The sequence below is a fragment of the Panicum virgatum genome, chromosome 5N, assembly GCF_016808335.1.
Source record: "Panicum virgatum strain AP13 chromosome 5N, P.virgatum_v5, whole genome shotgun sequence".
NCBI lineage: Eukaryota > Viridiplantae > Streptophyta > Magnoliopsida > Poales > Poaceae > Panicum > Panicum virgatum.
In genome coordinates, this window is record NC_053149.1 from 58,358,237 (window position 1) to 58,479,893 (window position 121,657).

The 121,657-nt window shown below is 47.0% G+C and overlaps 8 protein-coding genes and 3 long non-coding RNA genes across 29 annotated transcripts; 6 read left to right on the forward strand and 5 right to left on the reverse strand.

Annotated features, from left to right (window-relative positions):
* Positions 1 to 15,792: 15,792 nt before the first annotated feature.
* Positions 15,793 to 17,072, reverse strand: LOC120674990 (zinc finger A20 and AN1 domain-containing stress-associated protein 5-like). The gene is made up of 2 exons (XM_039956079.1): positions 16,435 to 17,072; positions 15,793 to 16,325 (listed from the first exon to the last, which is right to left on the reverse strand). Exons 1-2 carry the CDS (start codon positions 16,580 to 16,582, stop codon positions 16,072 to 16,074), a joined length of 402 nt encoding a protein of 133 aa, XP_039812013.1. The 5' UTR covers positions 16,583 to 17,072; the 3' UTR covers positions 15,793 to 16,071.
* Positions 17,073 to 17,971: 899 nt separating this feature from the next.
* On the forward strand, positions 17,972 to 24,403 carry LOC120674213. Of its 16 annotated transcripts, none has more exons than XR_005675015.1 (4): positions 17,972 to 18,224; positions 19,248 to 19,314; positions 19,415 to 22,839; positions 22,920 to 24,403. It is a non-coding gene; the product is annotated as an uncharacterized LOC120674213 (long non-coding RNA). The 16 variants fall into 16 exon arrangements; XR_005675019.1 differs by having other exon boundaries at positions 19,253 to 19,314; XR_005675020.1 differs by having other exon boundaries at positions 17,976 to 18,224; positions 20,417 to 22,839.
* Positions 24,404 to 25,727: 1,324 nt separating this feature from the next.
* LOC120674212 (probable xyloglucan glycosyltransferase 1) lies at positions 25,728 to 30,264 on the reverse strand. Its single transcript, XM_039955355.1, has 5 exons — positions 29,244 to 30,264; positions 28,092 to 28,400; positions 27,711 to 28,001; positions 27,501 to 27,614; positions 25,728 to 26,724 (listed from the first exon to the last, which is right to left on the reverse strand). The coding sequence occupies exons 1-5, from the start codon at positions 29,946 to 29,948 to the stop codon at positions 26,101 to 26,103; spliced, it is 2,043 nt and encodes a 680-aa protein (XP_039811289.1). The 5' UTR covers positions 29,949 to 30,264; the 3' UTR covers positions 25,728 to 26,100.
* Positions 30,265 to 38,180: 7,916 nt separating this feature from the next.
* Positions 38,181 to 40,639, reverse strand: LOC120674991. The gene is made up of 3 exons (XM_039956081.1): positions 40,578 to 40,639; positions 39,449 to 40,226; positions 38,181 to 39,377 (listed from the first exon to the last, which is right to left on the reverse strand). Exons 1-3 carry the CDS (start codon positions 40,637 to 40,639, stop codon positions 38,181 to 38,183), a joined length of 2,037 nt encoding a protein of 678 aa, XP_039812015.1.
* Positions 40,640 to 45,972: 5,333 nt separating this feature from the next.
* Positions 45,973 to 52,261, reverse strand: LOC120676852 (protein CROWDED NUCLEI 4-like). 4 transcript variants are annotated; one of them, XM_039958183.1, is made up of 8 exons: positions 51,853 to 52,261; positions 50,637 to 50,846; positions 49,797 to 50,050; positions 49,350 to 49,620; positions 49,117 to 49,200; positions 47,337 to 49,045; positions 47,100 to 47,247; positions 45,973 to 46,558 (listed from the first exon to the last, which is right to left on the reverse strand). In XM_039958183.1, exons 1-8 carry the CDS (start codon positions 51,991 to 51,993, stop codon positions 46,421 to 46,423), a joined length of 2,955 nt encoding a protein of 984 aa, XP_039814117.1. In that variant the 5' UTR covers positions 51,994 to 52,261; the 3' UTR covers positions 45,973 to 46,420. The 4 variants fall into 4 exon arrangements, with proteins under 4 accessions (XP_039814117.1, XP_039814115.1, XP_039814116.1 ...); XM_039958181.1 differs by having other exon boundaries at positions 45,976 to 46,558; positions 47,088 to 47,247; XM_039958182.1 differs by having other exon boundaries at positions 45,976 to 46,558; positions 47,100 to 47,250.
* A 1,279-nt stretch (positions 52,262 to 53,540) lies between these two features.
* On the forward strand, positions 53,541 to 62,962 carry LOC120676350. Its single transcript, XR_005675787.1, has 4 exons — positions 53,541 to 53,886; positions 53,975 to 54,447; positions 60,282 to 60,370; positions 62,282 to 62,962. It is a non-coding gene; the product is annotated as an uncharacterized LOC120676350 (long non-coding RNA).
* On the forward strand, positions 60,385 to 61,788 carry LOC120676351. Its single transcript, XR_005675788.1, has 2 exons — positions 60,385 to 60,889; positions 60,949 to 61,788. It is a non-coding gene; the product is annotated as an uncharacterized LOC120676351 (long non-coding RNA).
* A 5,216-nt stretch (positions 62,963 to 68,178) lies between the features above and the next one.
* Positions 68,179 to 72,049, reverse strand: LOC120674307 (lysosomal Pro-X carboxypeptidase-like). The gene is made up of 10 exons (XM_039955479.1): positions 71,545 to 72,049; positions 71,228 to 71,414; positions 70,986 to 71,119; positions 70,793 to 70,905; positions 70,587 to 70,710; positions 70,150 to 70,299; positions 69,891 to 70,046; positions 69,207 to 69,286; positions 69,076 to 69,125; positions 68,179 to 68,635 (listed from the first exon to the last, which is right to left on the reverse strand). The coding sequence occupies exons 1-10, from the start codon at positions 72,043 to 72,045 to the stop codon at positions 68,469 to 68,471; spliced, it is 1,662 nt and encodes a 553-aa protein (XP_039811413.1). The 5' UTR covers positions 72,046 to 72,049; the 3' UTR covers positions 68,179 to 68,468.
* A 6,919-nt stretch (positions 72,050 to 78,968) lies between these two features.
* LOC120674016 lies at positions 78,969 to 82,077 on the forward strand. The gene is made up of 3 exons (XM_039955075.1): positions 78,969 to 79,302; positions 79,389 to 79,736; positions 81,017 to 82,077. The coding sequence occupies exons 1-3, from the start codon at positions 79,183 to 79,185 to the stop codon at positions 81,800 to 81,802; spliced, it is 1,254 nt and encodes a 417-aa protein (XP_039811009.1). The 5' UTR covers positions 78,969 to 79,182; the 3' UTR covers positions 81,803 to 82,077.
* Positions 82,078 to 83,422: 1,345 nt separating this feature from the next.
* Positions 83,423 to 97,008, forward strand: LOC120674992 (DExH-box ATP-dependent RNA helicase DExH6-like). The gene is made up of 17 exons (XM_039956082.1): positions 83,423 to 83,443; positions 84,169 to 84,303; positions 84,405 to 84,675; positions 85,589 to 85,679; positions 85,853 to 86,162; positions 86,301 to 86,375; positions 89,635 to 89,679; positions 89,974 to 90,064; positions 90,141 to 90,199; positions 90,481 to 90,639; positions 91,798 to 91,850; positions 91,939 to 91,972; positions 92,313 to 92,402; positions 92,481 to 93,482; positions 93,609 to 94,167; positions 94,991 to 95,487; positions 96,140 to 97,008. Exons 1-17 carry the CDS (start codon positions 83,423 to 83,425, stop codon positions 96,518 to 96,520), a joined length of 3,873 nt encoding a protein of 1,290 aa, XP_039812016.1. The 3' UTR covers positions 96,521 to 97,008.
* A 7,055-nt stretch (positions 97,009 to 104,063) lies between these two features.
* Positions 104,064 to 108,100, forward strand: LOC120672622 (BTB/POZ domain and ankyrin repeat-containing protein NPR2-like). Its single transcript, XM_039953123.1, has 4 exons — positions 104,064 to 105,370; positions 105,937 to 106,687; positions 107,223 to 107,417; positions 107,616 to 108,100. Exons 1-4 carry the CDS (start codon positions 104,714 to 104,716, stop codon positions 107,873 to 107,875), a joined length of 1,863 nt encoding a protein of 620 aa, XP_039809057.1. The 5' UTR covers positions 104,064 to 104,713; the 3' UTR covers positions 107,876 to 108,100.
* Positions 108,101 to 121,657: the final 13,557 nt, after the last annotated feature.

Below are 121,657 nucleotides of genomic sequence, written 5' to 3' on the forward strand. Positions count from 1 at the left end.
CAAAGAATGTTTCGTCACCCTAGCATCGGTTCCTCGGCACAACCACAATTGTTCTTCTCCAAGCTTAGTTCCTAGAAACCCATTCCCGAATTCCAACTCTTCATTCTTGCATTATATATAGCTTCACATAGGCTTGTATCATATTTAACCACTTTGATTCACAAGCAATTTTTCTTCTCTAATGAATGACACTTGTCAACATGAAATTCTCCTTGTCTCTTAGAATTCTTGGACTTGATCATTATTGGTTTCATTGCTCACGCCAAGCCTTTGCTTACGTAGTCTCTAGAAACACGCCTTTCGATCCCATCTATTTATTCTCAAGAGCCCTCTTGAACTCACATTGATTTTGCCATTTTAATGAACACCATTTCTTTCATGCTTGTTTGGTCATCAAATATCACGTGCAATTCCTGTGACAAGTTTTCCAGTATATGAGACTATGCATAAGCATACAACCTTGTCTCATTCACAATACCTTGACTTGTCATTTTGAGTACCACATACTTCAACAAGCTTCATTTAGATATGAGAGTAAATTCTTCATCAATAATACATATCCCAATTCACACAATAATAATTGCTTGTTATCATTCTCATACTAGATCATGTCGTGGAATTCATCTTGTCATATGAGCTTTTTTCTTGAACATTGAAACATTACATCACATATATTAAAAATATGATAATCACTTCTAGCTCATATACTCAACAAGATGGTTAGTCCTTTAATCGTGGTGTCAATCAATCCACCAAAACACACTCGGGGCCTAGATGCACTTTCACAAGGCAATACGAAGATATTTTCATGGAGTACTCTAGAATTAGTAATAAATAAATTAGAAAACCTTGTAATATTTAGGAATTCTCAAGAAGGGGGGACACATGTCACCACCCTATGATCCGCCTTGGCCTATAAATAAAGGACCCCTCCTTGCCATTCCATCTATATAAGAGCATGGTAGATGAGAAGGGTGAGTGGTATGATAGCCACAAAGAGAGGGTATGTTGTGTATTCTTCTGTAATACTATTGTGTTGTAACAAAGCAAGTATTTTGTAAGTGTTAGTCTCCCAATTTCTATAAGTATTTAGTGTATAAGTTGTGATCTATCTAGGCTGGCTCTGCCACCCAGGATCGCAAAGGGTTATAGAAAAAAATAATAGATTCATTATCAAATTTTCATAATTTTATATAAATTAGGTTAAACATAGACTACTTTATTTAGAGTAAAGTAGAATCCCTTATGTTTTAGGATGAGGGAGTAATAGGAAGTTGAATCCCTTATAGTTTAGAATCCCTCTATATTTTAGGTACTATTAACAGGAAGTAGACGAGACAATGTCATTATCAAGCGAGAGAGTCGACAGAAATTCCAAGGGACACCCATTAATAAATCTTGAGAGATAGCAGCTCAGTGTATGTGCACACCCGGATGAGTGATTGGGTGATGTCCAGTTGGTATAGCCCGCTATTTAGTACAACAGTGTTATAGCTGCAGTGCTTGAAAAATGCTATAGCTACCTATTCTGTACATTGGTGATTTCAGAGGATAGGCATGAATCAGTGAAAGTGATACACGCCAGTCGCCAGATTAATAGACTATGTCTGGCGCCCATTAGATTAATACTCTGGTTTAGAAATCTGTGATGCAATGGGACTGAATTGCAGTTCATTTCATTTTCAATATTTATTTTAACGAGAAAAAAATAGGAAGTACTCATTCAAATATACAACATTAAAACAGACAACGGACAACATTAAAACAGACAACGGGATGAGATTGCAGTTCATTTCATTTCCTATTTAACCAATGTGCTACTGAAGTTATGTATCCTATTAAATGCCCAAGGAAGTGATCAGATCAAATTGAGATTTCAATGATAGGGAGAAAGCATACAATTCAAATGGCAATCTGTTATCAGATTCTGAAAGATGTGGAATACACCAATTTTCATTTACCAACTTAATAGTTCCAAAATATATTGTTTACACAAGAATGACATCATTTATATCATCTACAGAATCAAAGGAGCAAAAGAATAAAATAAAATGATTGGAGTTGCTTACATAGTTTCTACACCATGAAAGAAGCCCTGCTGAACTTTGTTCTGTCTCCCAGTTCTAAAAACTGCAACAAAAATAGTAGTAATATTTAAAAGGATATTCAGATATGCTGGGAAATAGTGGGCAGCAACAATCTGAATAAGGATTAATAGCATCATGTGCATCAGGCAATGAATCACCAGCCTATCCATCGCTGCTTTTATTTCCCAACTCTAACCCTTCACTACCCCTCCCCCTCCCCCTGTTTAAAAAATGACATGCCCCAAGAAGACAGGTGCATCTAAGACATGAGACATTTGTGTGGACAAGATGATGATGTGGACACATTCGTACCGCCCTCCCCTATTTAAAAAATGACATGCCCCAAGAAGACAGGTGCATCTAAGACATGAGACATTTGTGTGGACAAGATGATGATGTGGACACATTCGGTACCGGAAATAGAGGAGCATGGTCTTTATGACATCTAACGTCGTATAGAGTTGCCATCAAAATTCTTCATAATGCGATTAAATAGGACGCATGGGGTGATCAAACCTGTGTATGTGCATGGTAGCAGAAATAGAATGTTCAAGCCTTGAAGAAAACAAAACAATAAAGTATCAAATACTAGGTCAAATGGGGTGGAGGCAGCCGTCCATGTAAATGGTACCAGTGTAGGGTCGAGATGGCGGACTAGAGGGGGGTGAATAGTCCTTTCTAAAACTAATTTCGCCGGCTAACCGAAACTTATGCGGAATTGAAACTATTTGCTTAGCCAAGACTTCACCCCTCTAACTATGACTCAAAGGCAAACGGGTTGAACGATCCGGTGACGTATTAGATGCTTTGCCTTGATCTTAACAGGGATTGATCCGGGAATCGGCTTTCGCTTATTCTTAGGCCTCTTTTCTGGTTAAAGTTTGGTTATCTATTACGCTCGTTAGGCCTAATTACGTGTTGCCTGTCGCTACTCGCCGGTGGGTTTTGACCGACAACACCTTCTCCATTGCAACCGGTCCATCAAGCCAAGTCTTGTCTTGATCTTCTCCACTTTGGTCACATAACTCCATGTCATGTCTCATATGCAATGAGTTCCTCCATCACACTATATGAGCATAGCATCAACCCTTAGACATTTCTCCTCCATGGCACATGTTGCTCATACTAGTGTCTTTGTGTGGACTAATCACCTGTGTATCTCAACATAAACACTTATTAGTCCACCTAAGTTGTCACTCAATTACCAAAACCAAACAAGGGCCTTTCAATCTCCCCCTTTTTGGTAATTGATGATAACTCTACAAAGATATGGAAATTAAGCATATTCCAAGCTAGCATTTCACACACGTGTAAATAGCTAACTTGGTTTGAATTTTATGTTTCTTATCCACCATTAAGATCACTTGTACAAGATTGGATAAGCACCATAAAAATTCGACTTGGTAGTGATAACTCCCCCTACATGTGTGCTCAAGAGATTTGGTTTTAAACTCACACACATGCATAAATATGAAATTTGTGAGATTGTTATCACTACTAAGTGATGCTAAGGTATATATGATAAACCTTTGAAGCGTGATACCAATTGGAGTTGCATCCTTGAAGTTCATTTCTTAGCATCAATGAGTAACTAGACATACATCAAAAACTCAAGATACCTCATGAGATCAATATTATTAGCAAGGCTCTTGATTCACATATAAAAATAACATGTCTAGCTACAATCTATGCATGCTAGTTATAAAATCATCAATCAAGTTCTATGAGTAGCATACATCACACACAAGCATTGCATATATAAATTTTAGAACTTATGCAAGTGCAAGCAAGCACATGAATATGAACATATCAAATGCAAACAACTAAGTTCATGAGCTTGCTCCCCTACTTGTGTGCTCCTCTTGTCCAAGAATATTGATCATTCTCAATATTGCTCCTCTTGATCCATGTCCATGCTCGCACTCTCATCTCATCTCCCCCTTTGTCATCCAAGGATAATTCATATCTTTGTTCATTCCTCTCCCCCTTTGTCATCAATGACCATAAAAAGGGCCGAAACCACATGAAATTTGCCATGTGAAGATCAATGGCTACCACTTGAAGTTGTACCTCTTGAACTTATAGGGTTACCACATGAATACCCCTTGTAGGCAATCATATGAAGTGCTTGTGGTTTCATACAAAGAGTTGGACTTGGGTAGATGGTTGAGTCTTGAATCTTCATTTTTGATGGACACTTTCAATTTGATTGGAATTGACACCACTTGTAACAACAACATGTGGAAGCATGAAGACCACCTTGAAATTCCACATGTAGGACACTAGTAGGACCCTTGACCTTGATACCTTGTAGTGGGGCTCCTCCCCCTATGTCAAAGTGTTTGTCAATCTACTTGAATCTTGAGCTCTTCTTGATGAGGGTAGCTTTCTTGATTTGAATTGATCACTTAAAGTTGAGGATCACTTGTGGAACCACCATTGTTGCACTAGATCTACTTGATTGAATACCACTTGTATGACCATGTATATCACTTGTAGAGATACAATGATATACCTTTTGTTGAATCTAGTATCACTTGTAAAATCATGATGGACTACTTTGTTGAATTTGACATTGATAATCAATTCTTGAACTAGATTGTTTCCATGAGCTTCTTTCTCTTTGACTTGATCTAGACTACTTGCCCAAATAATTCAACTCGGTTTGAACTAATGACAAGCTTTTTCACACCTCATTCTAAGGGTTATCTTGACAATGTTGAGTTAAACACTTGAAAGCTCATTTTCTAGATCAACTACTTGGGTTTACTAGCTCATGAACATGTCATATGTTACCACTAGATCATACCAAGCATAGAAGCAATAGTGGCATCATAAAATATTTAAAATTATTTTATTTTTCATGCATGATCGCTATATATGACTATATGCACTAATCATGTCTTTAGCATATTATGAATGCTATGTCAAGCAATTTCATCTTGCTATGTTGGAGTAGAGGATAGTCATTAGATTCCAATTTAGCTCTCCAACTAGCATCATGAAGTCCAATTATAATAGCTTGGTGAAGACAATGAATACCAATATGAAAACAATTCTTCACCCATATGAAATGAATACCACTTATCATCAAATGCACTATCTTGTTGTGGTTGGTTTGCTTCATCTCTTTGATCCTTGCTTGCATGAGAGAATACCATTTGAATATCACTTGAATTTTCATCAATCTCTCTACTTTGGGTGTTGCTTGCTTTTCTTGATCAGCCTATTTGATATCTTTAACTAAGCATCTCTAATGACTCTAGATCACCACTTCCATGTTGGCCTTCCAAGCACCTTGCTTGTCAATCCCACTCTTGGGCGGCTCGCCCCTCTCCAGAGAGAAGTGATCTCTCCAAGAACCATTCTTGACACTCACTTGAAATGAATTTAGTTGATTGATCAAACAATGGACTTGTCATGATGAGTAATTTTGGAGTCTGCTCTAAGTCCTTTTCTTTCTACTTGAGGTTGGTCTTGATTCTCAACTTGAGTACCAAAAGTGTGCCAAAAATACTTCTCAATCAAATGGCCTTGTACCCAATACTCGTCATGCTTCTAGATCATTTCAAAACCAAACCTAGGTTCCTCAACCACTTGTAAAGATGATTCCAACTTGAGGACCTTTAAATTTAAGTGACTCAAGATCAACCCAATATTTGTCACTTTTCTGGCAGATTTTGTACTTCTCAAAGAATACATCAAATATCTCCAAGTACAAGTTGAATTGCCACGAAATTTTGTGGAGATGTGTGACACTAAGTCATCTAGTCGCCATAAAAATTTGAGCTTCAATGCATTTCTAGATTGTTACCAGATTTCACATCTTCACTCATGGGTGTATGCTGAAAACTACTGCACATGCATTGACAAGATCCACTCCAAAACCAAAGTATTCCTCATCATATTCTCATGAAATTTGTACAGAAACTAGTACCATAAGTTTACGGCATGCATACCTAATTTCAAGCCAATCCAAACAGATTTGATCATCCAACTATGGCTATCTTCTCAGCTTACTCAGATTTTCAATAAAGGACAGATTTTGAGCAATTGAGCTATACTTCATCAAATTGAATCAAACTTGATGCTAACTTGTTTGAATACTATCACAAGACATATATCCATTCATATAACATACTAAATGTTATCTCATGATCATATCCATTCAAACTAACTTAATTTTGATTACTAAGCATTTAATCCATTCAAACATCTTATAGCAAACAACAAGAGCATATATATCCAATTCAAGCATCTCATATGCACCCAAATGAATATGATCAACTAGAGATATACCTTTATAGCTCATGATAAGTCTAGCTGCCAGGTTCCTCCTGAAAATAGCAAGAGCGGACGGTCCGCTTGCCTTGGGCGGACTGTCCGCTGTTTACATTCTGATTTGGACATACTAGAGTTTGTTTCTGAGCAGATTCAACTTATCTCAGGCGGACCGTCTGCGGTATACTTGCGGAACGTCCGCACCTGCATCACTTGCCATCCAATTACTCCGATGCACAGGCGTCGGACTGACCGAAGCCTACCGAACCGTCCGCGGATACTTGGCGGATCGTCCGCGCTTGCTTAGTGGACACATCATCGGTGTAACCGAAGCTTACCGGTGCATCTGGCGGACCGTCCGCGGTCCATGGGCAGACTGTCCGCGCTGCAATTTTCTGCTGATCAGAGCCTCTAGTGAAAAACTTCATGAATGGCGGACCGTTCGCCTCTTACACGCGGACCGTCCGCGCTACCAAATTTCAGACAGCCTAGAATTTTGCCAACTTTCACAATTTCAACATTGAATTGGGATTATTGCTCAAATAACATTCCAAAAATCTCAAAACTAGCATGAACACCATCCAAAGACTCATATGAGTGAGTAAGAACGAGAAATCAAAAATAAATCAAGTAAAATCAAGAAAACTCATAAATAGCCCATAAAAGCTTTGAAAAATCAGAAATTTGAAGCAAAGAGTGCACATAAGAACCAAATGTCATATGTACTATTTTTCAAGCCACATTTGAGAAGTAAATGACATTTAGCTCATTTTTCAATTTGCAAAATGATTTTTCATCCAAAAGCAAGGTTTAACACAAATAAGTTTGCAAACCATCAAATATTTCCAATGAATTTCTCACAACTAGAATAAGATACTTGTATGTTGTAGCACTTGGACTTCATTATTTTGACTTGGCATTGGGTTGTATATATGCAAAGAAAACTTCAATTTCTTGATTCAATCATAAGATCAAAAATATGAATTTTATTTGAATCAAGCCTCCAATGCCTTTGGTACCTACACATATTCATCCATGTTTTGATGGTACCCAAACTAGGTTGGGTCCTCTCAAGTTAGGAGCAACATACTTTGGCAATGCCTTAGTATGAATAGCGGGATGTTTTGTAATAGCAACAAATGAGTTACCATTACCATCCTTTCTAAGCATAATATTTGCATCAATTGAAATAGGCTTAGAATTATTACCTAAGGGACATGAATAAGCCATGTGTCCTCTTTCCCGGCTTAAGTAGCATCTTCTCTTTTGTTGAGCATTTTCTTCCTTGCTCATTTGATACTTCTCATTGCCTTAATTCTCATAGTTTGCTTGAGCCTTCTTCTCAAGCTTATTCGGGCAACCCGAAGCTAGGTGACCCAATATTGCACAACTATGGCACTTGATGTGAGCATGTGGATTCTTCTCTTGAATCTTGTTCTTGCTCAACATCTTGGCATCTTGAATATGTATTTGATGCCTTGCTCTTTTTCCACCCCTTCTCGTTCTCTTCTTTTTCATCTTCAAGTCATCAACTTGATTTTCATGGTTGATCTTGACTTGATCTTGGGGTGCCTTCTCTTGCTCAATTTGTGGATTTGGTTGAGGTCCTTGTTGTTTTACCAATTGCTTGGTTGGGCACATTGAGGTGAGGTGACCCCAAGTGCGGCACTTGAAGCATTTGACATGTTTAAGCTTCTTTTCTTCCTTCTTTAACTTGAGCTTTTCTTTGTTGGGGCAGTCATTTGCAAGATGTCCCATCTCATGGCATTGAAAGCACATGAAATGAGATAGCTTCATTTCTTCTTGCTTCTTCATCTTCCTATTATATTTATTCTTGCCCCATTTCTTGCCTTTGGCTTTGCTCTTGTTGGAACCAATGACACTCATGTCACCGAAGCTTCTTTGATTTTTTATTATGCTTTCAAGGGTGACTTTTGATTTTGTCCACCTCTCTATCTTGTTGCTCAATTACTTCACTTCATTTTTAAGTTCATTGTTCTCCTTCAAGAGTTTAGTCTCACAAGACATAGAAGTAGTACAAGCATCTAATTGTGAAGAACATGGCATAGATAATAAATCATCACATGAGGTGGATACATGCTTCTTGGCTACATCACAAGGGTTAGCAATATTTTGTAATTGATCTTTTGACCCATGTGATGAGCTCTCACTAGTTTTAATTCCTTTACTAGAAAATTTGTTAGTGAGTAAAGCATGGTCTAGTACCAAATTCTCAGGAGCAACACTAAGCTCCTCATGTGTCAATTTTAGCTCCTCATGTGAACAACTCATGACATAAAGTAGATGCTTTTGTTGTTCACATGTGTCTTTGAGAAATGAGTTTTCTTTTTCCAATTTGATTGTTTTGGCTAACACTTTCTCAAATAATTTGGTCATGCTATCATATCTATTCAAGAGCTCATCATATAAATTAAGATCAATCACATTACAATTTGATACATTTGTGTCACCTTGTGACATGAAGCAATGTGATGATGGAGATGGGCTTGAAGTAGAAATATCATCCATGCATGAACCAACTTGATCATCAAGTGTGCTTGGAGTAGGATCATCATTTGCAACACTTGAATCATCACCATCAATCGTGTCAAGTGAGCTTATTGTAGATTGATTATCATCATCATCACTTGACCATGAGGTGGAGCAATCTTCCACAACTACCATGTCGTGAATGTGCTCACCATCCTCATGCATTTCCTCCATGGCCTTAAAATCATCATGATCATCGGAGGCCGCCCCATATGTCTCATTGAGATAACTCCAAATCTCGTGGGCGGTTTTCATGTTCATGACCTCACAAAGAATGGAATCATGCAAAGATCTAAATAATATGTTAGTAGCTTGGATGTCTAGATCTAGGCATTTCTCTTATGTTTGAGTTAGATTTCTTTCATCTAACACATGAGAAAAACCTACATCTACCATCCACCACATTTGAGGGCAAATAAACTTAAAATAGTCCTTTCTAAAACTAATTTCGCCGGCTAACCGAAACTTATGCGGAATTAAAACTATTTGCTTAGCCAAGACTTCACCCCTCTAACTATGACTCTAAGGTATCTCCAAAAAGATCCTACACAAAACAAATAGAGTGCCAAGCTAGCAAGAGCTCTCCTAACAATTCTAATGCCAAGCCACACAAGTCTAAGCACTAGTACTTCAGAAACCGGGAAAACTCCTACACAATTCTTATGAGAAAAAATACAAAGTCAAACCTAAGCTCACTAGATGATCAAGGACAAGGATACACAATCCAAATCCAAGAGCTCAACTTGCTTAGCTACACAATCTAAGCAAGAGCAACTAATTAAGCTACACAAGCTAACTAGTTACACTAGGATCTCTACTTCTAGCTACACAAGGAAGAAGATATATATGAATGTAAATACAAGGCTTGTGATTTGGAGAATGAAAACTACCGAGAAGAGTAGACAAAATTGACACGATGATTTTTATCCCGAGGTTCACTTGGTTGCCACCAAGCTACTCCCCATTGAGACAAGCTCCAAGGTTGCCGCCGATCCTCTTGCTAGTTGTGACTCTCAAGTCACACTCCCCCACATGGAGTGCTCACACCGAGCTCTAGCACATGTCCGGCCGAACCACTTGTTACTCTTCACGTCTCGCAGACCGTCCGCAGGTCTATTTCTAACAAAAATGTACCTCGGTAAAACAGCCATAACTCTTGGCTCCGATGTCCAAATTTGGTGATCTTGAACTCTATGGAAAGCTTATTCAGAGGGCTACACAACCCAACTAAATATTTGATCCAATACATAATGGATCAAAGCAGTATTTCACTCCAAGAGCCAACCTAATCTCCGAAGAACACCGAAAAGTCTTTCTTGCTTCCCCAAGTTGATAAACATCAACTCCAACTCTTTCTCCTTTGCAAATGTGCCAACAACACCAAGTGAACAATACCATGTGCATGTGTGTTTGCATTTTCACAATCATTTTCAAAGGATTTTCACTTGATCTCACCACGCCACTCGATCCTAGCAACATCGCAATGTTAGATCGCTCAAGTGGCACTAGATGACCGATATGCAAACAAGTTTGCCCCTCTTGATAGTATAGCCATCTATCCTAAATCCGGTCATGTACTTCTCTACACAACCTTTGACCGGTGAAATGAAATGCCCTACAATTCATACCTTTGCCTTGTGCATTCCATTTCATCTTCCCAAATGTTGATGCCACACAAGCACCAAACTCCATCAAGCCTTTTGATCATCATCATGAGTCAACACTTGGCTTGATCTTCCTTGAATGATATGATCCACTCCATATCATCACATGACCTCTTTGGTCCATCGATCTTGACCTTGCTCGCTCTTCACCGTTGCCTCGGTCCATCGGCGCCAAATCTTGTCCAAGCTTCACCGCCTCGCGGTCCCTCGCTTCAAAGCCTTGACTTGCCCTTCTCCATTGCAACCGGTTCATCAAGCCAAGCCTTGTCTTGATCTTCTCCACTTTGGTCACATAACTCCATGTCATGTCTCATATGCAATGAGTTCCTCCATCACACTCTATGAGCATAGCATCAACCCTTAGTCATTTCTCCTCCATGGCATATGTTGCTCATACTAGTGTCTTTGTGTGGACTAATCACCTGTGTATCTCAACATAAACACTTATTAGTCCACCTAAGTTATCACTCAATTAGCAAAACCAAACAAGAGCCTTTCAACCAGCAATTGAACTTTCAAACCTTAAAGAAAACAAAATGATAAACTATTATACCTAGCATGCGCACTGATATCATTGAAATTGTCAATATAAGCAAACTAATAGCTATCATAGTTAAAATGAAAGTATTGTGCCCTCTATGGATGAAGGCTAGGACTATTTAGCAAATCGACTTGCTACGATTTAGATAAATTAAAATTGCACTACTGCAACCATAAGGCAACATAGCAAAACTATTGCAGAGGTGAGCATAGCATCAATGTAGCTAGATAAATACTGGGGTTGCAAGGGATAGAATTATGTTCAACAAATTATTTGAATTTTAACTTCAAATGATTGCCACCGGACACTAACATCAAATAAACACAATTGGACGAATCAAAATTCAGAACGAGATGTTGCTAGCCATTCAAAGCAAGGTGTTCCGAATGCACCGAAGATTCTAAGTTTACCCATAGAAATAATAAGCAACTACAGTAAGCCCACAACGCAAATTCCAACTCTACTCTTTTCCATCCAACTTCACCAAACTAGAATCATAAACTTAACAACACGAGGGACGACAAACACAAAAACCTGGAAAACAAAACCGCACCACCTCCATCGGAATGAAATCGTGGATGTATGTTATGGTAGCACGACACGACACAGAAATCCACAGTTGATTAGAAGATCCGAATCCTCTCCTAGAAATGGAGGGCGTGGCGACGATCAGTTGGGACTCGGGAGCCAAATCCTCCACTATACGAGTCTTGATCTGCGCAAAACGGAAGCGGAAGCACTCCTCGCCTCGACCTAGTGCTCTGCGAGAGCAGCGGAGTCCACCACCCACTCAAACGTAAACCCCACACAAAACCCCAGAGCAGCGGAGTCACAAATATTGAATCTGGCGCGGAGAGCTTGTCGGCCATAGCTCTGACGCCGCACAACGGAGATGCCAAAGCGAGGCGGGGCGGGGTGGAGGCGGGGCGAAGCGAAGCAAAGAAGCAGACGAACGCTGGCGTGGCCCGTGCCCCGTGCCCCGTGGGAGGGACGAGATCAGGCACTAGGGTTTAAGGCAAGCCGGTGGTTGGTCCGTGGGGCCTAATTTTTCACCTTTTCCATCTCCGGACCCAAACAATGATGAGTCTTGGGCGCGACGGGTTTAGAGCACAACCTGAGTTATCTTGTGGTCCAATCAATGTTATAACATCGGGCATTCGCCCGGCAACGAATATGCTTGCATTTCGAAAGTGGTAGATTTGTAAAAAGAAAATAAATGGACCGATTCCTGTTGACAACATCTATTTTTTTGTTTCGAAATATAGTGCTAACGTATACAGAGTCCTATATATATACTCCCTCCTTCCCCGTTTATAAGGCATGGTGGAACATGACACGGTCTTCTAAACAACACTTTGACCATTTATTTATCATATATTATATCACTTTTGATTATAAACTTATAATCATTGTAAAATATATTTGATTATGAATCCAATCATATGAAATTTGCATTATAAAAATAAAAATTTAATAGTCAAATTATTGGTCAAAGATGACAAGGTTTGAATCTTGATATACGTGTATGCCTTATAAACAGGGAAGGAGGGAGTATATATATATATATATATATATATATATATATATATATATATATATATATATATATATATATATATATATATATATATATATATGCAACGCTATTCCTGTTAGCACCTTAAGAGACTGAGCTAGCAAATTTTGAGATTCACAAGCTCACCACGGGTATCTAGCTGAGTAGCTATCGACGAGTACACACTTAATACTGAAAGAATAGTACATTAGTACGAGTTCCAGCTGGAGTACTCGTCGTCGCCGACGCCAGAACCGGCCCTAGATGAGTTCCCGCCGGAGTTTTTTTAGTAAGCAGGAGCACTACTATAACATTTAAGAAGGAAAGAAGTAAACGAGTCTTACGGTTGGTTTACTATTAGAGCAAGTATTATAAGGGGTGGGGAGCCGGCGAAATCCAATGGTAAAGAGAGAGAAAGCAGAAGAGAGAGGGAAGCGGGGAGCTCGCAAGTCGCTCACTAGAGCGGGTGCATACGCGCTCCTGCTGCTACTATTCATTGCACTCTCCGCTCTTCATTAAATGTCCAGCTCCTATTCGCAGCACTTTCCACTCTACATTCGGCCACTACTCGTTGCAGCCGGCATCTGGTGTAACTATTAGTCTTGCTCAAATCAGACACATTCAATCTTTGATACTCCTACACACTACGGAAACGAAACAGACACGAGAGCACAAGAGAACGCTGGCACAGCAGCAAACTGAAAGTAAAAGCTAAAGCTTCATGGGGAACCGAGCGCACTCAAATGACTCAATCTCTGGGGACTGGGTATTGCACGCTGCTTTCAGTTTGCACGCAGTACTCGTGCCTGAAGATCCTCTGCTCCGGCGGCTGCGACGCCAGGACGTGCCACGACAAATGCTTCAGCCAGCTAAAGGGCAACGGACTGTGTATCGATAAGGCGTGCCAGTGCTCGTACTTCTGCAAGCCGCCGCCTCTTGATAGCCGGGCGGGCAGCCGGGATGACGTCGAGATTGGTATCTCATCCAAGTATCGGAGCTAGATGAACCGATTGCATGCGCTGCTGCTTACAGCTTATTGAATTTGATATGTGCACTTGTGCTACCCGTTTATGCGTATCAGTATGGCAACACGAGGGTTTGTTTTCAGAGTAGGGACGCACCCCTATTTCTGACAGACTTCCGCATGGCCACTGCCAGACCGCAGGATTTCTATTCTGATGAAGAGTTGACGCGGACGCAAACGCCACGAACGATCCAACGAGGGATTCGCTGCGGCTCGGCGATGGAGAACGGAACAAGCAGCAGGACGTTGGTGAGCAGCCGCGCGCGCCACCCATGGCCGAGGGTTAACCCAAGACTAATCTGTAATGGTGGATCTAGCAACGGGCGAACACCAGCCCGCGGCGCCGTCCTCCCGTCCCGTGTGCTGCGGTGCTGCCTCACCAAGCCATTGGCCATTGCCGAACGACTGCCAGTGACCAATGGCACTCCAGTCCCTCACAGTATCCCCGGTTGACGTGCCAGTGATGCCGCGTGAGTGTCTCCACGCCGCGCTCTCAGCGGGTGAGCACTGAGCAGCCTCTGAAGTAGTGGAAGAGGAGTGGTTGCCCCAGCCCACACCGTTGATGCTGGATCTAGCAACGGGAAGGAAGACGGTAGCGAAATCACCGCTCGGCGCTACCGTTTACGCCGGCGCCGTCTCGAAGCCGAAATACTATTGAGTATTGACACATGTCTTCGGTACAGCCTAGAGATGTGGTATTATTATACGGCAGTACTCATTCTGGTGGGGTGCCTGAAGAACCCAGAGATTCAAGTTGGAGCGATTTCCATATGGTCAGTACTTATTAGTGCCACTTTGTTTCAGCTCGTTTTGAGTTCTTGTGGCATCTGCCTGTGCATTTCTCTGAGAACCGTTGGCACTATGGCAGGCCTGTGTGCCCTGTGAACCATGATGGTTCAATATCTTTTTTTTTTTTGTCACAGCATGAACTATCAGCTTTGGACACTGATGGTTGCTCTTGGGTTCAATGCTGCAGTAAGGTAATGCCCCAAAATTGCTTCTGCTTTTCGTCACCTTTCTTGTATTTCTGAAGAGAGTGTTCTCACCTGTTGGCGGTACTGACCACTGACACACGTAGCTCTCCGCTCTCTCTTTCTGTGATCGTTCCTCGTCAGTGTTCGCGTCTCTAACGAGCTTGGCGCCAACCACCCGAAGGCGGCCAAGTTCTCAGTGGTCGTTGCCACGACCACATCTTCCGCCATCGGGTTGGTCTTCACGGCGGTTGCTCTGGCGGCGAGGAAGCAGATGCCTCGGCTCTTCACCGGCGACGGCTCGGTCGTCAAGGAGACCGCCAAGCTTGGGTACCTCCTGGCCGCCACCACATTCCTCAACAGCATCCAGCCCGTGCTGTCAGGTACTAGAACCTGCATCGTGCACTGACATTTTTTTTATTTTCAATGAAAACACCGACGCACGCAGTTGTTTCTTTTCATTCATGCTCTGTCGTTGATGGTCGTAGGGGTTGCGATCGGTGACGGGTGGCAGTCCTTGGTCGTTTTCGTCAACATCGGCTGCTACTACCTCGTCGGCCTGCCCTCGCGACCGTGTTTGGCTTCAAGCTGAAGCTCAATGCAACAGTAAGACAAGCCCGGAAGATCTAGAGCTCCTGTTTGGTGATCTTTCTCGAAGGCAATTCATTGATTTTCTATGTTGTTGCAGGGGATTTGGGTGGGGGTGTTGATTGGAACGGTGTTATAGACCGCGATTAACCAAATGGCAGAAAGAAGTATAGTACCAGCTCGTATCTCTTTTTAATTTTTAATTTTTTTTTTTGCTCCTGATCCATTGGAACATTGGCTCGGGCTAAGCTAGCAGAAGAGAGAATACGGGTGTGGGGAGGAAACGTTGAGCTGCCACGGACTCAAGAACCAAGATCAAGCAAAAACATTGCTGCACCTGTTTGACAGAAAACTAACTATTTGTTGCAGAATAAAAACAACAATTGCTACCAGTTTCAGTCATCGGAATCATCCTGGGTGTGAGGTGTATAGTATTAGTGTATAGTACTACTACCTGGTAGTAATAGAATTTGACGTTGTGACAAACCAGATCGAGTAAGCAGATACGATCTTTAATTGTAAGAAAACAAGGACAAAAACAAATTCATATGAATGATCATGTTCTCAGACATCAGCTGATTACAAAACAGTACAAAAACAAATTCATACGAACGATCGTGTTCTCTGACATCAGCTGGTTACGAAACAGTATGCACGGAATTGAGCCCTGATGGGCATGCATCGCACAAATCTAGCCAGACGGCTCTTCAGATCGAGACGAGTTGATGCGAAAGTTGCGACGGCCGGCCATACAGAACGTTGCATCTGACAATCTGAAGTTGTGAGCCCATTGCACGGAAGTTGTGAAGCTCAGATTTTGTTGGGCAGCTTGTCTCCCTTGATCAGGGGGTTGGCGCGGGCGATGGTGACGCGGCCGGCGCCCTTGAAGTCGAACGCGCAGCCGTGCTCCTCCGCGTACCTGTGCCTCCCGCAGAAGGTCTTCCCGCAGCGGCACACGAACCCCGTCAGCCCCACCTTCTTGCAGCACGCCGCGCAGCGGCTCGGCTGCGCCTTCCTCGCCGCCTCGGGCGCGGCGGCGGAGGACGACGACGACGAAGCGGCGGCTTCAGCGACGACGCCTTCAGCAAGTGCGAGAAAGACGCTAGCGGCGGGCGCCGCCGGCGGCGGCGGTTCGCGCGACGGGTCCGGATGCCGTGGCGGCGGCGGAGGCGCCTGAGCCGCTGCCGCCGACGACGCTGTGGCGCTTCTTGTAGCAGAGGGAGCACAGGTCGTGGGAGGCCGGGCTGCCGAAGTAGCCGCAGCCGGCGGCGCACAGCTTCGCTGCGGGGGCGGCGCTCTTCTGCGGCTGGAACGACGGCATCGTGCGCTCTGAGGGGAGAGGACGGGACGCGATCGTGATCAGGGGGTGCCGGCGTCGTAGGATTCAGGCGGTGGACTCGGGCGTGCGGATGATCTTGGCGTGAAGTCGTGGGGAGAGTGCGGGCGGGGACAAGGGGTATATATCGATGGGACGACGGACGATACCGACCACGATGGGGTCGTTCTCGTTCCGACTTGGAGTCCGGCTCGTCGCTGAGTCGGGAGTCGGGATTCGGAAGTCGGAACACCGGCCCCGAGTCCGGGTCTGTGCATCGACCATCAAGAAGGAAAACGCGATTCTTCCCCGTCCTCACTTTACTACTGCAAGGCCTCCCATGGCCAAGCCTCGCTTCGTTAGAGAAATTCGACGCCGATGAAGCATCTCCATCCAATTCCTTGCGCCACCAGCTCCCTTGGGTAGCCACGGGTCCATTTGAGCTGTTCCTGAGCTAAATCTGTCACCGGAGCCCCGAGTTCTCGGTCATCTCATTCATCAGCCCACCGCCGCGCAGAAAGGGGCAAGCCGCCGGTGAGCCATGCCTTTCTGGGGTTCTAGGTCATCACTAGTTGATTTGTGGGGTTCAGTAGCACATGTGGGTGGTGTAGAAGCCTCCTGCCGGTCTGTTCCGCTCCCCGGGTGGCCGGAACGCATGTGCCGCCACGTTCCCGGGTTGCGGCCATGGACGCAGCCGTGGAGCTGAGTGCTCCGGCCTTTCAGGGACCCGGCCAGGGTGTGCAGCGTGATCAGTGGGTCGTGAAGGAGCTGTGGGTGTTGCATGTCGTCGTTAGGAGGGTCTGTAGCTCCGAGTCGTCGCGACCAGAGCTTTGGCTGATTGCCAGCGATGGTGTGCGTAGCGCTAAAGTGGCGCGGCGATGGTGTGCGTAGCGCCAGGGAGGTTCTAGCGTGGTGTGAAGGAGCTTGCAGAGGGGTTGCTGGCGCCAGTTTCGCCATAGCTCGGCTGCGTGAGTGTCTCCACCGTGAGCGACGCACGCCGCGCTCTCTCTCAGCGGGTGAGCAGCCTCTGAAGTAGTGGAACAGAGGACCGGATGCCCCAGCCCACAGCGTTGATGCTGGATCCAGCAACGGGAAGGAAGACGGTAGCGAAATTACCGCGCGGTGCTAAGCATCTCCAAGAGTGCCTAATATTTATACTCCCAAAAACATGAGATTAGCACCTTCCCAAAAGATTTTGGGCTCAAGAAACAGTCTTTTCTCCACCAGTAGCCTTATTTTTTTTTCAGATTTACTCCTCAATCGCTTGAGATTGTGTCTTTCCATCAGTCGACGGCGTGGTGCGTTGGATCTAAAACTGACGGTTGTTAGTGTTCCGTGTGAAATTGTGTAATCGGGTCTGCTTGGTGTACCCGTTTAACTGCTATTGGGCTTGCTCGTGTCGCTCTGTTGTCAGTATTCTCTCCTTTCCCCACCCATTCCTTTCATCTCCCTCAAACGAGTTCAGCACAACGGCGGAGAGCTCCTATGGCATGGCGGCACCGGCGCCGGCGCGCACGAGCTGCAGCATGGATCCTCCATCTCTTGTCTCTCGGCTGCTGATTTTGTAGCTTAGCCTGGCTCCAGCACCTGGCTGGCAGCCTGCTCGCCGCCCCTTTTAGTTCCAAGCTGGGTACCATGTCCTCTCAAGGTGAGCATTTCTGGTTCCCTCCTTCCTGGATCTCGTGCGCCCCGTATGGATTCCTGGTTGCATCATATTCCCCTTCCATTTTCTAGAGTTAACACTTTCAATTTCCCTCATAGATCTCGATTTCTGCTGTTCTAGTGTTTCGGTAGTTATCCCCCTAATAGTTGTGTAGTGTGCCTCGGTATGTGCTTTTCTAGGATTTTCTCTTGTCTTTAGCTGTGATTTGCACCTGTGCTATGCTGATTTATAATTAGGCTTCTGAAATGTTATGATAGAATCTGATGATTGTGATAGAACCATTACTTCATTTTTCTTGTGTCATCATGTTAGCTTTTTAGGTAGCCCCTGTTCAACCAGCCAACTACAAAGTCTGAAAATGAAATATGATCCCAGGAACACTACATCGTTTCTTCATTGTAAAATCACAATCCTTATTTAAGCAGAAGTTAATGTGAGGTTGAATTTTATAAGCTATTACACGAGACAATGTCCAATGAAATATAACCATTTTGACATTTGTTAGCACGTCTATGCAAAATGTGCTCTTGGAGATTTGAAGTAGGACTGGTTTCTAAATCGTATGATCCCTTTTATCTTGTGCATTGCATATGGTGTCTCTCTATGTAGTGTTTCTACTTTATCTTATCTTTCTTATCTGAAATTGGTTGTCCATATATTTGGCTAAAATTGACACTGCCTGAAATTTTAATTTGTAATCTTAATTATAGTTTGAATTCTATCTCTTACAATATGAATTTTAGTGTAATTTGTGCATAAGACAACTATGAGATCATTGATCTCTATTTTTCACAGTATTTTATAGTGTTATTTTTTTCATTTCTGAAATTCCAAAGATAATGTATGTGCCATGTATGTGGCCCATTTGCCTTGTGATTCTACTTTCACCATTCTTTTTGTGTTGGGGCTAGAAGGGTGTCATTTTATCCCATTAGTTCTTATTGTAGTTACTAGATGTGTCCTTACTAATTGTATTGTGTGTTCCCTTGTTTCTTTTTTTTCCCTAAGTGGAGATAGAAAAAAAATCACTCCACCTCCAATGCAAAGGGCCAGGTTCTTTTTTTTTGCAAGCAAGGTATTTTCAAGTTTCTTTCCTGATTATAGTTTAAATATGTTTTAGTTACATAGAATGATTTTGTTGTATCTTTATATTCATGCTCGTTGTAAATTTTTAGATTGAGGGTTATAATCAATCCTGTTGCAATATAAGTGAATTGCCCACCTCTCCCAATCAGCTTAAGCTTTTGGGTCGAATTGGTTGGTGCATGCAACTCAATATGGTATCAAAGTCAGAGATCTCGAGTTCGAATCCTGGTTAGTGCAATTAAATAAAATAATTGTTGCTCGCTCCTATTCCACGTCTGAGGTCTGAGGGAGTCTCCACGTGAGGGGGAGTATTGGAATATAAGTGAATTGCCCACCTCTCCCCATCAGCTTAAGCTTTTGGGTTGAATTGGTTGGTGCATGTAACTTCTTTTTGATGTAAGTAGTGCTCCTTTTTGGACATTTATTCGTTATTTTTGTTGTGTGACCCTACTTTGGAGCTGTTGAACTTCTTTTTTATTAATTAGAGCGGCTTACTACTGTACTTACAGCATAGATTTTGATGTATCTTGTGTATGGTCACTATAATTTTTTTTAAAAATATGAGTACTACTTACATCAATCCTTTTTACTCATTTTGCAGCAACCATTTCTTGCTACTATGCATTTTCTATTGCCACTTCTATGTGATTTTTATTTTATACAAATATAATTTCATATGTATGTCTTTATATGGCACATTGGGCCAATTCTGAATTTTTTTTAGAACTCTGAATATCTTGCTATGCATTGCCGCTTCTGAATTTCTAGTTTCTCCATTTGTTGGTTTGATTAACTTGAACCTCTAGTTTTAGTTGGAGCAACGATAGTTTGCGAATTAACTTTGTACTACAAATGAGTGGCCATTGATAAAGATATTTGCAAGTACATGAAGCTCATGTTTATTGGCCGAGAATATCTTTGAGCCAGTAATGTCAGTTTCAGTTAATAAAGTTGTTAAAGCACTTTTTTACTTCACTAGTTCTTGAATTTTTCTGTAACATTCTAACATGTATAATGTCTATGAATTTAATGTAGCTCCATACATAATTACGGTTCTTTTTTATGTGTACCTAATAACTCTTTTTTCACAGTTATATTCCAAATCTAAAGCATGGTGTTCAAGATTTATAATTGATATATTTGTGCCTCCTGGTTTGAGCTGAAGTGTCAAGAGTTATCCAATTTTTTGTATTATTATAAAAAATATGTAAGTTTTCTCCAACTCAAATGTTTATCTGTTACTGCGGCTACTTCATTTTGAAAGAGGTTAATCATTTTACAGGATTGGATTGCACTAGCAGTGTTTAAGCTGCCTATCTGTGGGAGTATTAATTTAAGAGTTTAATGTGCATCTTTTATTTTCTTAATGGCCAACTTATCTAAACCCGTACCTGACCTATCCTCAAATTTATATATATAGGTAGTAAATAGCTAGTCATGCCATGGAAAGCTTGCATGATCATTCTGCTAAGTTGCAGCAAGAATTTGCATTGCTAATTTCAATATTATTCCCATATTTGTTTTCTGTATTTGTAGGTTTAGGTGCCTGTAAATTATTTTTTCAAGTAAGATTGTATAATTTAGTGACATGAGCTTTCCGGTTTAACAAAACTAAGTGGTTTAGTATAATGTACAGTGTGTCTTTAAACAAATCCATCTACCATTTGCAAGTTGTTTTTATCGGTAGTTTATGCTTTGATGATTGTGACAATGTGTTTACCTATCTGACATATAAATATTTCTCATATGTTTTAATTGGATACTTTGGTAAGCAATAGTGGGAATTTTCTAGTCGCATCTGCTACTATTTTTAGTTGTCTTTTATTTTTTAGATGTGCATCAGGCATATATGTTCCTCATTCTTTCTTAGAACATGATAGGTAGGCTCCTCATTTTCTTTAGCATATGTATGCCGAGCATATGAGTTTGTTTCATTTTTGTGGAGAACCTGTCCATTAGCTTTTGTTTGGCTGTATTTTGGAAACATGATCATTTTTTTATAGCTGAATTCTGTTGTCTTCTTATATTACCTAAAATTTCAGAATTATTATACTAGAATTACACCCTCAATTAGTATTGTAATTTTCTAGTTTGTTACCGTGAAATATGAAAATGTGCATTACATCATTAGGATTTCTATGCCAAATTTTACCCAAGTCTTTTTTTTATTTCTCCCTAGACTATTTTTTTCTGGGATTGAAGGAGTATAGTTGAGGAGTTGAGGGAGGGAGAACTCAAGTGAAGAACTCCTGCTTTGTTTGTAGTGGCTATAAAATGATAAGTAACTAGGTTCCCTAATTTAAAAGCTTTCTTTGTATTCTCTGATTTAATAAAAAACCGATAGCTTATGTTCTTGTTGCATGTACTTGTCATGCTTTGTTCGAGCTAAAGAACTACCAGATTCAATCTCTCTTTTTTTTCTAATTTGTTTGTTTGTCATTGTTGTTCTGATTTAAAAATGATTGTTCTCTGTTCTAATGTGGTCAATATCAGTGTGGTGTATATAAAGTCATAAGCATTTAGGTTTGCAGCGACCACCCCTCAATCATTCCCTTTTCACCTGTGCTTCCGGTTATTCTCGAGATAGTTTAGAAAAAAAAATGCTTATGAGTATCAGTTAATGTTGTAGTAGTCCCGGGTAAATTGTAAGCTACCAATTCATAACTAGGATTGTTTGCTACTTGTTGTTAAAAGAACATTGCTTTATGTACCGTCTTAACATACTTTGGGTTCTGAATTTTTGCATTTTCGTTGTGGTTACCATATAAGCATTGATAGGCTAGTTGATTCAACGAGTTCTAATGGCCACTGGTGTTATTTGTGGTTGTTGATGGGTCACTTTTGATTTTAATTAATTAGCACTTCTGATCAGTTGTTATAAAATTACAAGTAACTTATGCTAGAATTACACTATGATTTAGTCATGTAATTTTCTATTATGGTACTGTAAAATATATCTTTATATTTACAAATTATTATCTTCACTTGATACTAATGGTGTTAGAGGGATTTACAAGTCCTGTGGCATCTTTACTGAAGCTAAGTGATGATAGATTAGCCTTGCTGCTTTGGTGCCTTGCTTGGATAAACTGTCCTCTTCAACTTGATCTGTATGCTATCTCTTTATTTAATTATAAGTCATAAGTACATTTATAGCATCCAACTTTAACAAATCAATATTTTTAAGTTAAATGATAATAGTTGTAGCTACTTGCCCATTGTGACAGCATTCACTGACTATTATAATTATGATATGGTACTGTGACAATGCTTGGCATGTCTCTTTTCGTTATATTGTCAATTGCTATAGAAGATATGGTACTGTGACAAATCTATTTTTTATATTATAATTCTTTTTCCTTTGCTATAGAAGATTACTATCAATAAGAAGCTGAAGGACCGGTTGTCTGGGCTAAAGGACTTTGTTCCAACTGCTATTCCTGAAGATGACCCAGCTGAAGAAGAATGTCATATTGTTTGTGGTGAAGCTCATGATGGTGGTGGTGTTAATGAGGTACGAAGCGTATTATCAGAAGATATTGGCAGAGTTAGCGTCTTCTTGTTTATTCAGATTTTTTGTCCTTGTCTTTGTAGATTCCTGGTGTTTCTTTTTCTCCTGTGCCTCCTCAAGTTAGCCAAGGAAAAAGTGCTAGTTTCAATTATCTTCTTGACAAAGATGTTTCTACTCATGTTTCAAGTCAGGTCCAACCACCATGTGTATCTTGATTGACTTAATACTTTGTTATGCAAATTTATCTGTTATTTTTTAAGTTACTGTAGAGTAGCTGTTGTTGACGAGCCCGTCTAGCTCCGGCGGCTGTAGAAAAATCCATTGAATGGATTGTGGTGATTGGACTTTAGGGGCTAGTCAACCAGTCTCTCTACTTTAACAGAATGTGATCTCAATGTGGTGTACTTATTTCTATTTGTTCTTTCTTTTAAATTTACTCCATATCATGTCTATGTAATTTCTATATTATCTCTATATATTTTAAGCCTTAGGAAGATAGGTTAATTCTTTGACTAGTGTTACTGTCAAGGTTTATGCAACTTAGATAGGTCTGGACTTAGTAATGGATGGTTGTGATCAAGGTTTACCATGTCATTGTCCGAACTCCTTTGACTAGTGTTATCACCATCTCAGCTTGACAATTTGTCTTGCTGATCACTTTGGTCTTCCGCTTCCTAGCTGCAGGAATTGGCTGAGCTTCACCATTCATCATAGGGAAGTTCTTCCTTTTGTTTGTTAATTTGCTAACTTGCACGGCAGAAGTTGTTTGCTGTTCACCATATGTTTGTTCCTCAAATGATTTGCCCCTCCTGTTGCATTTGATTGTCATCCTCGTAACCATGCCCATCGTATCTTTCTGTCTCGAGTGGTAGTTTCCACACTTGACAATAGAAAAACCAACAATCAAAGCTTATTGATTGTAAAATTTATAAGCCTCATCAGCATTTTGAAACTGCATGTCTATCTTTGAAACATGTTGCGTTTCTCCTTCCTGACTTAAAGGAAATGCCTCCTCCAAACTCTCATTTTGCTTGAACAATTCAATGTCTTCTTCAATGATTTCATTGTCGAGGCCTTCTTCTTCTCTGATTTCATTCTCCTATCCTTGTGCTTGAACTACTGCTTCTGTTGTATTGCTTTCAAAAACGGTAAAATTCTCATTGTGGTTGAACATTTCAAAGACTTCTTCTTGGCCTTGTGCTTGTACTGCTGTTGCCCTTGTGTTGTTTTCAAATTCTGCCAAATTTCTGCTTCAATTGATATACATGCATCTTGATCTAAGTTATTACTATTTCCTTAACGAAACTGCTCTGTTGTTGTGCACAGGTGGCTGTCATCTGGTTGGGGCAAGTTCTGCCGCTCTTTCCTGCTTAGTCATTGCATTGATGTCTATTGTTTTTTTTCTTTTTTTTTCAGTGATGTTTGTTGGCCTGCGTACATTACAATAGAAGGGGCCCACCTACAATGCAGTCATTTCATTTCTATTTGATTTTAAATGATATTTATTTTACCCGATGTTAATTACAGCCCATTAATGCTGTTTTTATAGTATTTTTTAATACCATAATTTTTTTTTGTTTTCAAGCTTTAAATTCATTATGTAAGTAAAAATCAGTGTTGGGCTTCATATGTTTTGGGCTCAACCTTTAATAGACAAGCCCACAATTGAACAGACAGTCAACAACTGTTGTGGACTGTTTGTTGTGGGATCCACAGCACAACAGCCCACAACACAAAAATAGTCACACAACAACAATACAGATGGGCCTGGTATGTTCAACCACAAGAACTATTCCATGGACTTTTGAATGAACATCCAACGGTACAAACCAGTGACTTACATATAGTAAAATATAAGTCACCCAAAAAAACAGTAACTTATAGATATATAAATATAAGTCACCTTACAAGGAGACATACTCTATTTTTTTTGTCCCAAAAGCCTTAAAACCTGCCATGTCATCCTTGGAAGTGCGCCGTTTTTTAAAGTATGGCCGATGCAAGATCATAAACTTGAATTCTGCTGGATCAGCAATCCTTTTCTTGTGCCACCCTACAGGTTTTTGGAGCTAGTACGACATCACTACTTAGTAGAAATCCTCTCCACTTGAACTCAACGAGATATCAAGAAGTGCAAATCAAAATATGTACGAGCTATTCAATTTGGAGTGAAATGTAAGCTCCGGAAGGGAGGTCACCACGGCCTGAACGGAGAGGACAGTGTTGCAAGCTCGATGAAGAGGACGACACAGCGGCCTCGACGGAGGGGAGGGCGCCTACGATCTGGGCGGAGGGCGGTGACGACGCCTGATGCGCGGCGGCCGCGGCGACGCCTGATGCGCTGTGGCCGCGGCAATGCACACAGCAAACTTGCAGGCCGACCTCGACAGATGGGAAACAGGCAGCGGTGGCAGCTTGGGAAGCCAACAACGGTGCCTTGAGAACTGAGCAGCAGCATCCTCGACGGGAGGATGAAAGGGCAGGAGCTGCCGATAAACACCTGCGCACAAAGATTTTTGTTGGGATCTCCACGAACGTCGGGATTGGGCGCGCCGAGAGCAGGCCGAAATCTGGGACGCGATGGGGGAAGTATTGGACGCGCGGAAATTTTGAGAAGGTTTTTGGGCTACTGTTGGAGCACGAAATTTCTTCTGCATGTCCAAAAATTGATTTTAGGAGTTAGTTTTGGGCACTCTTGGAGATTCTCTAAGCCCCCGTATCTACTGTCTAGCCACTACGCCCTCGACGCACCGTCATTCGCTGTGACGGACGCGCAGGGGTGCCGGAGGCAGAAGCCGAGCTCGATAAAGTGGCGCAGGCTTGGATGTGGTAGTGGTACGCGGCGGCGGCAGTAACTCTCCAAGCCGCAACTGCGAACTGCCATGGCCCAACAGTAATTGTAATTCAGTATGCACTAGTAGCAATTGCCCAAATTAAATGGATCCCAACAGTATCTCCCTTTGATGGTAAACTGTCAACCAAGAATAACCCACCAAACCAATGAAGATTCTTACAAAAGAATTAGAACCCCAAGCCTTTCACAGTCCAGAGCCCCGAGCCATATATCTACAGTCTACAATTCCAGGTTCCACCATTTCAGTATCCCTGACGAACTATAACCCCTCATAATCGAAATCAGGTCTTCTCGTGTAGTCGTGTATGCATCCACTAATGTACCATGCTGGTCTTCACCCAAAGGCCAAAGCGCTCTTTTGCTGGCATGGCCCGCTCCCACAAAAAATAAATTCCATCACTTGCCTTCTATCACTCGATTTGCTCGCCAATTAGATCCAGACCAACAACCAAGAATGAGACCCCTTGGAACAGAAGGAAGTAGAAATGTATGCCTTGGACCGAAAGCAGGCTCCGAGCTGCAGCTGTTAAGAGAAGGAAGGAGAGTGCTAGCTCCTTCCTGTATATCCTATTGTGTTTCTTCTTCACGGAGTCCTTTTTTGGATGTGCTGACTCCTTTGTTAGGGAATCAAGGTTGGGTGCAGATCCAACTCTTTGTTGCTTAGATTGCTTCTCGACGAGGGCAACAAGATCGCCCTCAGAAGAACGGCCTGATTTCTTGGTGACAACCCACTCATAGGCGCTCCCGAGTTGGAACAAACCAGAAATCATGGCGTTGAATTTGGTTACTGACATGGTATTCTCAAATAGAAGATAGGGAACAATAAATGGAAAGGATTTGGGGGCTGGGAGGATGTTCAACAAGGACATGGTTGCTGGAATGTAGCACACAACCCAAGCTGGAAGCTCAGCTTCAGGAATAAACATTGTCATGGGAAGGATGATGCAGAAAAGAGTGAAGGAGTAGAAGGGTAAAATAAGTTTGCGAAGGAGAAAGAAAAGAAATATCAGGTTGAATTTCTTCCAAAAACCAATCTGCGAAAAAAATGAAAGAAAGGTCAGCTACAGTCCAATGATCCGAAAAAAAGTTACCTAAAAAATTGGGAAGAGAACATGCGGATCAAATGCTGAATATATAATGATATAGAGCAGAGTCCCAGAAACCAGAGAAATATACACATCCGTAAGTGCTTGAACTGTTAGTGATTATCTTTGTATTTAAATGTTATTTTCATACATACAAGTGTATTGTGGACAAGCCCAAATTATTGTTTGCACGTAAGTTCAATTTACCGAAGGTTTACTTGTAGAAAACTAAATAAACTTCACTGCAACATTACATAAGAGCAGGAATACAAAAACGACGAGCCTCAAGTGGAGCGGGACAGTAAATCAGAATGTCAAATTGGAAATCTAGTTGCATGTTAAAACTTAAAACAGAACAAAAGAATAGCCAGCACTGGCGCCAGAAATAATCTACCCAAAAGAATTCTTTCGTCTATATCTCTTTTCTGTTTCTTCAACATAATTCAAGGTTTCATTTTCATACTAGGGATTGAAATTGTGACTTGTGAGGGACCAAAATAAGAATGATGCAAGTTTCAACATAAGGAACCAGTTCAGTCTTAAGAAACCCATTTTGAGTTCATCATGCTGAATTATCACATTGATTGTAGTTAAAATATTCTAAACAGGAAGAAAATGATGAAGGGTGATCCTACGATTTGTGAAAAGGGTTCTTAAAAGTTAAAATTTGTTATTATGCTGAGTAATCCAAATTTCAGAACATGCATACAAGAAAAGGTCCATACCTTTGATTTAATAATATCTACAAAGCAGAGTCTGAACAACTGCATGGGACCAGAATGCCATCGATGTTGCTGCTTTCTATATGCTTCATATGACTCCGGCAATTCACACTGGCACTGAAAGGTTAATCGTGTCATGAAATTTTAATGGTAAACAAAAGTCTGAGCACAAAATAAAATATCCATAAGGCAGTACAAAATTTATGCAGGTACCTCAACATCGTTAAGGAACAGAAACTTCCAGCCTTTGAGGTGTGCTCGGACAGCAATATCCATGTCCTCCACTGTTGTCCTCTCCATCCATCCACCAGAATCCTCAAGTGCCTTAATTCTCCACACTCCTGCGGTTCCATTGAACCCAAAGAAATTGAGGAAGATCCCATTAACCTGCTGCTCCACCTCAAAGTGGAAGCACAGGTTAATGTTTTGCAGTCTAGTTAACAAGTTTTCGTCTTTGTTCACAAAAGACCACCTTGCCTGAACTAATCCAACATCCTCATTTCCCTGGAAGTCCCACACACAGCTGAGTCAGACAACAGAATGCGCATACTCATCCTTAGATTAAAAAAAATGTAAGCAAGATGTCCAACAAACCTTGAAATGGGGCACAGTTCGCTTCAGGAAGTCTGGTTCGGGTTGAAAATCAGCATCAAAGATAACAACAAACTCATAATCTTTTACATAGCTGCAGTTCATGGCTGACTTGAGATTTCCAGCCTTGTAGCCATCACGGATCACCCGGTGTCGGTACAATATGCGAAGGCCTTCACGTTGCCACTTCTCCACCTCCTCCTTAATAAGAGCTGAAGTGGCAGCATCATCAGAATCGTCTAGCACCTGCACCAAGAAGTTTGACCTTGGCCAGTCCAAACTGCAAACAGCACCAATAGATTGCTGGTACACCTGCAAACATATATAAACCAAAGGAATGAAAATTTTTGTTAGAATTCCAAAAATAACTGCATACATTAGTTGATACTAGTTCCCTGCCTCAAGATTTTCAAAATGTAACTAATCTTAGCCTCTTCTGAAGTAGTAATTTAGTAAACTGTTAAAAGATGCAAACGTAATAACCATAAATTTTAACAGTTTCCTCCTCCAAGTCTAAGAGAAGTACACCGTGTGGAGCTCCTGAATTTTTTTTTTCAACTTCCTAAATGTGCTTGGGAACTGAGAGGACGAGATGCAAAACAAGACAGACACAAGTGTAGTACTATTTTAGAATCACTCCAGCACCCCATCCCCAAAACTGACTTTAATTCTCCCTTGACCACAAACTCCAATCCCAGAAACGGATCGGTAACAGTAAACCCAGCAGACACTTGGATAACAGAAAAACCTCACCAAAAAATGTCGGTAGCAACCATTGAAAAACAGAAAAACCTCACCAAAAAATGTTGGTAGCAACCATGTGTCCATGTCTTTACTGCTTTCTGGATTTGTTGCCAGAAATCGAAACCGTTTCATTCCATTTCTAAGCATCACTACAATCCCCAAATGATACCTAGAACCCTATATTTTGCATTAGTGGCACTAAAGCCAAGATTCTTCAATCTAAACTATCCTGTCCAGTGTCCACCACCGTTATGCCCGCACAATTGCAGCTTCAGAACCGATTCTTTCGATCTCTGCAACCACCAATGCGGCTAGGGCACTCAACGCCCAATCCCCAAATGCGACGTTGAACACATTCCAACAAAGGAATCAGGAAGAGAATCAAATATTTTATTTGCTTTTCCAGCTCACCTCCTTCTCGTTGCACATTGGAATCTGCACGAGCACCATGGGGAACTCCCCGGCGCCGGCCTCGACGTTGTCCGAACCTTTGCCGCCGGCCTTGGGCACAGGCTTGATGCCCCTTAGCTTAATCCAGAGGCAGCCGAGGCACAGGATAAGACGGTCGGCGCTCTGGATCAAAAAGAGCACGACGCACGCGTTCGCCAGGAACTGCAGCGCAGGCGCGAGGTACTCGAGGCGGATGCGCACCCAGGACGCGTACCCGGCGGCCAAGAGCCCCTCGACGGTCAGCAGGTCGGGGACGTCGACGGCGATGTGCCAGCCCTGGAGGTGCGCGGCGACGTCCACGGCGAGTAGGAGCATGGACAGGAGGAGGAAGGCGCGGAGGAAGCCGTAGAACCTGGTGCGCAGGGCGGGGCTCTCCCCGGGCGGCGCAGCGCCGGCGTCGGCGTCGGTCCGCCCAGCCGCCACACGCCTCCGCGCGGCGGCGGCCACGGACAGCGCGGCGGACGCGGCGCCCGTGAGCTTCCCCGCGGCGCGGTGCGCCTTGAGCAGCAGCACCCACGTGATCTGGCGCGCGTTCTTCCCGCGCCCCGCCTTGCCGCCCGCGGCCCCCGCCTCCGACTGCGGGACGGCCCAGTCCGGGCTCTCCATCTTCACCACCACCGACATCCCACCGCCACCCCGCGCCTCCCGCCCCGACCACTGCGCCATTGGCACCTGGGCAGCACAGCCCAACCCCAGGCGCCGCCGCTTCTGGGCTCCCCCTCCCCGTCGGCGCAACACCTCAGTGCATCAACGAAACCGCCTATGGCCGAGGAGGGAGGGGGGCAAGGGTTAATACGAGCAGGGACAGTGAGGGGAAATGCTGGTGAGGTAGGAGGCGGCCGGCCGGACACGACCCCACGAAGAGGGAAGAAGCGGAGCGCGCGCACGAGGTGAGGGGGAGCAGGCAGCAGAGCGAGGAAGGAGGGAGCTGCGCACCACGTCGCGGCGGGGATCCAATCCGCCTGAGCTCGGGACAAGTCCAACCTTTATAAGCCGCAATGATTAGCGTGACCACCACCTCCTAAATCCTAGTAATCAATTAAAAACACCATCTTTTCCTTTCCTTTTTTTTCTCACCTTCCGCTTCTGCTTCCAGCTGGAGAGCAAGCCGCTCGCCCCGGGTACTAATCGGCTCAATCAATTAACTAATCAGCCATAAGTGGTGTGATTAGCCATGGGAAAAACGGAGATCTCGGGATCCGGAAAGCGTCAGTTCGTCCGTCAGGCCCTTCGCCTTCTTCTTGTCTCGGCTCCTGCAGTCCTGCCTGGGCTCGCCGCGGGGCCGCGGGCGGCGGCGACAGGGACGGCGAGGGCGTGCGACGAGCAACCAACCGCACCACCGGCACTCCGGCAGCACGGCAGGCAGCGGAAGCGACGGGGCACGTGAGGTGCGGGCGAATGATTCTTCGCGTGGAGCCGGGGCTGGGGCTGTCGGTGGCGACCCCAACGCTGCCCCAGCCGGCCGGCAGCTGGTAACCGGTGACTGCGCCGCACGACGACGTTACGGCCGCGGTTGGGCCTGTCAGTCACCAACCGCCGTTTACCCGTCCCGTCCGGGAAAACCCCGGGGCCGCGGCTCTGTCGGTCGTGCCTGCGCCTGCGATGCCGGGCGGCTCCCGGAGGCCGGGCCCGAGCAAGCGGACGCTGGTGCTCGCCTGTTCCGGGGCTCCGTCGGAGCAATGAGACGCATCGGCACTTCACGTGCTGGATGGAGCTCGGCAGATCGGATGAGATCGAGCGCGTACTCGGGCATCAATCAGCAACTCCATCCAGATCGAGGTGCGATTCTTGGCGGATCGCGGGATCGTTCTACAAGCTCGGGAGTTACTGCAGGCGGGTTCTAGCATCATCCGATCCACCAAACGGGCATCAGCTGTTTAGTTCCTAAAAATTTTTGGGGCAAAAATTTTTGGGGCCGTTTGACCACTCATTAAGAGTATTTAATATAGATTAATTATAAACTAATTACATAGATGGACGGGAAATCACGATGCGAATCTATTAAGACTAATTAATTTGTCATTAGAGATTGGTTACGGTAGCACAACATTGTCTAATCATTATATAATGGGTTTTGCTATGGTACACCGAAATAACTGTGGACCGTTGATTTAATGTTATATTACCCTTTAAGAGGTAATAGTTTTATTATCTATTTTATATATTTATAATTAGAAAATATAAAATTAGATCTATCTTGCATGCATGTTTAGTTGAAATCTATATATTTCTGTTTTTTTCCACGTCGTCACATATACCCATAAGCAGATTATTTCAAATTAGAAAATATAAAATTAGATCTATCTTGCATGCATGTTTAGTTGAAATCTATAGATTTCTGTTTTTTTTTTCACGTGATGTGCCGTCACATATACCCATAAGCAGATTGCATGTAACGTTTGCATTTTTTTTTCTAAATATGACATGGTTGTGTTGTAACATTATTTTTCGTAACGAGACATAGGTGGTGTGTAATATTTATTTCGTAATGCGACATGAATGAGTTTTAACATTTAGATCTCACGATGTGTAACGTGACAATTTATTAGCTGTGACAATGTGTAGAATAGAAAAAATTTAATAAGCTCCTTAACTAGGCAGGCATGTGTGCGGTTTGGCAAACAACGAATATTATATGGAAGCCAACCTAACATACTTACCGAGATCCCCCTCAAATGCATTTATGCATGCAGTTTGTTTTACAAACGCCGCGATTTTAGGAAGGCTAACGCCGTAACAGCTTTTTCTTTATTTTGTAATTGAATTTTTCTCTATAAAATTAACGGTCTAGATTTAATTTACATCCTACCTCCTGAGAGGTAAGAGGGTGTACCGTAGCAAGGCCCTTATATAATTAGGTTTATTAGATTTGTCTCGCGATTTCACCTAGAGATTATAGAATAGGTTTTATTAGTTATTCATATTTAATACTCTAAATTAGTGGTTAAATGTTGCAAGTTACTATAGCATTTGAAAATTTTTGGGAACTAAACGAGCAGAGAGAGAGTACAAGCCAGGTGCGACAGCAAAAAACGTATCAAAGTTGCAGGCGAGTTAAAGCCGGGGCAGGGGGACCGAGCCTAGCTCGGTTGGCGTGTTCCGAGATTTTTCGGATACTCTAGTCAGCGTTGAGTCCGATTATTATGGGTGTTTAAAATTTTAAATAACTCTTTACTTCTCGGACAGTCTCGTCTGCGTTGAGTCCGGTGAATCTAAGTGTCCAAAATCTTAAATAACTCCCTGGTGCTCTGGATGCTTAAAACAAAAGCCGGGGTGGCACTGGCAGAGGTGTGGGCGTCGGTCCTGCGGATGTTTTCTTCAGACGCTGTGCAGCACTGCGCTCTGCAGGAGCACACTCAGCGCAAGCAGCCAAGCATCCACTGTGTGTGTAAATGACTGCGAAGCATACGATGGTGTACACATCTCAGGCTCCCACTGGTAGATGGTGTACGATCGAAATCCTTTCTGAGATATGTGCATTTTCATCCCACGTGGCAGTATCCTATTATATAAAAAAAGGTTGTCATATATTCTCTGTACACAAAAGAACGCAATTATGTGATCAAACTAGTTTAAGTTTGATCAAATTTATAATAAATAGTATTAGTGTTTGTGTCTCCAAATAAATTTATTATAAAAATCATAAATGTTATTATTTTTATATAACTTAGACAAAATTTAAATTATTTGATTTATCGAAAAACGGGAATTGCTTTTTTTGTGGATAAAGGGAGTAGTAGGCTGCACATATTTACAGTATATGATTGGACATAAGAGTAAAGTAGTACGTGGGTGCATTTGCAGTTTTGGACTACACGTAAACGTACCATATGGGCAAGAATTTTTTGACTTTCCATCGAATAGGCAGCCTGAAGCCTCGAGCTGCTTGGCGGACTCCGCCATCATGGCGTGGTCAACTCGTCCTCCAGCAACCGGATTAAAATTAATAGTGCAGGAAAAGAAACATAAAACGCGATAACTTTTGACGGTAAGACAAAACAAGACATGTTTAGAAAACAAAAATAGCCCAAATTTAGCTTTAGTCTGAATTTAATAATCTACAAGTAGTCGAACAGAAGAGGACATCAGGATCAGGAGTTTCAATCAGGGGAACAAGATCAAACATGGAATCCGTCCCAGGACATGGTTCCAGGAAACGCAGCAGAGAAAAGAAATACTAGAGAGAAAACCTCCCGCCCCGGAACCGGACTGGGCCTGGGTCGCTCGCTCCCCCGCGCAGGCGACCCAGACGCCTCGAACCCCTAGCGCCGCTCCCGCCCCACTACCCTCCCTCCTCACCTCGTCGCCGCCGGAGGAGGGCCGCCGGAAGCCCGCGCGTGCTCCCAAGGATGGTGGCGGCGAGGATTTCGCCTGGTGGACCGAGGGTGGCCGGCGCGGAGGGGGCGCCCGGCGGTCTTGGCGCTCGGGGAGAAGGACAGCCGCGAGGAGGGCCGGCGCAGCCGCGTGGAGGAGGCGGAGAGGCAGCCGGACGCGAGTGCGGTCGCCGTGGAGCTCGATAGATCGGATGAGATCGACCGCGTACTCGGGCATCAATCAGCAACTCCAGATCGAGGTGCGATTCTTGGTGGATCGCGGGATCGTTCACAAGCTCGGGAGTTACTGCAGGCGGGTTCTAGCATCATCCGATCCACCAAACGGGCATCAATAATTTGGACCGGCCGATCGCCGAAGTTACAGCACGCCGTCCATGGACCGAACCCGATTTGATTGGGGGGGGGGGGGGGGGCCTTTGCAGAGGGAGTACAGGCCAGGTGCGGCAGCACAAAAACGGATCAAAGTTGCAGGCGAGTTAAAGCTGTGGTGGCAGTGGCAGAGGTGTGGGCGTCGTCCTGCGGATGTTTTCTTGAGACCCTGTGCAGCACTGCGCTCTGCAGGAGCACACCCAGCGTAAGCAGCACTGTGCAAATGACTGCGAAGCATACAATAGTGTACGGGTCTGTTTAGTTCATTTTGCAAAAAAATTTTGCAAAAGAATCTTGGTCATTTGAAGTACTAAATGAAGTCTATTTGTAAAACTTTTTGTATAGATGGGTTGTAAATCGCGAGACGAATCTAATGATGCTAATTAATCCATGTTTAATCAATAATTAGCGGATGGTTACTGTAGCATTACTGTTGCAAATCATGGATTAAGTAGTCTCATTAGATTCGTCTCGCGATTTACAGCCCAACCATACAAAAAGTTTTGTAAATAAACTTTATTTAGTACTTCAAATTAGTAAGATTCCTTTTCACTTTAATGCATTTACGGCTTTTTTACGTTTACATGTAAAGAACTAAACAGACCTACACATCTCAGGCTCCCACTGGTAGATGGTGTACGATCGAAATCCTTTGTGAGATATGTGCATTTTCACCCCCACGTGGCAGTATCCTATTTGGAGTGTTTGGTTAGATTTTGTGAAAAAAAAATCTACTTTGCCCACTAATTAGGAGTATTAAATAAAGTCTAACTACCAAACCACTTGCAGAATCTCTGGATAAATTCGCGAGATGAATCAATGAGGGCTTTGACCGCATGATTAGAAAATGAGTACTGTAGCATCACTGTAGCAAATCATGAATTAATTAGGCTCATTAGATTCATCGCGCCAAACTACACTCAACTGTAAAAAGATTTTACAAATAGACTATATTCAGTATTCCATGCATGTAAGATTTTCTTTTCGTGATTTTTTTTGCCTTAACCAAACATGGCCTGTATAAAAAAAAAGTTAGTCATATATTATGCAATTATGTGATCAAACTAGTTCAAGTTTGGTCAAATTTATAATAATAGTATTAGCTCTTGTGTCTCCAAATAAATTTATTATAAAAATATATTCTATAATTAATATTTAATGGTACTTATTTTATAGGGTTAATTGGGTCTGAGCCGTCCTCAGGCAAACAAGACCAAAAAATTCAAGACCTTTGCCGTGAAATCCTCATAGTTCGTATCACCGAAGAACCTGAGGGTGATCCCACGGAGCGTCTCAACCTCGACGACTACAATTCTGATGATTTCGACGAGTACCTTTCCGACAACACGGAGACTACTCCTCCTACAATCACAGAAGCCCAAGCTACCACCAATGAGGATCTACCTGCTCCTCCTCCTCCTCCAGCGGTGACCGTCACCGTCCAACTGGACGAGCAGAATCCAACAGAAGACCTCTACGAACGCCGTCGCCAGCTCAACCAGAAGAGGGCGTTCAGGCGTCAGCGCATCGCTAACACCCTACAAGAACAACAAGGCGACAACTACGACTACTCCAACTGCGACCTCCGCAGTGTGATCAATGTTGGGCGTGATGCGCGCAACATCATCATCTCAAGGAGAAAGGAACAGCAGGAAGTCGAGGCGTACAGCCCTTCTTCCAACTACCGCATCCCGCCAAAGGCTTCCGCATCCTTCAAAAAGCACAAGCCGGCAACCATTAGTGCACGTCCTCAGGGTAAACCACGCACCCAGCATCAAGGTGAATCATCTCAGAGCGGAAACAGGATCAACAAAGTACTGCTACACAAGTGCTTCATCCACCCAAAGAGCTCTCACACGATTTTCCAGTGTGACTCACTCCGCAAGGCCCTTGGGGCACCTCTCCTGAAGGAGACCCTTCCACAAATCTAGTCGACCCATGTATCGACTAGTTTTATCTTCAAATAAATTTATTCATGTAAACCATTGCTCACGTCCAACGAGCAAGGGGTAGGTCTTAAGAGTCAGAGTCTGTCACTTTGGTAATTTCGACAAATCCAAATAAAGTTGATTTCTCCTATATCGACTACTTGGCTCACGCTCACATGACCAAAACCCCATCTCGAAAGTCTTGCTCAGCACTAGAGCAGCTATCGAGTAGTCTTTATGGTTCACACTCGAGTGCTTTTTGGACATTTATGTCTTGGGCAACCCGACGGGGTTCGTACCTAACAGTTCTATCCTAAAAGATACTCTAGTCCTCCGGAAGGACAACCTACTTGTCTTGGTCGAGTAGGTCTTGGATACTCTTTCGGCACCTTCATCTTGGGCAACCCGACGGGGTTAGTACCTAACAGACTTGCCCTAAGAGTTACTCCAGTCCTTGATTAAAAGGACACTTTACTCGCCCTGCTTGAGTAAGTTTTGGATATCCCTTCGACATTTACGTCTTGGGCAACCCGACAGAGTTTGTACCTAACAGTTCTGTCTTACGGATTACTTCGGTCCTTGATTAAAAGAACACCTTACTCGCCCTGCTCGAGTAAGTTTTGGATATCCCTTCGACATTTACGTCTTGGGCAACCCAACGGGGTTCGTACCTAACAGTTCTGTCTTACGGATTACTCCAGTCCTTGGTTAAAAGGACACCCTACTCGCTGGCTCGAGTAGGTCTTGGATACTCTTTCGGCACCTTCGTCTTGGACAACCCGACGGGGTCAGTACCTAACAGACTTGTCTTAGAGTTACTCCAGTCCTCAAGTAGGACACCTTACTCGCCCTGCTCGAGTAAGTTTAGGATGTTTCTAGAATATTCACGTCTTGGTTAACTCGACGGAGTTCAATCCTAACAGTCCTATTCTAGAAATCAATCCAGTCCATTAATGGGACATACTACTCGATACGATCGTGTAGTTTGGCAAATAGTTGCATATTATCTGGGTAACCAAACAAGGTCCATCCTAACTGGTCAACTACATAAACCCTTCAAGGAGTACAGATGAGTTCTTGATACTCTAAAATAAGTCAACACAAGTTTCTCGCTTGCTTAGTTTACTATGGGAGTCTTCGATACAAAATCTTTTTGCCTCGAGTACTTGACGGGTACTACTCGCTTGCTCGAGGTACAAAGAGAATTCATGTTCTCCCTTAGTACTCTGAGTAGTTGTCGAGAGCTGCCTGTCTTCTTGTCTATAAAGAAACTTCTTATACCTCCTAAATACTCAATAAGAGTTCTTCCCCTATTTGGATAATAAAGTCCGCATTAGCTGTGTGCTAATTGAAAATTTTCCTCCAAAAAGGAAATCTATTCTAAGCTACGGTTTCTTTTGTAACTACTCGAATAGGCGTAGGACTAGCTGCAGTACAAAGGAAACTACCCGATTGTATTGTAGTAGGACACCAACTGTACTCGGCTAGGACTTTCCATGTAACCCTGTCCCCCCGGATATATAAGGGCGGGCAGGGACCCCATCCAAACAATCATCATCAACACCTAAGGCACTACAAACCACACAGGACGTAGGGTATTACGCAAACTCGCGGCCCGAACCTGTCTAAATCTTTCCTTGTACCATCGAGTTCTAGAGCAGTCGATCCTTACCTACAAACCCTACTGCTAAGGGTATCCCTGAGCAGACTTGGCGGTAAACACCGACACCAGGAGACTTCTTATTCTTCTTTGTACATGTCTTCTATTTTTTCTGTTTGTTTGGTGTGCTTGGATCTGCATCTTCATCTCTCCCCTACCACACAGATATCAATTTAGGAGCTTGTCATGTATAGTTCATAGCAGATATGCATTAGGAGAAATACCTTTTAAGTGATGCTTGAGTAGCAGCCTCATCAATGCCATCATCACCTTCTGTTGGTTCAGCAAACTTGCATGTCTTTGCAAAATGCCCAAAAGCCTTGCACCTTTTGCACCTCACTTTTTTCCTATTGGCCCTTTGTTCCATAGTTCCTCTGATCCTGACCACTCTTGGTCTGCCTGCTGCCCTCTTCTGCAATGGTGGAAACATTTTGTAGCCTAGGTCCACTTCAGGCCAGTCAGACCTGTCAGGCATTAGAGGAACAACAGCTGCATAAGCTGCTCTGAACTTGGCAACAGAATAGAAGTCATGCACATAATCTTTGATTTGCAGTCTGTTGGTCAATATCCAGGCCAGTGCATGTCTACAAGGTTTTCCAGTGATTTGTCATGCTCTGCAGCTGCATTTGTGGTTCACAAGGTCCACAATGTGACTTTTGGTATTGTTCCAGTCATCAAGCAAGGTAACCTCAGCAAAATCTTCATCACTTACTGCAACCTTTACCACTTTCAAGTTGTTTGTGATAAGGTTCAACTCCTTTATTACATTTGGCAAAATCCCATCTGTCATCTCCCTTCCAATCTTTCTCCTAAGGTACCTCTTCTGCATAACCATCTCCCTGATCCCATCAACTAACTCATGAATCAGCAGCCCCTTCATTTCTTTGACCTGACTATTTAAGCTTTCAGCTACATTGTTTGTGAGGTAGTCACATTTGCTAAGTTCAGAGAATCCACACCTATACCAGATTCTGTTGTGGTGCTCCTCCAAATAGGTTATAGCAGCTGGAGCAAACTCAGCAATCTTCTGCATGTGCCACCTGAACAGTCCCTCAGTGTAGCTCCTTGCAGCAGGGTACAGGTGTGTTGTGAAAACATCACCTGTGTAATGCTTCATGAAGTTGGCATACAGATGTCTCATGCATTCTCTGTACTCAGCCTCTGGGAAAACAGCTCCAATAGCATTCTCCAGACCCTTGCAAGCATCTGTGCAGATGACAAGTCCTTCAGGGCTCCCAACTGCCCTTCTCAAGTTCTTCATGAACCAAGTCCAATTATCCTCATTTTTAGTGTCAAAAACAGCATAGGCAATGTAATACAACCAGTTGTGTCCATCTACTCCGGTTGCAGATGCCAACTGCCCAGTGTACTTGCCATTAAGACTAGATGCATCTACACCAATGAATGGTCTACAACCAGCAAGAAAGCCATCCACACAAGGTTTGAGAGCTACAAAAATCCTCTTGAACCTTCTTTTCTTGCCTATTTTCTGCACATCTATCTCTACAATGCTACCAGGAGAAGAGATCTCCATTTGTGCTTTCCAATTAAACAGCAACTTAAAAGAATTTTCATATTTACCATGAATTTGTTGAAGTGCCAACTTCATGCCTGAATAGGCTTTGGAGTACTTCAGCACAATGCCATAATCTCCCTCCACCTTTTCTTTAGCTGCCTTGGGCCCCTTGCTAGGATTCTTCTTCAAGAAATTAGTGAGCCTTTCTGCCACCCAGCTTTGGGAAGCCATTTTGCATGGAACAAGCTTGGTGGAGGGACAATTGTGCTTTGCTGGTAGAGTTTTAATCTGCAAAAGAAGAATAACAACAAGTATCATGCACTTGGAAACTTATTTAATACAACATAGTGCTTACATACATGTATTGTTTTCTGATCATGCAGCCTTGAAGCATGAATACGCCAAGGACAGCTAGAGTGGGCACACCTTGCAATAAATCTGGTAGGATCAGACTTCCTTCTCTTTGCAAACTCAAATCCAGTCTTCACTTCATAATGGGTGATTGCTTTCCTGAATGTCTCAATGTCAGGAAAAAGGGCATCCTTCTCTATTTTGGGGTTCTCTGGATCATGTAGGACCCTTATCTCCTCAGGATCTGCATCATTAACCTCTGCCTCCGGAGGTATCTCTCCTTCACCAGAAGCACATTCATTTGGATCATCATTAGTAGGTTGTGCATTCATAGTAGGTTGTTCAGGTGGAATTGGAATGTAAAAATGCTCATCATTGACACTCACATACTCTTCATGGTTAGCAAAGATGTCAGGCTCTTCTTCAGCAACATTTGTATTTGATTTGGGACTATTTGGTTCAAGCTGTGGTTCTACAAAGATGTCAGGTGCACTGTTTGGTTCAGGCTGTGGTTTTGCAGCTGTTCTTTGTGGTGAAGTGGGTTCGGGTGGAATGACAACAAGAGGTTCAGGCTGCAGTTCTAAAGCAGGCTGTAATGGATCTTCTGCTAGGATATGTTGCTGTGCTACAAAGTGCTGCTCAAATATGGTTTTCTCCACCACAATTAAAAGAAGCTTGCAACTCATCTCACTCTTATACATACCTAACATGTTTTGGAATTGATTATCATCTACAATCATTGCATCCTCACCCAAAGTCTTTGTCAAAGTACCAAACTGTGCCCTTCTGGTAAGAGCTCCAACTCACCACTTCAGACAGGCTAGAAACCAGCATTTCAAATGTAATCGTGCCTACCTCCATCGACCAATGAACCTCCTTTCCCTTAACGTAAATTTTTTTCCCATCCCTGTCTTTCGTCATAAACGCTTGAACTTTGATGTCTAACGAAAACATAGTACTCCTAGCACAAGAACCAAAACAAAAATAAGAAACAAGCATGAATTGTAACACAAATTCAGCGTAATTACACTAATTTCTCATCCTTTCTAATGTCTGGGGTCTACTGCACACATGTCTCTACCACGATTTGTACAGGCAAACACGATTTGTACAGGTCTGGGGGTCTAGAGAGCTTACCTGGAGGCGTCGGCGTCTGCCGGCGACGCCGCGGGACCCCGGTCGTCACTGTTGTTCCTCATCGCCGCTGCGCCGCTACTCCGACCGCCGCAGCGACCTCCTTCATGCTCCGATGATGCTCCAGTCCACGCCAGCCAAGCGCCTCGCCGTTGCCATAGTTTCTGCCGGTGAGGTCTGCGGCGGCGCTCTAGGGTTAGGGCGGGGGAGATGGAGTCGGGAAAGGGGGGTGGCTGCGAACAAACGAAGGGGGCGGCGACCTTATCCACTCGGTGGAGGGCAACACCGTCCCTACGCAAATACATATGGCTCCATATGCCTGCACATGGGCCCAAAGAGGCATCAGGCATACATAATGGCACGATTCAAACTCTGCGAGAATTGTAATGGCTCCCACGCTGTAAGATGAATTATAATGGCACGGTTCAAATACCTGACATTTATAATGGCTCAGACCCAATTAACCCTATTTTATATCATATTATATTATTTTATATAACATTAATCAAAATTCAAATTATTTGACTTATTGAAAACGGGAATTGCATTCTTTTGTGGACGAAGGAAGTAGTAGGCTGCACACATTTACAGAATATAATTGGACATACGAGTAAAGTAATATGTGGATGCATTTGCAGTTTTTGACTACTCAAACGTACTGGGCAAGATTTTTTTTTACTTTCCATCGAATAGGCAGCCTGAACGAAAACGACATACGCTGGACTCGGCAACCCCCGCATCGCTCCCGCAGGAGACTCGGGGGGCCCTTTGCGCCGCCGCCGCCGGACCCTCACCCTTCCCCCTCCCTTCCTCGCCGTCGCCTGAGCGGGGGCCGGAAGTCCGGCGCCTGCAAGGAGGGCGGCGGCAGGGGGACTCGGGCAGGCTGCTAGCGCGCGCCGTGCGGGCGGAGGCGTGCTTCGGCTCGACGCCGGTGGAGCTCCTCCGGTGGTTTGGCGGCCGGATCTGCCACCCCCCCCATGGCCGGATCTGTCACCCCCACGGGTGGATCTGCGGCCATGGGTGGCGGCTGCGTGTGGATGGTGCTTGGTTAGCGGCGGCTCCCGTCAGCGGCGCGTGGCGGCCGGTGCGCGGGGCCAACGCGGAGGGCGCGTCACGGCGCGAGGCAGGCAGAGGCACGGCCTGGCCGCGGGAGGAGGCCATGTGGAGGAGATGCGGCGCGGGGCGGCGTGGTGGAAGCATCGGGCGGCCGCGCGGATGGCGCGAGGGAGGTACAGCGCGGCGACGGGGGTTGTGGCCGGCGCGCGGGGCCATGTGTGCGTGCGGCAGTGGCTGTGGCCGGCGCGCGCGGCAGTGGGGTAGCGGTGCGAGGAGGAGATGCGGCGTAGGCCGAGGCCGCGTCATCCGTGCTGGCGGTTTCTGCCCGGCCGGGAGGAGGTGCGGTGGTGCGGCGTGCCGGGAGGAGGTGCGGTGTGGCGCCGGCGCGTTGCCGGGTCGCGAGGATGGCAGAGGGAGTTGGAGCTTCGGCAGCGGGCTTTGTGGAGCTGTGATAGTGGCGTTCCTCGGTTGGGGCGGCCGCAGTGATGGTGCCGGCTTGAGGTGACGAATGTGTGCAGTGGGGTGCCGGCACTCCGGGCAAAAGCCCTCGCCAGATTCATTCTGGTGAAATGGCGGCGGCGCCTCCGGGCGTCGCTCTCCCTGCTGAGGGCGTCATTTTGGAGTTGCAACCCTCCTGCACGAGGTCTCTGGTGAAAACCCGGTCCAGCTCCTGGACGAGCGATGGTGGCGTCTGTGGACGTCGTGACCTCCTTGGAGGCGTCGTCTCTAGAGACACCGTTCGTCGACTTGGCCGGCCTGCTGCTCACGATTTTCTTCGGCCGGTGGTGACAAATCTGTCGGAAGGCGTGTGGAGAAGGGGGTTGCCTACCTCACACCAAGACGCCTGCTCTTTTGTTGGTGGCCGGGAGTCATCACTTGGCTGTTGTTCGCCTGCTTGCAGCGTTCCGCGGCGCCTGGAGCTGCGTGGCAGTCTCCAGTGCGGTGCGGGACAGTGTTTGAAGGACGGCGCTAGCGGCAACGACATTAAGTGACGACTTGGCCTGCAGCGGATCGCGGCGGGGTGTTCAGCACGGCTGAACCCTTTCGGTGCGGTACAACGTTGGAAGACGGCGCGGGCGACATCTTCGGTCTTCTGGCTCGAGGGCGGCGTTTTCGTGCGAGGGGGAAAGCAACGTGATGATTTCGAACCACGAAGGTAGTCTGGCGGCTTGGTTCAGTTCCCGGGGGGCGGGGCACCTCTTCTTGATGCCTCGACGACAATCCCTGAAACGAGTACGGAGCGTGGTGTCGTGTGGCGGGTTGGAGGTCCCCGCACATGAGAGAGGCGTGATGAGTGACGGGTTGGAGGTCCTCGCGCACACGAGAGTGGCGTCCAATGGCGGAAGTGGCGAGGCCCCCGCGCGTTGGGTTACTCCGGACTTGGTGTTTTTCATGCCGTCGGGCGGTCGGTTTGGGTGCAGCAGCACTGCGGCATTGGGTCCTGCACGGCAGTGGCCTCCTGGTGTGGTGGTGTCTGCCCCTTCTGCTCCTCTATCAATGCTAGAACACTTCAGTTGTTTCGATAGCCGCAAGAGTGCGATGGTAGGTGGAAGCTGTGGTTGTGTCTTTTCTCCTCTGTCGTCGTTGTGTTTAGAGTTTGGCCGTGTTGATGTCCCAATCCAATCGGACAGTGAGTATAGTTGAGCGGTAACCCATGTTGACGTCCCAATCCAACGGGACGAGTTTGTTGTTTTTTTCTTTTTGTTTTCTGTCTATGGCCTCCCAGAGCCGTAGTCTTGTATTTTTCTGCTATATCAATAAAAACGCACTCGTCAAGTGTCGTTCATTCAAAAAAAAATAGGCAGCCTGAAGCCTCGAGCTGCTTGGCGGACTCCACCATCATTGCGTGGTCAACTCGTCCTCCAGCAACCGGACTTAAAATTAATAGTGCAGGAAAAGAAACATAAACGCGACAACTTTTGACGGTAAGACAAACATGACATGTTTAGACAACAGAAATAGCCCAAATTTAGCTTTAGTCTGAATTTAATAATCTACATGTAGTCGAACAGAAAAGGACATCAGGATCAGGAGATCCAATCAGGGGAACAAGATCAAACATGGAATCCGTCCCAGGACCAGGGTTAACCGAACCGTCGGTAACCGGTCCGGTTTGACCGGTTACCGGTCAAACCGGTCCGGACCGGTACCGGTTCGGTCCGGTATGAAACCGGTCCAAATTCAAAATTTAAATTTGAATTCAAAAAAATGAAAAATTCCCAAAAAATTCCTAAAAATACTTCAAGGTGCAATGAATCTAATGGTGTCAAATTTTCTCCAAAATTCATTCATTTAGTATGGTTTTCGGAATTTATAAGTTAAATAAAAAAAGAAAAAGAAAAAAAACCGCGGCCCATTAAGGCCCATCGCGCGGCAGAGGTCATTTAACGTCGCGTGTCCCTCAGCCGAAGCCTCACCAGCGCCTCCCTCACCCGCTCCCCCCTCACTGACTCCTGTCCGCCGCCAGAAGTCGCCGCCCGCCGCTCGAGGCCGGTTAGCCGCTCTCAGATCCCGGCTAACCGGTCTCCCTCACCGGTAAGCCGGACCGGTAGCAGATCTACCGGTCCCGTCCGGTTTTCCGCCCGGGGAGGCCGGTTTACCGGTATGGGGAGGCGGTAAACCGCCGATTAGCGTTGTAACCGGTAATGTGCATAGCTCATGTCGAAATTTCCTTTTATTTCACACCGGGAATCAATTTTTCAAGCGGCGAAAAAATACTCTAAACAACCGGTATACCGGCCAAACCGGCCGGTATACCGTTGTAACCGGTCGGTATACCGCAGTGAGCCGCAACACAAAACCGGCCGGTATACCGGCCAAACCGGCCGGTATACCGGTATACCCGGCCGGTATACCGGTCGGAACCGCCACCACGGTAAAATTTGAATTCAAATTCACATTTGACCGGTTCCGACCGGTAACCGGCCTAACCGGACCGGTAAACCGGTACCGGAGCCCGGCGGTTAGGCCGGTCCGGTCGGGAAATTGAACCCTGCCCAGGACATGGTTTCAAGAAATGGAGCAGAGAAAATAAATACTAGTTCGGTGCTATTGCGAAGCCGCCAGATCTCAGTTTGATGGACCACTTGGCTGGACCGGAGATGTTGAATGGCGTACATGCTTGATGTATTGAAATCTATTTTCGATATCAAACTTTGAAGGACAACGTCCCGTGGTTCTCAGCACATTGCTGGCTGGATCCATGGGGCGTCGTTCCTGAATGTTTGAGGCCGGCCGGCCCTACTCCATGTTGTGGACTACTACATGTAGATCGAGGTAGAGGGACCAACGCTTGGATCGCTACTCGCTAGTTCTCCATTGGTCGCGCCTGGTAGATCCAAGGGTGATGGGCCTCGGTTTGGGACGTACAGCAAGCTGGACACTGCCAGGTGCAGCGAGCCGTGCCCGTGCAGGCACAGGCAGCAGCTGTGGAGCCTGGATGTCCGTGGACGAATCGTGGGCCGCGCGCTGGCCAGGCCATGTGTGGGTGTCCGATGATTTGCATCGCGTGCAGGTGCAGACGTGCAGTTCAGGTTCATCGGGCACCTAGTGAGAAATGTCCAGGTTATTCTGGCTCCAGGCACGTCAGAATGTTCCTCAGAATTCTGCGACGATCGTGCATGGCTCTGCGCCGGCGCCTGGCTATCTTCTTCGCTGGGAGAAGACGACCACGCATCGCGTGGGCATGGCGGAGGAGTCGAGCACGAACGCGATCAGATCCAGACGTGCTCGAGCCGGTGATCACGTACCTGTACCTTGCTCGCACGATGCCTTGCCCCAGGCCCCAGGGCCATCCATGATCGCTACACCTACACACCTGTCGCTGTAATGATGATTCGCGCGTACGAGCAGCGTTGCGGAAACAGTATGTTTGGAGTTGGAGGTGTGCTTCTGGTTCGGGTCGATTGGTGGTGATCTGGATCTGATGCTCGTTCAGCAAGTACACGGGAGGAATTCTTGCCGTCAGCCCATCGCTGCGCTGGTCGTCTATCTGATTCTTTGGTCCTGATGGACGAATGCGTCTCAGGAACGTGGAACGGATCTGGGCTTCCGATTTCGATGGTGCGTGTTCAGACCGAATGCCCGGACGATACTGTGGCAGAGCTACTATTTGCCTCCCGGCAGGCACAAGAAGCAGAAGCTCGCGGGGGTCAATGGCTACAGACTTTACTGCAGGCAGACATGGACATGTGAAAAAAAAAACGTAGCCAATTCGCGGTACACATTGGCCCAGTCGAACTTAACATTGCATCAGTCGGCGCATTTTGCAAGTCGATCTCGCGAGCCCGAAGCACAAAAACCGCTACAGATCACAAAATTTGACAAACTTTGCACGATGAAGTCAAAAACAAAGGCAGGCCACAAATCAGTCAAATCACCTATTTTATATCACACAGCTGAAACAAGAAAGGCAAACGCTACCACACTTTTGGCCAATGCTACTAACCATACGGGTTTGCCTTTGCTACGACACATCATTTTTACACCAGCCTGCAAGCTATCAATCACTTTACACGTCGAACTGTCGAAGCCAACTTGAGGATACGAGAACAGAAAACGAAGCAAGTGGGGGAGCTACAGCACCATCCAAAACAACGCGCTGATCACAATACCAACACAACCAAATCAGTGCCTCCCTCCTCTACAACCCCCAAAGACTGGGTATGACAAAGGCACAAAGCCAATGAAGCTACAATAAGGCAGCACTGCTCGCAATACCGCATATCCTCATAGGACAGGTAACTGTCAGCCTACACTTAGCTGTGTTATTCATCACATGGAGAAGGTGATCATGTAATGAGAAAGCGCCACAGCTTCTTCGCTGAAGATGTCTTCTCTTCCTCTTCCTCTTCGCCTTCATCATCATGAGAGTCCTCATCAGGTTCATCCTTGTCCTCAGCATCTCCGATCAATGCTTCAGCGGCAGACTGGCAAGGAAAAATAGGAAACCAGTAAGATAAATCCTAAAGAAGAGGTGCCCTGGCCCTGTATGGCTAATGCTGAATAACTTCTCTAAAAATGGATAATAACTTATTGCTAATATGACACATTCATTTGGCACAAATTCCACTATGAAAGCCAGCAACTCCAAATTGCATGACATAAACATAATAGAAACGATGAACACAGAGTTTTTTTTACCAATACTCGCAATGTACAATTTTCTGTACATGGTTTGCCGTTTGCATAGGTTCATGCAAAACCTAGGAGATTAATAACAAAGTTTCAACATTTACAAGCTTGTTTGGCAGTAATATTTATCAGTTTGTTTGGCAGAAAATTAGATGAACTCCTAGAAAAAAGCAAATATCTGTTCCCATATGTACAGATGTAATATCAGAAACAAGGTGGGATGCCACAAGCCCACAAGGCTATTATCAAACTCAGCATTACTCGATTCAGAAAACAAGGTGCAAAACATTAACCAGAAACAGATATTGAGCACTGAGAAACTACCACTGAAATCACCTCTGAAGGCTCAGATGCTTGAGGAATATCTGAAGCATCTGAAGAAGCCAGTTCTCCTGGTCTTGGATAACCCAGTCCCTTCCCAGATAAACCAACTGGGACTTCGTCGTGTTCATTCTTAGAACATTTTTCTTCTAGAACTGATGGACTGCTGACATTAGACATGACAACAGATAGTAAGAATAACTTCCGAAATTTAGATAAAACAGAAGCAATTTTGTAAACAAGAAAGGCTACCAGTTAGACTCAATTTCTCCTCCTATCACTCTCCGAGTCAGAGTACTGCTCCTCTGGTGCTTCCGTTTCGGCTGTAAAATTTCACTCTGATCATGAGATAGTGCATTATTAAGCCTCTTTTTCCCAACTTTCTCGACAGCATGTTGTACTTCCCCAGCACCATTTTCCAGCTGACAAGCAAATAATCCACCATTTCCAACTAAGCTAGGGTCATTGACATTTCCCAGCTTTGCATGTGCAAATCTATCACTATCATGATCAGAACTCTTCTCTGGAGAGCGTTTGAATATCACCTGAGCACATTTTCGAACCCAAGAAATTGGTGTTGAAACAGAGGGGGACACATCTAATTTCTTTCCAAGAATAAGTTTTGGTGATGAACACTTTTTGGGACTAGCATTTTGATCCTTATCTCGAGACTGGTGAACGCCATTCTCCTTCAGGTTTTCCGCATCACCATCTCCATGCTTTGATCTCCCAAACTGTCTCAAAGACAGTTGCTTGTTCTCAGTTTCAATCTTCAGTTCTTCTAGTTCATTAAGTTGCTGGATTTGCTGTGTGATTGCTTCTCGATCTGAATGAAGCAGTTTTCTTTGCTCTTGCAACTTCTCCCGTTGCTCGTCAAGGGCATCTATAGTGTTCTTTATTTCAGACAGCTCTTGCTCTCTCCTCTCTCGTTCTAGCATAGCTTCTTTCCTCTCATCCTCAAGTTTCTGCAATTCAAGCCTGACATGTTCTAGTTTTGAGCTCATCGCTTCCTTTTCAGAATTGATGTACTCAAGCTCCTTGGACTTTTTCTGCTCAAACTCCTCTTCCTTTTCCCTTAAATATGAATCTATTTCCATCTGCCGTGCCTTTGCAGAATTCAGTAATTCTGTTCTCTGGATATCAATATCTCTCTTAAGATCTTTTCTTTCTTGTTGTATCCTGTTTAGCCAACTAGCATGCTCTTGCTGCATCTTATTCATGAACTCCTTATGTTCACAAGCGAGGGATTCCGTACTATTTTTGAACTGAATTCGGAGATTTTCCTTCTCTTGTTTGATGATATCAAGTTCATTCTTGAGATGCTCCTCTATAACTCTTCGCTCTTCAGCAATCCTGGCTGCTTCCTTTTGTAGTTCGTCCTTTTTCTCATCAATTAGCTCCCATTCAATCTCAAATCTTTCTTTTTCTGCTAGCAGCCTTTCTGCATCAACCATGAGATCAACTTTTTGGGCTCTCAGACTATCAATTTCTTCTTTAAGTTTCATCTGCAAAATAAGTAAATCTTCTCTCTCATTTTGGGTTATTAGTAGTTTCTCCTGAGCTTGAATCGCTTCACGCTTCTCCTCTTCAAAGAAAGATTTTTCCTTCTCCAAATCCAATTTCATATTCTGGATTTCATCCTTTTCTTTTTGTAATTCAACGTACACCACTTCTCTGTGAGAGGAGAGCTTTCTCTCCTCTTCATTTATCCCATCTGATCTCTTTACCAAAGACTCTTCCTTGCTTGTAAACTCTGCAAGTCTAAGATTGAGATTTTGTTCTCTTTGTGCCACTGAATCCTCCTGCTCACTGAGGGCACTTTCCCTCTGGTCCAGCAGGGCCTTCCTCACTTCTATCTCTTCCTCAAAAGAAGTGAGCTTAATCTCCATCTCAGTGTCAAATTCTTGCCTTCTTCTCGCCAAGGCAACTTCTTGCTCCTGGCGCAGCCTTTCTATTTCAACCTACAGCCATATCAGCACAATTAGATGTTAACTATTCACACATCAACTATACTGATACTAGAAAATCATACCCTTTCTTTGCTGGCAATTGTCTCTTGCAAAACCAATAGTTCGGTTTCGCGTTTATCAAGTAAGGATTCCTTCTTAATTATGGCCTACAAAACAAAGCATTTTCTGCGTTAGAGGCACAACTTCATTAACAAAGTTCTGCTGCGAATAAAATAATGAACGGAATCTCTGTACAGTAGGCACAAAGTAACAAAGTACTTCCGCTAACAAAAGAAAGGAAGGAAACAATACATACTTCCTCCCTAGAAATAATTGCCTCCATTTTAAGGTCCAGCTTATTCCTTTCTTCCATGAGAACCTTCCTTTCATCTTCAAGGTTCAGCTTTTCCTCCTCCAACCTTTTTTCCGAGTGTGTTATGTATCCAAGCCTCTCAAGGATGTTGTCATCCCTCTGATTAAGAAGTGCTTGTTCTTTCAATAATGCCTGCTCCTTTTCATGCAAAATTTTTTTGGTATCATCCAATAATTTTCTCTGGAGGCTAATCTCTTTCTCCTTAGATGCACTCCTGCAATAACATGCTTGATTTAAATAAGTCACAGGAGAAATATTTCCACAAACAAAATCATCATTTCTAAAAGAACATCAGAACACACATTTCACGAAAAATTGAAACAGAACTCAAATTAAACCATTTTAGTCAGAAAAATCCAACTTAATTTCACAAGAAAATTGAGTGCATACTCAAGTTCAAAAGAAGTTCTGTCTCTTCTTAGCTGATATTCACGGTCTTCAATGTCTTGCAGACTTCTCAATGAGGCATTGTGAGTCCGAGTTGACTCTGCTTCCAAGGATTTTGCAGCAAGAAGTTTCTCTTCTGCTTCATCGAACTTTTTCTGTGCAGCCTCTATCATTTGAAGGGCTTCAGCTAGTTTGGCTTCATATGAAACTTTTACTTCAGCTGCTTCTCCACGCATATCATGCAGTGCTTTTTCAAGCTACATTGAATAAGCCGAATCAGCAAAAGATTAAGCTTTTAAACGAGTGAAATGGAGTATACAACTCAAAAGTCCCATGCAATCCTATTTTGGGGGAAATCAAATCGAAGACAAATCGGGAGTTATCTTTTGCTTGAATCCTACAAAATTCCTTACATATTACCAATGATCATATACACATGTTCAGAAAGAAACACAAAGTTTTTGTTTCAGTTGCACATAAAATTAGATCCTAGTGAAACAATTGGCACTTCAGTATAAAATTCTCAATTTAGATCTCCCACCTCACTACATTTTTAAATTAAAACTTGATTGATCAATGTCACTATACATCATGCACAGAAAATACAAACAAGTTTAACATTTGGTGGTACGTACATTCTTTGCCTCAAATAATTAAGCATTCACAATAATTTGAACATCCATGTCAATAATAACTCTCTAGTAGAGCATACTTCATCATTGTCAATTGTTTAGTGTACATGTTGACAAACAAATGGAGGACGTAACCTTTTGGGTTCTATACATGGAATAAAATAATTGAGATAGAAGAACACCGAGATGGTCAATTGAGATGGAATCTTACATTGGATACACACTCCTTCTGAATGCATAAATTCTTTTTTAGGTTCTCTTCCTTTTTCCTTGCTTCAGCCAAAGCAGACTGCTGGGCAGCTCTTTCACGCTTGAGCATGATCTCAGTGGCCTCAGAAGAAGCTTTAAGCTGCTCATACTTAGATGCCAACTCCTTCCGCTCCAATAAAATAAGCCCCAGATTGTGCTGATAATCATAAATCTGCACACACAGTTTTTTTCACATAATTATTTTTAAAAAAACGAAGAATTTCCAGCCCTTGGAGAGATTAAAACATGCAATCCTAAAAGGTAAGCAGCAGCAACCAGAAAACCAATATAGCATACTACAGGACATTAGATTATTACACTCTGGCACAGATCAAGGAACACTCACAGTATCAATAGGAAAACAGCATTCATAACGTAAACTGGGTAAATGATAACGGCCATTTACCATATAGAAAATAAATGCAGTTGCTAACACAATACTGTGGCAGTTCATTATTTTTAACAACACATCAAGCACTCCACAGAGCCACATAAACATTTCTCAGGTCTAATTTCTGTCACACCCTTGGCAGTAAAAGAACTCTCCCTAAACGTAGTTCGTAAACAACTGCTGCAGTATGCTTGAAATCAGACCCAGCTCACTTCGCACATTAACTGGGCTTCGCGGAATATAAAAAAAAAACTCTACCCGGGGAGGAAACGGCCCCACCGTTTTTTCATTAAGAGGAAGCCACACTGGCCCGGGTAGAGAAACCCCCCGAACTCTGACCCATGCCCGAGAGGGCCAAGCCTCGCGGCGAGCACAGCGAGGGGTTTTTTTACCCAACAGCCGGAAATTCGCTTCTGATGAGAATCGAACTCAGGACCTTTCGCGGCTTCGCGGAATATCGAAGTGAATACAAAAGAAAACCGGGGAAACACAAAGAAAACAGCTTTGTTTTCAACTAGGGCGACTCATCTGGCACAATACCCACGGCAGAAGCCAAGAAACGTAAAAAATAATGCAAGAGAAAACGCCAAGAAGAAATCTTCCCTCCCCTGAATCCTACCCTCCCCGCCGGCAGAATCTCGCCATTGCTTTCCCAAGTTCTTGACCGAACAATTCCACTCAGCACCCCACGAAAGAACTCCAGCCTAGAACTACTCAGGGGTAGCCAAGAACAGCCGGCAACGTCCCCAAGAAACCAAAACCCGGCGCATCCATCCAAAGCGATTACCTCTGACTCGAGCCGCGAGATGTAGCCAATGAGCGCCGCCTTGTCCCGGCGCCTGACGGCGTCCTCGTCGAACCCGGCCTCCCGGAGCTTCCTCCAGATCGCCTCGTCCCCCGCCGCGCCGCCCGACCGCGGGCTCGCCATGGCGAGGGGTCCCGCCCTCCCGCCCGCCGGAACCCTAGCAGATCCTATCGGCGCCGCCCGCCCGCGACCCCGGCGAGGTCACGCGCTCCTCGCTGCCGGGGGGCTCAGTGCTTTTCCGGCCGGGGGTGAGTGGAGGTCTCTCTCTCCTCCGCCCCTCCTTTTCTTTCTCGCTCTTTTTCCTCGCTCTCTTTTCGTGGGCAGCAGCGCGGCTGCGCTCTTCGTGCTGAGAAAGGTTTTTACTCGGGTTCGGTGGGGAGAATGGAGGGAGAAAAAAGGGTTTGGCTCGATGGGTGGCCGAGGGGGGGATTGAAATCGGGATGGGCGTTGAGCGCCGTGGACCGGGTGCACGGAGGACTCGGTGCTGTACATGCCGTGAGGAATTGATTATTCGCGGATTCTCTAATTTTAATTTCCGTTTATGGGGGCAATGCCAGCTGGCCAGCTGGGATGAACTGTGTGATATCGTGACCTTTTGTATGGTAGGATACTATATTACCCTTTTTATTTACATAATATTAATAAAGGCACTAGCTTCTTTTTAGCAGCTGGGTGGGAGTATTAGAAGGTAGCGGTTGTAGGGGTGAACCAGCAATTCATTGGTTTTCATTTCCGTTTAAAAAAACAATTATTAGGATAGTTAAACATAGAAGGACACGCAAACGCGATGCTTAGCATCATATTTGTACCTCTTCCATTTCGTGTTTTGACCTTCCTTAATAATACTAAAAAATAAGCACTATTTTCATTGATGTCATCTTTCGAATTATTTTAGGTGTATATAAAATTTAGTGCACGGGTTCGATTAGCCTCCACCCTCCCTCCACAGTCCACCCTGTAGTCTTGGTGCACAGAAGCATCCTGTGCATCCGAGGAGACCATCCGCCATAAATAAATTAAAAAAAGCCAAATCTACTGGCCGACACAGCACAGGTGCGTTGAACAAGTCCGACGTGCGGGCCCCAACATTTTGTGGCCCGCACGTCAGGGACACCCGACGTTCAGAATTCTAGCGGGTGCCAACAGCCAACGGTCCAACGCTCCGATGCGGGAGCGGGCGAGCGGCTGCTGCCCAGCTGCTTCCCCTGCAAGCTAAAATTGGGCTGTTGTTTAGTTGCATAATTCAGATTCTGTTTGGTTTTCATAAGTCATCTGATTTATAAGTCAGGTGATTTAAAATCAGTGATTTATAAATCAGGGTTGTTTGGTTCTAGATGACTTATAAGCTCATTAATGACTCCACTTTCCCACCTCCCCTCTTTTCCTTTCTGGTTAGCTTCCTGCACCCTCTTTTGCTTCCTGGTTCATTTCCCGCCAATTACAAATAGCAGCCCAGCAGCCCGTACAACTCATACAGTCATACTATCTATACTATAAGGATCCATAAAAATTGAAACACTTCTCACCAAAATTAGCCCTATACCCATCTCACATACCCCCACTTTGAGGCCCACGTGTAAGACCAAAAATTTGACGAAAGAACATGGCAGACGGATTTCGTCGCCCACCTCCGTTCATTCGCGAGGGCGCCCCCCCCTCCGCCATTTTTTTCCACCGACGACACCGCATACCCGCCCGCGTCAATCACGCCCCCCTTCCCCTTCCCCGCCGCACACCTCGCGACGCTGCCTTCCCCGACGCCCCCACCTCCCTCGCGACGCTGCCTCCCCGCGGCGCCCTCCGCCCCAACTCACGGCCCTTGCGACGCGCCGTCTCCCATGGTTGCCGTCGCCGGCGTACCCCGATGGCACTGCGACGGTTCTACGGCTTCCCCTCCAACATCGTCGCACTCCCTGGCTCGAGATCCCCTTCCTTCCCGCCGCCCGGCTCCTACCCCGACTTCCAGCGCCTCCTCCCCGCCGTGGACGCGCTCCGGACAGGCCAACCGCCATGCCGGTGAAAAATCTGCTCCCATATCTCTTGCCCTGCTCCTCTCTACTCCCTGCAATCTATACTATAAAGGATCTCGGCGGATTCCATGCAGGTTAATGGAGAATGGAGATCCATCCCGAGGCGGATGAGGCGGACGATGCCAGATACGGGCTCGGAGTCCTTCGCCGCCGTGACACTGCAGCCGGCAGCCAATCCTAAGGTTCCTCTCCGGGCCCCTTGACGCCGCGCTCATATTCGGGCCCCTCCTGGGCGCCGCCACCTCCGGTCGCATGGGAGGCGCTGTGCCCACGCTCCACCGGAGCCTCTCCCAGGGGGCATGTGGAGCGGGAGCCCAAGGTGCATCTCGTGTCCGGCAGTCCGAATCCAGAACGAGTTGCTCGCGACCCGACTGCGGCGGCGGCGGTTACAAGGCGCGCAAATTCCGGCACCGGATGCCACGACCCCCGCAATGATGTGCGGATCCGAACATGGGTGTGACCCCACTGGGAGGTAGCGGCGGCTGGTGGAGGGCTCGGAGCGGGTGCTGCGGACACGCCCATGTACATCGCGCGGGAGGCAATCAAGGTATCGATTTGTTGGCTTCGCCCAGGAACTCTCTCACACTCACGAACACACGATGCCGGCGAGGGAGACGATGAACACAAGGATTTTCGGCGACAAACGCCTGTATCTTGGCCTGTTATTTCACTGGACTTGGCAAAAGGAAACGGTGGAGTACAGAGGCTATTTATCAGCTAGGGAACACACACATAGGAGCCACGAACTCCCAGCCCGGCCATCTCGCCAAGATTCGCACGATCCTACCCTCAACGTCCTACATGCTCGTTCCGGACGACTCGGCCACCTCCGGTGCTAACCGGCGCCTCCCTCTGCTCCTAACCTCCTCCTAGGATACTGCAGCCTGGACGCAACAACCATGCATCCGTTCTGCCCCAAGACCTGGACTCCGATTGGCACAGCAGCTCAACTGCATGACGCCACACAACACACACACACACACACACACACACACACACACACACACACACACACACACCAGCAACACATCCATGCATGGCGTGTTTATTCCAACAAACTCCCCCTAAACACGACATGTCGTTGCCGGAGTTGCCGCAGCCGCCGTCGTCTTCATCGCCACAGCCGCCGCTACGCCCTCCCGACATGATGCAGCCACGGGCCACCTCTGCATGTCCATCTCCGGCGAACGCTGCACGCTTGCCATCGCCGCCACGGCCGCCACTACGGCCTCCACCCTCGACGCGAACCGAGCACCCGATGGCCTTCATCATCTTCTCCGACGACACACGCCGTTGTCTCCGGCTCCGGCGACACACGCCGAGCTTCTTCTCCACAAGCAACTTGTGGCCATGGACAGCACCATACGCACTGCAGCCACCATCTTCGTCCTCAGCGACACACGCGAGCTCCATGTACGCCGGCGACACACGCCGCGCACGAACGCGAACTGGTTGACGCCTCCTCCTCATCAGCGCCATGAGTGCCACACAATTTCTTGCGATGGAGCCAAGCGCCATGACTTGCAGACTGCCACACGGTCCGAGCGACAAACGCCCTACCCCTGGCGACGAACGCCGCGGAGCAGCACGCCATCTTCTTCGGCTCCGGTGCGACGCACACGCCGTTGAGCACATCTTGCCCGGCAAGATCGACACACGATCCGCTGCTGAGCGCCTCCACCGGCGACCACGCACAGGCCGACACACGGCCCGGCAATTAACCTCGTCGCTCCGCAACCGGACAACGCCATCACGCCGCCGGCGAACTCCGGCTTGCGCCAGCTGCCGCCATGAACGTCGGCTCGTGCCGGCCACCACCAGCACACCTCCGACGAGGTGAACGGATCTCCTGACGACCTAACCTTGCTCTTGATACCAATTGATGGCTTCGCCCAGGAACTCTCTCACACTCACGAACACACGATGCCGGCGAGGGAGACGATGAACACAAGGATTTTCGGCGATGAACGCCGCGGCGACAAACGCCTGTATCTTGGCCTGTTATTTCACTGGACTTGGCAAAAGGAAACGGTGGAGTACAGAGGCTATTTATCAGCCAGGGAACACACACATAGGAGCCACGAACTCCCAGCCCGGCCATCTCGCCAAGATTCGCACGATCCTACCCTCAACGTCCTACATGCTCGTTCCGGACGACTCGGTCACCTCCCGTGCTAACCGGCGCCTCCCTCTGCTCCTAACCTCCTCCTAGGATACTGCAGCCTGGACGCAACAACCATGCATCCGTTCTGCCCCAAGACCTGGACTCCGATTGGCACAGCAGCTCAACTGCATGACGCCAACACACAACACACACACACACACACACACACACACACACACACACACACCAGCAACACATCCATGCATGGCGTGTTTATTCCAACAAACTCCCCCTAAACATGACATGTCGTTGCCGGAGTTGTCGCAGCCGCCGTCGTCTTCATCGCCACAGCCGCCGCTACGCCCTCCCGACATGACGCGGCCACGGGCCACCTCTGCATGTCCATCTCCGGCGAACGCTGCACGCTTGCCGTCGCCGCCACGGCCGCCACTACGGCCTCCACCCTCGACGCGAACCGAGCACCCGATGGCCTTCATCATCTTCTCCGACGACACACGCCGTTGTCTCCGGCTCCGGCGACACACGCCGAGCTTCTTCTCCACCAGCAACTTGTGGCCATGGACAGCACCATACGCACTGCAGCCACCATCTTCGTCCTCAGCGACACACGCCGAGCTCCATGTACGCCGGCGACACACGCCGCGCACGAACGCGAACTGGTTGACGCCTCCTCCTCATCAGCGCCATGAGTGCCACACAATTTCTTGCGATGGAGCCAAGCGCCATGACTTGCAGACTGCCGCACGGTCCGGGCGACAAACGCCCTACCCCTGGCAACGAACGCCGCGGAGCAGCACGCCATCTTCTTCGGCCCCAGTGCGACGCACACGCCGTTGAGCACATCTTGCCCGACAAGATCGACACACGATCCGCTGCCGAGCGCCTCCACCGGCGACCACGCACAGGCCGACACACGGCCCGGCAATTAACCTCATCGCTCCGCAACCGGACAACGCCATCACGCCGCCGGCGAACTCCGGCTTGCGCCAGCTGCCGCCATGAACGTCGGCTCGTGCCGGCCACCACCAGCACACCTCCGACGAGGTGAACGGATCTCCTGACGACCTAACCTTGCTCTTGATACCAATTGATGGCTTCGCCCAGGAACTCTCTCACACTCACGAACACACGATGCCGGCGAGGGAGACGATGAACACAAGGATTTTCGGCGACGAACGCCGCGGCGACAAACGCCTGTATCTTGGCCTATTATTTCACTGGACTTGGCAAAAGGAAACGGTGGAGTACAGAGGCTATTTATCAGCCAGGGAACACACACATAGGAGCCACGAACTCCCAGCCCGGCCATCTCGCCAAGATTCGCACGATCCTACCCTCAACGTCCTACATGCTCGTTCCGGACGACTCGGCCACCTCCCGTGCTAACCGGCGCCTCCCTCTGCTCCTAACCTCCTCCTAGGATACTGCAGCCTGGACGCAACAACCATGCATCCGTTCTGCCCCAAGACCTGGACTCCGATTGGCACAGCAGCTCAACTGCATGACGCCAACACACAACACACACACACACACCAGCAACACATCCATGCATGGCGTGTTTATTCCAACAAACTCCCCCTAAACACGACATGTCGTTGCCGGAGTTGCCGCAGCCGTCGTCGTCTTCATCGCCACAGCCGCCGCTACGCCCTCCCGAGATGACGCGGCCACGGGCCACCTCTGCATGTCCATCTCCGGCGAACGCTGCACGCTTGCCGTCGCCGCCACGGCCGCCACTACGGCCTCCACCCTCGACGCGAACCGAGCACCCGATGGCCTTCATCATCTTCTCCGACGACACACGCCGTTGTCTCCGGCTCCGGCGACACACGCCGAGCTTCTTCTCCACAAGCAACTTGTGGCCATGGACAGCACCATACGCACTGCAGCCACCATCTTCGTCCTCAGCGACACACGCCGAGCTCCATGTACGCCGGCGACACACGCCGCGCACGAACGCGAACTGGTTGACGCCTCCTCCTCATCAGCGCCATGAGTGCCACACAATTTCTTGCGATGGAGCCAAGCGCCATGACTTGCAGACTGCCGCACGGTCCGGGCGACAAACGCCCTACCCCTGGCGACGAACGCCGCGGAGCAGCACGCCATCTTCTTCGGCCCCGGTGCGACGCACACGCCGTTGAGCACATCTTGCCCGGCAAGATCGACACACGATCCGCTGCCGAGCGCCTCCACCGGCGACCACGCACAGGCCGACACACGGCCCGGCAATTAACCTCATCGCTCCGCAACCGGACAACGCCATCACGCCGCCGGCGAACTCCGGCTTGCGCCAGCTGCCGCCATGAACGTCGGCTCGTGCCGGCCACCACCAGCACACCTCCGACGAGGTGAACGGATCTCCTGACGACCTAACCTTGCTCTTGATACCAATTGATGGCTTCGCCCAGGAACTCTCTCACACTCACGAACACACGATGCCGGCGAGGGAGACGATGAACACAAGGATTTTCGGCGATGAACGCCGCGGCGACAAACGCCTGTATCTTGGCCTGTTATTTCACTGGACTTGGCAAAAGGAAACGGTGGAGTACAGAGGCTATTTATCAGCCAGGGAACACACACATAGGAGCCACGAACTCCCAGCCCGGCCATCTCGCCAAGATTCGCACGATCCTACCCTCAACGTCCTACATGCTCGTTCCGGACGACTCGGTCACCTCCCGTGCTAACCGGCGCCTCCCTCTGCTCCTAACCTCCTCCTAGGATACTGCAGCCTGGATGCAACAACCATGCATCCGTTCTGCCCCAAGACCTGGACTCCGATTGGCACAGCAGCTCAACTGCATGACGCCAACACAACACACACACACACACACACACCAGCAACACATCCATGCATGGCGTGTTTATTCCAACAAACTCCCCCTAAACACGACATGTCGTTGCCGGAGTTGCCGCAGCCGCCGTCGTCTTCATCGCCACAGCCGCCGCTACGCCCTCCCGACATGACGCGGCCACGGGCCACCTCTGCATGTCCATCTCCGGCGAACGCTGCATGCTTGCCGTCGCCACCACGGCCGCCACTACGGCCTCCACCCTCGACGCGAACCGAGCACCCGATGGCCTTCATCATCTTCTCCGACGACACACGCCGTTGTCTCCGGCTCCGGCGACACACGCCGAGCTTCTTCTCCACAAGCAACTTGTGGCCATGGACAGCACCATACGCACTGCAGCCACCATCTTCGTCCTCAGCGACACACGCCGAGCTCCATGTACGCCGGCGACACACGCCGCGCACGAACGCGAACTGGTTGACGCCTCCTCCTCATCAGCGCCATGAGTGCCACACAATTTCTTGCGATGGAGCCAAGCGCCATGACTTGCAGACTGCCGCATGGTCCGGGCGACAAACGCCCTACCCCTGGCGACGAACGCCGCGGAGCAGCACGCCATCTTCTTCGGCCCCGGTGCGACGCACACACCGTTGAGCACATCTTGCCCGGCAAGATCGACACACGATCCGCTGCCGAGCGCCTCCACCGGCGACCACGCACAGGCCGACACACGGCCCGGCAATTAACCTCGTCGCTCCGCAACCGGACAACGCCATCACGCCGCCGGCGAACTCCGGCTTGCGCCAGCTGCCGCCATGAACGTCGGCTCGTGCCGGCCACCACCAGCACACCTCCGACGAGGTGAACGGATCTCCTGACGACCTAACCTTGCTCTTGATACCAATTGATGGCTTCGCCCAGGAACTCTCTCACACTCACGAACACATGATGCCGGCGAGGGAGACGATGAACACATGAATTTTCGGCAACGAACGCCTGTATCTTGGCCTGTTATTTCACTGGACTTGGCAAAAGGAAACGGTGGAGTACAGAGGCTATTTATCAGCCAGGGAACACACATAGGAGCCACGAACTCCCAGCCCGGCCATCTCGCCAAGATTCGCACGATCCTACCCTCAACATCCTACATGCTCGTTCCGGACGACTCGGCCACCTCCCGTGCTAACCGGCGCCTCCCTCTGCTCCTAACCTCCTCCTAGGATACTGCAGCTTGGACGCAACAACCATGCATCCGTTCTGCCCCAAGACCTGGACTCCGATTGGCACAGCAGCTCAACTGCATGGCGCCAACACACACAACACACACACCAGCAACACATCCATGCATGGCGTGTTTATTCCAACACGATTCACTGGCCACTTCCTGTCTTCCCCGTGCGCTAGGTATTTGCTTGTCAAGTTTTGTGATTGTGATTGGTGTTCGCGGCCGCGCAGCTGTGTAGGAAGGTGAGCGTGAAGACGAGGCGGAGTTGCAGCTTCTGCTGGAGAAGTGGCAACTGCAGCTTGCAAGATTGGTGTTCCAGGTGAGCTTCTCAATCGATCTAGTTTAATTTTATCTCATGTGTGTGTATATAATAATGGGACTGGGATGCGGCGCTGCTTTTTGTTAGACCGGCTCTTTAGTATTTTTTGGGTGGGAAATGGTTCACATTGTTTTCTTCTATCAAATTTTAGTTACCTCTGTATTGTGTGCTTGCTGCTAAACTTAGTGCTCGTCCACTCCATTTAGGAGCTATCACCTGCACTATGGTGATTCAGGCATTCAGCTCGATGGTGTTGTCAGTTCAGCTGATAATATTCCCACTGCAGTTTATGCTAAACTTGTGTTCTAACTGAACAAATATTTATATGGACACCAATTGCATCTAGATTTGTATGCATGATGATTTGTTGTTCATCAGGGCGAGAGTATCATTGAAGCAAAGTATACCGCGAATTTTATTCTGTGATGTGTCTTCTTTGTATGCATTGAGCTACTGATAATATATATGGCATGTTCACCTCAAAAAATATATATGGCATGTTGTGTGCATTTCACATGGGTGGTAGAAGCACTGGCTAGCTCTTTATTCCTACAAATCGTTGTCCAGCTAAATTAAAGGTGAAAAGGCTCTGTTTCCTGAGCATGTCCCAGTTTTCCGTGGATGAATACATTATTACTCCCTCCTAGGAATACATTATACAAAATGCCTTTTATATCAGTACAGATTCTTCAAGTCTAACTGTATATACCCCAAAAATTTCTTCAAAAAATTATAAAGCAGTAACTTCTTACTTAGCAGAAGTCTTCTTGAATTTATTTTTGTTCTGCATATAATCTAGGCCCTTTGCCATTTTCTTCTAGCCAACTCCTTTGCAGATTTATACTGTGACAAATAACACATCCTCATGTAAGCTAGCTTTATAGGAAAAGAAATATCAGTCCTAGACATCAACAGAGATACAGCCATAGCAGTGCACATAATGCCCTTGGCTAACCTTGTAGTTCCCTTTTTTGCAAGCGATTCACTGTCCAACATCGATTACGAACTGCAAGCCAGAGAAAGATCATGCATTTGTTAGGGGCCCAAGACTTCCACAAACGTTTCCAAGGTTCAAACTTGATGGCGCCGACAAAGAAGGCTTTATAAGCTGATCTTGAGGAGAAGAAACCTGAGCTTTCAAACTTCCAGCGATGTATGTCAGACGAACTGCTTAAGTGAACATCAGAGATTGCATCCCAAAGCTCAAGATACTCCATAAGACCATGCCAATTCAGTGCGCCTCTTATGTCAAAAACCCAAGTGTTATCCACCAAAGCCTCAGCCACCGTTCTTTTCTTTCGTGTGCGTACTGTGACAGTCCTAAAAACATTTGGTGCAAGTTCTTCTATACTTTTACCAAGTAACCATCTATCGGACCAGAAAAGAGTGTCATAGCCACTACCCATATTTGTCACAACTCACAACAAAGATAGCAAACAGTGCTGAGGCATTTGGGTGCACAGGTACTTCCAGACCAGCTCAAGGTCGATCTGGGTTTGTTTTCTCAAACCATAGCCAGCGCATCTGAAGTGCCCAGCCCATGACTTCCAGATTTAGTGTCTTGGAAGGACATTTCCTTTCTTTTTAGTAAATGAAGGACATTTCTTGGACTTCACATGATCTGACACAGCGGGTGTGCACATCACTGTATGGAGTTTGAAGCTGTTTCTGACTTTAGATAATATGCATGCAACATGCACTCTCCTGCCTGATTCATTAAGTAAGAGTATAGCACCTTTTTGTTTATCGTGAACTATGTGAACAATTGTTGTAAACTCGACTAGGCTTTCATTGATAACCATGTTCTTTTTTTTCTTGAATGCTAAATATGTTTTTATATTTCCAAATAAATGGAGGGTGTTCACCGTGAATGTCTTACCATGACCATTTTATCTATGGTATCTCTTTCAGGAAGAGGATGCTTTGATTAATGAGCAGGCTCAGATAACATTGGTAAGCTAGAGCAGATCGAGAAGATGTGGCAGGTTACCTGATTGATCATTGTAGATCATTGTATTTCTACAATTTTGGAAAAGTTTTACCACTAGGACACGAAGATCTACTTACATGTTATGTACAATCTCCTAATGGATATAATGCATATGGTTTAGAATCTTGAAATTTCAGAAAGCAGAGAATTTTATATTTTTACAGTCCTATGTTACATTGAATGAGGAACCGGTCTGCAAGATTGACCAAAATAGAAATGAAAGGTCCATCCTAGGAAAGCAATTTTGCATTAGCTTTCTGATTCGTGGACCTCCTTGATTTTCTTTCAGTTGTAGTGTTGACACAGCAAATCACCTAATTGAGCACACTGACCATGAGGGGCTCACGGCTGAGGTCTTGGGCTGGAGCAGAAAATATCGTCTTGGAGCAAATGGCTTGTCTAGCATTGTACCCAGCACCAAGAGCCTCAACATGAAGATTCTGTCCCTCGATCCTCAACATGCTTTGATTATAAGTCTAGAAATTTTTGAGATTCTATTTTGCTTGCAGATGCAGTGTTTATAGCACACGGGTGTCGTGTCGCTTGTTAATGCACAAGTTCTATACATACAAGGAATATTCATGATGATCTGGTTGTTTCCAGACCATAGCATTAAGTAGTCTAAGTTGTTACTTGACATAAAAGTTTATGAACATGATGGGAACATAACAGATGCAAACTAATCTCTTCATGCAAACTATGGAAACTTCAACCTGGGTCATCGGATCAACATCCAAGGAGCATGGGGAATTGGATAATTTTACAATTTGGACCCGCCCTTGGATTGGGTAATCACACTTTTGCAAATCCCCCTCCCACCCCCGGCGCCCCTTCCCTTAGATGTTGATCCGATTGCTCAAATTGAAGTTTCCATAGTTTGCACAGAGAGGTTGGTTTGCACCTGGCATGTTCCCAACATGGTGACAAGAGAATATGTTGGATTTTTTTATTGCCTAATAATGTTCATAGAGATCCTGATTAGGCATCGATTTGAAGGAAATTGTGGGTTTCCAAAGAAAATGAAAGAAATCATATTATTGTTTGTAGAGCGATATTGCTTGTAGAGCAATGTGAAATCAAATAAATTATATTATAGTTTGTCTAACTGAGCGGTGCATGTGCAAGTCAGTACCAAACACATGGGCATTAACATTTGCACTTCTACCCTGACTTGTACACGCCATCCTCGCCACCGGTGCCCTATCCTGGTCGGCAGCACCGATTGTCCTGACGCTATCATTCTTGCCACCGGTTGTATCGAAGCGCGTCGGTTCGCCAAACCCTGAACCCTCATCTCTTAACCCCGTAGTGCATAGGTCTGATTGCTTGTTTGGTTTAATTCGGGCGTGTGTAGTGCACTCAAATGATGATCCATGGAGTCAAGTCTTCTTTCTTTCTCCCTCTCCATGCAATGAGGCTTTTAGCAGTAGTTGAATGCAATCTAATTATTTTTTAATAATTTTATGCTGGCCCGAGTGCTAGACTAAAAAATATGAGTATTTTTTTTGATTTTATCCTTCCTTTGCTTGGCCCCTGCTCTTACCTGATCAAATTGCGATATAATTTTTTATAACTCTAAGCGGTGGTATGAATTCGTTTGTTAGTTTATATTAGATTAGATTAGATTGGATTGCTATGAAATTAATAAATATTTTTAAATTTTTAGTAGGTGTTCGATACAATTCAATTATTTTTTAATAATTGTTCTTTAAAACACGTGCCGCGGCACGTGCACCCTACTAGTGTTGATTAGAAATCCATTACAAATATGCATATAAATGTCCATATGAAAATCCATACAAGTCCTTACACAGGAATACAAATGACATGGTTCGGCATTGAAACAAATGCCAAATTACCTCCTTCTATGCAATCCATCGGCTATCCAATCACGGAAAACATTATGTCATGAACATCACTAGTGTTTGCGCCCTGTGCTTGAGATGCACGTCTTCGACGTTGCCGTCGACGCCGTAGCCGACTGGGCTCATCCACCATTGGAATGAACTCCTCATCCTTGTCACACTCTTCGAAATCTCTATCCTCCAATTTACTCTCTCTAATGTAATTATGCAGAGCCATACATGCTGAAATAATTTTATTTTGTTTTTGTGTTGGATAAGAGGGCATGTGTAACAACATCCTCCACTTGTTCTTCAGTACACCAAAGGAACGCTCTATTGCATTGCGAACTTGGGAATGTCTATGATTAACGGTTTGTTTTTTTACCTCTTGGTGGTGGACCTTGATTGTACTCCTGGAAATGGTACTTTGTTCCTTTTGTAAGGTGCAAGATAACCTGGCTGGTTAGAGAAACACGAGTCCACCACATAAAATTTCCCTACAATGGTAATGTTAACTGTTACAAAAGTGACAAACATCGAATTGATAAAAGAAATATTAAGCAAAATCCAAATGTACATTGGGGAGGATGTGGGAAGCGGCTTCCATATTTGTCAAGTGCTGCCTTGAATACCCTCATGTCATGAACCGACCCAGGCCACCCAACAACCGTAAAGGTGAATCTCAAATCAAAATCACAAATTGCTAGAACATTCTGACTGGTTGTTGACTTTCACTTCATATGTGTAATGAGATCTGTTTTTTTGGCACGACCACCTCTATATGTGTCCCATCAATTGCTCCAATGCAATTGTCAAAGAACGGAGCAAACTTTGCATTTCGTACTCTTTTGTGTGGCCTCCTAAATTCTGGATCTAATGGCTGAATTATGTCTTCTGCTAACTTAATCAAACATTCCAACACTTTATCAAACTTCCTATGAAGTGTCTCCATTGATCTAGTAAAACGATTTTTAGCCTGTCGAATAGATTGAGGGGCACCAACCATCCATAAAAACATTGCTAAAGATTCCACTGATGTCATTCTCCTAGTTGACTTCAATCCATATGATTGCACTAGCAAATTATGCAGGCTATCAAAAACTGTCTTTTCCATTCTAAACATGTCGTAACATTCAGTACTATCATTGAGGTTCCTGATTACCCACTCATATCCACTCTTTAGCTTGTCGGTACGGTTTTCTATTTGCCATGTTCTCTAGGTGGTACGTACCAATGATTTGTGCAGCGCTGATTATCAGATTCCTCCTCCGCTTTGATGTTGCGGCCTCCTCTTCCTCCTCTTCTTCATCCTCATGTGTCCACTGCTCCATGGCGGAAGCAATCCAGTGCTGCAAACAAATATAGAACAAGGGCCTTGGTCCGAGCCTCCTCTCTTTTGGCATAATTGTCCTCTTTCTTCTTCCCTTCCTCCCTGTCAATCTTGATTTCAGCAACCAGTCCCCTAAGAGCTTTGACCATGGGGCTCTTTGTTCTCTTGGTAGGACTCTCTCCTGTTGTGGCAGTGCTGCTGGGCCTCTTGCTTCCATTGCTGCTGCTAGGCCTCCTGGAATCATAGCTCATGGGGTTGTTGGGGTCATCTTCTTCTCTAGTGAGATCATAAATGTCTTTTCCTCTGCTCGGCTCATTGGCTTCCTCCTCAAATCCAGGACAGAATGCAGAAGAACCATCTACTACCACATGGTCAAAGATCAGCATCAAATCATTCAGGTAGGAGGGCACTCGGTCTTTGAACACTTTGTAACACTCAGTTTCCCCCTGAAATGCCAGAAAAAGGTCTCAGTTATATGCAACAACATATTACTATGGACAAGAACGATTTCAGTTACATTGGTATTGTCTATCCACCAGGTCTCGCTTGCCTGGATTTCACCATTTGGACCTCGACCCAATCCATTTGCTTTCAGCTGAACCTCTTTCCAGGAAGTTGCCAAAACCTTTGCTTGGGTGTACCTATTCTTCATAGCCTTGACATTATAGTTGCATCCACAAGCTCTACGAAAATTCTTGCATATGTTCTTCCACCCATCAGAGTTCATTTGTTTGTTCGGGCGATTCCCGGCATTAATCTCTTGCACAACTAATTGTAAAAAAAGTTCTAGCCTCTGCTCATTCCATCTAGCAGTATCATACCCTCGCTGTAATGCATTGCAACTCGATTACTACGCAATCTATTACCTACATTGCAAGTTTGAAAGGCTGTAAATATTACCTCATCGGAGTCGGCCTCATCTTCATCAGAGTTCAAGAGCATGTTGGAGCCACCGGCGCATTGCGCTGCTGCTCCCGTAGAAGCACTCATCGTCGTCGTGGATGTCGATGGGCCTTGCCATCTGCGCGCGCGCGGCATTGGTCAGGGACCAGGCGCGCCCAACACTTCCTCCACCGCGTCCAGTTCCTGACCTCGCCGGACGAGGAGGAACACTGGCGCTGGTCATCGATCCACGGCCACCTGCCCCTCGGCCCGCAGATTTGCCGCGACCCTGCGTTGTAACGACATGCTTGCCGCTGCGTCGACGGGCAGGGGGATCGTCGGGCTGCAGGACGCGCTGGTACTCCTCGAGGCCGGGAAAGGCCGCCGCCTGGGCGTTGAGGTCAAGGCCGTCCACTGCCGGCGCGGCCGGATCCATGAAGGGAGGAGCGGGTGCGGTGATGAATCCAGCCTGACGCGGAGGGAGGACTCGCTCCGCCGCCGAAGGGACGACTCTAGGGGCCGCCGGCGCGAAGAACCCGCCCGCGCCCGGACGAACTCCACCCGCGGGAGGAGGGATGAATCCAGTCGGCGGGGAGTAGGTGGCGACTTGTGATCCGTCACCGAAGAACTCGTCTTCCTCTCCTCCGGCCTGGGAATCGTGGAATAGGTCGAGCAAGTTCCTCGACGTGCCGGCCATGGTGGCGGGGGGGGGGGGGGGGGGCAGCGCCGAGATCTGGCGGTGCGGGCGAGGTGCGGCCGCGCGCCGCGCCCGCGGCGATGGTGGAGTCTGCGCGGCAGGGGGCGGGCGGATCGGCAGGCGGCGGCGTCCGCTTCGGCACGAGATGGGGCAGGGGAGGGGGCGCGGGGTGGGAGGGGGCGCGGGATAGGGTTGCCGTGGGCCCCACACAGGGAAAAGGTCTGTGCCCCACACGAAAAGTGGTGACTTATAAGTTTTAAGTTGGGGTGGAGCTGCTTATTGCTTATAAGTTGGGGTGACTTATAAACTATGGATGTTTGGCAAAATAAGTCACTTTTTGCACTTTTTAACTTATAAGTTGGTGACTTATTTGGAACCAAACAGGACCTTATAAGCTAGGGATGTTTGGCAAAATAAGTCATTTTTTGCACTTTTTAACTTAAAAATTGGTGACTTATTTGGAACCAAACGGGGTCTCAAAATTCTATATTTTTTTCCCGACACCTACATAGAGACTTAAATCTAGACGAAATAAAAAACACATTGCACAATTTGTCTGTAAATCGCGAGACGAATCTAATGAACCTAATTAGATCGTAATTAGACGCTAAATTGCTACATTAATGCTACAGTAAATAATCTCTAATGACGAATTAATTAGGCTCGTTAGATTCGTCTCGCGATTTACAGACGAGTTATGTAATTAATTTTATGATTAATCTATGTTTAGTACTTTAAATGTAAAAAGATTTTTTTTGAAAAACTTTACATCCTGCAACTAAACAAGACCTGGGTGACTGCGCGCGTGGGCCCGGCTAGTCAAAGGTCCCATGGGAAAGCGGCATGGGCGGCGGAACCGCAAGGGATGGTTGCCGGTGGCCTGGTGGCTCAGTGCCTGGGATTCGGCGTGGCGCCCGCTGCGTTTGAGTTGTGATGGCGGAAAAGGTGGCCACCGGTTGCGGTGGTGCCCACAGCCGACTGGATCGGGTTGGACCGTGGCTATCTGGATGAGAGACGGAGCTCTCTCTCTAGTGGCGCAGCGGCTGCTCTCGCATCCGAGGTGAGTGTTTGACTTTGACGGCCCATCCGGGCCTACAGGTCCCTGGCGGCTCGTCATCTTTTATCCCCACGCCGCCACGCCAAACGCACACTGGCAGTGTGGCAGTGCGTTATTTGAAAAAAGGTGCTTTATTTACAATATGGCACGACACCCACATCAGCCCAGTACCCGCGATAGCGGCGTTGATCTTCATTCTTCATGACGCAGCAGCCGTTGTGGCTGGCACTTGGCATTTGCAGATGGAGCCCTTTTATTTCTGAGACCACGTATTTAGATCTGAGCGACGGTAATTTCCTTAGGATGCTGAGGAGCCCTTGACAGCCACAGGCTGGAAGAGCGCCCCTCTCGCCCCATAGTAGTCCGATAACCAGCCAGATATGATCTTCAGTTCTGATTCTCTCAGGCTTACCAGCCAGTCTGGGTCCTCCGGAGTCGCGGGGCGCAAATCGATGTGATGTGCTCCTGCGTGAAAAAAAAAACATGACAGTCATCTTTGTACGGATCAACACTTGATGTGTGGTCGAGATGAAGCAGTATATAAGCGGCCTTCACAAAACATGCCACGGACCACACTTATATCATTCGTGTGTTTATACTGGATAAAATTACATGGTGAGTCAATCATTATCAGTTCAACTTACCTCTTCATGATAAAATTTAATCGTACATAGAGGTAGTGTACTAGTGTATAGAAGCGATATTGTTACTCACTATCAGTTTGACTTTTTAAGTTTTTGTATGCACTGCCTACTAACTTCTAAATCTAAATCAGGAAGAAGTATCAGATTGCAGTAAGTATGGACTGAATAAACATTGATTGATCCTGCTCTGTGTCACTAAGACTAAGAAGTACAAATGGATTGCATAAACATACTGAAGGTATAATGGGGACAGTACAGTACCTAATGGAGCCACAATGGCAATGACACTCTCAGATATATTCTTCAGGACACTGCAATGTTCACATGGTAGCTTGTAAAAAATCAAGGCAATGAAATGGCTCGGATCAAAAGATAAAGTGATGTTTGCTCACCCTCCACCGCTCCATGGATCTAGAAGCCCGTTGAAGAATATGATGTTACTACCAAACTTTTCCAAGACCATAGTAATATTCTGCAAGAGAAAAAAGAATCCAGTAGACGAAATCACACAACCCTTCAATATATTATGTTCCGCCAAAATAATAACATAACTCAGTAGACAACTGGCATAGTAGAACCAGTTTAGCAAATTTGAGCAATGTATAACATGTCTATAAGGTTCAGCATTCATGTGTGCAATCTCTCGTGAAATTAAATGATAGGACAGCACAAGCCAAATGCCACAGGGCGGGAATTAAATAAGGTCAAATAATCATGGATTGTATATTAATAAGCCACTTTAATAAAAAGTTTGGTGCTTCAATGTGCCAATGGCGTACATTGTCCAAGATCAAGAAGAACATTCTAATCAGGATTCTAACCAGTATATAAACAAGTTTGGATTTTTGACCATTAAAGTATGGGTTAATTGGGTAAACATACAACAACAACAACAACAAGTTTCTTGTGGGTTTATTGCAATTGGGTAAACATAACCAACAATATTTTCATCCAAACAAGATTCATGTTTTTTTTCATTGGAGATCTGTTATTAAGGAAGCTAGCTGGGAAGGTAAGCAAAAGAACTCGTTTGTCGTATGACAATATTGCAATTATTGAACACAACAATAACTTACATGCCCACCAAATTCGGTAGTAATCCACCGAGGCCTTGGCCTGACACCATAGCTTTTGATGCAATTATCAGCATAGGAAGCGTAATTAAATTTGTATGGTGGATACATGCTCCTATTTTCACTGTAGGACATAGGCATTACCATCTCAGTACAAGCCTGTTTTAACCAAGAATGAACCATAAGCAACACAATATAGTGGCGCGGCATAGATCAAAGAAACATAATGCATACAAACAGATTGAAACTGTGGTTTCAAGACCTGCCAATCCCATCCACCCATTCCATGGGGATCGTCATTCAGATCAAAGCAGTCAACAGTACCAGTATAGTTGTAGTATACATTTACTCCTGCATATATGCGTTCCAGAATACTAGTACCCTCAGGTTGGCTGTCAATATTCCTGCACACCTGAAATAGATAAAGTACAATCTATTAAGTAGTGACAACATTGATAAAATAGAACAAGATAATTTTACGGAGTGTAAGCAGCAGCAGCACAGCAAGATAGGGTCATCATGATTCATCTGTTGACTACTTGTGATTATTGGTCTATTGGAACAGCACTAAACAATGCAGAAAAATAACAGCGTATTTTGAAATTGTACTGAATACTATTTATTTATGCATTGTTTTGAACCAAAACATAAGCAGAAATGTGATATACAATCTACGGCAATTGGTGTGTAAGAACTAACTTCTTTAATAGGATTTGCAGGCAAAGGCATGAGGAATTCTGAAGGAATTGGGTAATCCACCATGCCAAGATAACTGTATGCTGAGCTCAACCAATCTGAAAGGTCCCCGCTTGTTTTCAGGGTCCTGCAAAAAAAATTACATAACTAAGAAAAGAGCTTAGTGTAAAGAAAGAAAAGGTAGTAAATAGTAATGGGCGATGACTCACTGGCAAAGGTGAAAAGTTTTGCTTAGTTTCAGAAGACCATCTTGCCCGTTTCCTTGTTCATCTAATACTCTCCAAGAGTCTTTTATTGTCTGAAAGCAGCTTAAACTTTCCCTCTAAACATATACATGCAGAAATAAATCTTAGTGTCATATTTGTATTCACCCAAAAGCACAACATAATGCAACATACACACCTGAAAATCATCTGAAACGAGATCATAGAATATGGTAGAAGGGACGATGTCTTCAAACTGCAGGATTGGAGCTGATGATGCGAGTGCCCCGACAGCAACATGTGGATATTTGAGTCTCATCCAAGCAGCTAGCACTGCCCCCCAAGGAAAAGTATCAGTAGCAGCATAGAATTGAATTTTGAAACCCATTGATCATGAAGCCACCACGTATCGCGTAATCAAGAGTTCAAGGTAGCTCTTACTTCCACCGTATGAGCCCCCAAAGAGCACCACGGGGCTGCCCTCTGCGGATAGGTTCCTCTTGAGGTCAGCGAGCAGCACTGCGAAGTCAGCAATCGCCTGCTCGGCCGTGAGGTACGCCAGTGACTTGGAATTGTTGTACGCCTTGGCTTTGCTCCCGAACGGCATGGACTCCCCGTAGTAACGATGCTGCAGCACACAAGCGAAACGACATGCTCGCGAGATGACTACATGCTCACGGGGAGTAAGAAAAACAACTAAAAAATGAAACCGAAGCAGAAGACGAGAACGAGACGAGAGGCGGCGGAAGAATGATTGCCTCGGCGAAGACGACGAGGGCGGCGAAGCGCGGGGCGGCCTCCCAGACGAGGCCGGAGTTGGCGGCGAACCAGGCGATGTCGCCCTCGTTGCCGCAGTAGAAGAAGATAGGCCCGCCGGGGCCGGCCCACCCACCCCCGCGGCCCACCAGGTACCGCTGCTGGAAGAACGCCGCCGCCTCGTCCTCGTCCCCGACCCCGGGAAAGCTGAAATGGTCCAGCCGCTGCCGGAAGTACCGGGTCTCGTACTCGTAGCCCCCCACCCCATTGGCTCCCTGCCGCGCGCGGGGTTGGGGCCCCGGGAAGCGGGGAGGATCCAGGGCCCAAGCGACCGCGGGGAGGAGGACGAGGACGAGGAGGACGGCGAGGCGGCGGAGCGGACGCATCGTCGTGGTTGTCGCTTTCGACTTCCGACGAGCCTGAGTAGAGCAGAGGAGTTCGTTGGAGTGGAGTTGGGGTGGAGGAGCCTGCGAGAAAACGGGGGCTCTTCTGACGTGGTGCATGACGCGTGTACTGGTTTCTGCGTGGGCCGTCGCGCACGTGAACATAGCTAGATGGGCCTAAAGTATGAGCACGAATGGGCACGGGTCGTCATTGTTTTTATTTTGAAAAGCTCATGGGCCGTCATTATATTAGCGTACTACTCGTACAGCTGACGAAGTTCTTTTTGAAAAGAAAAAAAAAAAGACAGAATAGACAAATTCGTCCCTGAAATAACACCAAAAGCTCAGTTTCATCCCCGAACCACGAAAACGGCCGTTCTCATCCTCAAACTTTCAAATGCAGCTCAATTTCATCCCTGGTCCGACGTGGACGCGGTGGCGCGCTTCGTCATCGCCCAGTCAGCTAGGGCCTATGAATTTTCGTTTTTACCCTTGCCTTTTGGGGCATCTCTTTCCCAGCCATTCGCTTGGTAGCATGTATGCTGAACGACAGAGGCCACGAAAAGAAATTTGTGAACTGAAAACAACAATTAGTGAACAACGTAGTTGCATTATATTGTTGTTGTGTTCCTGTATTGGAATTGCTCGAGGCCTATGGCTGATATTGTAATGTCATAAAATGTAAGCATATGTCTCCAATTGATATAATAAAAGTAGTTGTTCATTCAAAGCTTATAGTTAGAGAGAAGTTCCAAGTGACAGACCTTGGGAGTCTCTAATACAAATGATTTTTGTGACATCTGGATACTCAATACATGGAGCTCTTATATGATGACACTACATACTTCCCTAATCTTTTCTTAGAGGAGCTGCTTTGTCCTCCACGTCTAGCTGAAGAAGCTCGGATGGTTGCCTTTGCACATGAGCCAGTAGCTATGCCGACATTTATCTCAATTATAACAGATACACTCCCACCAGCACGTGCCTTTGCTGCTGCTTGAGCAATGTACTTCGAGTTTGCAAAGGTGCCAGTGCTGACTGGACGATGATGAGGCGCGCCACCGTAGCGTCCACATCAGACTAAGGATGTGAGATTGAGTTGGATTCAAAAGTTTGGGGATGAAAATGACCTTTTTTGTAGTTCAGGTACGAAATTGAGCTTTTGACGATAGTTCAGGGACGAATTTGCCTATTCCGCAAAAAGAAAAACCATTGCACCCTTTGCAGTTTGGACACTGTAACATCCCAAAATCCACCGAATTAATTCACGCGATAAAATGGTTTAAAAAGTTTTTCGTCGTTGAGCTCAAACCTCTTTCCCGCCTGATCTCCCGATCTCCGAAAGACCCGACCCCGACACCCGTATCCATCACCCTGTTCACCCTTGACCCGCGCACGCGCCCGACCGCGCGCGCGTGACCGGCGCCGCGCGCGGCCGACCACGCGCCGCGATTCCGGCGCAAATCTCTCTCCCTCTCTCATTCCTTTTCCCTCTCTTCCCTCCTTTTTCTTTTCTTTTTTCTTTTCTTTTTCTTTTCCCATTTTCTTTCTCCTCCTTTCCTCTCTCCTTCTCTCCTCCTCTGCCGCGTCACCCCTCCCCGCTCCCGGCCCGCTCTGCTCCGCACGCCTCGACTCCCTGCTCGCCTCCCGCACGCGGCTCGCTCCGCCCGGCCGCCGCCGCACCAGGCCGCGCGCGTCCGCCCAGCCGCCCGCCTGCTCACACGCACACACCCCCTTCTCCCTTGTCCCCGCGCGCGCAAGCCCACGCTGCTCGGCCGCACGCGCACCAGCTCGGCGTCGCCTGGCCGCGCGCACCCGCCGCGCCAAGACCGCCGCTGGCGCTCTGCCCCGGCCCCGCGCCGCGCGCACCGACGCGGCACACGCACACGCGCACGCGGCTCACGCCGCAGTGCCCGCGCACACGCACACACCGCTCTCTGTCGCCGTTGACGCCCGCACAGCGCCGCCTGCCCGAGGCGTCGCATCGCCAGCGCTCGCCTCGCCACCACTCGCTGTTGACGCCCGCACAGCACCGCCTGCGCCGCTCGCAGCCTGCCCAACGCGTCTCATCCCGCCTCGCCGCTAGCGCTGCCGCGTCGCCACGCCATTAACTCGTCCGCACCGCTCGCCGGCCTCCGCCCGCGTCTCGCCGCCTTGGCTCGCCTTTAAAAGGGCCCCCAGCACCGCTCCTCCACCCCACTGCCACCGCTGCCACCTCCAGCCCTCCTCTTCTAGCTTGCAGCGCCGCCGCTTGCCATTGCAGCCGCCGGCCACCGCGGAGCTCCCCTCTCCACTGCCCCTCGGCCCGAATCAAGGTAGGGGATGGCACTCCCGAGGATCCCCGGTGTTTTCCCCCACCTCCATAACCGCCACCACGCCCCTGAATCGCCGGTCCAAAGCCACCGCCGCCCGCTGCCGCCCGCCGTCGCGGCCAAGCTGACCCGAGCCGCCTTCGCCCGAGCTGCGGTCGGGGATCGACCTCGCGGGCTCTCCTCTCCCTTTCCCCTCACTCCGAAGCCACCCCCGAGCCCCTGGCCGCCGGAATCGGCGCCCCCGACGACCCATGGCCGCCTCCCATGTTTCCCAGCACGCGGGGAGGAAGAAGACAGGGCATTTTGCCCATAACCCCCTCCCTTTTCCTCGATTCAATAAAGAGTCCCTCCTCCTTTTAATCTTTTTGCAAAAGAAACCCCTTCTTTTATTATATTTCAAAACAGACCCTCCCACCTTGTAAAAACATTTATAAATAAGCCCCTGACCCTTTTAGAATGACCCAAGTAGTTTCTAGGGAAAATTCGATTCATGCCACCACAACTCCGTGAAATTGGGTTTCACGTTGAAAATCATGCCACTCAATGGCATCGATTTCAACATGAAATCAAAAATCGTGAAATTGTAGTGGCATGGATCCAACTGACCCTAGTTTCTAAAATACAAACCAAGCCCCTGCTTTCTCAAATATAATTACAAACAGGTCCCTGGACCATTATTTAACCCCTAAATCTTTGATTAACCCATCATTTCATGCGCCAAACGACCTCGGATCGACCTAAAACTTTACCACGCCTCTCATGACATAGTTATGACCATGCCATTAGGAATCCATCCAAAAATATTACTCCAAACTCCATATCTTAATTATTTCCGATTCGAGCTCAACGATAAAACTCTTATTCCTTTTTTCTTGATTGTGTGTTTGTTTGTATGCGTCGTAGATCACGGTGTGAACGAAGGAGAGCCCGTTGACGAGCAGTACTGCGAGCCGGTGAACGAGGACCAGTTTCGCAACCCCGAGCCCGAAGGACAGGACCTCCCCGAAGGCTACGAAGACGGCAAGTTCAATCCCATCCTTTGATGCATGCTTGTGTCCTAGTTTTTATAAACACAACCTATTGCCCTGTTTTACAAAATTGCATGTGTTTTGCTTGCATGAAAACACGGTTGGATAGCCACCCCTTGATTTGTGATAACCATTCCTTGATCACCTAGATTAATGTCTGATTTTGCTTGGACGTTAATCGATCTGCTACTTTATACAACTTGTTTTACAAAGAAAAGGTGTGCGTGTGTGGGAAGGGATAAAAGTGGATTTTCGAAAGACAAGTCTAGACGAGATGGATGGCATTTCAGTGTGATTTGCCGTTTGTTGTGCTCGTGCCGGCATGGCAGGGCAAGGAAGGGAGATACCCATCTTGTCACCCCTAAGGACCGAGTTGGTGTTACATCTCACCTGACTCCACTATTGTGCAAACCACTCGACCGTTGAATGGGCAACGGCTTAGCATAAATCCCACTATTTGATGTGATAGCCATCAGGAGGGCTGAGAGCGACGGGTGACCAAGGAGAAGGGATAAGCTCAGTGTGACTTATACCCCGGTTATACCTCAGAGTTAAGTCGATGACCCCTTGGTGAATCCCGCGATGGCGAATCAGGTCTAGCTAAGGTGGGTAATGGCTATGTCGGGATCTACACCGACACTACGGTGCTCGTGTTGTGGTACCTGCTTGTGGGTAAAGTTGCACACCTCTGCAGAGTTAAAAATTTATTCGAATAGCCGTGCCCACGGTACTGGGCGAGTTACGGTGTGGTCTCACAACTAGTGTTTGTCTTGGGTTAGGCTAGCGTGAGTTGTTTTGGAATTGTATCCGGCAGTTGTGCCGTGTGCTACGACGGACGGAGAGTCCGGTAGCAGTTTAAAACTTGAACTCCGTGTTATTCAATACAAAAAAACTGGTTTCTGAAATGTTTTCGGCTAAACGAACCCCTGCATAAAATTTAGCTTTCCGCAAATTAAACTGTAACATTATCCTTGTTTTACCTGAGCATGTTATTCTGATATAAACCCCCTCCGTGGGTGTGGTTGGACTTGCTGAGTACGTTTGTACTCACCCCATTCTTACTTTTTACAGAAGAAGACCCAGACTTCGTACCAGACGACGCCGAGTATGGTCATCGTTCTACACCCAACCTTGCCTGTGGAACCGGCCCTATTCAAGATGTTTTCGCTGACGCAGTACTCTGAGCTCGAGCTAGATCCCATGTGGGTCGCGCTCTGGTGTTATGTCGTAGTTTGGTTACTTATTATTATTATCTGTATCGAGTGTCCTTCTCGGAGGTTTGTACGGTAATGGACCATCTGATGTAATAAATGTGGCATCAGCCTCCTGGGACTGATATTTGTATCACATTTAAATTCTCTCTTACGATGGCACGCTTCACACGCGGACCGCGGGGACTCGTCGGCCTCTAGCGTTCCGCGCGTGCTTTGAGCAGTGCAGCAGGTCGAAACATTAGAGCAAGTATCAGAGTGAACTACAAGAATGATGAATTTTAGGTGGAGGAGAGAAAAAAAGAAGAGAGAAAAATAAGTGTTTCCCTCGCCATCGACTGAAGAAGGCGTCTTACTATCTAATCATGGGCTCGGATAAACTGAAGCAACAGCATGCGCAGCAGTGGGCGCATGCCACGCATGCAGCCGGCTGGCTGGCCGCGTTATTGCCCTTGCTCTTAGGCGGTTTTCTGAGAAAGTGCACAAAATGGCCACAGAACTTCATGACCTAAACTTGACGTCACGTATTGTATCAATGTTTTCTCGTGGTTTATGTTTTTCCAGACTTCGGACCACAACACGTTGATATAAATTCTTGAATTCTTGAATGCACCAGCGGTCCCATGGTCTAGTGGTTAGGATATTGGACTCTGAATCTAGTAACCCTAGTTCATATCTCGGTGGGACCTTTTATTTAGTTGTTTCTCTCTCTCTTTTGTTTGGCTCTGTGCGTTCCTCTCATCCACTGATCCATCTGTACATGGTCCGGTTACAATCCAAATAACCCGTGCAACCAGCCCGGACGAAACCGTGTCAGCAGCACATGGACGGGTTGGTTTGGCTCCGGTCCGTGTCAGCTAACCCATTCACCAAGCCCGATCCATTGCTTCTCTGCGCATGTGGCATCCTACGCATGGCAAGCAAGCGCTCCAAATAACCTGTGCAACCAGCCCGGACGAAACCGTGTCAGCAGCACATGGACGGGTTGGTTTGGCTCCGGTCCGTGTCAGCTAACCCATTCACCAAGCCCGATCCATTGCTTCTCTGCGCATGTGGCATCCTACGCATGGCAAGCAAGCTAGCGCCTAGACGCCCCGGCCCTATGTGCTGCTTCTCCGTGCCATCATCTGACTCCAGCCTCTGCGAGTGTGATGCGCCCCACGTGACTCCCTAGGCCCTGTTTGGGACGGAGGGTGAGAAACGCGCGGCGCGTATACGCGTAAGCGGCTCGGAGGCCGTTTTTGCGATTCTGGCTCGCGTAGTTGTTTTTCCCGTGTTTTGCGTTGCAGGCGGCCGGCGAACGCGCGTTTGTCGCGAGGCGTTCGGCGGGATTTTTCCGCGTTTCTCGCTCATACGCGACGCAACGCGGCCCCAAACAGGCCCCTAGTCGTGAGGAGACTGTCCGCTCAAGGGCGACCCCTCCGGCGACATGCTGTCTCTCTAGCTCAGCGCGACTCCGAGCACGCCCAACTAGCATCGCCGCACCTAGTGAATCGTTAACCCATGAAAACCGTGCAACCCGCTGGTTTCTAAACCGCCCAGCTGACTCCCGCACAGGTTGGATTGGGTTTTAACCAAGAACCTGTGAAACCGGACCACGAACAGGGCTATCCACTGATTATTGCCTGATGCGCCCGTATCAATTTAGAGTGTTTGGCAAACTTTGATCTGCTGCTTGAAATGGATTTGTATTTTCACAATGAATCCATCTCATGCGGTCTATGTCTCACCATTAAACTGATGGCAATGCTTCAGCAGAGAGCAGACCACAATGACACATTACTCGGGTCTTTTTGTTTTCTGGTTCACAAAATGATGTCAGTACTACTACAAAACGACAGTCGTGTTTTGGATGCTAGAACCTTAAAATTTCAATAAGAGCTAAACATGTTACATTGTTACTAGTAAAAATCTGGACAATTAAAAGGAGCCTAATTACAGGAACTCCAGAACAGTGAACACCGGGGAACGACTTGCGGCCGCTAGCGTGACTGAGCACCGAGCAGCCAGCCGGTGCCGCTGCACCGGCACGTTGACCAACGGCGACGCGCTGCTACCGCCACCACCCTCAGCACTGTCCACGCAATCTTTTGCTAGCTCCTCATTGGTCGGCTACACGTGTTTTCCCCAGTTCCAAAAAAGAAACAGGTCCACCCTCTGGAGAATTCCGCGTACTCTCATTGGCGTCGCGCGGGACCGACCAGGGTCCCACTTGTTATTGTTTGGTTCGCGATAGGATTTTAGCGTGCTAATAAATAATATTTTGACCATTAATTACAGTATGAAACAATTACAAAATCAACTCCAGAACCCCACGCTAGTGATCTTGAAGAATCTAATAAGGTCTTTGACCACGCGATTAGAGGATGTTTACTGTAACATCACTGTAGCCAATCATCAATTAATTATCATCATTAGATTCGTCGCGAAATATTACATCCATCTCTAAAAAAAAATTTTATAAATAAATTTTATTTAATATATTATACATACGAGATTTTTTCCAGAAAACATACGCGCAAGAATCGTGGAATAGCCAAACAAGGCTCGAGGGATCGTTATTAGCCGCGTCGAAAATTTTCGAGCCTAAAAAAAGGGCGTAGCAAATGCAACTCCTCTCCCTCTCGTCTCGCCGGAAGAAACAGCAGCAGGAGAAGGGAAATCAGGGTTGAATCGATCGGAGTGGAGGGCAGCTTCCCAGCAGCCATGGCCGCTCGAGCTCGAGGGCGGCTCCTCGCGCTGTTTCTCGTTGCCGGCTCGGCGCGCGGCCTCGCGAAGCCGGAGGCCGCGGCGGCGCCCAAGCCCCCCGTGCCGAAGGCCATCTCGGTGAGCTCGAGCGCAAATTCCTCTATTGCTGAGATTCGCTTGTCCCAGGGTCTGATCTGATCGGGTGCGGACCGAATGCGGCGCAGGACCTAAGGGACGCGATCGTCAAGGGGCTGGGGTTCCAGGCGGAGGGGCTCAAGGTGTCCGGGTTCGACGTGCGGGACGCGCTGGTGGGGCACGCGGTGTCGTACGAGTTCGACATCGAGGTCGGCAGGAAGGTCCTGCCGGTGCGCCTGCTCGAGGACGTCAACCGCTGGGACTTCGTCGACCTCCCCATCTTCCGCTCCCAGGCCGACGCCGACGACACGGCGCTCGCCGAGATCTGGAGGGCGGGGAAAGGGAGCATCGTCGAGCCCACCCTGCCGCCCTTCCAGCTCGCCGGGCCCATGGAGCTCTGGATCCAGGACGGCGACGATGTCAGGCTCGCCTTGCCGGTAAGTGCAGGAGTTCGTTTTGCCCCTAGAAGTATGTGAAATTGTCCTTTTAAAATAAAATATGTGAATAGTAACGCTCTTGTTCTGGTTGGTATTACATGTGTATGCATGATCCTTGCTCGGTCTATGTGTGAGACTCTAGAGATTGAAAGGGTGTTATTGCCAAGGGCCTGCCACCCGAATGGCATCAAAATTGAAATCGGAATACATCAGGAGCTAGTGAAGCTGTGATAGAATCAGAACATTAAGAGCAGGAAGATAAGCTAAATGATTGCTTTTCCTCTCGTACATCCGAGTAGAGCTGAAATTATCAAAATAAGAATTGCTGCCTGGAGCATATAAAAAGCTACATTTTGATAAGGGATTCTTTGCCCGAACACTGATTTGTCACAAAATGTAGCTTTTTATATTCCTCTCGTACATTCTTTGTCACGAACACTGATTTGCCCGAAATGCAAGGGATTCTTCATTAGTTTACTATATATAATAAGATTTAGCGGGCATCATTTTCTTTCAAATTTACTATATATATAAATTCAAGCAAAGTTCCTCGAAAAAAATGCAGCAAATGGCAATTTCTGTCTTTGTGAAATGTGAGGGAAGAATTTTTAGAGTACTACTGGGTCTTCTCCTTTTCTTTGCAATCTAAGAGAAGAATGAATTGAAGTGAAGTTGATAATTATTTTTTAGAGTACTACTAGGTCTTTATTTTTGCAATAGATGCAAGTGTGTTCCGATGCATAATGAAGCATACTTGCTGACTCGATTGCGAGCTACCAGATTGAGTGACTAGGATGCGGATCTTGGTTTTGGTTTTGGTTTTTCATTCTACAGTCCTGAGAACTACATAAATCTCACTCTAACAGTGCCTCAAGGTTCCTAATTGGCTGTGGTTTACTGCTTTTCCATGTGAGCAAGTATGTCTGATATATGCAAGTCAGTTTTCCTAGAGATAACCTGGATAATTCTTATATCCTCATACTTGACTTGTAAAGTTAAAATACGCTTGACTTGTAGAATTAAAATACGAATTCTCTGATGTACTTTAAGCTGGCAACCTCTGCTACCTGACTCTTGCAAGACCATCTATTTCGATACCATGACTTAATTGAGTCAAAGAAACAGGAATTCGAATAACATGTTTATCTAATGACAAATAAATCATTCTGGCTGCTTGAGTTACCCTTTAATCTCTAATTATTGATATGAATTATGCAAACCTATTAGCTTAAACCTTCACCATAACAAATACTGAATTTTATGCTTGATTTTCCCTGCAGCATGACGTGGACGCGGGAACACTGAAGAAAGTTGTTCTGTCTGACGGTGCGGTGGTAACAGTGAAGGGTGCCAGGGCTGTGAGCCTCCGGTTGCCACTTGAACTACCACTTCCGCTCAACCGTACGACTTACAAGAGCCGCCTCTCGAGCCTACTATCTATTGCACAAGCCCTACGTGGTGCAGCCCGGTCTAACCAGAAGCCCCTGCTCTCTCTTCGTATTGAGGGCCCAACCTCTTTATCCTCGACTCCTTCCATGTCTCCGAAAGAGAAGCTGAAGCTCAAACGATTGGCCCCGGGCCAAGTGGAGCTCTCTTCACGGGCAGGGGCAATCCCTGCAGCCACTGAAGACGGGGATGAATCACCCAACACTGAATTGTGGCCTCTCTTGTCACTGAACGGATCAGATGGTAGCCTACAGGGATTTGAGGAGCTGTTGGCCTCGGTCCTTGGAAAGAAAGCAGGCGAGAAGGGGACATTCAAGCTGCTGAAGGCGCGAGCCTCGGCGCAAACTTATGTCAAAATGGCGTTCGCAGTGGAGAAGAAGCTCGCTGAGGGAGAGGTGAATTGGTCCAACTTTCCGGAGTGGAAGACGAAGCCCAAGAAGCTGAGAGCACACTATGAGGTCCTTGCTCGAGTGGAGGGTGGCCAGGCGATCCCCGAGAGGATCGCGCAGGTGCAGCCTTTCCAGGCTGACGAGGCCACGGCCGAGAGTGTACTCACCGGCAATGTCACGAGGTCGAAGATGGAGATTATCCATCCGCCGCCGGTTTACTTCACTCTATGAAAGGCAGAGGAGCTTGAGGTTGTTTTCTCTCTTCAGAGCTACACGCCGTTGAGAAAAAGCTTCACAGGCGACAAGAAGTTTGTGGCCTATTGTTACTGACTGTTTCAGGAATACTGGTAAGCTTTGTATAAATATCAACTCGAATAACGAGCGAGACGAAAGAAAAGTTTGGAATACAAGTAGTTAGCATTTGTGCATGTTTGGAGAAGCAACAGACCAGCAACGCGAAGTTGTATAGTGCCTCTCTTGTTGTGCATACCTTGCGATTGCGAGCTTGTTCTGTCCACTGTCGCCCCAATTTGTCGGATGGTGCTATTGAAGCGATGTTGGCCTTTTTTTCATTTTTATATTAAAAAAAACAAAATTTCAAAAATATATGCCGGTGCCTGTCGCCCATCCAGTTGGCGGCAGGACCTAAATATAAAAAAAATTTACATTTAGGTCCTGGCGCCCAGGACGCATTAAACAGTGAACTTGTAAAATCGATATAAAATTGTAGAAAAATCAGAAAAATACAAACTCAACTGTTCTGGATTCTATGAAACAAGATCTACAACTTTTGTTATATAAAGTTTTTCATTTGATCAATGTATCTTGCGCTATTTTAAATACCAATTTAATACAATTTTATTTAAATCTCAAGATCCATCCTTTGGATGCATGTCATCTTTGACCAGAGTGTTGCATGTGGTGAGTATAGGCTTGTGTAAAATTGGTAGGCCCAAAAAACACTTCTAGCATAAGTTTTTAAATTAGATCTTGCAATATATCTAGTTTAAATGAATTATTTATCCATGCTGCTATACTGAGTTTTAGGAGCCATAACTTTTACAGTAGCCTTATTTTATTTCCTAAGAGCTATAGACTAAATGAATTATGACTAAGGTAAATGCACTAAATCAAGAAAATAGTTTTTGTACCTAGAAAAATCTGAAATAATTCATTTGGTCTAGTTGTGCTTATCTAAAATTTACCAAACTTTTTTTATAGCTCTTAGGAAATAAAATAATGGTACTGTAAAAGTTATGGCTTCTAAAACTCAGCATAGCAGCATGGATAAATAACCCATTTAAACTAGACATATTGCAAGATCTAATTTAAAAACTTATTCTAGAAATGTTTTCTGGGCCTACCAATTTTGTACAAGCCTATGCTCACCATATGCAACACTCTGGCCAAAGATGACATGCATCCAAAGAATGGATCTTTAGCTTTAAATAAAAGTGCATTAAACTGGTATTTAAAATAGAGCAAGATACATTGATCAAATGAAAAACTTTATGTAACAAAAGTTGTAGATCTTGTCTCATATAATCCAGAACAGTTGAGTTTGTATTTTTCTGTTTTTTCTAGAATTTTATATCAATTTTACAAATTCACTGTTTAATGCGCCCTGGACGCCAGGACCTAAATATAATTTTTTTTTATATTTAGGTCCTATCGCCAACTGGATGGGCGACAGGCACCTTGTCGCCCATTAGGGGGCAACATGCACATATTTTTGAAAATTTCCCTTTTCGGCATATATTTTTGAAATTTTATTTTTTTAAAATAAAAATGAAAAAAAGCCGAGATGTTGCCTGTATCGTGACTCGTTGGTGTCACTGACGCGAGCCTGCGATGGCAACTGGTAGAGTGGATGTACTCCATCACCACACTGAAATCCTGAAAAGTTCGCCTCGCCAGCAGAATTGCACACGAGAGATGCGAATATTCTCCTTGGGGATCCTGTTTTTTTTCCTTTGAGGGTATGGGGATGGGGGCGTCTATTCCTCGCTCGCGCGAGCTCGCGCCGAGTTGTCGCAGCTACGCTCCGCCCCCCGCTCCCCCGCCTTCCTCCGCCTCCCAGGCTCCGGCGCCGCCCTCGGCGCCTCCGCCGCCGCCCTCCGCCGCCGCCCTCGGCGTCTCCGCCGCCGCCCTCCGCCGCCGCCTTCCCTAACCGAGCTCGCCGCCGCGCGCCGCTGCCTTCTCCTCGCCCCCGCCGCCGGCCCCGCCCACCGGTTGTCCGGCCCCGCCCGGCCGGCGGCGCTACCGCGCCGCCGCGCCCTCCGCCGGTCGATCCGCCGCCACCGCCTGGCTGCCGCCGCCCCCGGCCTCCTCTTCTATAGCCGGAGGCCATGGAGCCATCCCACCCCCGGCAACCCAAACCCTAAAGGCCGCCGCCTCCCTCCACCACCCCGGCCGCCGGCGACCTCGCCGGCGGCCGCTCCGCCCCACCAACCACCCCCAAGACCCCGGCAAACCCCTTCCCTAGCCCCGGCGCCACCACCATCGCGAGATCCAGAGGTAGAAGAAGTACAATGTCGTGCGGGCCCACCTGGCAGGGACTCCGTCTCCCCCTTCTGCGATAGGACGTGCTGCAGTAGCGCGCGCGAGGAATAGCCTCCGCGTATGGGGATCCCGTTTGGGCTCATGGCTCATGGCTTGTTTGGGCTGCTTGGGCCTTGCAAACTTGGAAGCCTGGAACGCGCGAGTCGCACGTGGGCCGCTTCCACACGGTTACACGCCCGCGAACCCTCACCGACCAACCATGGCCCACCTGTCTGGCGTGCCCGTCCGTCCAAACTCGCTGCGACCCCCGCTCGCCGGCCTGCCCGCCTCGACTCGCTCTAGGTTTTCCCTCGGCGCACCGCGACAGCGCCGCGTCACCGAAGCCACCGCCGCCGGGGCAAAGCACCGCCGCTCCTGTCAAACCGCGCGCGCCGCACCTAAGGAAGCAGCCCAGCCACAGCGCCAGCCTCGCGGCGACGACGAGGACGACCGGATGGGGCGGAAGGGGCGGAAGGGGAAGAGCGCGGCTGCCTCGATGAACGAGGCGACGCTGGTGCGCGTCAACAAGGTGCTGGAGGACTTCCGCGCCTCCGACGCCGAGGGTTCGCACCCATTCGCTTCCTCTTCCTTTGGTGGCTGTTTTTGCGATTTGGAGTCGTGAATTGGGAGGCGTTTGAGCGTGCTTTTGGTTGTGGCGATGCGTCGCTCAGGGGACCTCGCTTGGGGTCTAAGGTTTGGGGGCGATTTGAGCTCAGGCCTTGCCCATTTGTGCGACATCCGTTGCTTTTGGTTTACTTTTTTCGTTTTTTCTTCCCTTGGGTGCTTTGCTGTTTTTTTAGCTCCATTGGAATAGGGCGATTGTAGTACTCTGAGCCTGTGATAGTTCATTAGCGCCTTTGGGTTACAACCTCCTTCGTGAATTATTTTATTATTTTGGTGCTTCTGTGGTGTCTTGAATTTGCACTGCTGTTTCTAGCTTGACAGCTGATCGCCTTAACCTTGTAATATTTTAAGTGAGGATTACTAGTATTTCTCATCCACATCGTGCATAATCAACATTTGTTTCACAAATACAGATACTTCATATTTGTACCTTGCCCATCGGTTGTTAATCTGAATTCATGTTCACCCAAAATTTAAATGTTTTCTTAGGTTGGCCATCTGTATGTTTACATGGCTGTGTGCTAGTGGGTGCACATTAAGGACAAGCACATTCCCCTATGGGAAATTAATTGTTTAAAAAGTTGGTACTCCCTCCGTCCCAAATTATAGATTGTTTTGTGTGTGTGTGTGTGGGGGGGGGGGGGGGTAGAATTTTATTTATCCTAAGGTGGTAACAATCGCTTCTTATATTGATGGCATCCCTTTCTCATGTATTGGCCCTAACTTGAGGTTAAGTACAGCCCCCCTCCATCTGTACTAGGTTAATGCCTCATGGATTACCGGTCTCTTCCTTGGTGTTATGCTGTGGCTTTGAGCTAAACAAAGTGACGCCTGGACAATTTTACCTTGCAGTGTACACATTTGAACCTGATATATCCAAAGAAGAGCGAGCAGCAATCCATGAGATGTGTAGAAAAATGGGCATGAAATCAAAAAGTTCTGGGTGAGTAAGATAAATAAAATTCATTATGCAGATTTCTTTCAGAGAAGAGTTATAAGGAATCTATGCCTAGGCTTGGTGCATCTTTCGGTTGCGTCATCCTAATGTTATTTTTGCAGTACAATAGTTGCTTGGTATATGCCATTGTTATTATGAGTTCTATTTGTAAACTACAGGTTTGGGACACAGCGACGCCTCTCTGTTTATAAAAATAAACGGAACCAGGGGCTTGATATGGAAGAAGGCCCTACCCACCTTGGGTTTTCTGAAGAGTCGAGACATGTTTTGCAGGATTTGTTTACGCATTATCCTCCTGATGATGCTGATTTAAATGGAGATGCCAACCGGAATTCTAGTGATAAGGCTGCAAACATCAAATGGAAAACAGATAGTGCCTTTTGCAAGCCAGCAATGAGCAAACATGATATAACAAAGAAAGTTGAGATGTTTTCCACTAAAATAAATGGATCCCCACAGTTGAGGAAGGTTGTATATTCTGGCTAGATAATATTATCTTACTTTCTTTCCTTTTTATAAATGACTGCAATTAGTAATTTGGTGTTTCTTTTATTAGTCTTACTTATTAGACAATCTTACTTTAGCTAAAAGTTCACGTGTGAACAGATCATGGAAGACAGATCAAAGCTTCCTATTTCATCCTTTAAGGATGTTATCACTTCAACTTTGGATGATCACCAGGTATCATTTTTTTTCCTGAAAGGTTTCTCACATTTGGAAGTTATATATTTAAATCTGCAATATTGCAAAGGCAATACAAGAGGTAATCCAACATGGAATCAAGTTGTATCCTAACTTCAATATCATACATGCATTAAACTGGGTGTTGGATTCTGTCTTTTCCTCTCTTTTTTTTCCTCTTAGGGATAAAGGTTATATTAACACACAATAGATGTGACATTTATACACAGCATAATTTTTTTTTCTCGAACCACGCAGGAGAGCTGCGCATCATTTCATTAAGGTAGAAAAAAATAAAGGTCTAGACAGACCACACCCGGCACCGATGAAAGTGCCGCTTACAACCAATTACATTCACACCACACGTTATGATGGAAACAACCCAACGACCTCCGGCTTAGGCCAAGGACGTCAACGACCTAGACACCAACTGATGTAACCGGGAAGCCCCAGCTGAACACCAAAGGCCCCCTTCCATACTAACAAACCTAAGAACTTCCTGTATACTTGGCCTCTTCTTTTCAAAAACACAAGCATTACGATGTTTCCATAACTCCCAAGCCACCAAGATTATTAAGGAATTAAGGCCCTTGCAAGTTTCTCTTGGAGCTGCAGCAACACTTTTCCTCCACCAGCTTGAAAAGCAAACATTCGAAGGCTGTGGCGCCAGATGCAACACACCTAGATGGTGCAGGATTATAGTCCAGACCTCACGAGCAAAAACGCACCCTATCAGTAGATGATTTATTGTTTCCTCCTCCTGGTCACAAAAAGGGCAAGCCTCCGGATGGGGTAGATTTCTCCTGGCTAGGCGAACAGCAGTCCAAACCCTGTTATGGAGCACCAACCAGATGAAGAACCTACAACGTGGTGGGGCCCAAGTTTTCCATACTCTCTTCCACGGACCGAACTTGATGGATCCCATAAAGAAAGCCTCATAAGCAGATTTGCTGCTATATGAACCATGCTGTGTGAGCTTCCACTTGTAATGATCAGCCACATTTTGTTGTAGAGCAACACCATCCACCATATCCCATATGAGAAGGTAATCGACCAACACTTCTACGGTAAGGGCTCCCTTGATGTCATGGACCCAACTCCTATTTTGCAAGGCCTGAGCTACAGTCCTTCTATTAACAATTCGCTTTGGGACTGTTTTAAACAGATTAGGAGCTATTTCAGCCAAAGTGTGTCCATCCAGCCACCTATCCTTCCAGAACAGAATTTCCTCCCCATTTCCAACTATAGCATCAACTGCCACATCAAAGAGGGCCTTTGCTTTAGGAGGAACTTCAACAGGAAGACCAGCCCAAGGTCTATCCGGGTTTGTTTTTTGATCCCACAGCCAGCGGATTCTCAGCGCCCAGCCAAAAAATTCAAGATTGTGAACCCCCAGACCTCCATACTTAAGTGGTCTTTGCACCTTTTCCCAAGCCACCAGACAATTGCCACCATTTGCCTGATCATGACCTTTCCAAAGGAATCCACACCTTTTCTTGTTAATGGCCTTGAAGAACCATTTTGGTAAGTCCATAGCTATCAGATGATAAATTGGGGCAGTGGTCAGCACCACTTTTACCATAACCAAGCGTCCCGCCCTGTTCATTAAAGATGCCTTCCATCCAGGGAGATAATCTGCCACTTTATCAACAAGAGGCAGCAGAACCTCTTTAGTTGGTTTGCCAATGGTGAGCGGGAGGCCAAGATAAGTGCAGGGAAAAGCCTTGATGGTGCAGGACAGAATATTTGCTGTGAGGGACAGCTCCTCATCAGAGCAATGAATCGGGGACACAGAGCTCTTGGACAGATTAGTTCTAAGGCCGGAAACATGTCCAAACATATCCAGGAGATGCCTGATAACATTTAGATCCAAATTGCAAGGCCTCAAGAATATGACAGCATCATCCGCATAAACAGAAACACGATGTCGAGCTTGCTGAACAGCCAGCGGTTGTAGTAAACCCTCCGAGGTGGCAAACTGGACCAAGGAATTCAAGACGTCCATCACTAATATAAATAACATAGGAGAAAGTGGATCTCCTTGTCCGAGACCTCAATGATGAAAGATAGTGTCTCCCGGTACACCGTTGACCAAAACTTGAGTTAAGGCAGTGGACAGAATTAGACAAATGAGATCTAGCCACCGCTGACCAAAACCAACCCTTCTTAGGATTTCCACTAGAAACGACCAAGAGACAGAATCAAACGCCTTGGAAATATCTAGCTTAAGGAGAATGTGAGGCTCTTTCTTTTTATGCAAAGATTTCACTATCTGCTGAACCAAAATAAAATTATCATGAATTTTCCTTCCTCTCACAAAGGCGCTTTGGTTTGTGGATATCAATGAAGGTAGTAGGGGGGCCAGCCGGTTAGCCATGAGCTTGGTTACTAATTTAGCGAAGCTGTGAATTAGACTTATAGGCCGAAAGTCCTTTACCTCCACAGCATCCATCTTTTTAGGCAGCAAGGTAATGAAGGCCGTATTGAGGAGACGGAATTTGAAGACATGACCTCGCTGAATAGCATCCAGAGCCATCAAGATGTCACCTTTAATAATGTTCCAGCAAGACTTATAGAACCTCCCAGTAAAACCATCTGGCCCTGGGGCCTTATCTAGATGTAATTCCTTTATGGTGGCCCACACTTCCTCTTCAGAGAAAGGAACATCCAGGGAGGACAAATCATGTTGCTGCACACCCAACATATCTAAGTCAAAAGTATAATCTCTTTCTTCAGCCTTGCCAAGGATATTATCATAAAAATCGAACACCGCTGCTTGTTTCCCTTCTTGTGAGATGACCACTTGATCTCCAACTTGCAGTTTGGGGATAAAGTTCTTTTTTCTATATCTAGCTTGCTGATGGAAAAAAGCGGTGTTAGCATCTCCTTCTTGGAGATAAAGGATCCTGGAGCGCAGGCGGGCAATGGTTCGATCAAGCGAAGCCAACCCAAGGCAATGGAGTTTAAGCTTCCTGCGTAGCCATTCTTCAGTTTCAGAAAGTGCTCTAGAGTCTCTCTCTATTTCCAGGCGGTGGAGTCTCTCTCTATACACAGCAGAATTATCTAACATTTGCTATATCACAGTTTCAATTCTTATGATTCTTGGTTCCAAGCAAAAAAAATCAGAGGGCAGCAAAATGTTTCACTTAACTGATCATTGTTGTTTTCTCCTTCATGCATTATACAATTTGCGAGGTCACCAGACGATTTCTTTCACCTTCTTCTGATATCAATTTGGTTCCCCTGTATTTCTTACCAGGTGGTTCTTATTTCTGGAGAAACAGGCTGCGGTAAAACCACCCAGGTGCACTTTGTCTTTGTCTGCTTTCAGCCAGTAGCAATCATATGATGCACTTATGTATAGAGAGTTTCTATTGCCTTGCAAAAAATGAAAAAAAAAGTTTCTTTTGCTATCTTTTGTCTGGTATACAACAAACAGTCTGTTATACATTAATTACTTCAGTACTCAAGCAGACTGTTTCCAGAAAAGTTTGATGGATTTCTTGTGGTGCTTATAGACTTATATGTGAACTGTATAGCTTGTCAGTGGGGTGGGAATGACAAAAATATTTGGCCAACTATCCATGTTCTTATATAGGTTCCGCAATACATCTTGGATCATATGTGGGGCAAAGGTGAATCATGTAAGATCATATGCACTCAACCACGTCGGATATCAGCTATTTCAGGTATGTTTGACACACATTGTGACATTCAGAATTCTTCTTTTGCTTTTAAGTTATCTTTGTTCTGTTTGCTATCCAGTTGCTGAGCGAATCTCTGCTGAAAGAGGAGAGGCTGTTGGTGATACAGTTGGATATAAGGTATTAACAAATTGTTATATTTTTCTATATGATGTATTTCTGGGTTTTCTGGGTTAAGTCTATTTAGGTCCACTGTATGGTTGCTGTGAATGTCTAAAGACAGTAAAGAGGAGTGTTCCTCAAAGTGCTTCCAGGCTTCCAGGGTCATGTGTTTGGAAACATAGGGAGTATAACTTTTTTATGTGAAAGCTTTCTTGATTCTATGTTTCCTGTGCCTGTTCTGTGCAATATATGTCAAAATATTTTTCTTTATCTTATTCTATTTTTTTGCTTTACTGTAGATACGTCTGGAGTCAAAAGGAGGGAAGAATTCATCAGTCATGTTCTGCACAAATGGTGTTCTTTTGAGAGTACTGATAGGAAGAGGAACTAACACATCAAAAACACGAAATCCAAAGTCACTGGATGATGCAATTATGGGAATATCACACATCATTGTGGTAATGCTTTATTATACTTAAATATATGCATGATTATTTTGATTTCATAGAAATGGTCACACTGTTACTTTGAGACGATTATTGATTACAATTTTTCAAGAGCATAGAATTCAAAAAGCAATGGTAAGTTGTGCATTCAAGGTGGTGTTAGTTCATGCAAGGGCATCTAGTTTGATAGAAAGGGAGTGTTTCTTTTGGGATCAAGTGTATTGGTTTTAACATTTACCAACTGGTACCTAGTAATTTGATAGGCATATCCATCGTAACGGCCAACAAGGGAATTAGTTTTCTAATATCAATGCTTTTGTGACTTCTGCAAAGGTTTACTGTTTATTTTATTGCTATCTTAATACTGTAACCTTTCCCATGTATATGATTATGAATATGTGCCCACTTTTTTCTGTTGGGGAATTCCTGATTAAGTTTATGATTCTCAGTTTATGAGCTTCCGACATAATTTGACCATGATTTCTTGCACTGTTCGCCTAAACGATCGTTTAGCCCGTTTACACACCGTTTAAATGCTACATAGTGGTACACCGTTTCCGTTTAATCGGTTGATTTGACCGTTTAAACGGCCGTTTTGCCCGTTTAAACACCCGTTTTGCCCGAATAATAGGCTAAACGGCAGGTGACCGACTGTTTACCGTTTAGCGTTTAGGATAACACTGATTTCTTGTTTGGAATTCTTATTTTACTCAATTCCGCTCTCATCCATTGCGAATCTTCTAGATCATTGCCGCAGAACCTGATCATTGCATGCACATAATGCAGCAGCAGAAGCCAAAAATAACAATTGCACAGCCTTTTGTTATGAATACCTCAGTAGGGTGTTCTGTATGTTTCCCCTCAAAACAGAACCTTTTGCCCCCAAGGAATTTGGGGTGAAAAAAGTAAAGTAGTAGTAGCAATAGTTGTGAAATAAGATGAAGTTGCGGTTAGGTGTTTGGATAGTTGATTTCACAGTCCTTAGAAATTGTGTAGATTTTTTTATTTGATTAACTCTGTTGAGCTTGTTTTGTATCGAATATGCAGCTATCCCATTGGCGTACACATTTGCTTAACATCGTACTCGAGAAAGATTCTAATGTTGTTGGGTTGTGCATTATTATATGTAGTAAATGTTATGAACTGATAATCATTTTTTACAATCTATAGGATGAAATCCATGAAAGGGATAGGTTTTCTGATTTCATGCTGACTATTCTAAGGTATCATGATAAAACTTTGTTTGTTCGCTAGTTATTAATAGTGCACATGATAACATACTAATACCTTTCACAAAACAATTTTATGCAGAGATTTGTTGCCGGTGTATCCTCATCTTCGTTTGGTGAGCAGAATCTTTCTTTGAAGTTCAGTTCTTGTTTTTCACTTTTCAGCCATAATACCAAAACATAAAACATGCTTCAAACTTGTTCTAAATGCAAGGGTTTGTTGGCTGCTTAAGGGTTTGTAGGCTGGAAGTTCCTGGTTTGGTACATTAATGTTACAACAATCCAATTCATCACATTGGTACATTTTTACACTGGTTGGTCTTATGTATTATGATTCTATGATTATACAAGTGGCTTGTTATAGTTGAACTCTTTCCCAGTTAATCGGATTATGTACCATGTTTAAATCTGACTATAATGCCAATACAAAAGCATTCACTAATGTATCTATACCAGGTGCTGATGAGTGCAACAATCGATGCTGTGAGGTTTTCTCAATACTTCAATGGATGCTCAGTCATTCAAGTCCCTGGGTTTACCTATCCTGTTAGTAAACTCTCTCAGATTGAATATCTTAAACTATCTGAAATCTTTATTTGCAAGTTATAACTTCTTTTACCTCAGGTCAAAACTTACTATTTGGAGGATGTGCTTTCTATTCTGCAATCTGTGGGTGATAATCATCTTAGTACCACAACCAGTGATAAAAAACAGCGCAGTGTTTTAACTGAAGATTTTAAAAGCTCAATGGATGAATCAATTAACCTAGCTTTGGTCAATGAAGAATTTGATCCTCTCCTTGAGCTTATTTCTGCAGAGCAGAACCCGGAAATCTACAACTATCAGCATTCAGAGACTGGTGTAACACCTTTAATGGTTTTTGCTGCAAAGGGTCAGCTAGGGGATGTCTGTATGCTTTTATCTTTTGGTGTTGATTGTTCAGCACAGGATCATGATGGAAAATCTGCATTAGATTGGGCACAGCAAGAAAAACAACAAGAGGTTTATGAAGTAATCATGAAACATGTGGAGTGTAGTTCGGCAAAATTAACTGAAGATAATGAGCTGCTTAATAAGTACTTGGCAACTATTAACCCGGAGCACATTGATACTATGCTAATAGAACGGTTGCTTGGAAAAATTTGTGTGGATTCCGATGAAGGAGCTATCTTGGTATTTCTTCCTGGGTGGGAAGATATCAATCAAACACGGGAAAAGTTACGTGCTTCGCCATTCTTTCGGGATTCATCAAGATTTCTTGTGCTATCACTTCATTCAATGATCCCGTCTTCAGAGCAGAAAAAAGTTTTCAAACGTCCACCTGCAGGAGTTCGTAAAATTATTCTCTCAACCAATATTGCAGAGACTGCTGTGACAATTGATGATGTTGTGTTTGTCATAGATAGTGGTAGAATGAAAGAGAAAAGCTATGATCCATACAATAATGTGTCCACACTTCATGCTTCCTGGGTTTCAAAAGCTAGTGCAAGACAACGTGAAGGGCGTGCTGGTCGTTGTCAGGCAGGAGTTTGCTATCATCTTTACTCGAGGTTTAGAGCAGCATCATTGCCAGACTACCAAATTCCTGAAATAAAAAGAATGCCGATCGAAGAACTTTGTTTGCAGGTACAGTGCCAGCTTGTATTTATTTTGTCCCTAACGACAACAGTAGCATAACATATTCACATATCTGCAACTAAAGTATTTGTTTGTTATTGGTTGCTGTTCATTAATCCAATCTCCATCATGCAGGTCAAACTACTTGATTCAAACTGCCGAATAGCCGATTTTCTGAAGAAAACATTGGACCCTCCAATTCCAGAATCTGTAAGAAATGCCATTACTGTGCTTCAGGATCTTGGTGCGTTAACACAAGATGAACAACTAACAGAGTTAGGTGAAAAACTGGGTTCTCTTCCGGTCCATCCATCCACAACCAAGATGCTCCTGTTTGCTATATTAATGAACTGCCTGGATCCAGCATTGACATTGGCATGTGCAGCGGATTATAGAGATCCATTCCTCCTTCCAATGGCTCCAGATGAGAGGAAAAACGCGACTGCAGGGAAAGTTGAGCTTGCTTCATTGTATGGTGGGTTCAGTGACCAGCTTGCTGTTGTGGCAGCATTCGACTGCTGGAGGCGTGCCAAAGATAGAGGCCAAGAATCTCAATTTTGTACGAAGTACTTTATCTCTTCGAGCATCATGCAGATGCTAGCGAACATGAGGAAACAGCTTCAGAGTGAACTGTATCAAAGAGGGTTTGTTCCTGCAGATACATCTGCCTGCAGCTTAAACTCAAATGATCCAGGTACCAGTTACTGTGAAAATGGAAGTTCTGAAAAAATTGTATATTCTTGGATTTCCTTGATTTTTTTCGGTTTGATATGTGAACTATGTACATGTTTTGAGAAACGCTAAGTTTTAAGTGGTCCAATTTGCGAGATCTCTTGGTAATAATGCCTAGTGAAGAAGCTGAGGGGCTAGCAGGGGGCACCCCCACCCCAAGAAAAAAAGCTCAAAACACTTGCACTAAAATACATAATTTGCATGATCTAACTTGCTTGGCCCCCCTATTTTTCTATTCTTGTCCTTGACAAATGACAAGGGCGCATTCTTACTAGGGATCTGCATGTGGGGTTTTGCATAGAAAATGGAGTAATATTATCTTTCTAGTGCCCTTATGTGGGAATATCCCTTGCATATTTGTAATCAAATCAGGACTTTATAATTTACATGCTCATTGTGCCTAAAGTAATTAAAAGAATATCAGTTGTCGCAAAGGATACATACGCCAAGTTAGTAGATTTAGATATAGCCTCGAGTTTTTGTTTTCTGTCCTTCAGAGCTGGGTATTTTACTTAACTGGGCTAGTAGTCACTGCATCTGTTAATTAGATGTTTGGTGCACTATGGATTTTCCAGCTTACATTTTTATTGTTTCTGTTCTTTAATTTTGATTCAGAAGAAAACACCTTGCACCTTTATTTGGTAATGAAATTATGTTTTAGGCTTCTGAAGTTTTTTATGCCATCTTGTAACCAAAACCCTGTCAAACTTCCTTCACAAATTTTGCTTCGTGCCTTAAAATTTTTAACTGTTCAACTGCACTGAACTTACTTGCAACTCAATTAGGTATCATGCGTGCTGTTCTTATGGCTGGAGCTTACCCAATGGTAGGGAGATTGCTACCTCCTCGCAAAAATGTTAAAAAAACAATTGTGGAAACAGCAAGTGGTGGCAAAGTTCGTCTTCATCCACATTCGTGCAATTTTAACCTATCATTTAGTAAATCTTCTGGGAACCCACTACTGGTATATGATGAAGTCACTCGAGGTGATGGTGGAATGCATATAAAAAAATGCTCAGTTGTTGGTTCATGTCCATTGCTTCTGCTCGCTTCAGAAATGGTTGTTGCTCCACCTGATGATGATAGTGATGAAGAGGAAGATTCCAGTGAGGATGAAGCTGGGAAAAGCACTTTGGCACAGCACAGAAAAGAGATTATGTCTTCTCCTGATAACACTGTTTCAGTTGTTGTTGATCGTTGGCTTCGGTTTGATGCTTCAGCTCTGGATGTTGCTCAATTTTACTGCTTAAGAGAACGTTTAGCATCTTCTATTCTTTTCAAAGTAAGATAATCGTGCCTTGGCTGATGCAATTTTTTTTAATTTAATCGTGTATATAGCTTTTCTGTTTTGTGTTTATGTTTCTGAAGGATGCCATGATAACAGGCAGCCAGCAAATTGCCATATAATTCATTACAATTAATTCTGCATATGCAATTTCTTATAATTAGTGTATGCATGCTCTCCTGCAAATTCGAAAAAAATGGTGTATTCATGAGAAAATAAGACTGATGAATCTTTAGTATGCTAATCTTCTTCCCCACTGTTCATCCTAGTTGCATGGTCTCGTTTGGATAAAGCATGTGGACTGCCTTCTCTATAAGCTTTTGTATATAGCTTGTTCTCTGTTTTGTGCTCCGTTTTTTCTTGTATGTTTTTGAAATATGCCACAATGGCCTGTCATGTACACTAGCAAATATGGCCGTATAATTCATGCTGCATATGCAGTTTCTTATAATTTTTGTAGTGATGAATCTTCATTATGCTATCATTTTTCTGCCAATGTTTATCCATGCGCACTATATCATTTGATTAACGGTAAGCCTGCGTACAATTTCACACTATTGTTGATCCCTTCAAACTGCTGTACCACGTAACTTTTATTACTTTTTTAATCCTCCTGATAAAACGTATTCTCACACTATTCTTGTTACAGGTGAAACATCCTCAAGATGTTCTCCCACCAGCCCTTGGAGCATCAATGTATGCCATCGCATGCATCCTCTCATATGATGGCTTGCCCGATATGTGTCCATCCAATGATCTTTTACAGAATCCAGTGGAAGCTAGAAGATTCTCCCTGGGGAAGAGAGGCTATATTCCACCTGGTGGTTACCTCAGGTCCTTCGCTGATAGGCCACATCATGCACCTCATTTTCAAAACTTGGCTAACCATCCAGGAGGTGATCCAGCGTATACTCAGCCATCCAGGGCTCCCGTTGGCAGGTTTGATCAATCCCAGCGTTCTTTTCGAAATTCTGGACCTGGGAGTTCCAAGCCACGGTCTTTCAAAAGGCAGCGCAACACAGCACTGTAACCAGGGCTTGAAGGTAGCCTTTCTGCGCGCCCTTCCGTTGTGCTGGGCATATTGTCCGATCAAGGAAAAAGGATGAGTGACAGTTAGGAAGTCACAAGATTTACTGTGTTCGTTGTTGGAAGTGAAGGCAAAGAACTATAGCACAGCAATGCATTCCTTGATAACAAATCAGTGGTTTTGCAGGCAAGCCCTTCGGTTCCGTTGTTACTGTCTACAGTAGCTGCGCCGAGCTCACCGTAGGCCTAGTTCGGATGTTAAAAAGGAAATGGAATCAGAATTGTTGGAGATGGGGCGGATGACGACCCAGCTTTAATGCTTGTCGCTATTGCATTAAATTCTATCCATAGCCTGTCATTTCTGACTGTGGTGTCTTGCGTACGACGCAGGCGATGATAATTCTTGGATTGTCGAGTATTGGGCATATTTGGATCCAAGGATTTGAGTTATTTTTAGCATAAAATAGTTTAAAATAGTTTAAATTTTCTAAATATGAGATCTAGTTTTTGTCTATTTGTAAATAGCCTACCTAAAAAATTATTCCACTCAAAGAGTGATTATTTGGGCTATTCCAGGTGGAGCTCACCATAGCAAGAGAGGTAAGGCTCCAATGATTGGAAAAAAGTGCTTTAAAAACTAAATAATTTTTGAATCCAAACATGTCAAGGATTATTTTATTGGAGGACTATTTGTTTGAGCTAATTAACTCTAACCCTTGGATCCAAACAGTTTATCTTCATCATCTATTTCTGAGCGCGCGCTAATCGTGATTTTATTATATGTGGCCTCCTACCCAGGAAAGCGGAGATGATAGAGTTCAGAGAATTGGCTGACTTTTGAAAAACTGATTTGTAGACCCTACATGTCATACACTTTCCTGACCACTCAACAATCTCCCCTCTCTGACAGGTGGACTCCACGCGTCAGCCCTTCTCCTTCCTTCCTCTCACCAATCTCCCCTCTCTCTCACCTGCGCTAGGGCTGGGCGCACCGCGCCGCCGCAGCCCCTTGCTCCGCGGCGGACCCGTCGCCGCTCCTCCACGCCGGCCGCCGCAGCCCCTTGCTCCATGCCGGACCCCTCGCCACTCCACGCGGGTCGCCGCGACCCCTTCGCTCCGTGCCGGACCCGTCGCCGCTCCTCCACGCCGGTCGTCGCGGCCCCTCCCCTCCATGCCGAACCCATAGCAGGCTGTCGCCTCTCCTCCACGCCCTCTGCATCCCCTCACCCGCGCGACAGGCGGCCTGGGCTTCTTGTTGCGCCGCCGAGCTCGCTTTACGCCGCTGCCGGATCGAGCCGCCGCCGGGAACAGAGGAGCAGGGCCTGCGACGGCGGAGCTGGGCCGCGCGCCCGCTCCTGCGGCGGCGGACCAGCGCCCCCGTACCCGCTCGGTGGCCGAAGAGCAGGGCCGTGCGCCCACTCCCGCGGCGGAGCAGGGCCACCGTGCCCACTCGATTCGCCCGCCCCCGAGCTCCATCAAGCGTGCTAGCTGATCTTGCCTGCTCGTCGACGAAGCTCTCACCGGCGGGTCTTCGTGCCGCGGAGGGGAGCTTCATCCTGCGGCGGATTTCGGGGCTTCTTCCTGCAGTCCGGAGCACGCCCGAGCGGCGCGGGTCTTCCTGCGACGGAGGGGAAGTGCACCGGAGGAGAGTGCCATAGAAAGAAAAGAACGCGAACCGGTTTCTACATAATAATGAGTGGCAGATGGGTAATTTTTTGACCCAAAAGCCAGTGAAAGCAGGGGGTTGAAGTTCTTTCTAATTTGTAGTACTGGATGAAAGCTGCTTTTGGCTGTGGTTTTGGGTGACAGCCAACCCTTTTGGTTGGGCTGTTGGCTTTTGAGGGGCAAAAGCCACAGCCAAAAGCCCAACCAAACACACTCTCAAGAGCTTTTAGAAATCTTTACTTCTGTAGGAAATGTTCTAGATTATCTTGCATTAGGAAACTTCCCCCCGTATTTATGCATCTTCTCAAGACAAAAGGTTTGAATTGGTACGCATCAGCGATCTCATAGATTGTTTGTTTTATGCAATTTCACATAGATTCTTTGATGGTGTACAGAAGAGAGGGAGATGAGAGAGAATGAGACAGTGTTTCACAAAACAACATCCTTATAATCTAAAATAGAGGACTATGAGATCATTTTCTTACTATTGTACGAGTTGTTATCATACAACTTGTAATATTCTTTTCGATTCATAAATTATGGGATATTCTATTATTATGAGATAACAGGAAAAATGTACTATTGTAAAGCTTGTTTGTTTAATGACATCAATGTATTCACCCTAAAATTTCCATGCTCTTTTTGTTTAGTTCTTCCACGGTAGGAACTGGAATATGTTTGTTGTTTGTGTAGTCATCTTTCCAAAGGAACAGCGTAAGATGATATGCTATAGTTATGCGCGCGCGCATTATTGCTCGACAACGATAAACTAATTTAGGATCGGTGCTTGCCGCTACGGCCATTAGTCTTAACGACTCCAGGGGCCCAAAAGTCTCGATCAATTCTGAGGCCAGTTTCAGTGGGAATATCATCGATATATTTACCAAGATTGAAAATTTGAGAACCGTACCAGTAGAGTGTCATGGTGATGATATTCCTCTCATATTTCATAACACTCATCTCTCATCTCTCCTTATAGTATTGGTACATGTTAGCATATTTAATGTACATGACACTCCTATGACACTCCAGTGAAATTGGTCTGAGATGACCTCAGTACCCCACATATTGTACAGCAAAATTGTGCTACGGAGACATGGAGCTGCCTAGGGACGACCACATTTTGCCACATTTAAAATTAGACAAGTGTGACAAGTCATAAGTGTGGCAATGACCACCATATTTTTCTTGCCTAAGAAAATCTTGCTACATATTTTTTTGCCTATGACATGACATGTGCAGGCTAAAAAAATCTTGTCTAAGTTTAACTACTAGCCAAACACCTATTAACTTAATCAAACTTGCCTAAAATTAGGTGCGGTAAAATGTGGCGAGTAACCAAACACTTCCTGAAATTCCCAATACGATTGGCTATTGCTGCTGATGCCTGTGTACCGGCACAGCCGTGGCACGGGTTCCTCCTGGCGCAGCGGACCCCGCAGAGCCCGACGCAATCATGATTGATCTGCTGGAGTGGCTGGTGCCGGACGGGTACGGTGACGGAGGAGGACCGCATCAGCGCGTCCCACCGCAGGGCCCGTGACGCAGGGGCTGCCGTCAGGCGCGCGACTTCGGGCGTAGCTGATTAACGGTCGCCCGTAAATAAAGTTGGAAGGGCTTCAGCTCCGGCTCTAATACCGGCTTCTGCTGGAGTCCTCCCAAACAATATTTTCAGAGATGACTCTAACTTTGAAGTAGCTTGGAACCCCTCGAATCTTGCTGACTGGAGCGGATTGGGCGAGGTGGAGCCACGAAATCATGGCTCCCGTGGCTCCTTCATACCCTTTTGCCAGCCCTGCCCCCGGATGGGGCTCGCCGGGGCGCGGTTCGCGGGGAGGTGGCCGGCCGACGACATCGCAGGGGCGTGCGGTCCGTGGGGAGGCCGTGGCCTCCGGCGGCCATGGGAGGAGGTGCGGCAGCGGCCGCGAGTAGGGTCCGGCGGCAAGCCAATGGGCGCGGCCTGCAGGGCCGGGACGAGGTGGCCGGCGCCGAGCCTAGGGGCGCGCTCTGCGGGGCCGGGGAGGATGTGGCCGACGGCGGCCGCGCGGAGGAGGTGGCTGACGGCGGCCGCGGGGAGGAGGAGGTGCCGGCCGCCGGTGCTTTGGGTGGAGGAGGAGGCGCGGGTCGCCGCGATTGGAGGAGGAGGAGAAGGCGCAGGCCACCGCCGGCGAGTGGAGGAGGCGCGGGGGGCCGCCGCTTGAAGGAGGAGGCCAAGCGGCGGAGGAGGCGGCGAGGCTGGGCAACGCGAGGAAGGGGCCGGCGACTGAATAAGAGGATAGAGGAGAAAAAAGGGAAGAAAATAGATAAGAAGAGGAAAATGGAAAAGGAAAAAGGAGGAAAAAAGAAAAAAAGGACAATTTAGACTTTTTACCACCTCAATCCAACAAGTGAAGCTGTTTTGACAAACGTTTTCTAAAACGGCTCCAGCTCCACCAGAGAAGCCGCTCCACTGGAAGAGCCAAAGCCGAAGTTATTTTTGGAGGAGTCGGAGCCCTAACAAACAGACCCTAAGTCGTCGTCCGGTCGATTTTCCGACAGGATTCGGGCTTTGGTAATTATCGGCTGCATGCAAATGTTGACTCTCCTATTCTCTTTTAGGTTTCCGCGTGCTAGTGAGTTTACATGCATGGATTCTGGTCCCCACCAGCGAACCTCAAGCAGCCATACTGTGCTAAGCTCACTCAACTATGTTCCGACGGTGATCCATTGATAAAAATGTATATAACTACAATGATTTATATAATACAAATTATAAATAAATTTATATAAATAAAAAATACAAAGAAAAAGTATGAAGCAATACTTTTGTCAAAAAAATTTTGAAAATAAAAAATGGGGAAAAGAAATTTGAGTAGTAAAAGTTTAGGAAACAAAAATTTCAAGAATATATTTTGAACGACAAAAACTAGAATAAAAAATTGCGGGAGGGAAAAATTTAAGGAATAAATTAAACAGAAAAATAATTGTCTGAAAAAAGAGAACATAAAAATATCTAAGAAAAAATCTTTTCGAAACAAAGATTTGTGAAAAGAACTTAAAAGAAAATTTTCTGAAAAAATCATAAAATAAGTGTGTCAAAATTTGAAAAATCTTTAGAAAGAAAATGTTTCGAAAATAATTCAAAATATGAAAATGTGTAGGAAAAAAGTTTGGAAGAAAAAATGGAAAGCAAAAGGTAATAAAAAATGTGCATGGAAGGTCAAAAATTATGAAGAAAATCATAAAATAAAAAATTAGGAGCAAAACTTTGGAAAGATAAAAAAATTGCGAACAAATGTTATAGGATGTCTTAATAATGAATGGATTAAATAAAAGAAGAAGAAAACGAGTTCGACAACCGTAGAGATCAACGTTGCCGCTGCTGCACTATTCATCATGCTGAGCCAATGCACCGCCTGCTCCACTATTCACAATGCTGCATGGCAACTATGAGAGAGAAATAAAGAGAAATAGAATGAGAGAGAAGAAAGAAGATAGCAAATGATCGGCCCGCACAAATATTGGATGGTTGGACCGGTAGCCTAGACGCGCGTCCGCGTGACTGCGTCGTCGACCGGCAGGAAGACAACCTCCGGTCCACTGTAGAATTAGGATTGCGCGCGACTTCACGCGTCCCGCCCCCGGCGGTCCGGCGCCCTCCCGCACGGTGATGTCATCATGTCACCCACTAGCGTGCCACTATTTGGAGCTCGCAGACTCGCAGTGCCGATTCGCTCAAGCACAAGGACTCCACTCTCCTAGCCTCCTAGGCAGTACTGCATGGGCTCATCCGTTGAGGTGTGGACCTGTGTGGTGGGGAGCTCATCAGTAAAAGAGTTTCTATTTAGTGTAGTTTTTAGACATGTCACTATTTTAAATAATGTGATAGTGGATTAAAAAAGAGAGACGAATGGATTTTATCTATGAAACCATGTATATACGGTTATCAATTCTTGATGAGTTTTAAAATTAAATGTGATGATTCTATGAAATAACAAACGTGAAACAGTATATTGTAGAGTGAGTTTCATCTATGATTTTATTTGTGATTCGATGATGTGGCACTCTTGGAAATAACAAAATGAAACCACTCATCAAAATTAGGTTTAGTTCTATAGAAGAACTACTTCGAGGAATCGACAGCCGCGTATCATTTTCAAAAACTTTAATAAAGAAAGCCGCGTTTACACTAGGAATTCGGGGCTAACCGACGCCTGGATTAAGTAGTATAAACAAGTGGGTGACGACAGTCTTGCTCCTGTAAGCAAGCATGACGCAGCCTCCTTCGTTTCCGGTTCAATGTTCACACACGACTTTCCGTTTCAGCTCCAGTACGAGAGAGCTATGAGAGGCTGAAGTTTGGATTAGAGGTGCGACAGTTTTGTTAGTGACATAGCATTCTTAATCTAACGGCACAACTGCTCGTAATGTGCACAAAATCGGCGTGACTGCTGGATGGATTGGGATATGAACCCTCCGTGTCGCCGTGTCGGCATACAAATAATTAAGGGGCCTGTCATTTAAAATGAAATTATAAGAAACAAATAATTGAGAAAATTTCTTACTTAACACTACGAAAGTTGCTTATTCCTTGCTTGGTCCTCAAATTTTCTTTTCTTCCCTATTTGACGCCAAATTGAAAAGTTCCCAATTGACATTACCGTCTACTTTTACGGTTCACGGTGTTAAACTGAATGTGAAAAGATCATTTTATCCTTCTCCTGAGCCGTACCTCTACCAAACGTTTAATCTCGTACCGGTGTTTCGGCGGCGACGGTGCACGGCCACAGGAAAACGGCGGGCGACCTGTGCGACGAGCAACAGGACAACCCCTACGTTACGTGACGGGCGGCACAGCAATCGCTGGCCCCCTGCGCGACGACGAGCATTTTTGCAGTGAAATGTGACGCGAGCTTGATTCTCGGCAAAACTGAGGTCTGGGCCGAAATCTGAGACGCGGGGAAAAGTGAAATCAAACAAGTGACATTTATTTCTAGTAAATTTCCAAGAGAAAAGACTCAGTCATACGTGAAAATTCGAGGAAACTAGCTTGGGAGCAAATAAACAGAGATAGAGATAGTAAATTCAGGCTAAGAACAGTTTTGCTAGGACGGTAACTGATACGGATATTTGCACACAAGTTCTCAATAGTTAGAGTCATTGGTTTGCTACCAATTTTTGGTATGCTAAAATCAAAGTATGCTAATAAAATTTGGCTACAAATTGGTTTGCGTCAAACAATTTAGTATATCCTAATTTTAGCAAGCCAATGTATTAGCTTGCTTTATTTTTAGTATGGTAAAAAAATTGGTTGCACACCGATCAAACTCGTAATGCAAAAAATATTGGCAGATAAGGTTTAGTTAGAGACTGGAGCGAGGACGCCAGCGCCAAGCTCACGCACACGGCACACCTTCGCCGTCGACGTCACCATGGTCCGGCGTCACCTGTCGACGTATACAGGGCCCGGCCGGGGTGTTCCTGCAACTTGCGCCGAAACACCTCAGGTTTCTTATAATTTAGGGTGTGTTTAGTTTATTTTACAAAAATGTGTAAATATGTAAATAGGGCATTTGAATTACTAAATGAAGTCTATTTGTAAAATTTTTTGCATAGATGGGTTGTAAATCGCGAGACGAATCTAATGATGCTAATTAATCCATGTTTAATCAATAACTAGCGGATGGTTACTGTAGCATCACTGTTGCAAATCATAGATTAAGTAGGCTCATTAGATTCGTCTCGCGATTTACAGCCCAACCATACAAAATTTTTTGTAAATAGACTTTATTTAGTACTTGAAATTAGTAAGATTCCTTTTCACTTTAATGCATTTACGCTTTTTTTGCGTTTACATATAAAGAGGCCTTACTCGAAAAGCTTCAGCCTGGTAGTGAATGGGGACGCAGCAAATCCATTGTCCATCAGTTCCACCCGGCGCCTCTCTTCTTCTTCTTCGTCGTCTACCTCGATCCACTCCTTTTCCCTCCCCCCTCCCTGCTTTCCACGCAACTACGTGCCCCCGGACTCTTCTTCCACGATTCCATTTGACCCCACGGCACGCTCCTCAGCCAGTCCTCGGCCCTCGCCCCTAGTCGTCCGTCGACGCCCCCCAACAATCTCTCACGTCCTTTTTCCCCTGCCGCTACCCTACTGCCCACTTCGATCGCTCCTTCACTTGTTTCAGATTTTAGCCGCCGCCCTGTGTGGAAAAAAAAATCCTTATTGTTCCTGGCCTGAGGCAGTGCCGGCGAGATCCGGTCCTGGAATCGGGAAGGCGCCAAGGCTGGGAAGAGTTGGAGTGAGATTTACGGCGACCTGTGAGCCGCGGTTACGGAAGGGCACGCCGGGGAGGTTCTTGCCGACGCGGATCTGCCTGAAGCCAGCCAAGGGGGGTCGCCGAATTGGGGTGTTCGGCCGTGCGAGGCCAAAAGGCTCCCGCCTTGGCTGCCAAACCGCGTGACGCGACCACCACCACATGGTCGTGGTGGTCCGGCACAAGTAGGGGGCTCTCGCGTCTCGTGCCTGGCCGTTGTGAGACTCGTGGGCAGCCATGGAGCCGTCGTCGTCCATCACGTTCGCGTCCTCGTCGTCGTACCTGTCCAACGGGTCCAGCCCCTGCTCCGTCGCGCTCCCGCCGCCGGGGCCGCCCCAGGCTCCCCCGTTGACCGCCGGCGAGGGGTGGGGCAGTGGGGGCGCTGCGGGAGGGAGCGGCAGCAGCGTGGAGGCGGTCAGCCTGAACCGGCTCAGCAAAAACCTCGAGCAGCTGCTCCTCGACCGGGACCTCGACTGCAGCGATGCCGACGTCGAGGTGCCCGACGGTGGGCCGCCCGTCGCCGTCCACCGCTGCATACTCGCCGCGCGCAGCGCCTTCTTCTACGACCTCTTCGCCGCGCGCGGCCGCGGAGGCGCAGCGCGCGGTGATGTCGCCGCCGCCGCCGCCGGAGGGACGGGGGAGGGGGCTGCCAGTGGCAGGCCGCGGTACAAGATGGAGGAGCTCGTGCCCGGCGGCCGCGTGGGGCGCGAGGCCTTCCAGGCGTTCTTGGGCTATCTGTACACCGGCAAGCTCCGGCCGGCACCGCTCGATGTGGTGTCTTGTGCTGACCCCGTGTGCCCTCACGACTCGTGCCCGCCGGCCATCAGGTTCGCCGTTGAGATCATGTACGCGGCGTGGACCTTCAAGATCCCCGAGCTCATTTCGCTCTACCAGGTGAGATGCAATTTTTGCTTGCTTTTCCCCTTGCTAGTAGGATCCATCCCCAATTTGTGCCTGAAATGGTTCGCTCTGCCATGGTATTGTAGGATGTGACTTTTTTAGACTAAGTATTGGACTAATGATTTTATTTCTGTCCAATCCGTGTATAGTATGCACAAATTTTTTGCAGTATCGCTTTCCTGCTAAAATTGTTGGCTCGCCCTTTTTAGTGGACAGAACCAAATCCGTCGGTTTGGAGTCTATACAGCTTATGTAATTCTAAATTACTGTGTAGCTATGAATCACCGATACTTCACTAACCCAGCCGTACCCGTATCCGATACTTGCGTATCCGATACTTCGATACTCCGATACTCTCTCTATACTACCACTATGACGTTTTTTAAACTCACGTATCGCCATACCCGTATCGTGTATCGGTGATACATAGCTGTGTAGATTGGACTGCTTAATTGGAGTGGAGTTTTCTATACAGCTTATGTACATCAGATTAATTGCTGTTGGTCAGCTTTGCTACTTCGACTTATGGAATGCTAATGGTTAACTGTCTTCTCCTGCAGCGGCGGCTTCTTAACTTTGTAGACAAGACTCTAGTGGAAGATGTCATTCCTATTCTGCAAGTTGCTTCCCACTCAGAGCTGACTCAAGTGCTCGACAAATGTATTCAGAGGATTGCCAGATCAGATCTTGATGATATATCTTTGGATAAGGAGCTCTCTCCAGAAGTTGTCGAGAAGATAAAACAGATTCGTAAAAATTCACAAACTGCTGACGATGACGCCTCCATTTCGGACCCTGTGCATGAGAAAAGAGTCAGAAGGATCCACAGAGCACTCGACTCTGATGATGTTGAGCTTGTGAAGTTGCTTCTTAATGAGTCTGAGATCACATTAGATGATGCCAATGCATTGCACTATGCAGCTTCTTACTGTGATTCTAAAGTTGTCTCGGAGTTGTTAGACTTGGGGCTGGCTAACTTGAATTTGAAGAATAGCCGTGGATACACAGCACTCCACTTGGCTGCTATGAGGAGAGAACCAGCTATCATTATGTGCCTCCTTAACAAAGGGGCAACTGTATCGCAACTGACAGCTGATGGCCGAAGCGCAATTGGTATTTGTCGGAGGTTAACAAGAGCAAAAGACTACAATACAAAGATGGAGCAGGGTCAAGAGTCAAACAAAGATAGGTTGTGTATAGATATTCTAGAGCGGGAGATGATGCGAAATCCTATGTCGGTAGAAGATGCTGTCACCTCACCTTTGTTAGCCGATGATCTTCACATGAAGCTTCTCTACCTGGAAAACAGAGGTGAAGTCCACACCATGCTTGATAAAATGGTTCTTATTGGTTTCCCCTTAAAAAATTTCTCAAAATTAGAAGGACCCCGGTGGGAACAGATTTAAGCTACCTTGTAGTCTAATGACATGTGCCCCTACCTTTCTTCTCAAAAAGAGAAAGGCAAAAGAAAAACACCCAACATATCCGTTTCTCCCTTTCTTCAACAGAAGTGTTACATTTATTTTATAGGAATAGACCATTGTAGCCACTAAACTGTTTAGTCTAAATTAATCAAATTACAGTTGACAGACGTGTGCAATACTTGTTGCCACTTACCAGTCAACTTTGCACACACAGCCTAGTGGTGGCCTTGTTCTAGATAACATAATGAGAAGGATTTGGCACCATTGGGTAATCATCAGATAGCACCTTAGAACTTGGGGTGGGTGATATGGCATGGTCATTGCCTTTGTTTTATTTTAAGCTTTCGAAGAAGATTTTGCTTTATGTTATTGACTAAAGTGCATTCCCCTGGATCATAACATGCTATGTATCATCCCTGCAGTTGCATTTGCTAGACTGTTCTTTCCCGCTGAAGCGAAGGTCGCCATGCAAATCGCGCAAGCAGACACCACAGAAGAATTTGGTGGTATTACTGTACCAGGTACTTCTGGAAAACTGAGGGAAGTCGACCTGAACGAAACACCAGCCATACAAAGCAAAAGACTCCGTTCAAGGGTGGATGCACTGATGAAAACAGGTGAAGTTTCAATCATCAATTTCTCAATTTTAATGAACAGCCCCTGCACCAGTGCATCCATCACCTAAAAATTTAGTTCCAATGCAACCATATGTTCAACAGACTCCATTTTCTGGTAGTCCTGTGTAAAACAACATCACACATGAGATACACTTGGTTAAGAACAGGTGCTCACTCGTTCCATCTGGCCTCTTACAGTGGAGCTGGGCCGGCGGTACTTCCCGAACTGCTCGCAAGTGCTGGACAAGTTCCTGGAGGACGACCTGCCTGACGGGGGGCTTGACAAGTTCTACCTCCAGAGGGGCACCCCCGACGAGCAGAAGGTGAAGAGGATGCGCTTCAGCGAGCTGAAGGAGGACGTGCAAAAGGCGTTCAGCAAGGACAAGGCCGACAACAGCATGATCTCCGGCCTGTCGTCGTTGTCGTGCTCGCCGCCCCAGAAGGTCGCCAAGAAGTGACCAGTTTTTGCCGCGTATAGTTCTGTAATTCACTGTATTGGACCGGGACAGCGTATAGGGATGGATCGCTTAGACCTGTGAATGCATAGCGCTTTCCTCGCATAAAAAAAAATGAATGCATAGTGCTTACAGTGGTGTAAGTAGAACTATATTATATATGTGAAAAACATGCCGAGAACACCGTGCAAAAAGATGAACAGATGATCGTTAAGACATTCCAATGAATGCCAGTATGCGTGAGCCGGATGGCCGTCATCTGCTAAGCAGCTGCCTACGTCGTTCATTCCCCTTGCCCTGTGAACCTACCGCCAATCCTTTTGCATTGAGGCAATGCTTCGCCAGTAAAGCTTCTGTCTGAGGCTATGTTTCACACTTTCACTAGTAAGCTTTTAGTTGGATCAATGGGTTTGTTTAGTTCCCAAAATTTTCCTTTCGATACAGTAACTTCGAACGTTTGGCCACTGATTAGGAGTATTAAATGTGGACAACTGACAAAACTCATTCCATAACCTCCGGCTAAAATTGCGAGACGAATGAATCTAATGAACCTAAGTATGCAGTGATTAGACAATGGCGTCCTACAGTAAACAACATCTAACGATAGATTTAATAGATTCGGCTCGCAATTTCCCGTCCATCCGTGTAAGGGCATATACAACTCATAGACAACTTGCTGTCTATATGATGACGTCACAGCATATAAAGACGGCTGAATAGACAGCACATACAACCCATCATCTATTTAGTTGTCTGTATACTACTTAATGCTTATATGTGCACATAAAATCATCGTGATCAAATATACTTTTTATCTTTGTATGCTATAATGTTGCTTCCTTGAGATAATTGTTACTTGCTTGAGAAAATATATATATATAGTACATATAAAAATTTATAGACTTATATAGACTAATAGAAAATAAAAAATAAAAACCAAAATACGCATCCAACATTATCCCTTCCGTGTGGCTCTCGCTCTGTCTGCTCATTGCTTCTGTTTCTCTGCTCTCTCCGCTCAATCTGCTCTCTTTGCTCTCGGCTCAGTGCAGGCGAGCAGTGCGCGCGCATGGCCAGCGAGCAGCAGGGCGTGGCCGACGAGCGGCTGGAGGAAGGCCGCACTCCACCGGCGCCGCCCCATCAAGCCCCGTCCGTTAGCCGCTGCCAACGCCTGCCTGCTCCACCGGCACATCGCCCCCATCTGCTCCTCGTCGCCGACTGGATCCGCGCCCGGTGTGCCGCCCATGGGGGCTCCGCCCGGCCGTGCCCGGCGTGCCGCATCCTCCACTACCGGCGCGTCGAGCACAGCTGTACCTCATCCCGCCAATACGTCCTTCCCGCCCAAATCTTGGTCATCCGCACTTGATCCGTGGCTATCGTCGACGAGCCGCAGCACAGCATACAACGGGGCGTCGACCGTCGAGGTCGTCTTGTTGCGTCGGGGAACGAACCCACGCCGTCGCCTCACGAGACGACGAGGGTGCCGTCGCCTCGCGTCGGTGGGGTGTTATTTGCAAAACGTACGGCTTACAGACGGCTCAAAACGCCGCGTTGTACATGCCCTAATTAGTTTTACAATTAGTCTATATTTAATACTCCTAATTAATATTGTAAAAGTGGGCAAAAATTTTTGCCCAAATTTTTTTGGAACTAAACTAGCTAAGGATTTGTTTGAACGCATCTACAAATATGTGGTTGGATATACCTATATGCTTGTGAAAAATAACAATTACCATCGTTTAGCAGGCTCCATCTAGCTAATTGACTAGCAATTGTTAGCAGGCGCCCTGCTAATAGCAATGATAGATCTAAACATGTCTTGAGGAAACGTTTATGAGATTGTGCATGTTTGCTTTCTGCCACTGTTCTTTAATCGGTGTCAGTACATACCACGTTAAAATATGGCTCTGCTTGATCCATCTCTAATGTCGAGGTACGATCTCATTGATGTTACTTCATAAGTAGTAGATTCGTCATGAAATATTTTTTTTATAAAACTCTAACTCGTTTTAAACGCGTGAATTTGTCCTGTGATTGGAGTAGGCACCCGCACCGTGCGCAAGCGCAACCCTGTGGCGCCCGCCGACGGTGCACCAAGTCAACCCACGGGCGTGGACGACTGGCGCCGACCGCCGACCAGCTTTGGGTATGCCAAGCGGCGCCGAATCGCACATGCCGCCCACCAGTCACCGCCGCGAGTGTGCCGTGTGCGTGCCTCGTTCGCCGCGTGGCCGGTGCGGCAGCCCCGGCCGCCCCAGGGATCTCTATCTATTTTGTGAAAGATAGATAATTAATTTATTTTTAAACTCCATTTTAACCTAATTATACTATATACAAATATGTTCAACATTCTGATAAAATTAACTTAACCTTTTCCTTAAACATGTTCAGCATTCTAATAAAATTAACTTAATATTTTTATAAATATGTTCAACATTTGACTTTCAAAATATTGAAAATATAAAAATGAAATGTTAAATTAGAAGAACAAATTTTAAAAGAAACTAAAATCGAAATGTTAAAGGTGCTTCTTCTCCGACGAGCTGGGCACCTTCTCCGTCAAGCTCAGCACATGCCGGCGCGCTGACGCATAGAGCACCGGCGGTGGGTGCTCGGGAGGCAGCGGCACGGGGTGAGGTAGTAGCGGGCGTCGCGGCACGCGGTGGTGGCGAGCGGCATTGCAGAGAGGCAGCGGGCACGCGCGTTGCAGGGAGGCAGTGGGCGCGCGCGGCGTGAGGAGGCGGCGGCTTGGGGAGGGGAGGAAGGGGAGAGAGAAAGAGTTTGAATGTGGATCCAATAGATATATATGTTTGTTTGTGCAAATCTCTAATAGTGTGCGATGGATTTAATTTTTTTTTGCGAAAAGAGAGAGTTGTAATAAACCAAAGGGGAACAGTACAACCCTACTCTATTACAGAAAAGACCCATAAGAAACTAAAACCGAAGATTAGAGCTGCCACCCCAGGTTCCAGAGTCTTCACGTCTTTTCCCTCGATTCCGGACCCAACAGCTCGCCGGAACCAAGGCAATAGCCGCCGTACGCACCAACAATGAAATCCACAAGGTGGAGACCGCAGAGGAGGACTTACTGCTAGGCGACGAAGCTGAGTAAATGGTCTCCCAAGCACATCGACCATGCCCGCAATCAGTGAAGACCGGCAAGATTCTCCGGCTGCGACCAGCAACAGCCCGCCGATGGTGCACCAGGAACCATGAACGAGCCACGACCGCCCCCCGTCGATGCCGGAGAAGGACCGAAGCTCCGGTACAAATCCTCACAGATCCGATGCCGGCACCGGAGCACACGCCAGTGAAGAAGAGAGAAGTCTGGAGTACCATATTCCGCAAAGACAATGCCGTCTCCCCCCACCAAACGCCATCGGGAAACACATACCTCACCGACGGGCCTCCGAAGCAGACGCCACCGGCGCCCACACCGGAGGTCTTCGGGAGGAAAAGATCCTCTGCCTTGCCGAAGAAGAAAATATAGGGAAGATATATAAGGATGCAATGATGCATGCACGGCAGCCCCCGTGCGCCTGCGTGCGAGCCGGGCGTGCAGGGGGGCTCCTATGTCTCTTCCGGAAGATGGATAAACAATTTATCTATAAAGCCCACTAAGATCCAACTGATGACCCATTTAACATTTTACTGAAAAAAAATGTTGAACCAGCATCTTAAAAATGTTGAATCAACATCTCAAAAATGTTGAACTAGCATTTCAAAAATGTTGAACCAATTTTAAAAATGTTGCACAAATATTTTTTTCTCCGCCTTCTTCTCCGGTGCGGGCGGCGGCGCGGGGTGCGGGCGGCGCGCGTGGCCCGCGGCAGCCGCGGGGGTGCGTGAGGCGCGCGGGGCCCGCAGCAACGCGCGTGGCCCGCGGCGGTCGGCGGCGGTGCGTGCGACGCGCAAGGCCACCGCGGCGCGTGGCCGGCGGAGCACGCGGAGGCGCGCGGGGCACGCAGGGCGTCTGTGCGTGGAGCACGGCCAGCGTTGCGGCAGGGCGCCGGTGCCGGGCGGCGCGCGGGAGGAGCTGGGAGAGAGAGGAAGGAGAAGGGAGGGAGGGAGAAGAAGCTAGGGTTTAGTTGGATCCAATGGTTATAATTATTTGCACGAATCTCAAACACTGGAAGTTGGATATGAAAAAATGTTGTGGAAGATGTATAGGATTCACGGGCGTGCAGTGCGGCCAGTGTACAGCTGACGTCGTGGATCGCGGCCCGCTGGCAGCCCAGGTGTGGGCAACCAATCGATAGCAGCCCATAGCTAGGCAGGCTGTGCGGCCTGTTCCTGTCCCAGCCCAGGGAATGGCCCATTAGCTCCCGTGCTAATGTTTAGTAGCCTTTCGGGATTGGGCCCTGTGACGTTGATTGTTGGCAAAAGTCTATTTTACCTCCTCCAACTATCATCAAAGTTTGGTTTTTCTCCTACAACTATAAAACCGGGTATTTCACCTCCCTCAACTTTTCAAACCGTCCATTTTACCTCCCTCGAGCGGTTTTGAAGACTGTTTGCTACAGTAACCATAGTTTTGTCTTTTTTTTAAAAAAAAAATTCAGTTGAATCTTTGAAAAATCATAGTAAATCACAAAAAAATCATAAAATAGAAAATTCAATTTTGTTGGACTCCACATGAGTAGATATACGCAGTGAATATATTATATGGTATACTTTAGTACAATTTTTTTACTGTAACTTTAGATATATACTTTTCTGTAATTAATTTATAGCTACAGTTTTCGTCGTCCCACTATGGTGAAAATTTTATGGTGAGCTAATCATTATATGATTGAGCTGTAGTAAAAATTTTATGATTATTAGATCATGTTTGACTGATCTATAGATTTATCTATATAAACTAGATAAATCTATAGAAAAATCTAGACGAATCTATAGATAAATCTATAACTCAGTCATACATGATCTAATAATCATAAAATTTTTACTATAGCTCAATCATATAATGATTAGCCCACCATAAAAATTTCACCATAATGGGACGACGAAAACTGTAGCTATAAATTAATTACAGAAAAGTATATATCTAAAGTTACAGTAAAAAAATTGTACTAAAGTATACCATATAATATATTCACTGCGTATATCTACTTATGTGGAGTCCAACAAAATTGGATTTTCTATTTTATGATTTTTTTGTGATTTACTATGATTTTTCAAAGATTCAACTGATTTTTTTAAAAAAAAGAAAAATACAAAACTATGTTTACTGTAGCAAACAGTCTTCAAAACCGCTCGAGGGAGGTAAAATGGACGGTTTGAAAAGTTGAGGGAGGTGAAATACCCGGTTTTATAGTTGTAGGAGGAAAACCAAACTTTGGTGATAGTTGGAGGAAGTAAAATAGACTTTTGCATTGATTGTTTGATGCAGATCCGCACGGGCCCCATCCTCGAGACTGGTCCCACCACGACAGCCGCCTAGCTGGAGACCGGAGACCGGAGGCAGGAGGAGGCGAGGAGCACACGCACGAGCCTCTACAGTGCGGAACTGTGTTTCATCGAGTTGAAATGTGTAGCAGGCTAGCACCTACCAGCTGTGCATGCCGCACGCTGGTACTGCTGGTGCTTTTGGCTTCCTGCTCCGCCGTCGAGAAGATTGCATCTTTGCCGAACGTTTATAATTTGCCACGACGAAGAGGAAATGCAGTTATGAAGTCCTCTGTGTGTGTTCAAAATAATACATGTTTTAAAATATATGTGAATTTGTGATGACTGTGTATTCCTGGACTGTGGGGAAAAGGGCTTCAAAAAAATATCATAAAACGCACCCAAATTTGACGTACTCTCTCCGTTCCATATTATAAGTCATTCCAAAAATCTTAGAGAGTCAAACCATTTCAAATTTTGACAAAAATTATAGAGAGAAACACAAAAATTTATGACATCAAATAGGTATACTATAAAAATATAACTAACAAAGAATATAATGATACTTAATTGGTATCGTAAATACTGTTATCTTGTTGTATAAATTTGGTCAAATTTGAAAAATTTTGACTCTCCAAGATTTTTGGAATGACTTATAATTTGGAACGGAGGGAGTACTTATCTTTACCGAGCAATCTTCTTTTAAGAGCACGGTCAAATTGTGGTGCTGTCGGTGCCCAGACCCGGCGGCTTAGCACCAACTAGTGATGATGCTGCGTGTCCCTAATCCCAGATGGTTGATGCAAGAGGCAACACAGTAACGCACGGGTTTATCCTGGTTCCGGCCGCTGGGCCATACGTCCAGCAAAGGGGTGTGCGATGGCACTGTACTGTCTTGCACCGAGGTGCCTGTAGTAGGGGGTACAAGCGAGGCGAGAGAGGGAGGGAAGCTCAAAGTCTCTGCTAGAGGAGAAGTTGATTGAGGCAAGTGCCAATATCGGGGCTCAAAAGAGCGTGGGCGCTCTTGTGAGTTGTGCTAAGTGTGGAGAACAGCCCAGATCAGATGGAGAAGACATAGGCCGCCTCCTCCTTTTATAGACACAAGGAGGGGCGGTGTACATATACAGAAGGGAGTCAGAAGCCGTCGTCTCCCCCGAATCGGGGGCGTGCAGTGGTCGACTACTGTAGAAAGTACCCTGTGGAGTACTGGAGATCATGGCGCCGGGCGTGCAGGCGTCCTGGGTGTCGTCCTTGGTCCTGCGGAGATCGCGCCGTCGTCCTTGTGGCCCCTGCAGGTGCGTGGTGGTCGCTATGGAGGGTACGTCCTCCAGGCGTGGCGTGGCGGCGTCCCGAGGGTCCTGCAGGTCGGGGTCTTGATCTGGTCAAGGCATGGGCCGCGTTCGAGGGTCGCGCCCATACCTGTCGAGGGTTCTGCAGCAGAGGAAGGTACACGGAGTTGGCAGCACAGTGGCGGCAACAGTGCCGGGCACGTCAGTACAGGGCGTCGCAAGTTCCCACAGTGTTGCCACAGGGCCGGGGATGGCGGAGCAGTGTCTGGAGTTGGCGGACGGGACTCTGGACACGGCTGATGTGCGACATGGTGGCCTGACGCCGTCTGACCCGGGTGCCGCGGCGGAGTCGTGGGCATTTAATGCCTCCGTACGGCGTGCGGGTGAGCGGATGGCGGTTTGTCCCATCCGTCGAGGGGTGGCCTCGAGCGAGGCGGAGCCGATCTGCTTGCTCGAGGGTAGGTTCACTACCCTCGAGTGAGGTGGTGACGCGGGGCGCTGTTGAGGGTCTCGGCGGGGAACCCTCGAGCGAGGCGGAGTTTGCCCCGCGAGTTCAAGGGGGCTCAGATGGGTCGCACTGTGTTGTTGGGCCGTGGATTGGGCTTCTTTGAGTCCTTTTCTTTCCTTCAGATTGGAGAGAGGTTGTAGGCCTTCGTGGGCCCGATTGTCTAATATGTGTTTGCGTTTTAAGGGTGATTTAGTCCCCTGGTTAGGGTGCTCCTAATCATAGTACCCGACAGTAGCCCCCGAGCCTTTGTGGGGATGAGCATCAGCCCCGCAGAGGCTTGACTCCTTGAAGGCACGGCTCGGGCGCTGACCGTGGGGATCTTAGTCTGCCCAGCGGGGGTGCGACAGTGCTCCGGAGAGCATTGTCGGAGGAGATTGATCCAAGGTAGGGGTTTCTCGTTGGAGAAGCAATGAGGAGGCCACTCCGAGTTGTCTATGCAGATCATAGTCGGCTCGAGCACCATGGCGCTGCCGCTGGGGGCGTCACCACCGTGCTGACGGGAGAGTTCGAGATGGTCTGCAAAGGATTTCAGTTCTCGAATGTGTGAAGTTTCCTCTGTGGGGGCGCGTCAGCGCACCCACGGGTGTAGCCCCTGAGGCCTTGGAGGAGTGCTTGCACTCGTCCAAGGGCTATAAATATCGCCCTACATGGTTGACAGATTGGGGAGACTGCTCAGCTTCTTTTTCAGCCGGCATCGGCGTTCCTTTCAGCCGGCCTCGGCATTTTTCGTGCTGGCGCAATGGCCCGCAATTCTGTTGATCAATCCGGCAGGCGCGAGTTAAATGTGGGGATTAGTTAAACACGTGGAACTTCACAATCGATGGTTGCCGATTCATTCGAGGGTGCGACCTGAGTCGCGGCGTGAGAGGAGCCCCCGAGCCCTGGCCTGCATGAAGGCGTTCAGGGGACCCTCGACTTTTATTACGACCCTCGTTGCCCTTCCGCAGGGAGGAGGGGTGAAGCGCGCCATGCTACCCATGCCCGGGCCGCGAGTCATGGTTGCTTTAGTGAGCTGTTAGCGAGTGGTTCAAGTGGACGCCCGTGCCCCATTCGGTAAGGGTCGACTTGTGGTCCATGGACACGTCACATAAAGCGCTCGCAAAGGTTCGCTAGGCGGGGCTCGGACCCATTCGATAGGGCCCGAGGGCTCGGTGCTCACCCTCGATGGGATCCCCCTGCTAGGCACCCTCGACTGGCCTCGAACACTGCGTAGGGCATCTCAAACTCCGCATTCAAGGATAGCTTGTATGGCACGCCATGCAGTCCCTGACTCTGGTGCTCTGGGGCGCCTGTCGAATCCTCGACGGGCCAGGCTTCGAACCCCTGATCAATAAGGCATCGAAATTGTCTTCCTTTGACGGTAAGGAATCCCCGGAGGAAATATTCCGTAACGGCTCGCTTAAACAGCGTGGAGTCGCCGGGCGTGCGCGCGGATCTCCCGCTAGTCGTGGGCAACGTGGCCCAGTACGCGCGGGCTGTGCGGGCGCGCCTTTTCAGGCGGCTGCCTTGGGCAGGCGGAGAGGCGTGGGCGGCGGCTGGCGGATGGGATGGCGCTACAGTCCTGTCGCGTCCCGCCGGTTACTGCACCGTAATTACTACCAGATGCGCGCGTGGGGAGCTCCGTGGTCGTGGGGCCCAGCTGTCGGTGACAGCAAAATCTACCGCATTCAATGCGTCGGATTTTGGCTGCGGCGACGAATCCGCCCGTCTTGATGGATAAAAACGGGGAAGGGGGGATCGTTTGGGCTCACCTGGCCATCTTGCCTTCACCTCCCCTGCCCTCTTCGCCTCCCCTGCATCGAGTGCCCAGAGACGAGAGTGAGAAGAGGAAGAAGAAGGAGAGAGCGAGAGCGCACCTTAGCCTTTGCTCGAGCTAGCCTTTCATGTTCTCCGGCGATTCGAAGTGATATCGGGGGTCGGGGAGCCGTTGCCGTGGGGGAAGTCCACCGCCACCGCGGCGGTCTTGGAGCAGCTGGTCGTCGAGAGGCTGCTCCTGACGAACAACAACCTGGAGCGGCCGGTGTGGATTCCTCCGCGGCCAGAGGAGAGCGAGCCGAATCTCCCCGACGGCTACATCGTGAGCCTCGTGCGGCTCCACGAGAGGGGATTCGGCCTCCCCATCGGCAGATTCATGCGGGCGCTGTGCGACTACTACGGGGTGGAGTTGCACAACTTCAGCCCCAACTCAATCTCGCAAGTGGCGGTCTTTGTCGTCGTCTGCGAGGGCATCTGGGGATCGAAGCTCACTGGGATCTGTGGATCCACCTGTTTCGCGGTGAGGTCTTCATCGACAACGCGCGGGGCCAGCCAAAGAGGTACGCCCGCGCCGGCGGCCTCATGCTTCATGTGCGCAGGAACAGGTCGGATCTGTACATCCCCAGCAGGATGACTACGAACAACGCTGGGTGGAGCCGGGGGTGGTTCTACCTGCGCAACGACGGCAACCAGCTCCCGGCATTCACCAACAAGGTGCTCCGGGAGAGGTCGTAGAAGTGGGGCTGGGGGGTGTCGCCCCAGAGCAAGCAGGCCAAGCTCGAGGTCCTCACCAACGCGTTGCAGCATCTAGTGAGGAAGGGACTGACGGCGGCCGCCGTCATCGCCAATTTCCATCGGCAGAGGGTGATTCCTCTCATGGAGAGGGCGCTGCCGATCTTCGAGCTTACCAGGGCTCGAGAATGTCGGACGTGCTGCTCCCCCACAACATTGCTGCCCGGAGGGCGAAGAGTGCGATGGCGGAGTTCCCTGACAACCCAGACGATCTCTGAGGTACATTTCTGTGGTGAGTTTAAGTTTCAATTCGTCGTCGATTTGTGCTACTCCTCTCCCTTCTCCTTGATCCTGACTTGGTCGCGTTTGCAGGGGGTGAGCCACAAGGGCCATGTCTCAAAGCCCCCGATCCCGGAGGAACGTTAGGCCAACCGCCTGTGAGGTGAGACAACAAAGAGGAAGAAAGACGCGGCGAAGGAAATCGCAGCCAGGAAGAGGGAGAAGAAGGAGAAGCACGCTAAGGCGTGCAAGATTGCACAAGCGGAGGGTGCCCCGCGTCCCGCCACACCCGAGTCCACCGAGGAGGAAGATCCCTCAGATGGTGGGCTCAACTTCTTGGAGTCCGACGACGACGAGGTGGTGACGGGCACGAGTTCCCCGCCGGCCTACCTAGGGGCTAGCGGGGGCTCGTCGGTGACGCTGGGCAAGGTGACACTCGCGCCGAGATCATTGGTGGATCCGCCCCCCCCGCGAGGGCAGAGCAGAGGTCGCCCACGCCGATGGCGGGGCGGAGGTTGCCCGCGTCGGTAACGGGCGGGAGGTCGTCCACGCCCGCGACGGGGCAGAGGGCGTCCACTCCGGGGGCAAGGCAATGGTCGCTCGCGCCAGCGGCGAGCGAGAGGACACCCGTGCCCACGACGGGCGGGGGGGGGGGGGGGGGGGGGGGTCCGCTGCGAGTGCGGGAACGCCCGCGCAGACGGCCTCGAGGCCTCAGGTCGACCCGAGGGCGGTGCCCTTGAGTCAGTCTTCGGGAGGCGTTAGGGTGCCACGGACCCGGAGGAGCAGCACGGGCAAGCGCAGCATGAGCACCCGATTGGAGAAAGCGATCTCGGTTTTGTTTTCGTTTTTACTCGATCCTCCAATTCTGCTGACTTCAATGTTTCTTCCCCTACTGTCCGGCTGCAGGGCCTCTGCCAAAACTGCGGCCCGCCTTGCACCGAACAAGGCCCTCAAGACCGGGGCATTCGCGACGCCCGCACACGGCGCCGCAGCCCCCGCCCGGAGTGGACATAGAGGCGGAGGCCGAAAAGCTCCGCGAAGCGGTGGCTCGAGGGGCCCAGGAGGCCCAACTGGCCTGAGCACTGGAGAGTGGGGGCGACGCCGGCCAGAGTGGCATTGTAATGGCCGCTCAGGCTGACGCCGAGGAGGAGCCCGGTAAGGGGGGCGCGGATGATGCCGCCCGGCCGGACGTCGAAATCGAGGCCGGTCGGGGCGACGCGGGTAGCGCCGCCCAGCCGGTCGCAGGAGGAGGAGCCGGTGGGGACGCATCGACGCGCCCCGCTGGCCGAAAAGAGGAGGAGACCCTCGCCCACGAGCCCCCGAGGACTGGGGTCGAGGGTATCACGGAGGAGAAGTCGGCGCCAGGGGCGCGGGTGGTGGAGGAGTCTCGCGTCCTAGAGCCTGCGAGTGCCGGGGACGAGGGCGCTGTCGCAGCGATGATGGCGCACACGGCGCCGGGGAACGTGGAGCCGGTGGTGGAGCTGCCGCTGAGTAGCGACGAGTTCGGGGATTCGAGGGACATCGACCCCGCTGCTGCGGCCAGCGCCGCCGACCGGATTGTCGAGTTCGTGTTGTCCTCCGAGGAGGTGCTCAGCGCGGGGACGTCCGAGGGGCCCCGTCATGGGGCGATCATCCAGTCCGGGGTCCCCTTGGAGTTTCTCCGCAACGAGCAGGAAGAGGAAGCGGTCTGGAAGGCGCAGTATGAGGTCAGCTCTCAGATTAAGGATCACCTCGACCGCTCCTTGCAGCTTCATAGGACGACGGACTTCCAGATCAGCAAGGTAGGTGCCTTTCCCCTGGGGAATGCTCGTGTTCGGTCTTGTTTTCGTGTGCTTTACTCACGCCCTTCCACTTGCAGCGGCTGAGGGAAATCTCGCGCAACAAGAGTGCTGAGCTGACCCGGTTGTACACCCAAGTGTGCTGGCTAGGGCAGTACAATGCCGACTTGGTGCTCCGGACGATCGATGACAACACCCTGGTGACCAACCTGGGAGCGCGCCAGCGTGCGCTAGAGGAGGAGCTGGCGCAGACCACCAGCGAGTGCGATGCCCAAAGGGCCGTGGCGGAGCAGGCAGCCCAGGAGGCCGAGGCGCAGACTGCCGAGCTGCAGCGAGCTAGGACGGCGCTCGAGCAGAAGGAGGCCGAGCTCCAGTGCAAAGAGGCCGAGCTCCAGCGCATGGAAGTCGAGCTCCTGCGCGAGAAGGCGAGCGTCGCCACGCTCAACACGACCCTCGCGGGGAGGGACGCGGCCCTCGCGGAGAAGGAAATGGCAGTGCGTAACGCCGAGGCCGCCCTCAAGGAGAAGGAGGACTCCTTGCCCGCGCACCAGGTAGCCACTCGGGTCCAGCAAGAAGAGGCGCAAGGGTTAATCGTGGGTAAGTATTCCAGATTTTGTTGTTATTTAATCCTAGTTTATTGCAACTTATCTTGGTTCCCCTGTTTAGAGCTAAGGAAGAAAGTGGCGGACGAGACCGTGGCGAAGGAGGCTGCCAACACCGCGTTCACGTCGGTGCAGGACGAGTACACCGAGCTGGAGCGGACTGACGTGGCCGTGTGTCAGGAGCTCGAGGGGAATGGTGCTCAGTCTGGTAGCTCGGTGGCCGGCCGCCTGCGAGCGCTCGGCGATCGGATCGCAGAGCACGCCAAGAGCACTTTCCGCCTCGGTGTCCTACGAGCCCTCACCGTGCCCACGACACACTATGACATGGACCTCCTGTTGGTGTCGTCGGGGTACGTCATCCCAACTGACGCTGATGCGGATGCTGCGTCGGCCATCATGAACGATGCTGACGCCGCCGCCGAGGAGTTTGCCTCTGCCTTGACCAAGAAGCTCGAGGCCGACATCCCCCCGATAGCTGAATTTGATGCTGTTGAAGATCCGCCGAGGGGGGAAGACAACCTGTAGAGAATCTGGGCCTCGGAGCCCATGTAATAAGTTAGTACTTGTCGTAATCGTACTTCTGGATTTAAGAAATTTGTTATTGTAAATTGACAGTGCGGCCCGTCGAGGCCTTGTGCGTTCGAGCTTTTGTTTTTTCTACTTTACTTCCGTGTTCTCGTATATGCTTTAGATAGGTTTTAGCGAGGAAGTTGTCGTTCATAAACGTCTTAGGCGTAGGGAGGTGAGTGGGGATGCCGTATCCCGGAGGCGCAGGCGGTCCCGCGGCTCGGCCGATCCCATCCCTTAGTCGCTTATGCCTTGCGTCTACCTTTCTAAATATACGAGAAACTTAGATACGGGAATTTTTCGAAAAAAACTTTGGCGATTTTTGGGGACGTTCGGGGGTTCCCCCCGTAGTAGCCCCTGAGGGAGCCTTGGCTTTGCCGAGGGTAAAGCCAAGCATACCTTAGTGTTCGTGCGCATTCGAGCCCCCGAGGGTTCGGAGAGTTCCCAAAGGTAAATAAGTAAAGCATACTCCTTTATTGCTTCGGGAAATCTTAAATACGAGTACAAACGATTTACAAATAGCTTGGAATTCTAAGGATAGAAGCGACGTAGCTGCTGTATGTTCCAAGCATTGGTGAAGACTTCACCGTCCTCATTCGTCAGCTTGTATGTGACAGGATTGAGTACTTCAGTGATGATGTACGGGCCTTCCCATGGCGGTGAAAGCTTGTGGCGGCCCCTGTTGTCCTGTCGAAGCCTCAGCACCAAGTCGCCTTTGTTGAGGTCTCGGCATCGAACTCTCTGCGCTTGATACCTTTGCAGGGACTGTTGATAACGCGCTGAGTGAAGGAGCGCCACGTCTCGAGCCTCGTCCACTTGGTCTAGCGAGTCTTCATGGGCTTAATGGTTCTGCTGCTCTTGGTAGGCCTTGAGCCTCGGTGACCCGT

Bases quoted from the DNA above. Each gene is read 5' to 3' on its own strand.
- LOC120674990 (XM_039956079.1), bottom strand. From the start codon at position 16,582: ATGCCGTCGTTCCAGCCGCAGAAGAGCGCCGCCCCCGCAGCGAAGCTG. The intron at 16,326-16,434 runs GCGCCTCCGCCG...TCGTCGCTGAAG, and splicing joins CGTCGGCGGCAGCGGCTCAG to CCGCCGCTTCGTCGTCGTCG.
- LOC120674212 (XM_039955355.1), bottom strand. From the start codon at position 29,948: ATGGCGCAGTGGTCGGGGCGGGAGGCGCGGGGTGGCGGTGGGATGTCG. The intron at 27,615-27,710 runs GTACCTGCATAA...TTAACCTTTCAG, and splicing joins TGTTCCTTAACGATGTTGAG to TGCCAGTGTGAATTGCCGGA. The intron at 26,725-27,500 runs GTATGGACCTTT...TTTTTTTCGCAG, and splicing joins TAGATATTATTAAATCAAAG to ATTGGTTTTTGGAAGAAATT.
- LOC120674991 (XM_039956081.1), bottom strand. From the start codon at position 40,639: ATGAGGAACAACAGTGACGACCGGGGTCCCGCGGCGTCGCCGGCAGAC. The intron at 40,227-40,577 runs GTAAGCTCTCTA...AGCTCTTACCAG, and splicing joins GCAGACGCCGACGCCTCCAG to AAGGGCACAGTTTGGTACTT. The intron at 39,378-39,448 runs GTATGTAAGCAC...CTTCTTTTGCAG, and splicing joins ATGATCAGAAAACAATACAT to ATTAAAACTCTACCAGCAAA.
- LOC120676852 (XM_039958180.1), bottom strand. From the start codon at position 51,993: ATGGCGAGCCCGCGGTCGGGCGGCGCGGCGGGGGACGAGGCGATCTGG. The intron at 50,847-51,852 runs GTAATCGCTTTG...CTGTGTGTGCAG, and splicing joins TCTCGCGGCTCGAGTCAGAG to ATTTATGATTATCAGCACAA. The intron at 46,559-47,087 runs GTAGTTTCTCAG...TTTCCTTGCCAG, and splicing joins CTTCAGAGGTGATTTCAGTG to TCTGCCGCTGAAGCATTGAT.
- LOC120674307 (XM_039955479.1), bottom strand. From the start codon at position 72,045: ATGCACCACGTCAGAAGAGCCCCCGTTTTCTCGCAGGCTCCTCCACCC. The intron at 70,047-70,149 runs GTCTTGAAACCA...TGGTTAAAACAG, and splicing joins TGGGTGGATGGGATTGGCAG to GCTTGTACTGAGATGGTAAT. The intron at 69,287-69,890 runs GTAAGTTATTGT...TTTCTCTTGCAG, and splicing joins CTACCGAATTTGGTGGGCAT to AATATTACTATGGTCTTGGA.
- LOC120674016 (XM_039955075.1), top strand. From the start codon at position 79,183: ATGGCCGCTCGAGCTCGAGGGCGGCTCCTCGCGCTGTTTCTCGTTGCC. The intron at 79,303-79,388 runs GTGAGCTCGAGC...AATGCGGCGCAG, and splicing joins CCGTGCCGAAGGCCATCTCG to GACCTAAGGGACGCGATCGT. The intron at 79,737-81,016 runs GTAAGTGCAGGA...TTTTCCCTGCAG, and splicing joins ATGTCAGGCTCGCCTTGCCG to CATGACGTGGACGCGGGAAC.
- LOC120674992 (XM_039956082.1), top strand. From the start codon at position 83,423: ATGGCAACTGGTAGAGTGGAT. The intron at 92,403-92,480 runs GTTAGTAAACTC...CTTTTACCTCAG, and splicing joins TCCCTGGGTTTACCTATCCT to GTCAAAACTTACTATTTGGA. The intron at 95,488-96,139 runs GTAAGATAATCG...TTCTTGTTACAG, and splicing joins CATCTTCTATTCTTTTCAAA to GTGAAACATCCTCAAGATGT.
- LOC120672622 (XM_039953123.1), top strand. From the start codon at position 104,714: ATGGAGCCGTCGTCGTCCATCACGTTCGCGTCCTCGTCGTCGTACCTG. The intron at 106,688-107,222 runs GTGAAGTCCACA...TCATCCCTGCAG, and splicing joins TCTCTACCTGGAAAACAGAG to TTGCATTTGCTAGACTGTTC. The intron at 107,418-107,615 runs GTGAAGTTTCAA...GGCCTCTTACAG, and splicing joins GGATGCACTGATGAAAACAG to TGGAGCTGGGCCGGCGGTAC.